We start from the raw sequence: 130,171 nt of genomic DNA, 5'->3' as shown, positions 1-130,171 counted from the left end.
AATCATTCATCAGAGTAGCAATTGGATCGGATCTACAAAAACAACACTTGTCGTTGTTGCTGCTGCTGCAAAAGCAGTAATCCCAATTGGGTTTGTTTGTTGTTGGGCTTCCCACCCACTTCCAATTCCAATTCCAATTCCAATTCCCCTCTCTCTCTCTCGAGTTGAGTTGAGTTGAATTGAGATCCGGGCCGTGGGCAGTATGAAATCGATGGAGGATGAATCGTGGACGTGGTCTCCCGGGGAATGGTGAATCTTGGGAGTAGGAGGAGGAACCATGACCCATCGCACCAAAGGAGAGCAGGATGATGAAGATGAGGAGGAGGAGGAAGAGGAGGAGGAGGAGGATCGCTTCTTCGAGTCATTAGATCGAATCCCTTCGTCCTCTGCTTCTGGATCCGAGACAGAAGACGACTCTCTCCTCTTCACACCCTCGGCAAATCCTGCAACAACAATGGTGATGTCGCAGTATGAGGTGTGGATGACAGAGCCCGCACCCGTTGGGGAGCGGCGCATGCGCCTCCTTCAAGAGATGGGGCTCAGCCATGACCGGGCCCTAACCAGGCTTGCCTCCGTCGTCAACACCTCCGCCAATTCTTCTTCCATCCCCACTGAAACATCTCGGAGGCAAATGACCGCTTCTGAGTGTTCCACCAGTGGCCGTGCCCCTCCGCCCTTGGAGGAAGAGGAGAATCGCAAAGATGCTTCCCATTGTAAATCAAGTAGTAGACCCGCTGCAGCAGCAGCAACAGTCGCAATGCTGGGGTGCCCTTGGGCCTCCTGCGACCATATCTCCACCACAGCAGCCAATGTTCCTCCTGGCATCGCCCGATCCAGGTCTGATGGTGGGACCACCTGCTCCCTTCCTAACAACGGAGATGTCGAAGCAGCAGTTTGTCCGCAAAGGCATGCTGTGAATGGCAAGGGGCACCGAGGAGGCACCCGTTCCTCTTGTGAATTTCAGGGGATGGATGATGATGATGATGACGACGACGACGACGACCGAGATACTGATGCAGCATCAGCAGTGTGCAAGATCAAGAATTTGGACAATGGCAAGGAGTTCATAGTGAATGAATTCAGGGAAGATGGGACATGGGACAAGCTCAGGGAGGTGGGAACGGGGAGGCAGCTCACCATGGAGGAATTCGAGATGTGTGTTGGCCACTCTCCCATCGTTCAGGAGCTTATGCGCCGCGAGGGCATAGAACTCACGAACAACTGCAACAACAACAAGGGGGGCCTTCTTGGCTTCAACCTCAACCTTGATCCTTGCAGGAAGAGCTGGTCAAAGCCCTCATCCTCCTCGTCCTCAAAGAAGAGAGGAGGGGGCTGGTTGAAAAGCCTAAAGGTTGCTGCTGCCACTATGGCTGGTGGGGGTGGAGGCAGCAGTCGGGATAGAAGGAGCAGCGATGAGAGGGACACTTGTTCAGAGAAAGGAGGGGGAGGGAGGAGGTCGAGCTCTGCCACCGATGACAGCCAGGATGCCTCTTGTCACACCTACGAGAGGACCAGGGTTCGGCAGTACGGGAAGTCTTGCAAGGAGCTGACTGCCCTCTACATGAACCAAGAGATACAGGCCCACAAGGGATCCATCTGGACCATTAAGTTCAGCCTTGATGGTAGATACCTCGCCAGTGCTGGTGAGGACCGTGTCATTCATATTTGGCAGGTCATGATGGAGCCCTTCTCCTCTGATAGGAACGAAGAAACTAATCCTTGCTTCTACCTCAATGGTTCACCTGATCCGACAAACACATTGGTGTCATTGAATACAGCAGACAACCAGGCAGACAGGATGACAAAGAGAGGAAGGGTCTATGCCAACAACAGGAAGTATGCAAACTCGGAGCATGTTGTGGTTCCTGAGAATGTGTTTATGCTGTCGGAGAAGCCTGTTTGCTCCTTCCAAGGCCACTTAGATGACGTGCTTGATCTGTCCTGGTCCAAATCTCAGGTTAGCTGCTCATATACCTTTCCTTTTGGCTGATTGGTATTCCACTTTTTATTGGTACCATTTGAAATGGCCCATCCTCGTGAATTGTTTTCTTAGGTTGAGGACGCTGTTCAAATTCATTTCCATGTGGTTGATCAGTTTAGTATTTGTTACTTGATTCATACATCCCTTTGTCTTGACCCCTGACTTTGTTCACATTGGTTAGTAATTATTTCCTGATTCATGCTTCCCTTCATTTTGACTTTTGAAATGCATTCATCACAATGCCTGAGCAACTTTTACAAATCTGTGGACGTTGAATCGGTCTTCACTATAACTTTACTCTTCTAAATACTGTGCTAGTATTCTTTTCCCCTTCTTAGTGGTTTAGTTTCCATCAATTGCTGCCTAAAAGTATATCATCGTCCTATGTTTTGCATCTGGTCTCTATCTCTAACCTAGAAGCTCAACAAATAAATGTGATGCAGATTTATCTTCCTTTACTGCGTAAAGTTACAAGTGATAGATATGGAAAAGCTCCATGCTTCATGGTGCAACATACCATGTGTATTCTCTTAAGAAAACATACCATCCATGTTGGTCCACCTCATTGCCAATTTCTTATAGAAGGTCCCACTCCAAAGTCGCATTAGTATAGTGTATGATCTGCAGTGCAGCAGCGATGCAAATTTCTATATATAAGAAACATTAATGATTTCTTGTAAGTTCTTTGTCATAGAGCATACGACTTCTTTACTATCTGATGAACTTTGTAAGGATCCCACATTACCACCTCTAGTTATGGACATGCTTTTCTCCATCCCGGACAAAATATGACAGGAAAATTTACAGATACCTGATGACCACTCATGATTCTGGCCCATGCATTTCATGATTTAAGAAATCAAGAGCAATCGAAATGCTCCAAGCTCTAACTGGAGCATTAAAGGAATTGATAATAGACACAACATATGAAAGCAAGACTAGATGCCACGAATACTAATAAAATAAGCTTTGACTAAATTCATTTTACAAGAAACTTTTTATGTACTCATTTTCAATCGTATCCTACTTCACACCATTGTATCTTATGCCCCCAATTAACCTCGACTTTTAGGCTCAATGATTAATCTCTAATACCAATTATTGTGATACCAATACTGAGTGAGCAGTGGCAGTTCATGTATTCTGTCTTCCTTTTCATAGGAACTGTTCATGGATACTGGTCAAAAGAAACACCGCAAAGTTAATAGATTGCTTGATAAGTCATTCATCTGGGACAAGGTAGATTGGCAACCAAGGAACATAAAGACATCATGCAGATTAAATGAAGATCAAATTAAATGCAGAGAGAATTGCTCTAGATCCTTAAAACAGTTGAGCAGAGCGTGCCATTAGTTTGAAGTTATGAGATGGAAAAAATTGTTAGGATCACTGGTCGAGTAGAGGTACCCCCTAGTCTCAGCTCTCAAGTCATGCAGTATCTAAGAAGAGAAACCTCCAAGCTCTAAGGTGCCCAAACCCTGGGTTCGGTGCCATGATATTTTAATGAGATTATACATAAAATGATTATCAATTACATATTACAAAATTCATGCATGTGCCGGTGATTATTAAAAACGTTTCATTTTATTTGTTAGCAAGAAATACATTTTAAGTGTTTCATCGGTTCCTAGCTTGATTAAAACCATATGCTTTACTGATATAACCACTCCAAAAAGAGTTGAATTGTTGTTTCTAAAACTTAACCTTTAAAAAAATAATAAAAAAAAAAGGAGGACTATGGCAATAAACACATATCTGAAGGACATTTTTTTTTAACTGTTAACTTTGTATTAAAAAAAGGTGCACAGGTTACAAAAATGGTCTCCCATGGGCCAGGGACAGTGACCAAGAGACCCACTTAGAATCAGCATTACTAAAGTAGATACAAGAGGGGCTTGATATTCACAGAAGCTATACATCTCAATTAGTGATTTACGAAAAATGGAACCAAAAGCTCAAAAAGGTGCAAAAGTTGTTCCAGTAGGGGCTGCATGGCTTCTAGCTCTTTCTCTAGCATGTGGGTCTGCTGCTGCATCCCCTAGGCACCATATATGCTTCCATGTGATGTGCACATTCCTAAAAAGTTGCAAAATTTCGTCCAAAAAGTGAACAAATCTCCACGGGACAGTGGGCAGAACCTGATTGTGATGCACCAAGTTGTCCCTACCATACTTTGACAGGATGCCCAAGATATTATGTTTCTGGAATAACCTTCAATGGTGAGGGTAGTGCCCCAAGTACTAAGTTCTTGAGGCCTTCTAGGAGGGCAAGGTTCTCTGCGGTAGTGGAGTCAGCATGGCCGATGAACTTGGAGCATGAGAAGAGAATATGTCCTTTGTGGTTCCAAAAGATACCCCCAATCCCAGCTGGGCCCAAGTTGCCAAGGGAACAGCTGTCAAAGTTGACTTTTATGTGTCCGAGCTCGGGGGGTCTCCAAAGAGAGCCCCGGGGAATATGGGTGGGCCTAAGCTTCAGCATGATCTCCCTATTTTGATGAAAGTCCATGTGGGAGAAGTATATGAAGAGGTTGTTGTTTTTGGCCCAGGAAATAACAAGCTCTTTCACCTGGTGCTTCAATGCCTCTAGTATGACAAACTCTCCGCGGAATGTCCTGTTATTCTGCTCGGTCCAAATCACCCACAGTGCAGCAGCAAGGGATGCACGACATAGAATAATTCCTGATTTTGCCCAAGGGAGGGGGTGTAAAGAAGTGAAAAGTTGGGGGACAGACCTAGGAGTCACCCAGGCCTAGTTGAAAAGCCGTAAGATGTGTCTCCAGAGGTCCCTAGCCACCCCTCAGTGGCTGAAGAGGTGGGCGATGGTTTCTTCGGCCGCCACGCACATTACACATTACGCATCTATTTGGTACGGGTACTCCCCTTCTTTGGAGTTGGTCAACGGTAAGAACTCTTTCAGCCAGGACAATCCAACTGAACACTTGGCAAACAGTGGTTCAAAATTCATAACTAAGATGGAAGTACCAATCCCAATAATACTAAGGTTATAGCTCTCATTTCTGAGTTACTAGACATGGTACTCCCTTCTGACAATTGCTTTATCTTTCTGATATGGTAAAAGAAATTATCTGCAGTTCAATCTGTTAGAAAGCTTATGTAGAACGCTTCTTAACAACATACAAAGTTAGCTCTGTTATTGCATTATTGGAGGAGACAATTATTAAATATTTGTTATAGATCCTTTTTTACTAACACTTGGAAGGAATGCATCTTTCTTGAGTTATTTTGTCACCAATGAAGCCTTCCCTGAATTAAAGGTGCCTTAAAATCTGTAGTGAGCAAAATATTACAGAATCAACAGTCACATTCAAATACACCTTTGTACATAAAAGGGTTCTGTCCTAGAGAAACATCGAGAGGTGTCAAACCTCCACCTCTTGCTAGTTTACTTGTCATAGAATCACCTGAAAGCTCATAGGTATTTGGAGCAGCTCATCTAAATGTTATCTTTGAAGAATCTCCTGCTATTATTTCTGTTGCAATTCAGTCATTGGTTATTGCAGACAGTTTGCCAACACTACGCAAGATCAATTATCCTTGTTTAAACAATGACTTTGCCTCATTAAAAAACAAAGACTTTACCTCGTAGCATCAATGACAGCAATGTGCCTATGACTATTTGTGAGCATTAACTCAGTTGTAAACATTCTCTTGGATAAACTCTTTGTATTTATAATGTAAGCTTTGTATTTATAATGTAAACTTGTACAATTGCTATGTGTGGTAAGAACAAAATTATGGGATATTAGTTACAAAATTTTGTACCCAAATTTTGTACAAGGGAGTCTATAGAAAATTGGTGATTTATGGTGGATGGGATGGTGGTGCTGGGTCACTGAAAGTGAGGGAAGGGTGAGCCTTTCACGAGCAAGGAGGTCCACAGAGTTTGCTTTATGCCATGTATGTTGGAGCAAAACTGATAGAACACGGCAGAGTTGAAATAATTTCTTTAAGATGTTTTTAACCTGTTATAAATATTGAAAATCTCCTGTTGGTATTTGATAATAGATTTCCTTTTGGATATTCCCATATACTTGAAGCAGGAGAGTCTCAATCGACGAAAGAAGCCCTAGAGCCTGAAGAAGTTGCGTTCAATGAAATCCTAAGCAATTCTAAACTCTTGACACAATAGTAATTAGAGAACATAGAAGACTCCTTACCTCAGGAGCAAGATGAGTGACGCATTTGGCAAGTGCTGGTGAAGAATGCAAAGCTTGAGCTTGGGCTTTGTTGAATTCTTCCATGGAGGAGGCCGTAGTCTTGACCTGCTATCAGTCTCAATTCTATTATATCGTACCTTTCAGTTTATTCAGGGCTTTTATATGGACTGTAAAGTCTCGTTTTAGTGTTTTGTCTTGTTCACTTTATGTCCTGAGTTAATTGTTTGAAATTTGAACTATATACTATCCTAACTGACCATCATGGTTCTGCATCTTTAAGCGAGGGAGGGGTAGGGGGTGTGTACTGGAAATGCACAAGCTATAGTGTCAAAATTTTACCGTTGTTTACGTAGCCATATGCCGTAAGAGATTGTGCATGGCCTAAGACTGCAAATATGGGTGTAAATAGGATTAGAATAGGATATGAGACCATAAGTGTCATTACCTTTTTTGTAATTTCAAGAGTGCTATATTAATTATGATTCTCTTTATGAGATTATTATGCATTAAAAAGCAAAAAATCTTTATAAGATCTTCTGTGTTGGATAAATTTATGAAACTCTCTTACTCTCTCTCTCTCTCTCTCACACACACACACACACACACGAGTGTGCATGCTCACACGAACAAACACACATTACTCTATCCATGCGTGTGTTTGTGGATTCATCCAACTATGCATGTCATACCCATCTACCTACTGAAACGCACACAAATAAACACACAAAAGAGATGCATGTAAGCAAAGTGCCATATGCTCATAACCTAGTCACACAGCATTTTATGTTTATGCTAAGTATTGCTTTTTGTATTGGATGATTTGCATACAAATTTTTCCTTTCCCATAGTAATTGATGCTGTAGCTGCTGAACTTGATCACTTAGCGATGCATTGTTAAATTTTCAGTTTTTGCTTTCATCTTCGATGGACAAGACAGTCAGGCTGTGGGACATGTCAAGCAAGTCTTGTATTAAAATATTCGCACATAATGATTATGGTAAGTGAAACTGTGTCCTTTTAGATCCCTTAGTTTTTGGATGTTTCTTTTACTTGATTCATTCAGCTTTTTGCTCTCAATTGAGCTTCTTTTATGTCAAAACTGATTTGGTGTATTTTATTACTTCTTCATATGATTTAACTTGGTTCATTGTCTAATTGCCTTTTTTTTTTGCTTTGCGGTAGTGACTTCCATTCAGTTCAATCCTAATGATGATAAATACTTTATTAGCGGGTCACTTGATTCCAAGGTCCGTATATGGAGTATTCCAGATCGTCAGGTTGTGGATTGGAGTGATCTGCATGAGATGGTCACTGCTGCTTGCTATACACCAGATGGCGAGGTCTGTTGACAGTTCTCTTCTTTATTCTTTCCTCCTCCTTTTGATTATGTGTATCATGTTTAATTATAAAAAGAAAAAAAAAATGTGTATAATGCAAATGATCGCCTTTTTCTTGGCTTGTTTAGGGTGCATTAGTGGGTTCACACAAGGGGAGTTGCCGCTTATACAGAACTTCTGGTGTGATATGTGACATTCTTTTACTTCCCTGCGTGCTGGGTTCTGTTTTTAGTGTATTTATTTGCCATCTTTGTATGTCAACATCATAACTAGTTGCTTTATTAAATGTAGTACTTAAGTGCTGAATGCAATCATTCTTCTTCTAGTCCTAGTTTTCTTCTTGTGTATGAGGTGTTTAATTATCTTTATTGCAATGTTAGATCCTCTAAGCAAAAGAATAATTAAGATTTTGTGCTCAATCTTTATTTTGTTGAACTTTCAGTTAAAAGTTTACTGTACTTTATAATATTGTCAATGATGCCAGTCTTCTTCCTGGGCGGGTTTGTGGTTGAAAATGTATCACTAATATTTTGCCAATGCAGTTGTTCTTCCTTTTGTTTTAGATGTTATGTGATCATTATTGGCTATGTATATGTTCCATGTTTCTTGGAATGATTTGTATGCAGACGCTTTTTCTTGTGTGATTTTTCTCTATATTATTGGAGATTTTGAAAGCTTCCTGATGTATGTGAGGAAATAATTTACATTTGCATGATACTTATTCCTGAAGACGCTTATTATTTATCCTCTTTTATAGCAAGTGTTAGCATCCCTATTTATAAGCCCCATAGTTTTACTTCATTAAAATAAAAATAGATATACTGCTAGTTGCCCCTAAAAATTGACATAACCAGATTTAAAAGATGGACGAGATTGTAAGAAATCAAATTCTCTTCTTTTTTTTTTCTTTTCTTTTGATAAGTTGTTCTGGAGACATCTTGATTAAGCCTACTGTGCCCTTCTTCCATGGCAATACACTCAGGGGAATGGTAGAATACTCACATTTATCATGATCATGTCTCAAACCATATGTTGACTGGAAATCTTAGATATCTTACTCACAAATGATTTTGTTTGAACAATTTTCAACTCCATACTGTATTGCCTTGATCGAACATTTTTTATCCCCCTCATGAAGTGACAACCCAACTACATAACCTTTGCATACTCAAGCCACACCAGTGAAGAACAATTTGATATTGTTGCTGCTAAAGAATCAGCCAAAGATAGATTTTTATGGAGAGAATTGAACCATATAATCTTGCCACATATTGAATATTATAACAGCAGGTCTGTTTCTTATTTATTTATTTATTTTTTTAAAGAGGGAAAAAGCAGGCCTGCTGTTATAATAGCAGGCTGCTTTTTGTTCTTCCATAAATTGAAAGAGTCCCAAATTATTAGAAAAAGAGTTGGTGATTATCTATCTTTGTGCGACCACAGTCAAAGGCTAAGCACAGATGGCACAAGAAAGCCTAATACACTGAATAAGGTGAAGCTTGTCATGGCACCCGTGACCTATTACACAATAATACAGAAATGTATAATATCAGGCCTGAATACGAATCAGTAGGGCAAAGGCCTTCTCTCTACTAAGGCAGTTGAGCAAAGAGCAAAGAGCGACTGCTAAACTCTGGATCTTTAAAATATAAAAGAATAAAAATAAAAAAAATACAAACCAGTATGGAAGGCTGGTAAATGGCTGACAATAATGGGTGGCACCAAAGAAAAGAAGGCCCACAGTGAAGGGTATTCTCATAAACTGGCCCCTGGACCATCCAATATTTTTCTGTCCATGAGATTCAAAGAGAGAGATGAGCTCCTTGTGTTGCAAAGTGCATGCTTTCAAGAAGAAGTATTTCCATATGACAGAAGTAGCAGTATGGCCCATATACTTCATGCTAGGCACCATCTGTAATTGTTTCTCAAGGAATACAACCAAACCATAATAAACAAAGCAACTGTCCTAGAGGCACATCTTTCAAAGAGAACACACTCAAAAGGACTATGCCGTTATCCCACAATTTAATAACATCCTAAAATTTCTGGAGATCAATGTTTATTGCCTTTTGGACACCAGAATACCATGCAAAGATGGTAACAAGCTATAGATATGATATGACATATGCCCTGTAGCTCCCCCCCTTCCCCTCTCTCTCTCTTAAATGGAGAAATGCATTCTTTAGGTAAAGTTGGCAGAGAGGCCACAAATGACCTACTGTGGCAATTATAAGAATAAGGAATCTGGTAACTACTACCACGCCACTGTAGGTTTGCAAATAGTCTCAGCCAATCTATAGAGAACACCCAATAATGATTGTCGCACTATGCAATATCATACTTCTCCACAAGGCCACTAGCTTCATCTTCACTTTATGTAGAGATGATGCCTTCTTACCCAGCAGGAGAACTATAAAGTCCCATTTATTCTTCCGATGGAGGGCATTAAGCACTTCCTTTGTTACTTGTTGACAAGCTGGGGATCAGATATAAAGTAGGCAAAAGGCCTGGATGCAAGTGGAAGCTAGAAAGCCAAGAACTAAAGGTGGAGGATGATTCTAGTTGTTCTAAGCAGTTTTGTGGTGCTAGGACGATGGACATTGTTACTAGAGAAGGAACGAGTGCCACAAACTCTTGTACCATGGTTGCCAACCCAGATAGGGCGCTGAATCTAAAACTTTGATGGTATCTTATCTCCATTCTCCTTGCTGTTCTACGATTAATCCAGCACTTTGTCCAGGCCATTTAGCTAATTCGGAAGCCTTCCCTCAATGTCCATGGTTGGACTCATCAGGAAATTGGATTACTATGGAGGTTGCTGGGTCTCATGGAGTAATCCGCCTTTTCTAGATGTTTGAGTCCGAGATGTGCTTCCATACATGGAAGAAAAGAATGTAGGTGAGTTGCATAGCGAAAAGAGGAAGCCTTCCCTCAATGTCCATGGTTGGACTCATCAGGAAATTGGATTACTATGGAGGTTGCTGGGTCTCATGGAGTAATCCACCTTTTCTAGATGTTTGAGTCCGAGATGTGCTTCCATACAAATGGGAAGAAAAGAATGTAGGTGAGTTGCATAGCGAAAAGAGGAAGCAAGCACTTATTGCCGATCCCTTTGAAATTCCATTCTCCCCTTGTGATGTTATGCTGAGGTTCTTCTTTTTCTTGCTTCTCTTTTTGTTCTTTTCCTTCCTATCTTTGCTTATGGCAAAAGCGAAGTGTGTACCTCCACTTGTCTGCTTACTGGGTGCAACTTTTTGTACATTCTCTTTTGCTGTAAGTTTTCAGGGAACTAATGCAAACCATCTCCTTTGTATATATGTTTGATCATGGCCATATTTCTAGCAATGATCTGACAATGATCTTATAGATTGAAGATATGACTTTTGAGCTTCTTTAGTTTTATGTAGGTTAAATAGTAATTCCTTAGTAGTGCCAACGAGCCCTATGATGAAGTCTCTGACTCCATTCTCACCAAAGGGTAGGTGACCAAATCCTCACTGATTTACCCTTTTTTTTTTAAGTTTCAATTCTCAGTTTGTCTGAACTTAGGTAAACATTGCTGCTTTATGGCTTTTCATGCAGTTTTTGTACTTTATAGTAAACTGATAATGTGGTTGATGCTTGGTATAGGAAATGGTAGAATCTTTAGGATGCTGTTCAATATCTTTTTAATCTCCAATGTGACAGTGTTTTTTTATCCTTTTCATTCTTTCAGGTAATAAGTTGCAACAGGAAAGCCAATTGGATGTGCAGAGCAAGAAAAAGAGATCCCATTCCAAGAAGATTACAGGTTTCCAGGTAATCTTGGAATTAGATTAGCAGGCTAATCTTGAAGAGCATCTCCCCTTTCGAAATGCATTATGTGCTTGTGTGTATCCACACACATATATGCACCTTTGTATGCATGTGCATATCTTTGGATAAATCCATGCATGCATGTGCATCTTTGCTGATTATTGTTGTTTGGCAGTTTGCCCCAGGAAATTCATCTGAAGTGTTGATTACATCAGCTGACTCTCGGATACGGGTTTTTGATGGTGTTGATCTTGTTCACAAGTTCAAAGGTACTACTGCTAGTTACATTCTAGTCATATGAAGGGTGTTGCAATGAACATATCAGGATTATAAATGCAAAAGAGCTGTTTGTTGTGATATACTATTCTTTTCCTGGCCTCATCCCAGGACATTTAAATTGCATACATTAGCAGTTAGTTGTACTTTACCACTTATGTGGATAACTGGATACATTCATGGATTCCTATGGTGTCGTATTTCAAGCTTTATGCTTCTAATGATTTCTTTCAAAATATCGATGTATATTATTATGATTTACTGTTAAGGGCTTTTAATGAGTCACTACGATTTATTATTTGTGAACTCTATTGATTGTTTTTTTTTTTTGTAATAATACTAATGATGCGTTTGGGTTCTTTATTCATAGATAAGTTGCGAATATTTACAAATGCACACTTTCAAACAGCATCTTTTTTAAGTTGGTATGCTTTAATTATTGACTTGAGGGGTAAGTAGCGTTTGGCAAATCCAAGTTCCTTTGTCCATAGTGTTGCCAACCCAGAAATCATTAAGACATGAACTTTATTATTGTATTTGGTTTCTCAAACCTCTCTTAAACATCTCTTAACTACAGAATTTCGTAGAACATTGAGTGGATGCCATATTCCTCGCAATATCAAGTCGATGCATTGCAATAGACAGATCCAATAGAGATCTGAGGTCCAGAGCCTCTTTCTGGACCTGTTGCTAGTTGCTAGCATTGTCCACTATGACCTGTTGCCGCACGTTCTTAATATTACTCCTCACCACATTCTTTGCCAACTTTAATAACTTCATGCTTTCAATGTGATCAGATGAATCCAGGTTGCGGCTGGGAAAGACAAAACCCCTTTGGACAATAAACCTAAAAATTAATTTACATCATCTTACCATGTCTTTGCATCCTTGCCACTATAGATTGTACCATGTTTTCATCTACTGTTTCTTGTAGCTGTGTTTAGGCTCCAGATTGGTTTCTAGAGCCAAAGGCTAGCATTTCAATGTGCTTAAGGCATTGTATCTTCAGGCATGTGAACTCCTAGGGGCTACATTTGTTGCATTTGTGATGGCAAGTACAACTTTAATTTAAGATTGGCTAATGCACTTTATTCATGGTGCTCGTTTTCAAAGGTCAAAAGGCTTCTTCATTATTTGGGTGACCCAAAACTGTAGTTTAACATGAATGAAAAACATTGCACTAATGGAATTATTTTGCATTTATTTCTAAAATCACTTGAGAAACCTGAAAAGAAATTAAGTTAATATGGCACATGGCTCACTTTAAATTTCAAAAATTATCTCCCTTGCTTCAAATAGAACTCCAGGAAAAGGTTTGTGTAACAAATGCTGAGGCTGAGTTTGTGCATTTTCTGTATATTTAGGTTTCCGCAATACAAGTAGCCAGATCTCAGCATCCTTCACAGCCAATGGGAAGTACTTGATATGTGCAAGTGAGGACTCTCATGTGTACATGTGGAGATACGATAATAGTTGTCGAGCTCCTGGAACTGGCAGAAGCAAGAGCATGACCCGCTCCTATGAGCACTTCCACTGTCGAGATGTTTCTGCAGCCATCCCTTGGCCCGGCATTGCAAAGCCTTCTTCCTCTTCTTCTTCTTCTTCACTTTTGTCTTCTTGTGCTCGATCTGTGTTGAAGCCAACCCCTCTGCTGATTCCACCCAGAGCCCCTCGCTTTGATGACCCCCCCCGATCACCACAATTATTAAATCACACAAACGACGGGGTGGTGGGTAGAAGTCCATTATCTTCCCCTCATGGCCATGCTCAAAGCCCACGTCTCTTGTCAGATAGAGGAGGAGCAGCAGCAACGTGGCCTGAGGAGAAGCTTGTCCACAGGCAGGGGAGGCATAAGCCATCATCATCATCATGCTTTGAGGGCAGTGAGTTGCAGGCTCGATCAGCGACTGCGGCTGCTTGGGGCTTGGTTGTCATTACAGCCGGCCTAGGAGGGGAACTCAGAGCTTTTCAGAATTTCGGCCTTCCTGTTGGGGTTTAGGTTTACACGCACATTTTCCTTGATGCTCTCTTCCTTACCCCCATCTTGTTTGCAAGAAAAAGCATAAAAAAGTCAAAGAAAGAGGAAGGGATTTTTTATCACCACTGTCTGGTACTCCCCATCCTGTTAACCTCCCCTCCCCCCTTCCTCCTCCTCTCTCCATTGGATTGTGTACAGAAATTATCATGATTGTAACACTTGTGTTCTACATTTCCTATGCTCAAATAGAATGATTTTTTTTTTCATGTGCATTCCCTCCACGGAGGGATTTGTAGCGATCCTCTTTTCTTTGTTTCTTTTAGAGCATGGAAAGTTGGGCTGACAGTTAAGGTTGGCACAATTCGGGGAGTGAGTGTGGGGAGGATGGGGAGAGAATTACAAATAATGTCCATCACATCAGTTTTTGAAATAAGAGTTCCCTTACTGTTTCATGTTCATATATTAATGTTTCCAACATGATAGTATTGTCTAGAACAGGTCATGTAGTATTCTTTATGGGGTGATTCCTTGTTAGGGAATATGTGTAGTTTGATACTTTTGGGTGGTCAAAAACAGTAGTTGAGAAGGGCATCAGACAATACAAAGGAGAGGAATACAAAATGGCAAGACAGACAGAAAGAGGGCTGCTGAAAGACAGTGGAAAACTAGGGAGTCGAGTGCACTTGAACGGTTTACTCCCAGTAACTGAGAAAATTAGACTAAGGATGATATTGGTGTCGTGCTTTATTTTCCTGATCAGGTAAGCAAATGTTGGTCTTTTCATATTCACTTACAGCCTTAATTTGTAGTCTACAAATGAATATATATATGATATCAAAAGTGATGTAAGGTCAAACTCTGATATCACTAGGTCAAAAGAACTATGTAATATCATGATGTCATGCAATGGCCAGGTTGCAGGGCAGGAAAGCAGCAGCCAGATTGTGCGTCTCCCATTATCCAGCCCTTCACCAGAGGAGAGACGATCTTTGAGTTTTTGAAGCAACCCTTAATTAGTAAAAGGTATGGATGGATGGCTTCAAATCAATATGCGAACAGTGTGTAGGCCAATCTTAGCTAGGAATGACCACCTCAGTCATCAGATTTGTGAGGGGCTCAAACCAATAATGATCATAGTAATGACGAAAGTATTTAAAAAAGAAAAAGTAATGTGAGGCAGGTAGTTGAAGAAGGATGCAAGTGGTGGGGATAGCAGTGATGAATTTAGGCCATGGCCGACCATCTCCTCCTTCATTGCTACTAGTAGGTGGAGTAAAATCTCTCTCTTCATTAGGGAGGAGGAAGCCGGCAGGTCCTGCTGCCAAAGCAGTTGTTGTTGGTGGTAGTGGCGGGGTTTGATCAGCATCAGGGGAAAGGAGGGGGCAAAGGTTGAGTTTCTCCCTTGCCCTAATCTTGTAGGGGGTCTGTGGAGTGTCCAGCTGAAGCTGTGTCATCATCATTAGCATTATTAGGGACTGGTTAGAGGAGAAAGGGAAATGCAGAATGGTTGCAAGCTTGCTGAGGCAGAGCTGCTCGCTGCTGCTCATCTTCCTGATACCTACTCCTACAGGGATGTTATGAACGGCACCAACTTTGGGAGCCTCTTTCATGCCCTGCAAGAGTGGTGGGTGTGTGACCAATCATAGTCGTTTAGTAACAGAATTTGGTGTTGCCCGAATAGCAATATGGGTGCCTCTCATGTGGGTAAGCACGAGTGAGTTCTTATGCTATCTTAGCATAGACAGAGGCTGAGGCTCCGATGCACCATTATGCATCAAAAACTCTATAGCCTGAAAATGCAGCACAGGAAAACCAATAATTCAATCAAAGAAAGTCATAATCATGATGAAGATGATGTTAATGATGATGATGGTGGATGATGACGACAATGATATCATATATGTTTTTAAGAACCGGATGGTGTGTAGGAAAAGCATTTACCTTGGTCTAGTCCAATCCATTTCTGCTGAGTCAATAGGAAGGTTTTTAAATTTGGATTTAATTTCTGTACTTAACCAACCCCAATAAGTTACGAAAAGGATGATGATGATGATTTAATTTTTGAAATGTATTTTTGGGGCAAACTCTCCACTCTCTCTCTGCGTTCCTGTTTCTCTTTCTCTTTTCCTCCTTTTTCTTCTTTCCTCTGAAGCTGTTAACTTTTGTATCAAAGGAAAAGTGTAAAAATTCTCAAAAAAAGAAGAGGAAAGGTGTACAAGATGTACAGTATACAAAAAATGATCACCCACAGGATGACATGTACAAAAAACCGCTAGGGGTGAACAATCGGATTTACAGTATACAAAAAGTAATGACCACATGTTGAAGAGTACAGAAACCTTTAGGAGTGTGAAGTGTACAGAAACCTTTAGGGGTGGGCCTTGCAATGATAGGCACAAAAGCCATGCATACTCAGCCCAAAAATATCGGAACCAGAGCACAAAACACAGCGAAAGAGATTCTGGGTAGGTCTTTGACTCGGTTTTCTCTTGCCTTCGCGAGTTCGTCTACTACTTTGTTCACTTTGCTGCATGTATGCTTCTATAAGACGTGAATAGCCCTACAAATGTGTGCAATTTCGTCAAAGAAGTGTGCTAGTCTGCACGGGCATCCCACAGAACCAGATACCCATGAGATGACATTCTTGGAGTCTCCCTCCACTATAAGGAACCTCCCCAACTTTGTTTGAAAATCTCGAGAACTTCTAAGAGGGCAAGGTTCCCTGTGGTGTTGGATTCAGCATGGCCAATGTGTTTGGAATAGGAGAGTAGTGTCCATTCTTCGTGGTCCCGAAAGATGCCACCAATTCAGGATGGGACTGGGGTTGCCTAGGGAGCAACAATCGAAAATTTAGTTTGATTAGGCTAGGGCTCAGGGATTCTCCAAAGGGATGCTCGGGGAATGAAAAGTTGGTTTGAGATGGAGCATAGCTTGCCAGTCCCAGTAAAACTGACAAGCTCCTTGATCCTGCATTCAATGTTTCGAGTGAGGTGTATACTCCTTTGAAGGTTCTGCTGTTCTGCTAAATCCATATAAGCCACAAAGTGGCAGCTACGGAAGCCTGCCACAGAAGGATGCCCGATTTAGGGCAAGGGAAAGAGTGAAGGGAGCTGACAAGGTGAGTAAGTGTCCTCAGAGTCACTCATTACCAATTAAAAAGTTGTAGGATGTCCCCCCACAGGTCTCTGGCACAACTACATTGGATGAAGATGTGGGGGTTTGTCTCCTCATCTGCTAGATACATGACAGTTCTATTTGGAATAGGCATGCCCCTTCTTGAAGTTGATTGACAGTGAGTGCCCTCTCGGCTAGGGCAATCCAGCTGAAGACTTGGAGTTTAGGGGAGATAAAGGGGAACCAGGCTCTCGAGGAGATGAAGGGGGGTGGGGCAGGGTGAGTGGGACCTAGTAGGAGCTTATTGTAAAATGAAGAGAGAGAGAAAAGGCCGGAAGCAGCTGGTGCCCAGATTTTCTATCCTCAACCATAGAGGGGAGGAAGACACATTCAAGAAGTGAGGACAATTCAGGGAAGTCTTCCAGCTCATGGTCCATAATGGGCCTCCTAAAATTTGGGTTCCAAACCCTATTGGAACCCAAGGTGTAAAAATTATCAACAACTATGGCCTAGCCATTCCAAACAAGGGGGAAAAGGTTGTGAAAGTACTCCTTTAGATTGGTGTTGCCAACCCAAAGGTCCAACCAGAACTTGACACGGTTACCAGTCCATGGCCTGAGCCTGATGTTTTTTTAGAAAGGTGTCATGCAATGAAGTATGGATCTCCAAACACCAGAGGAGCGACTGTCCACTTTGGAAGGTAGCAACCAATCCGAGGAATGAAGATGATATTTGTGGCGAACGACTTCTTGCCACAATTGGTTCTCTTGGGTAGCAAGGCACCACCACCGCTTGCTGACGGGGGGTAATGTTGTTCTTTTTAAGGCTACTTCCCAAACCCTGATGTGTTTAGGCAAGCAAATTCTGTCCCAAGAAATTAGGTGGTATTTCCTGCCATTCCCTTCACCCCACCAAAGGAAATGATGCATCAGCTGCTCCAAATGGTTGACTACCTTGGAGGGCATGTGAAACGACATCTGGAATATGGGGATGTTTGATATAGTAGCTTTGATGAGAGCTAGTCTTAGGGCTGAGGATAGGAAACGACCTTTCCAGCCTACGAGCTTCCTATCAAACTTGTCTATGATGCGACTCCAAATGTAGAATTGGGGCTTACCATACAAAGGGGAAGGCCCAAGCAGGTTGAGGGTAAAGTTTTAGCTTCACAACCCCATCGACTAGCCAGATTAAGGATGGTCTGGGTGTCGATGGACACCCCTATCATTTTTTATTTGGCCATATTCACCCTAAAACTTGTGGCCATCTCGAAGCACCTGAGGAATGGCAGTAGAGTGCCGACATGGTGATTAGCGCTGCAAAAGAGGAGGGTGTCTCCGGATATTGAAGATGGGACATATTTTGGCCATAGTTCCCAATCTCAAAGCCCTCTACTAAGCCATGGTTTTATAACCTAGCTATGGATCAATTGAAAACTTTGCCCACCACAACAAAGAGAAAGGGAGACAGTGGGTCTCCTTGTCGGAGCCCCCTCGATGAAAAAAGAAACCTTTGGGAAACCCATTTATGAGGATGAAGAAATGGGGAGTTGGAGATGCAACTTGTGATCCACCTTCTCCGAAGGTCCCCAAAACCCATTCTCCTCAAGGTTCCAATTAGGATTATCCAATTGGCATTGTCATAGGCCTTTTTCCAATCTAGCTTGATGACAATTCCTGACTCCTTGGAAAGGTGTCTTAAGTGTATGCACTCATGGGCATGACAAGGGCCCCATCAAGGATTTGGTGGTCTTACAAAGGCCCCTTGGTGTGGGGAGATGACCCATTTGAGAACCTCTCTAAGTCTAGAGGCTAGGACCTTGGAGAGGATCTTATAGGAGCTATTTATGAGGCTAATTGGTTGGAAGTCTTTTAAGTTCTTCTGCCCCTTCAATTTTGGGAATGAGAGTAATGAAGGTTGCATTCATCACTTTGTGGATGATGCACTAGTGTGGAATTCCTCAAAGAAAGAAAGACATCAAGTCGCAAGAAATCTCAAAAGATGTTGAAAAGTGTGACTTGGAATGCATCATGGCCTGGAGCTCTATTGTGGCCTAGATCTTTAATGGTCTTGAGAATTTCATCCTCCGAGAAAGGTCGTTCTAGCCAGGTATTGTCAGGGGAATTGACTAGGAAATAGAGGTCCCTTATTGTCTACCGAGGACCAAAAGGGGCAGAAATGGATAATTGCATTTTCCACTAGAGGGGATTGATCAAGGAGTGTTCCCCCGCCTTAATTTTCCTTATGGTTTTGTGTCGCCTCCTACAGTTGGTGAATCTATGAAAAAGGGTTGTGTTTAGTTCTCCACCTTGAGCCATTTGACTTCAGAGCGTAGAAACTAGAAATTTTATTTCTTGTGGAGGATTGTCTGATAAAGGAGTTTGTGGTCAACTCTCTGGTTGCTTTCATTGGAAGTGAGGGCCCTGCCCCCCTTGATTTAATCCCACTACATGATAGAATTCGGGTGGCTTCTTTCTAAGATCTAAAATTACCAGGGAGTTGTCGGTTCCGAGATTTCAGAGAGCCTTTGAAGAGTTGCAATTTGTGTTGGAAGCGACATCCAGCCCAACATGAGGACCTAGTTAAAGTGGGAATCCCACCAAGAGGGGATCAAGGAATGGATTTCGGCCTCTTCTAGCCGAGAAAATTCAAAGCGGAATGGTTTGTAGCCTCTCAGGACCGGCTGGGTGTTCAAGGAGGATGGGCCGATGGTCTGAGATGGGTTTAGGAAGGGCTATGGTATGGGATCCAAGAAAGACATTGTCCGACGCTTTGTGCACATCACGTGAATACAATGAGCATGGAACTTGACAACTATTTAATGAACTTTGATGTGTTGTACTAATGCAAACAGGGGATTCACCGGGGAGGGGAAGAACTTGTTTCGATTTCGTTTACGATTTCGTTTTTGCTCCTTATGATAAATTTCCTTAGTTGTGCTTTCATTCTACTCTGTTCCTGTTTGTCTGTTGATAGTCCAATATCCAAATAAAAGAAAAGAAAATAATATATATATATATATATATATATATAGAGAGAGAGAGAGAGAGGGAGAGAGAGATGTTGGATTAGGGACCATGCAGATAACGAGAGAAAGAGAATAGGATAGTGCACCCTTGCCCTTGAATTATTGTTAGCCCATATTATTTAACAAAATAGCCATAGGACGGGATCCTCCTAGTTGTCTTTCATTGACAACGGTTCCCCATCAAGAAAATCTCTCTCTCTCTCTCTCTCTCTCTCTCTCTCTCTCGTATTGAATGGATGCTTGTGGGCTTGGATACACATACATATATAGTTTCTATAAGGCCTGGGCTTATAAAAAAAGGAAAGCCTCACCTCAAGATCTATAAAAAATACTTAAGATGGCCCTAAAATCTATTTCCACCGTTCATTATGAAATTTGTGAACAATTAAAAATAAACGGTATAGATAATGTGTTACAATATACGCTATTTTTAAGATTTGAAATCCTTTTTTTTTTTTTTTTCACAACCACAATGATTAAAGTCGAGATGATCGATTTGAAGGTTTTCCGACCTTAAAACTATATATATATTATTTTGTTTTATTTTTATTTTTTCTTTTTTTTTTTGAGATGTGGCTTTACTTTTTTTTTTATTCAGCCTTGGCCTTAATAAACTTGGTACTTGTTGTGGTAGGAGTTAGGAAAGCAGGACATGGACAGTTCCATCAGCTCCTTTGTGATTGATCTCTGGAAGTGTGAATGGTAAGGGAGATTAGCAAAGCCTCAAGGGGTTGTTGCTTTCTGCCTATGATGTTGATGAGGCTACAGCTACCTTTGAAAATTTGCAGGATGGGAGTGATATGATGAGGCTAAAGCTACCACCTCCCATTCATTATTGTCTTATGTTGGAAATCACATTAATGAGAGCAACCATTCATACCAATTTCTCTTTGGAAATCCTACAAATTTTCAAAATAAATGCTCCATCCATCACACAGTCTCAACAAAGCACATGCCACCAGCAGATGAAGAAGCTCCTAGAAATTAGATCTGTCATCAACTATTTATTACACAGTAAAATGAAACGAAATGATGGGATAAAGCATAGATTACAAACCCTTCAAATCAAGTTCCTACACTAAACATAAACCACAAATGCTGTAAAGGAATTTGAAAAAAAAAAAAAAAAAGGAGGCAAGGAGGATAAAAGGCGAAGAGGAGATGAAGTGGGTAAGTGCAGCAGCGAGAGTGAAATTGAGTTAGTTGTAGGTGGCCATGCCGACCGCGGAGTCCCTGGCATAAGGATTCCAGCCTCCTTCCCTGGCCTTGGCATAGCTGACATAATAGAGCTCGCTAAGGATGCATGTGAAGAAAATAAAAGCTGCCCCTGCCCCAAACACGCCCTTCCGGACCGTCTCACAAGAGGGGGTGGTGTTCAAGAATACGCCTAGGTATTTTGTGTGATAAGCGTTCCTAACTGATCCCGCCAACAAGCACGACTCGGCGATGATGAACGTCAACCTATAGATGCACGCACATGGACATAATTCAAGCAGTAGGGCATACATACTGTGTAACAACAAACATGTGTGTGTGTCGAGTGCATTTGGGAGAGGAGAATCTGACATGCCAATGCACTAGTCTTGTGTGTCCACATGCACATAAACACGAAACATCCTCATCGATATGTGTTTGGAAGCTTTCATCTTTAATTGTTTCAAAGACTTGTGTTTCTGCACTGTAAGATTGCATACGCGGCGGCTTTGATTTCAACCTATATGTTTGATTGTTTTGTAGTTTTATTAGTGAAGACTGCATTTCTCTATTTTATCACAGAAAAGAGTAAATGATAGACATAAAGTTCATAAACCATCATGCACATTATATATCAAAATTTTGTTCATCGATTTACCATACCTTTTAAGATATTTTATGTTATGTTCTTTTTAATTACCTAGTTTGGTACTCTGCTCAGCAAGGTGCCGAGTCCGAGGCAACCCGTCTGGGTGGGCTAATGAACATTGAGTGCAAGATAAACACAGAGGCGCTGGTGAAAGCAAAGCAGGGGAAGGGGAAGGGGAAGAGAAACATGAAAAAGGTATAATAGCATAAGCATGAGGATATAATACCAGCAGGCGATGAAGAGGACGAGGGCCCATGCCCTGGAGCCTCCGGGCCTCAACGACCTCCCGCAGCAGAAGCACTTGCTGGCGGCCATGACGAGAATTTGGCTGATGAAGAGGAAGAGGAATGCTCCCACACCGTAGCCAGTGGCGATGTCCGAGTCATAGACACAATATGTGTACTCCTTGTCCCTGTCCGGAAGCACCTGAGCCTGAGAGCACACATACAAGAGAAGAGAAATTTACTCACACTCACAGCAAAGGAAATTAATAATATCCTCCAAGATATTCAACACACAGGCAAGGTTCGCTTCAATTCTCCTGTTCTTCATTTTTACCACGTAGAAAATCTCAGATCCCCCATTCTAGCACCCAATAACAGTAAGTACGGTGAGTGAGAGAAAGTGAAGAATGAGGTTCAGAGAAAGAAGGTACCGTGCTCCTCCTCTGCTCAGCGACCACAGCGAGTCCAAAGGCGATCAGATCGAAGACTAATACAATTATAAGCAGCATAAGTGAACCTCGTCCCTCTGCCATGGCTGCGATCGAACAAAGGAAGAAAGTCACTCCGAGTTTGTAGAGAAGGCTCAGATCTGCATCTCTCCCAACCCTTAAATTCCATCGCACCTAAACCAGGCTGAGATCGACATTTCACCTAAATTCTTTATTACTTATCGGAAAATGGTTTCATAAGGCCGCAGCACTATCAAAATAACTGAAGTCTCACCTCCATCCAAAATTCCAATTCTACTTCGCCGCCCCTCCACGTCACTTGAATGTTATTATTGTGACAAGAATTAGGATTTCAAGCTTTTAAAATAATTAATGTATATTGTATTAAATTATTTACACCGTCTATTTTGTCCTAAAAATAAATCTTCACATATCCTGTACCATTTTTTAAGTTTTAAATTTTATTATCACTAATAGCAATTGATTTTAAAGTCCATTTTCATTTCGTAAATGCTTTCCTAATCAGGATTTGAAGTGAGAGTTTATTTTGTTTCCATAAAGCCTAGGCTCTATAAAAACTTCTTATCCGTCCAAAAGTTTTATTTAAGGGAAAAAATTTATGCAATAGAACTACATATCCACCTCAAAAATCAATCTAAAAATGTTATTTTAATGCTCTAATTGATCATCTCGACATCGAGATGTATTATTATAAATAAATAAAAAAAAAAAAGATTTTGAGTCCTATAAATAGTACATCTTACAACACATTATCCAGACCGTCTATTTTCAAGATTTTCATATAGTTATAGATTTAATTGATTTTAACTATTCTTGGAGTTTAAAGATTTCTATTTAGATATAAAAATAGATTTTGAGATAATTCTAAGAATATTTTACATCAAAATTATATCTTATGATAAATTTTGAAGGTGCGTCTTAATTGGATTGTTTAAGGTTGCAACCTTATAAAAACCACACCCTTATTTAAATTTATTTTTCTTTTTCTAGTTTTGCCAGTTTCTGCCGACTCTTTGCTTATTGTTTTTTAGGGTCAACTCTCTCGAATTTACAAGCTATACATCTGAACCCAATAATACAAAGAGAGCATTTACTTTTGGGGTTATATCTCCTGCGTTTATTTTTAGAGTGTCCATTTTTTTTATATCGTTTAAGCATTTAATGGCAACTATATCTTATGCTTCTCGTGATTGTTTTCAGGAAATTAAGTTTTTCAATATTTTTTGACATTTTTCAAAAATAAATTATTAAGAGGTCCACATTTCTACATGTGAGTATGTGGACTCATAGAAACCGTGTCTTTTAGAGATTAATTTTCAGTTACATTTGGGGTTATTTAAATAGCATTTTGTGAATATTTTTGGGGGATGCCTAATTTTTTTTGTTTTATTTTTTGCGTAAAATAATGACCTTATTAACTTGTATTATACATATGTGGTCGCTACCCTCCTTGGTTTGTTCTTCGATTGTCTTCTTTTGACTGCGTGGGTTGCAAGCAAGCATGTGATCCACTCCGTTGGATATGTTCCTTTACTTTATGTAAATTGAAAGATACCCTCAATTATTTTATTTGGGTTTTTTCTATTGGAATAAATAAAGGAATGAATAATAATAAGAACAGTAATTGTAATATATAATCAGGAAATTGAGGTAAATATCTTTTAAGTTTCGTGTTATTCAGTAAGTGTCCCATATTTTTGTACATAGTTTACACATTCATGTCTCTTTTCTAAAATTCTTAATTTTCTCCAAAATACTCTCCGTTTCAAAACTCCAAGTTCTAAACTGATGTCTATTTTCCCCGAGTGATATGTCAGTTCAAAACCTTGAAGTTTCAATTCGAGAACATTTGTGCATTTTATATGTGATCAAAGGGTTCAAAACTTCAAACTCTAAATTACTCTCAAACTTAAAAAAATATTCATAGTTCCTTAGTGCATAAAATATAAAAAATAGTTGATGTTTTTTAAATACCATAAAATTAAAAAACCAACATTTATTATTGTTGTTATTATTGATACTAATTGATATTGCTATTACTATTATTATTATTGATATTACTATAACATCAAGTAATTAAAGGGCTTTATGAATAAAAGTTGGGTGGTACCTTATTGTTAGAGCTGATAGGGTGAGAGGTCAAAGGAATTGTTGCGTGCCCTAACAACAATATGGTGCTAGAAAGTGAACTCATAACTTGCCAATCAAACTTGACCTCATAATGATATGTACTTTCAATTTTTCTAATTCTTCCCACCACATTTAGAGAATAGCCTTGGATTACTAATTTATGTTTTGCGGTAACATCCATGTGAAGTATTCATAACATCAAAAAAATATTAAATAGTTGTAAGTGGAAGAATAATGTAAAATTTATTGTATTATTGTTAGAAAAAAATTATGAGGGGGGACCATTTTTTTTTATTTTTAGGACCATTAGGGGGACTAATTAATGTTAACTACTTTACATGAAATCCTAAACCTTTTTTTATTTTTTTATTTTAAGATGTTAGCTTAGTGGTATCAGAAGGAATGAAAACCACAATGTGGTGACTAAGGTGTAGAGGTACTAAAAAAAAAAAGTCCATACTTTATTGGTTAGTTCTCGACGATTTGCAAGGCTACAATCTAAGCTCAATTCCTACCAAGAGTAGAGGGCCTTCTCGAAATATTTTCTCCCTTTTTTTGACAGATAAAAGAAAAAATTTATCTTTTTCCAACAAAACAAAGAAAGGGAAATAAATTTGAAGACCCCTAGATATTTGTCATCTACAAAACATAGCCGTGCCGGCCTTTGCCTTTGGAAAATTATCATTAAAATGTCAAACGACTTGAAAAATCGATTAAGGCAATAAAAACACCCAATTTACCATTAGATTCCTTAAATTTGTTGGGCTCACGTTCCTTCCAGGTATTTGCTTAAAATTTTTATTTAAGAATACTTAAAGGGAAAAGTTTATATAGAGCCGAGGCTCAAAACAATCAAATTTGAGCCTACCTAAAAATTTCACTACAAGAGGTTGTTTTGATACCTAAATATCCTCAAATTGATCATCTCGACATCAAAATGCATAGACATGAGAAAAAAATGGATTTCAAGTTTTGAAAATAGTGTATTTTGTAACATATTTGTTTACCATCAATTTTCAAGATTTTCAAGTTTTCTAGATCTATCGATCTACACTGTTTTTGAAGCTTTAAACTTTATAAATAAAGATGAAAATAAATTTTAAGGCTATTACAAATATTTTCAGCATTGAAACCACATTTCTCGATACTATTTGAAGGTAAGGTCTAATTTTATTATTTAGAGCCTACCTTCAAATAGTATCAAGAAATTTGGTTTCAATGCCAAAAATCATTTTGATAGCCTTAAAATATATTTTCATCTTTATTTATAAAGTTTAAAGCTTAAAAAATAATGTAGATCAAGAGATCTATGAAAACTTGAAAATCTTGAAATCTGACGGTCCAAAAGTACGTTACAAAATACATTATTTCCAAAACTTGAAATCCCTTTTTTCATCATGTCCATGCATCTTGATGTTGAGATGATGAATTTGAAGATATTTGGGCATCAAAACAATATCTTATAGTGAAATTTTTGAAGTAGGGTCGAATTTGATTGTTTAGAGCTCCATATAAACTTTTCCCTACTTAAAATACCCTTGTTTTAAATATGGGACCTGAACCAATTGAGGGATTTGGCACAATTGCGGTCAGTTAATTGGCTCAAGTGAAATGGTATAAATATTCATATTCATAAGAATCCAGAATCACCTATAAATTTTCTTATTTTGTGTTCCCAATACCAACCCAATCGACAGAACCCTAGGGTCAACCGAGGCCCAATCGCCGGGTCCGCTCGACCCATTATGCGTATATATGTATATATCATAACAACTCTATTAAATGAATCCAAAGCATCTATTTGGTAAGCCTTTAAGAACTCAATAAAATAAAATAAATAAATAAATAATTCAACAAAATGGTCTATATAATGATGATAAAGCCATCTACCAAATTCCTTCCCGTCAAAATAGATGGCTTATGTTCATTTGGGGGCCGTTTGGCTCCTTCGATTCAGACTTCTAAAATTGGTTTTAGAAATGATTTTTTTTGGAATTGAAATTTTCATGGTATTCTTGAATGCTCATTTTAAGTTTAAATTTTGGAAATCTCTATTCTACAAAAATAGGTGGAATTGACATTTTATGGAAACGACCCGTTTTGTTGTTGAACAACGAAAACATATTAAATTTTAGACAAAGAAACTATATCAAATTTTAGAGAGAGAAAACAAATTAAAATTTTAGAGAAGGAAAATATATCAAATTTTAGAGATAGTATATGAAATATTTAGAGAGAGAAAATACGTGAATTTTTTTAGAGAGAGAAATTATCTTAATTTTTTAGATAGAGTGCATCTTGAAATTTTAGAGAGAAACTATCTCAAATTTTAAGTTTTAGAGAGAGAAAGCATCTTAAAATTTTAGAGAGAGAAACTACACTAAATTTTAGAGTGAGAACTACTTCAAATTTTTTAGAGAGAAATATCTCAAAACTTTTAGAGAGTAAAACTATCTCAAATTTTACGTTTTAGAGAGAGAGTTTATTAAAATTTTAAAAATTATAAACTATATCAAATTTTAGATCGAGAAACTACTTGAAAATTTTTAAAGAGAGAAACTATCTCAAGTTTTAAATTTTAGAGAGAGAAACTATCTTAAAACTTAGAGAAAGAAACTATATCAAATTTTAGATAGAGAAAGTGCTTGAAATTTTTAGAGAGAAACTATTTCAATATTTTTAGATAAATTATCTCAAATTTTAAGTTTTAGAAAGATAAGTTATATTAAAATTTTAAAGAAAGAAACTATCTGAAAATCTTAGAAAGAGAAACTAACTCAAAAATAAAGTTTTAGAGAGAGAGAGAGCATCTTAAAATTTTAGAGAGAGTAACTATATCAAATCTTAGAGTAAACAAGTACTTTAAATTTTTAGATTGAGAAATTATATCATAATTTAGAGAGAGAAACTACATGAAATTGTTTAGAGAGCGAAACTATCTCAAAATTTAAGTTTTAAAGAGAGAAAGTATCTCAAAATTTTGGAACGAGAAACTATATCAAATTTTAGAGAGAGAATATCTAAATATTTTAGAGTGAAAAATTACCTCAAAAATTTTGAGAGAGAGAAATTATTTCAAATTTTAAGTTGTTGAAAGAGAATGTATTAAAATTCTCGAGCGAAAGCCATATCAAATTTTAGAGAGAGAAATTATCTCAAATTTTTTATAAAGAGATAGGATTTGCATTTCCAGAAAAAAGATATTTCAGGCAATCCAAACAGTAAATTTGTATTTTCTTGGTTTCTATCGGATATAATCCAAACAGCATATACCATATACCAGGAAATGTCAATTCTAGTAAATACCAATCCTTGATATAATTTTCTACAATATTGAAAAGTCCAGGGAACCAAAGGGGGCCTTAGTGAAAAACACTTTTTAGAGTGCATTTTCGAACTTTATTTTTTTTGACATTTTTTGTTAGTATGAAAAGAGTACATTTAAAACAGAAAACTCCTAACATGATTTCTGATGGTGTCTGTATAAAACTATTACATGAAATCACTCCCATATGTGTGTGTATATGCAAAATTTAGGGTCAAACAAGTGGTGTAGTCTAACAAAAACCTATTAAAAATATGGCTTTTTGGAATCATAGTTTCATTATGAGATCATTCTAATCCAATCGATCCTAACCGCCACACACACATGCACATATAGAGAAGATCCAATCCAATCCAATTGATGCCAACTTGACCCGATTAAATCCGATTGGACCCAAGTGAATTGTTAGGTCCATACTTTGGAACTATGCCTAACTAGCCGTGCCTTAAAATCGGACTTGGACCCAAACCCTAGGTAAGGTGGACTCACTGATTCTCTTGGTCGAGCCGACCCGACCACCAGGCCAAGGGATATTGAGATCGCTTGGTTCAAGCCGAGGCAACACAAGCTACATGACAAGCGAATCCTTAGTTATTTAAGCTTAAGAAAAGGGAACTTGTGTTTTTCATTGGATATGGTTTTTAAAGTTTCTAATCTTGAATATCGACGGTAATACAAGCATTTTGCTTGCATTAATTTACCCAAGTAAAAATGGCCCCATTCATTCAAGGTTAGGAATGAATAACTCACTCTTTTATTTATTTGAAAATCCTTGGGTGTGTTACAAAGTTTGATAATTTTTTTTAAAGTTTAAACATGGTAAATAAAACAAATGCAGCTATCTAATTTTACATCAAACGGTCAAAATTAATTGTGACCACCATGTATTAAAGATAAATATAATTATAGTATAAAATAGCATCGGCGATTGTGAATGATTATTTAGTTGAGGTGACATTTTTGTTCGACTAGAATTCAAGTGAGAAGAGGGGTATACAGATAATCTTAATAGTTTTAAGATTGGAATTGAAAATAATAAGGTGCTTAAACTCTTGTACATTACACCTACGTATGTAGAAAGAGAGTGGGGTGAAAAGGTGAAGCAGTAGTTTGTTACATTCACAGACAAGAAAAAATGAAAGGCAATGCATTGCAATGCTGTCCCCAATATGGCTGGCTCACCAAACACAAACACTGTGAAATACAGAGGAGAGGAGGAAGGATTGTGAATGGAGATGAAGATTAGTTGTAATGTTTCGAGATTACAATCCGAGGGCTCCGAGAGGGGTTTTGCCTTGTCCGGCCTCGAAGTAGAAGATGAGCATTGCGAGCATGGCGATGCGGGCGTGCTTTATCTCCGCCAACTTCAGCCTCTCGAGCTTCTCTGCGTCTGGGATGTACTGTCCGTTCTGGATGGTTCCAGCAAGACCCAGAGGGTCGAAGAACTTGCCCCCGGGGTACCCCTGCTCACCAGTGGCATTCGCAAAGTTCTCGGAGGTCCTCGACCATGGTGTCGCCCACTCTACTGACTGTGACTCGGGGTTGAAGAAGTCCACCCACCTCTTGCTCTCCACCCAACCCATCAGCAGCAGCTGCGTCCCGAGCAAGGACCCAAAAGAGAAGGGGGCAATGGCACCTGGGTCGGCACCAGCTTTGAACCACGGGATGCCGCTCCATGCCTGGCCCACGAAGATCCCGACCACCGCTGCCATAGCCCAGCGCCCATGGATGAGCTCTGCCTCTCTGTACCATTTTAGGAATGCAGGGTCTTTGCCCAACCCCAGGGGATCAAACCCATAGTCACCTGGAAGCCTGTCAGAAGAAATTTAGGGATTAATTTCTCAGATAATAAATACGTATCTCTTCCTATACCTTTGTTGTAATTTATATAGAAATATGTAATGAGAAATCGAATTGGAAAAGGAGAATGTTACTTAATTCAAACTTGAAAGATGTCGATGATGTGCACTAATGCCTTCATCGGAAACATAAACTCTAATCTCTGCTCTAAATGTGAATGATTTATTTCTTTTGAAATTAAAAACAGTACAGTTTTCATCGTTTCACATGCATCAAATATCTGTGTTCATGATCGGTAGAATTGAGAGAGAAGAAAAGGTGGTGAGCGGTGTAGTGTACTCACGAGCCATCGAGCCATTCGGGATCGACGAAGTTGCCTCCTCCTTTGACACCAGGGAGCCAAGATTTCTTAGCAGCACCAGCCGCCGCAACCACCACCTGCCGACTGGAAGAGCCACCGCAGAGAAGCAAGCCGCCTGGCTGCCGGAGCCGTTGTGCTCCTCGAGTGCTGCCTCCGCTTAGGAATGGGGTAGCCGTGGGGATAGCTGCCATCGATCGTCTTTCAAAATTTTACCTCAAACACTCGCACCAAACCACAAGGTCCGCACGCACCGCAGGGTCTGCGCTTCTTCTTCTCCTTCTCCTGTCTCCTACTACTAATGTTGTGTTATGTGTGTTAATAACTTCTGGCTTTATCTGTGGCCACGGGAGTAGGGGGATGGGGGCCATGAAATCCCCAAAGATAGATTTCCCACCAATGGCCTGAACCCAATGTCATTCTCCTGACACGTGGAACCAACCATCACCTCAGATCCTTCGACCACGCATTCCACAAAAATCAATTAATCTCTATTATGAGATCATGGAGACCACACAACACCCACCTACAGAAATTTATGTATGGATGCATAGGTAAAAATACGCACACTCTCATGGAGACCACACAACACCCACATAGACAAATTTATGTATAGATACATAAGTACATGGAAAAAAAAAAAGAGGAAAGAGTTTATATCTTATAATGTAGAACTATTGATGCCCCTCAAAAATCTATCGAAAAAGGTAGTTTTAATGTTCAAAAACCCTTTGATTGATCATCTCAAATCTTTGCAAAACCTTTTTATGAATATTGAATCTACGATGATGATGATGATGATGATGAACTCTGCACATGGGAGTTCCCCCACCCCCTCCCAAATAAAACTCACGCACATGCAAGCACACACACATGCATATATGTGGTAGTTATGTTCGGAAAAGGTTCTAATAGGAATAGAACTCGACGTTTAGTGGCCTCACCACCCCAACCATATAATACAACGATGGATATATGCATCAGCATCCTGCCACTTAGACCGCACATTACATTTATGATGCTATGATTTCACATCGCATGGATGCCCCAAGCCCAAAACCAGTAATTCTGAGGAGTGAATGAACTATTATTAGGATTTTTTGTTTTGAAAAATATTTGGTTTTATTTCAAAATAACATTATATTTTGTGCAGTTTTTCTAAGTTTTAAATAAGTTAAGAGAAAGGTGGGGCTTTTAATTCCACATTAAAGAAGAGAGTGAGGATTTGATGGTTTATATATGTATGGACATTCCCCTTCCCATACCTTATGATCTTAGAACAAAGGTGAGAGTGTGGGTGCACGCATGCGTGTGCGTACGTGATGGCGTAAGCATGTTTGATGGCGTACCCGCACTTGTACCCGCACTTGTGCATGTGTGTGCAGGTCGGGCTCGAGGCACAAATATGGCACATGAAAAAAGGCACATGAAACTGATCATAGCCATTGAAACAATGGGCAATGCATGTAATTGCTCGAATGCAACGATTGATGGTTGTTGATGGAAGCTGTTGAAATTCCAAAAGTCACATATTTTTTTTTTTTTGAGAAGGTTACATAGGACTAGAATTTAAGACATTGGGCTGTCAAATTCTGGCCTCTACCTTCTTGACCCAAGCCCATTTCCTAAATCTCAATAGTCACATTATGCTCTCAAGGTCACTAGCCATTGAAGACATAAGGCATATAAACCTAATTGCAGCCATTGAGACAAACGGGACATAAGGCATATAAACCTAATTGCAGCCATTGAGACAAACGGGAAGGGCATGTAACTGCTCACATCCAACAATTGATAGTTGTTGATGGTGGCTGTTGGAATCCCAACAATCACATTATGCTCTAAAGCAATATGTAAATGTTCACTTGAACAGTCACATGCCAGTCACCCATAGCTCTATTTAATGAGTTTGTTTCTTCCAATGTTTAAAAAAAACAGATCGGTGGGGCGGATCATCCACCCTCAATCCTGGTTCGGATCGGCTAGATCAGCGATTTGAATCATTCTGGCATCGTTTGGACCAGTGATCTAATAATAATAATAATAAAAGAAATAAAATAAAAATAAAATAGAATTTTATGGGGTGGGGATTTAAGGGGGAACGGCAAAAAAATATTAGATAAGCTAAAAGAAAAAAAAAAGACAAAAGGGGATTTATGGAGGGAACTGGTCCGAGACCCATACCATTCCAAAACCAATTCAGTCCCGACAGATTTCGCATCCGGAACAGTGACTCAAAGTAGAAATTGCCAGTTTTAAAACACCGGTTTTACCCATTTTAACACAAATTTTGTAGAGCTTTTGCGCTCTCTTCTTTTTTTTCTTACCTCTCTCTCTTTCTCAATTCGAATTCTCTCTAAGAATACACTCTTTTGCTCTACAGTGGGCATCTAGTGCAGATGCACGGAACCTTGAAAAGCAACAAAAACACCTTTCCCTGTATCATGAGGATGAATTAGCCTCTTTATGAACATTATTCACATTATTGGAGGGGACAAATATCATCTTGAAAAAGCGTTGTTGCGTGTTTAGAAATAAAAAAGAAAATTCATTCTAATTTTGTTCCTTTTCACCCAACTATTTCTAACATGAAGCATGAAATAGCAAAAGTTTATTGTTGTCAAAAATCTTCTTCGTTTTTTCTTGGCACAGAGAAATAGCATATGATGCAGTAGTAGTGGACTCACTCCCCTGCCTAAGGGGCTCTGTTGTTTTTCACTCCAAAAGATCATATAGTGCGTACAATCTCTCACCAAAAACCCTTTCTTAAAGTGATTTTAAGACCACAAACAAACTTTTAGGGATGAAACCTCCTTAGATCAACCAACCTCACAAAAACAAAACTCCTTTCTTTTTAAGAAAAGAGGAACACATGGTAAAGCCTTAAATCAATCTGGTTTATATCCAAAAAATGTGCGTGTGAGAGAGAGTTGCTCGTCATAAGATAAATGATTACACAAACAGGCAAGGGTATTTTATTGAAAACATCATTCCACAAACTTCCCCGCATTGCTGACGATAACGAAAAACAACTTACAATAGCAAAAGAAATATCTAGAAAATACTCAAAAACCAACGAGGTACCCCAATTTCACCAAAATATTCCCCTTTATAAAATAGCAATACCAATCGAAATCCCCAATGTAGCAGATGCAGCTGAATATTTGAGAGCAAAGACAGAGAGAGAATTACTTCATTTCCACATAGAATATTGTTGCGGAACCATAAGCACGGATCGTGAGAACAAATTCAGACAAAGAACAATGCATGGAATTACTTCAAATCACAAGATAGTATAATCAATATGGAAATTAATTTCAACCATATTTGTGAGAGCAATAAGAATGATTGAGAGACAAAATACAACCAAAGTTCTAACACAAGAATTTCAAAGGGAAGAAGAAAACCAGAGGTTAAGTAGGATGACTAGATTAATGCACAAAGACATTCGAGACACATGCACTGTATTGAAAGGAAACATTTCAATAAGAGACGGCAATATAAATATATCTAGAAAGAAAACAAGACTCGGAGAAAATCAGAACACCAGATAGGTTATATTAGATCGAAAACAAAGGTCAAACCACGTGAGAAGATAGTATGGACCATGACAACGCATTGAGAGAGACCCTGACCATTCAGATTTGAAGCTCTAACGAATATTGATCAATATTCAATTCAAGAAGAAACCAGAGGTACTCAAAACAAAATATGAGCAACTTAATACAATGAGCAGCAGCGTGTAGATCATTCAAACTAGGGTGTAGCATAATCAATAGAAAGAAAGTTCAACCAGATCTTCAACGGTATGAATTAAGAAACAAAAACCAACAAACCAGCTTTCTCCTTTATCAACAACAAAACAACTTATAACTTCTAATTGAAGTCATTTAAAAGGGTGGAATACAAGAAGAAACAAGGGCATAAATAGAAGGACTGGATTGACGTACAAGTGATTAAAAATGCCAGCAATGGATTTGAAAAAATAAATAAATAAACAACAGCTCTTAAAAAAGGAGTAATAACGCATGAAAAAAGTCAGAACAGCAGATATTCTTCACTAAACAATAAATGAAGATCAATTCAAGAGACATTCATACATGTAACACGTGATGAACAACATAGATGTATGCATGAGACTGGCTATGAAACTTAACCAAATAGGTTCTTTCAAGAAGAGTTTTCATCTGTAGCAGTCATATGACCATGGAAAAATGATCAATTTCATCTACATTCCAAACCCCACCTCAGCATCTCTTGTGCACTGGCCATAGTAAGTAAAATTGTTTTAAAAAAACAAGGATACCATAAGCTACAAAAGAAGAGAATGTAGAGAGCATGGAAGAACAAATGTCCCACACCAACACTATCTTAATATTTACATTCAGGGACAACAAATCCTTCATCTTTCCCCAAGGCAACTACCACCTTTTTTAGGATGGCCTCCATTGGCTGATGAGAATTCTCAATGGCCTTAGAAACCTGCGTCCATATCGGTCCATGCCTCGGCTCAGCAGCGATCGAGGACATCTTTCTCGCTATCCTCAGCACCATGCTGAAGCACAAACTTGTAGTATAGGGCCCCAACAATCCCCAATATCAGGGTCATGTGTGACTGCCCTGTTAAACCAAGTCTGGGCCTTGCCCATTGATCTTTTCTTGAATTTTAAAATTTGGTATTACTCGGCTTTTTAGTTTATTTAGCAGAGATTTGAGAGGTATACAGGATATTTATTTTTAGAATTTTAGGACCAATCTTTTACTTAAAAAAGTTATTTTTATAAGAAAGAAAGGAGTTTTAGAAAGGGAGAGATAAATGTGTTTTATTTATTATTTTATTATTTCTAAGTATATTTAAAAGGCAGACTTCCTCCTTATAAAGAGAAGAGATATTAGAATTGATTAAAGTTGATATTGTGAAAAAATCATTTTTAGGGTGGATTCCCTTGCAAACCCAAAAATATGGTAGATTTTCTTGACCTTTTTTATTTTATAAATCTATTTTCTGGTTTATTATTTCTCCCCGTATCATAAACTCATGCCCTTTATTTGTTAGGTTTATCTCATATTTCTTATATTCCTTTTCTAGTTCTTGAACATCTTTTATAATTCGTATTATAGTAGGATTCCCATGTATTTTGCTTGTCATCATTGTAAAAGTTGGTGGAATTCGAGGTAGAATTTTGTTTTTCTCCTTCTACAGTAAAAATTATCCTCTATTGAAACTGTGAAAGGGTTCATCTAGAGTCGCAGGGGCATTCCAACTTGATATCCTCCATCTTTAATATTAAAAAAACAATTCTATCATTCTTTGATGCATAAATTTATGTTAGTTCCTATATTCAGAAATAATTAAATCTTTTCTTAATTTTCGGATCCATTTATTCTAATTTTTGCTAGTACTAGGAGAAGAGTTTGGGAATGCAACGTTTTTCGAATTTGATACATTAGAAAAGACTAGTAATTCATCATCACCAGATAGAGAACTTACAGAGTTTTATTCAATTATTTCATTTTCAGCTGCATCTTTTAAGGTAGGAGTAGGAGAAGAGTCTGAAATTTCTCAAGGTCTCCATTGCATAATAAATTTGTTTCTTATTACCCTATTATCAACTCCTAGAAGCTTTTTTTCTAAAACTTCAAAAAGTATTGGGCAAGCAAAAATTTGTTTTGGGGCTAAATATAGTTGTGAAAGAGCATAAAATTTTCCTTCATCCTTACTATAATATTCCTTTCTTTCTACCTTTTTCTTGGGATGAAAGATTGGCCCCGGGGAAAAGAGGCATATTATATAAAGGAAAAGGAACCTTAAAATGCAAAATTACAGATGCACCCCAAAAATCCATCAAAAAAGGTTGTTTTAATGTTAAAAAAACCTCTAATTGATCATCTCCGAAACGTATGAATATGAAAAAAAAAAAAAAATTTGTCCTAAAAATAGTACATCTTGCAATACATTATCTAGACCGTCCATTTTCAAGATTTTCATATGTTTATAGATCTACTTGATTTTAACCATTTTTTGAGTTTAAAATTTTATAATTAGACATGAAAATAGATTTTGAGATAACCCTAATAAATTTTTCATCAGAAGTACATGTTATGATACAATGTGGAGATGCACCTTAATTGGATTTGTTTAAGGTTGCAACCTTATAGAAACCACACCCTTATATAAATGTCTAATGTATGATAAAAAACCAAATATTCTGCCCATGGCTAAAGCATAAATGAACCAGAATATTTATTTGTCCAAACTTCAGAGTGCAATAGGGGTGGCAATAGGTCAGATTCGGGTTGGGTCTAGTTGGGCTTGGACCTAGACTTGAATAGTATTTGGGTCCAAGTTTTGGACGTAGACCCGACCCGTCGGGTTCAAAACATGGACCCATACCCGTTTGGGTCTTAGGTCTATCACGTTGGGTCACGAGTCTGGTCTAGTCCGATCTATTGCCACTGTCATTATGAGCATCTTTTTTTGTTGTCGTTTTTTACCATTATATATACCCATATTATTGGCAAGAAGGTCACAATCACTCACCATTACATTTCAAGCCCTCTGATTTGCCATTTAATAGCTAAAAATGACAACGAGTTCTTATTGTATACGATCATTAATACACCCAAATGAAACATTTTATCTCCAATAGTTTACTGGTACGGGTCGAGTACAATCGGACCCGAACCCGAACCCAAATAGTGTTTGGGTTGGAGTTTTGGTCTCGGAATCGACCAGCCGGGTCCAAATACTGGACCCATGTTGAGTATACGCAGTGAGTTGGAATTGGGTCCGGTCCATTGCCACTCTAGAGCGCATAGGTTAAATCTTTGGGTCCTCCTCCTTTCTACCCTACAAATTTCACATAGCTGAGGTCTAACAAAAAAAGGCGCCTTTCAGGTTATAGATAAGAATTTGCGAAGCACGACTGATAAAGCACATAAAAAACAAGAACGTGGGGTGGAATTCATTTGGCGGAAGCTCGGGTCCTGAGCAAGCAAGCAAGCATGTCATGAACCAGTCCCGCTCAAAGACACAAACAAAACACAGAATAGGCGTGCTCCTTCCTCTCTCAAATTTGAAGGTTTTTGTATTTTCGATAAGCAACGATCCACGTGGCTCCTTCCTATGGCACAATATCTTAAACCCACTCTCCATTTCGACTTATCCTCTTTGGTAAATCTTTATTTTCTGGCCCAAAACCCTTTTCTTTGTAGCGAGCGCAGGGAGAAGTGATTGATACTATCATTTGGTGTTGTTCAGTAATATATGCTCTCCAATGTATTCGGCCACAAAGCCATAACTGTTGATTTCCTCCTTCTCCTCCTCCTCCTGCTTCCATCTCTTTCTAGAATCAATATTGATAGTAGAGTAGAGCATCATCTTCATCTTTCATGGCCCTCCACCATATGATACACCCACCAGGCCTTTCATGCAACAAAGGCTTCATGCTCCCCAAAACCCATTTTCTCACCGCCACCACCACCACCACCACCACCACCACCACCAAATTGGGCTTCACCGACAGACCCCTCCTCTTCAACAACACCCCTAACTTCCAGAATCAGAGAACACCAACAATCCATCAACAATACCATGTCCTTCGCTGCTCCTCATCTTCAGAGAGGCACCGTACTGAAGTTCCCGAATCAAGCAGTGGGCTTGTCGAGTTGCCCCTTTTCCCCCTCCCCCTCGTCCTCTTCCCCGGGGCAATCCTTCCTCTCCAGATATTCGAGTTCCGCTACCGGATGATGATGCACACCCTCCTTGAGACGGACCTCCGGTTCGGCATCATCTATGCCGACAGCACCTCTGGGGTCGTTGATGTGGGCTGCGTCGGGGAGGTGGTGAAGCACGAGCGCCTCGTTGATGACCGCTTCTTCCTCATATGCAAGGGCCAGGAGAGGTTCAGAGTCGTCAACCTCGTCAGAACCAAGCCCTATCTGGTGGCTGAGGTCCAGTGGTTGGAAGACAGGCCCCCTGAGGACCAGCAAGAGGACCTGAAGGCGCTAGCCTCGGAGGTCGAAACATATATGAAGGACGTGATCAGGCTCTCCAACAGGTTGAATGGGAAGCCGGAGAAGGAGGCTCAGGACCTGAGGAGGAACTTGTTCCCCACCCCCTTTTCCTTCTTTGTCGGGAGCACATTCGAGGGGGCGCCCAGGGAGCAGCAGGCCTTGCTTGAATTAGAGGACACCGCCACCAGGCTCAAGAGGGAGAAGGAGACTCTTCGAAACACCCTCAATTACTTGACTGCCGCGTCTGCTGTTAAAGATGCCTTCCCCTCATCGTCATGATGATCTTCGTTTCCCAACCCAGATTATTAGAGGAAAGTCTTTATTCCTCCTTATCCTCTTATAATGTGTAAAGCTTTTGTTATGTACGCTCCTTCCACGAGTTACAGAGAGCAGGCTGGATTTGTATAAGTCCTGATGTGGATACTTCATGTCTAGGGCTAGCTATTGGACCACAGTATTTGCTCAATTCAGTAAGCTTGCCAGCCATCTTTTTTATTTTTGTTTTTCTTTTGCAATGGCAGCCGAATTGGGCCATGGTGCTTGTGGCCCTTTATGAAACTTGGCCTACTGTATATTTAACTTTTAATCCTTTTGAATTGCCTCCTCATCCACTGTTTAGTGTCTAATTCTGCAGTTGTCATGGAAGCCAGGGTGTAAGTGATACTGTGATAGTGACAATGGGAGTTGTAGTATAAGAACTATAACCAGTACTAGTTCTAGTAGTGACAATTCTTATCATACAAGAGAAGGATATAATTATTTCAATAAAAATAATTTTTTAAAAAATTTATGGCCCTGAATGGGAGAATTGTGATAGATTGTAGTCAGTTTTATAGATGAAGCACTTATATTGGCTTTTTGACCCATATTGTAGGTGGATCATGAAAGATATGAAAGATCTCTCCCTCCAGGCTGTACATACGTTATTGCCTTGTCACTAGTTCAATATTGAAGTTGTTACTGGATAATTTTCCTTTGTAAAATCAATTGATCCTGCAACCTAGTACATACCTTATATGAATCATATGATTCCATTAATCATGTGGCAATGGCTGAAATTTGAATTCTTTGATTCATGTTTCTTGAACAGTGGGTTGCTAGTCCTTCTGATTCTCATATGTTCTTCAGGACACTACTGTACTTATTATTTTTCTCTTTTTCTGATTGTCAATATAGGATACCTTCATCTTTCCTCCTATTAACCTTTTTACTCTCTCATGGTTAACCTTTTCTCGCTTTGTCTTGCATATTTACTTTACAGTAGAACTTGCATATTTTCTTTAATTGCATAATTAACCAGAAGTGCGTGTCTACAAATTTTCTTTTCATTGCTGGTTAAATCTCACCCTCTCCCATCTCTTTCTGACACAAACACGTGCACATGCATATCACAAAGGTCTTAATGGAAGGGAGGCAATTCCTAGCAATGACGCTTATTGGCTATGGATGCACCTATTTGGAGCTTGAAGAGGCATGACATGGGATTATGGTTAAGGTTCATTTGGAAGAGGCTTCTGATGATGTAAAGCAAGACTTTTTGGAATATATTTAATTCACCACATGCATTTTGGGGATAAGTGGAGGAGATTGATGATGGTATGTAGCTCATTGGTTTCCCTCTATTGGATTCCTCTCTGAGGTGCTTCTTCAGCAGTTCTGGAGGTTTACTATGAGCCCATTTTTTGCTTGCCATTATCTTTGTAGCTTTTAGGATGACGATCTTGGCAAGACAGTGTGATGGGATTGGGTATATTCAAGGAGTTTAAGTTGCACAATGAAGAGGTTATCACTCAGCTTTAGTTGTTGGATGATGCCTAGGTATGCAGTCGATTGTCTATCATATCAAGAACCTTGGTTTGGCAATTCAGGGATTGAGGTTTCTTCCTGTCAAAGAATCAACTGAAATAGGAGCTTGGCTATGGAGATTGGTGCTCCTAGCCCTTTGTTGGAAGAGTTTACATCAGGTTTGTTCTGCAGGGTGGAATCAGTACCAGGCCAGCAGTGAGGCTTGCCTTCATCTGAGTGACTAGATAAGAAGAGCCCATGGAGTCTAGTGATGTAGAGTTTGGCGAGATAGACCCCCTCCTCCTCCGCCCCCCAATGAAAAAACAAAAGAACCCAAAAAGAGGAGAAAAATTAGCCCCATGAAAGTTTTACTCTCCTTTGCAAGGAAGACAACCACCCTCATAAACGTAAAACGTTTCGTTGCATAATAATTCATTCTGTTGTCATATCTTCCAGATTTTAGCTGTTGTGGCACTCAAGATAGAACATATCCCCTGAGAGTTTCTGTCAGCGATACAATGAGGGCACAAGTTTCACTAGAACTTAAATATAGAAACACTTGAGCTTCTTGAAGTTTAACATACAAAAGGCATGCGATCTACAAAGAATCTGGCAGGGCAGGCACTGGCCTTGGACTCACTTAGCAACCCTAGAAGATTCAAGACAAGATGTCATATCTCACCGGTTGCTTGTGGTTATTTATTGATTTATTTTTTGAACTGTTAACCTTGTATTCAGTAAAAAGGATTATATTGTACAAAAAATAGCTGGCCAATTTTTTTTTTTTATATGATTTATTTTTGGTATTTAACTAACTTACTGACTATATTATATTCCATAAAAGTAAGATACATTCTTTTGTGCCCTATAGGTTTAAAGGGCTGTTTGTTGTGTTTGTATTTGTGTGTGTGTGTGTGTGTGTGTGTGTATGGGCTTGGCTTCCGGGAGCAAAGCGACAGGAGCCGAAGGCATTCCTTTAGGGAGCAAGCCCGAGAGAAGAGAAGCGCCATAGTCAGTACTGGTTCGTGTCGAAACTAGATGGGATTAGTGGAACAGGATAGGATAGGTTAGGAAAGGACAAGAAAGGTAAGGTATTCCTGGCTTGGCTTGCTTTAGTTAGAGATAGATCCTCTGGTCAGTGTCTGAGGGAGCGGTATGGATAGGGTCATTCAAGGTTTATGAACATGAAGGAAGAGCTCCCAAGCCGAGTCAATATTAGCTTTATATATATATATATATATATATGGAAAAAGATGGGATTAGCCCACTAGCTCATATGCTCATATGAGTTCATATGAGCCCAATTGCCCAGATTGGATCTGGGTCGATCTGATGATCACAAATGTCTGTCAGTGTTTGAATTTTAATTTTTTTTCTACAAATCTAAATCACTTGAAATTTTAGGCGTATGTTTATAAAAAATAGGTGAATATTTGAAAAATATCAAAAAAATATTTTGCATGAAATAAAATGACCCAAATACCCCCAAAAAGCTTCGGGGTATTTTGGTCATTTTATTTTTCACCAATAATTTTTTTTTATATTTTTATTAGGTGCGCCTTGATGAGAAGAACACACACCTAAAATTTCAAGTGATTTGGATTAATAGAAAAAAAATTAAAATTCAAACACTGATGGACATCCGTGACCGTCAAATCGGCCCAGATTAAATCTGGGCCGTTGGGCTCATATGTTCATATGAACTAGTGGGCTAATCCTAGCTTTTTCCTATATATATATATATATATATATATATATATATATCATCATCATCATCATCATCATTATCATTATCATCGTCTTCATCTCGTCATCATTATCATCGTCATCATCATCATAGCCTTTTCCCAATTAATTGGGGTTGGCTGTATGAATTGTGGTCCATTGTTTTGCTCTATTAAAGGCAATACCCTCAGTGAAGCCATAAGTCCCTATATCTTTTCGGACTACTTTCAACCACATCTTTTTGGGCTACTCTTTGCCCTTTTCAGTCCTTCCACTTGTACTAATTCGCATCTCCTAACAGTTGTTGTACTTGGTCGACACCACATAAGGCCAGCTCACCTAAGTCTACTCTCTCTCATCTTTTCGCCTATTGGTGCCATACCTAAATTCTCCTAAATGGATTCATTTCGAATTCTGTCCCTTCTTGTCTTGCTACTCATCCATCTGAATATCCTCATACCGCTATTCTCATTTTATGGGTATATTGTTTTTTGTCCACCCAACATTTTGGTCCATTGAGTAAAGCTGGTCTCATAGCTGTCTTATAGAACTTGCCTTTCAAATTCATTGGTATGCAGCGATCACATAAAATTTCAGTTGCACATCTCCACTTCGCCCACCCAATTTTAATTCTGTGTGCGACATCTTCCTCAATCTCTCCATTTTTTTGGATTATCGACCCAAGATATCAAAAGTGCGGTCTTTTTTGTATTTCATGGCCGTCAATCTTAATTAATTGTCTCTACTCTTATTATTACTAAACTTGCATTCCATATACTTTGTCTTAGTCTGGCTAATTTTAAAACCTTTGGATTCTAGGGCATCCTTCCAAAGTTCTAACTTTGTGTTGATGCCGTTTATATATATATATATATATATATATATATATATATATATATATAGGGTTTGTATAGAGTTAACAAGCCCTTTAAATGCAAAGGTTAAAATTATAAGGGGTTGTGATGGGTATATTTATCAAAAAGATCATTACTTTTTGTTTAAAAACTTATTTTAATAGGTAACTGAACAATTATGCAAGGGCAAATTTGAAATTTTTACAAAAGTACAATGACAGTTTGGAAGTTAGTGTCCTGGAATTTTATTTGTAGACTGCCCTTGTCGTTTAGCAAAAATTTCAACTTTACCTTTTATGGAGATAACAAAAGTACCCCTTGTCTTGTAGTAATATTTACAAAATTGCCCTTACTTAATGGTGAAGATATCACAAAAAGTAACTTTTAAAAAAAAATAGACTACAAAATTAGTAAATCCACCTTTCACAACTCTCTATTTTTAACCTTTGTAATTTGAAAGGTTGTGAAGTTTAGATTATCCCATATATATATATATATATATATATATATATATATATATATATATATATATCTATATGGAAAAATTAATCTTGACCATTGGATATGAATATGGGTGTATGCATTAATTCCATTGACCAAGCTCAAATTTCAAAATGAATTTTCTCGAACTTTGTGACACACTTAAGCTATCAGATTTCACATCTGATGTTTATTAAATAATTGTGACCTCTTTGTATCAAAGGTAAATGGTCTTATTGTATACAATCTCTATAGATATACATGTCCTCCCCTCGCCCCCCCCCCGTCCTCTTTAGTATGGTTCTGCAGGCATGAATCGATAGCTAAGGCTCTTAGGAGCATCATGACATCACTCTAAAGTGATTGGAGTAACCAAGAGGTGGCTTCTTGAATGACTTGATGGTCATTAATTATTTTGCAAGTTTCAACATTTTATGTATATATAATAAACATGTTAATGGTTTTGGGTCTCTTTTTTGTTATTTTCTTTAATTTTAAATTGGAACCTGATGGGAATGGAACTCAAGACATCACATTGTGGGACACACCACCGCGACCAACTCTGCCTAGCTACTGAGTTGGATGTTTTCTTTTCCTAGAGATATGCATATATTATAGCATTTATATATGATGAATAATGTTCCTATTCCTATTTTATGATGATATTATTTCTCATAACTCTTTGACATTATTTGTTAAGCCAAAAAAAATATTATTGGTGAATAATTGATTTTGATCATAGTATTGTGGAAGATTGCAATGTGGCATTGTATCGTAGAGTCATTTTTTATATAAGTATGCCATTGTGTTTGTAGTGTATAAGTTCTTGTCTTGTATCTTTTTTTCCTAATTATATGGGAAGGGTTATAGTTGTATCTTATATTGTAAACTTGTAAAATAAACTAGTAGTTATTAATGTCTTGAATTTTACTTTGTAGCATCAAACAGTATTTGGCATAAATACCCATTAATGTAAAAAAACAATGTAGGAGTTCATTTTTATTATGAATATCTAAGAAACTGTAACATTAAGTATAGTCACCTAATTTTTTGTTGATAAATGTAATTACCATATATTATTTAAAACATTTTAAGATTTTTTATTTTTTCTTTGGCTTGAACTTTATGATTCTTTTCTTGATGAAGTTTTTATTTTCATATAAGTTTGTTTTTTGGGGTCCACTGTTTTTTTTTGTTTTTTTTGTTTTTTGAGTGATATATATTTGGAATCTGTTATATGTGAAGTGTAGGGCTATTGGGCCTTCATGAGCGAACCAATTCATTGCAGAAATCTTTTGTCTGAGCTCATGGATGGAAGTTGACATACCTTTCCATAAAAAGAAAAAAAATCAATTTAGCTTGTGAATACAGCTTTTCCATGGCTCATCAACAATAGGGTAGAACGTAGGATTAGAGAGAAAATCCCAAACTAGAGTAGCCAAATCTAACTCTATGGAAGAGCCCACATGTTCAAGTTATTGATCATGTTTTTGATGTGTTGTAGTGTCAAGAGCTATCTAAGGTTAAGCTTGGTGGAGCCTTTTGTTCAAGATCAAGAGCTTGTGATACCCTCCAGGAAATCTGTGATGCTATCTGAGACCGTACTGTTCACCCCCTTGAGTACCAGGTAACCAACCACTTGAGGAGCTTATTGTTGAAAGCTAACATGATGGGCTGAGCACCTCACAAAAATGTTAAGAGCAAGATGGAACATTTGAGTACAATCAATTGTGATTCTTTATTTTATGCATCATCCTTATGGAGAGTTTGTGTCATACTTCTTGGATCTTCATAGATTGTCAAGTGAAGAACTTAAGATTACAATAAAATAATAATAATAATAATAGCTATCTTCCATTCATTGATTGTGTATCCCCTGAGAAGTTTTGTATGGGGTCATTAAGCGGCCCCATTACCATTGATTTGCCCAGATTGTTATTGAGACAGCTCAACCAAACAGGGCTACTCCTATCCTTTTTTTTTTGTGTGTGGGTGGGTGTGGATGTGGGTGTGGGTGTGGGTGTGGGTGTATTTGCAAGGCTGTTTGAGTGTGGGTAGTGCATATCAATAGGATGAGAGCGATTTCCCTTGTCAAACTCATCTGAAGTAATATGGACAGTTTATTAGCTCAGCCGCCCAACCATATTCAACTAGTCTCCTCCTCAACCAGCACACACCAGTAAGGATGCTTAAAATGTCCCAAGTGTGGCCATTAAACCAGGCGCCCAACAGAGACTGCATCTTTCCTTTTGGAAATCACCCAATCCATAGCAATCCCCCTTTTCTAACTCCAAATAAAGTTAAGCTTAGGCATCCAACGGGTGGCTACTGAGCCACACACTTGTGGAATGTCAAATATGCATCATGGTACTGGAAATTCAGGCAGTTGAATATAACTTATGCCACAACTGATCATACTACCAATAACATTCAATGAGCCATGAGGCTGGGAATAGAGAGGTTGTTGTCATGGAGGCCCTTCTAGACAGTGGTTTGGGCCTGTCTAAAGCCTTCAGGACAATGGGTGTTAATTTCTTCATGATCCAACATATGCATGCCAGGTCTCTTGTGTTGGCAACTGTGGATCTGCTGTTCCCCTTCTCTTTCTGAAATAGCTTGGACATGGTAGGCCCTTGCCTAATATGGATGATAAGTTGCTGGAGTCTTCGGGATAAGGAGAGGACGCTGAAGCCACCTCTTGATGATGGTGTGTATAATATGGACAAATTGGGAACGAAATCATGGTGCGCACAACTGTTGCAGGTCTGTTGAAGTTGGGTAGCACTATACATATACAAGTTGCAGGATACGATACTGTTTCCAATGTACAGAAAAGGGAAATAGTCTTCCCAAAACCAAAAAGGGTTACAGCCTCGCAAAATGATGACACAACCAAAGGAAGCAGAAAGAAATTGCAGGTGGCTTCGCTCGTTAGGGAGGCTTGGACAATAAGTTTGTGTTGAGAGCTCCTTGTTTAGCCAAGTGATCCACCTCGCTGTTAGTCTCTTGCCAAATATGATGGAATGTGATATTGAAGAAGCACTTATTGTTGTATTTACCCTGTTTGCCATAGTGACGATCTAGAAATAGGGACGACCCCTAATGTGCCCCAGTTAAGTATAAAGTTCTGTAAGCTTTGAACCATTATGGTTTTCTTACCCATTTGATAACTGCTATTTTAATGTTTCTCCTTGGTATTTTGAGTGATTCTTTCTTTACCTTAAAAAATGCTTATTACGTTCTATCCGAACATTCCAAAATGAGGCAAATATTGAGGCCCCCCACACAATTAAGGCATAATTCTCGAATATGGTGGAGATGGAAGGGGGGAGAGAGGGCGGGGGGGAGAAACAGGCCAAGAAGAGGTTGTACAATGGTTTCCAGCACCACCCATACTATTGCAAACAGTTGTACTAGGCCCGGGTGATTCCCATGCAGGGCAGTGAAGGAAGAGGTGCGGCCATCTCTTCACTCTCTTGGGAAACGATGCTACGATTTAGCATGATATATACTTCTGTATAGCCAGCGATATGATTCAATTATTGAATCTTAATAGGGAATGGAAGGAACCAGACCTTGTTGAGTGTGGGGTAATCAATCCTCAAGAGTGTAATAGAATGCACACACTGAATAGGTCAGATGGAGCTGGTCTCCAAATTAGCCTGACTTTCCTCTTTGTGGGCATCTCCCCTCATGATTTTGCACTGCTTGGATATCTATGGGGCCAGTTGTACTTGTGAGGGTAGGAGCTACATCTAGATTAGTTTAGTTGTTTAATCCTCTGAGGTAGGTATGGAACTCCTTGGGCCCCTTTTCTGGCTTTTGGGACATTGCCACTTGATAGTCATGTATGTTCTTGTATAAATAGAGCCCAGGAGCTTGCAGAGAAGAGTTTCAATGCATGGTTTGGTGCAGGCGGCCTGGTCTGAATAAAGACCCTAGCTTGATTTCAAGAGTACATCATAGTTGAATGAGAGGGAATCCACAAACACGGACTACTGGAATGAATCGAAAAGGAAGAGGACAAACTCTTAAAGAGTTAATTTCTTTGCTTTCCCATTCATGAACACGAGTGAGAATATAGCTTTGACCATTCATTTCTATGGGCAGAGTTTCAAGCAAGAAGTAATCCACTTCACTTTATGGATGCAAATTATCACCCACATGAAGAGTGTTTACTTTCTTCTCAATCTCGATCCAAGTACGATCTAACTATATCCCCTCTTATTAATCCATGTCTCCTTAATCAAGAATCTAATCCTACTCATGTATTCCCACCTCCCTCTAGCCTTTATATATATATATATATATATATATATATATATATATATATATATATATATATATATATATATATATATATAGGAAAAAGCTTGGGTGAGCCCACTAGTTCACAAAATAGTATAAGCCTAATGACCCAGATTGAATCTGGGTTGATAAGACGACTAAGAGTGTTTGAATTTTAATTTTTTTTCTACAAATCCAAATCACTTGAAAATTTAGATGAATATTCTTCTCATCAAACTGTACCTAATAAAAATATAAAAAAAATAATCCGTAAAATTAAAAATGACCAAAATACTCCCCCGAAAATTTATGAGGGTATTTTGGTTATTTTTTCATGCAAAATATTTTTTGAATATTCACTTATTTTTTATCAACACATGTCTAAAATTTCAAATGATTTGGATTTGTAGAAAAAAAAATTAAAATTGAAACATTATCGAGCATCCATGATCGTTAGATCGGTCTAGATTCAATCTGAATTATCGAGCTTATTTTTTTCCTGTGAGTTAGTGGGCTCACCTAAGCATCTTCTATATATATATATATATATATATATAATTTACATTAAGTGCCCCTTATTGCTTCTTTGCCTTTTAATTGAGTAAGGGCATTTATATCGTTTTACGAAGTTTTAACTTTTGGAGCCAAAAATTTAAAATTTTCATTTGAGGTATTGGTCATTTCTCTTTCCCTCTCTCATCTCATCTGCCAACCACACTCTTTCTACTCAAGGAGCCCCCACCTCTCTCTCATCTCCGCCCCATCTCCCCTTGTAACTAGGACGCGCCACCCATGAGTACACAACCTTGAAGCTTCTCGTTGGATTTCATAGCAGAGCCATGATCTGAAAAGGTGCGCCTCTCTCACTCTACTACTTTTCTACCTGCTTTTCTCCGTTGTTCTCTTGAGATTGGTCACCCCTAAGAGCTATGTAACGGTATCCCTCTCTCTCTCTCTTTCTCTCTCTTTCTCTATCATTTTAGGGTTTTGCAAATGTTTCAAAATCCCATTTCAATTGCAACATCAAGAGCAGTCTGGTGATCATTCCTCGCCCAAACATTTCCAGCAAAGAGAAAAACAGAGATTATGTATTATTGATGTTTGCCTTTGAAATGAGAGAAAAATTGATGCGCCAAATTAAAGATGTGCCAAATTATTTCAGGCGAGGTGATGCGCCCCAAAATTTTTATGTTTGCCTTTCAAATCTATTGGATTGAGCAGCAGCAATATAATTGGCCATTGTCCTTTCAGGTTTAGGCACTCTCTTGGTCGGATAGTGACAAGGGTAAAAAATGGGGTTTTTTAATGGGTAGAGAGAGGGCAGTGGCTTTGTCATGCAAACCGTCCAATTTGCCACAGTCAATCAGGACCGACTGTTGGGCGTACGCGTGAGCAGGCTGATGGGATAATTTTTCGTATGTATAGATAGATAGATAGATAGATAGATAGATATTGGCCAGCTGAAAATAATTTGCGGCTGCAGTCGCTTCCAATCTAAACAGTTCATTGACAGACAAACTGCATGACCAAGCATGTCAATAATGCACCTATAATGATCTTATCTAATTGGCACATTTTGCTGATAAACTGCATGACCAAGCAAGTCAATAATTCACCTTCGCCAGCTCAATCCCATACCTTGTCATGCATTGAGTTGAAGTGGCATAACTAGTCCTCGACTCAGGATCGAATGGCGGCAAGCCTACAGCATGCACCACCCAAACATTTGGTCTTATCCCTGCATTTCTCTCTCTCCATCGTTAACTGAATCCCTGCTGTTCTCTTCTGAGAAGAAGGTTGCAGATCCTCGAATCTCCACCATGGTAAGTGCAGTAATTGATCACCTCACCTCTGTTCAGGGGACAAGGTTTCTCACCTGCACATGCGCATGAGCCCTCAAGCCTTCCAGCATACTTAGCATCAACGTTTAAAAAATCGGTGACCCGATCCTCCACACAGTTGGTTGTAACATCATTGAACGTGCTATATCACATCATCGAACCGTCTATGATGTACGCCATTCTTTTCTTTTTAATATTAATTTTAACCTCTTCTTTTTTTCTATCTTTTTTTTTTACTTCTCTCTCTCTCTTTTATTTGTCAAATACTATTTTTGTATTTGTCAAATACTATTTTTGTTGTTTATTTGAAATATCTAATCTTATCTTAATTTTTTAAGGAAAAAGTTTATATAAGGTTGCAACCTTAAAATGTAGAATTATAGATGTACCTCAAAAATCCATCGGGACGGGTTGTTTTAATGTTCCAAAAACTTCTAATTGATCATTTCGACATTGAGATGTATGAATATGAAAAGAAAAAGATATTTTGAGTCATAGATATAGTGCATCTTGCAATACATTATCTAGACCGTCCATTTTCAAGACTTTCACATGTTTATAGATCTGTTTGATTTTAATCATTTTTTAAGTTTAAAATTTTATAATCAGATATGAAAATATATATTGACATAATCCTAAGAATTCTTTCACCAAAATTATATGTTATGATTGAGATAATCCTAAGAATTCTTTCATCAAAATTACATGATAAAATTTGGAGGTGCGCCTTAATTGGATTGTTTAAGATTTCAACCTTACAGAAACCTCACCCATTTTTTAATAGTACAATGGACAGCACGCTATAATTTAAAATTTCTAACACATTTTGAATTCACAGGCAGGTACTTCCATATTATTTTAAATGTTAAAGTCATTACATGCGTGGAAGCGACTTCCATATTGTCACAATTTTTGCTCTCAATGGAAGCTTTCAAGGATATTGAGATGTTTTGTTTGCAAACCAAAAGATTTTCCAACATGAAAGATTTGAAAGAGCACCTTCTTTCTACGTAACATATTCTTTATGACGATTTTATAAGATATTTTGTCTCTAAAAATTATCCATATAGAAGTTCTTATGAGAAATTATTTTTTAAAGTTTTTTAATATGGAATTGTTTTTTAATATTTTTAAATTATTTTGATGTAATATTATAATATTATATTTTAATTAATAGTTATACAAACATCCAATATGAAAATAACATCTCAATATTCACCTATTTTTACAAAGCAATGAAAATGCATAATACATAACTCTTAATTTCTTTTAGAAACTAAAATAATACTATTTTTAGAGATTTATAGTGATTTTTTGAAAAACATTTGAAACAAAAATTGTCGATTCAGCCGATTCGACTCACCGATCCAATTTTTTAAACCTTGTTCAGCATACATGTCACTTAGCGAATAGCTAACAAATAGTTGGGAATTGAGCTTTGACTTGATTGTCGACCTGCTGGCCCCAAGGTGCCGAGAGTCCTGCACCGGCAGTGAGAGCATCCGAGAAGGCATAGGTCTGGACAATCCCCTCAGTTGCTCCTGTAAGGCCCACAATCCTCCCCATCTCTATCAGATATGTATCCAATGATCATTGGAGTCCATGAGAGTCTGAGATGACTTTGTTTCTCTCATCATGTTGAATGTTTAAGGGGCACCGTGGGATTCTCCCACACTTTGCGTACATGTTGAGCAACAAGCTTGCAACAATTATGTCACCCTCGGCAAGGAGGGCACCTCACTATCACAATCTGCATAACGCGCCAGAACCATTTAAGCACCTTTTTTAGTACATGTTCCCCATTTTATTTCATTATAGAAATTATAAAGCATTTTTTGGACCTCAAGGTTTGTTTTTTTTCTTTTTCTTTTGTAGGGGCACTCATTTGCGGGTTGTCTTTAATCTAGTATTCCGTTTGTAATTTCATTAATACAAAAGTTAACACATTAAATAATTAAAAAATAATAATAATAACAAATGTCCCCAAGTGAAGAGCCGCCTTGATCACCAAATGGTGCATCTGCACAGATGTTCCCAAGTTCTTCCAATGCTTTCAAGACCACCTAGCTGAACGCATACGCCAAGACTTTGTTCATGGAAGGAATGCTTCAAAGCTTCACTATGAAAGCCATTCTGCAACTAACCTGGAAAAAGAGACATCAGGGACACCAAATCTATGTGGAGGGCCTCATCGAAAGACCCGTGAGACTCATCTATTTGAAGTATGTCAATGAAGATGTTATCGGCGATTACATCTGTAAGACAATAGGCCTCTTCTGACATAGCAAACACTAATGGCTGCAACAATTGCAGGAGGATATGGTGGAATTTCATTTGGGTTTTACTTCACTGTGTTGCATGGTGCACAAGAGCTGTAATGCTTCGGTGTGACACTCATTCGGTGCACAAATGCTGTAATGCTTCGGTGTGACGCTCATTCGATGCGCGAGGGCTGTAATGCTTCGGTGATCAAATGGGTCCATTCTGCTTCCTATTTTTATTTTCGCCTCAGAAAAAGAGCCGGCGTTATTTAGAGAATGGGTTTAAGATCTGATAAATTCTTCTAGTTTGGGATAGGACTACTAACATAGGAGGTGAGGTCTTTCCAGCAAGAATGGAGGTAGTGTTGAGGTCTCTGATCATTATATTGCATCGTTTGGGACGTATCAACATAGTTAGGTATTAATAGACTATGCTCTCTCTCTGAGTTCCCATCAAAGCTATGCTTTTAGACTTCTGATGAGATTGTGCTTCCACATCTCCCTCCCTCTGATTCATAGTCTTCTATTCCTCGATCATCACACATGTTCATGGAAATCCATGTGGGTGTCATTTGCCTATTGCAACCCGGTTGAACATGCGTTTGGTAATTGGAGTCTGCAAAATTGGACTACTATTCATAAGTAGAAGAGAGGAAGAGCCTTTACGGTTTTGTATCTTTTTCCTGCCTTCCCCATGCATGATCACTAGTGGGAATATAGCCTTGATCTTTCATTTCCATGGCCAGTATACCGAGCATGAAGTAAATCACGTCACTCTTTGGGTGCAAATTGTCACCCACTCCAAACACATTCACTTTCTTCCCCATCTCGATCCAACTATAACTGCTCTCCTTCTTGATCCCTTTCTCTTTCATCAGTAATCTGACCCTGCCCATATCTTTCCACCTCCCACTAGCTGCATAAATATTGGCCAGCTGAACATGATTTGCAGCTGCATGAGGTTCCAATCTAAACAGTTGATCCGCACATTTCGCCGACAAATGCACATTCCCATTCTTCCTGCATGCGCTCAATAAGGCCCCCCATGCAGATGCACTGGGCTCACATGGCATATGCCTCATGAACTCTTCTGCTTCTTTCACAAGACCAGCACGCCCAAGCAAGTCAACAACACATGTGAAATGCTCCTCTGTCGGCTCAATCCCATATTCGTCCCTCATAGAATGGAAGTGGCGTAGCCCCTCTTTGACCAGGCCCGAATGGCTGCAAGCTGATAATACGCACACTAAGGTGACTGCATTTGGTCTTATCCCGGCGCTTTTCATCTGAGTGAAGAGCCGTAGTGCCTCTAACCCATGCCCATGTGAGGCGCACCCATTGATCATCCCAGTCCATGAGACAACATCTCTCACCTGCATGTGAGCGTGGACCCTTGTGGCGTCTGACAGGCACCCACACTTGGCATACATGTCGATGAGCGAATTGCCAGCAAATAACTGCAAACCGAGCCCTGACTTGAGCACATGAACGTGGACCTGCTGGCCTGGGTCGAGAGCCGAAAGGCTGGCACAGGCAGCGAGCACACTCGAAAACGTGAAAGGGTCGGGGGCAATTCCAACCCTCAGCTGCTGGCTGAAGAGCCGCAAGGCCTCCTCTCCATCTTCGCTACGCACATAACCTGAGATCATTGAGGTCCAGGAGACGACGTTCGGCTCGTCAATTGTGTTGAACACGTGGCGGGCGCTTGTGATTCGCCCGCATTTTGCATACATGTCAAGTAATGAGCTCACGACAAACACATCTGAGTCGAGACCCACCTTGGTTGCCAAACAATGTATCTGTAACCCTGGGCGGATATCACCGAGTGCTGCACATGCTTTAAAGGCCACAGAAAACCCATAGTCGCTGAACCCCATGCCCAAACTATGCACATCAAAGAAAGTCTCAAGGGCACTGCCGTGAAGCCCATTTCGCGAGTAACCGGAAAGAATGGAGATCCACGAGACCAAATCTCTGTGGTGGGTCTCATCGAAAATTTTGTGTGACTCATCTAATAGCCCACACTTAGAGTACATGTCTATGAGAACATTAGAGACGACAACATCAGGCGGGGACAGTAAGGCAGCTTTGATTGTTAATGCATGGAGCTGTGTCCCCTGTGGCAGTAAGCACAAGTGGCTGCAAGCATTGAGGGAGGATATGGTGGAATTCCGGCTAGGTCTCAGTCCACTACGGTGCATAGTGTAAAAGAGATGCAGTACTTGGTCATGTTGCTTGCTTCTTGCACATTGGGTGATCAGCTGGCTCCAATGCCGCTTTTCTTCTTCTTCTCTTTGTTGTTGTTGAAGAGACAAATGGGTGATGAGGCTTCTGTTTTGGAACAGGAGTAACATATGGGGGTTCTTTGTTGTGAGAATGGACATGGTGTTGAGGAGCATAGTTTAAACAGCCACTCCAGATTGATCAGTTAGTTACGCGCCAAGTAAGTTTTTGAATTGAGTAAAATACAGAAGTCCTACTACATGTTTAAATAAGGCAAGTTTTGTTTGGTTTCGAGGAAGGGATTTGAGAGAGCAAATTGTGACGATTTGAGGGAGCAAAATGTTATTTGGTGAAAACAGAGATAGAGGGAAGCCAAGAGCTTTGGGGACAATTGTATTGAAATCCGCAGTTGGCGGCCTGCATCTGCTTTATAAAGATGGTGGAAAAGCCTCAACAATAAAGGGTCCCTGACTAAGAGAAATGGCCGGAAACTTGATTTTCAGGTTTATGTTGGGAACAAAAGAAAAAGTTTTATATAAGGTTGCAACCTAAAAATATAGAATTACATATATATCTTAAAAATCCATCGAAAAAAGTTGTTTAATGTTAAAAAAAACATTTAATGAATCATATCAATATTGAGATGTATGAATATGAAAAAAAAAAAAAAAAAAGATTTTAAGTCCCAAAAATAGTACATCTTATAATACATTATCTAGACAGTCCACTTTCAAAATTTTCATATATTTATAGATCTACTTGATTTTAACCATTTTTAAAATTTAAAATCTTATAATTAGATATAAAAATAGATTTTGAAATAATTTTAATAATATTTTTCACCAAAATTACATGTTATAATACAATTTGGAGGTGCATCTTAATTGGATTGGTTAAGGTTGCAACCTTATAGAAACCACATAAAAAGACAAATTTTCAAACTTCTTGACTCATCCTAAGCCATCCAATTTGATGTCTAATGAGAAGATGATTGTGACTTCCATGTATAAAAGATAAATGATTTCTTTATAAACAATCCCTTATTACATAATAAAACAAAGACAAATAACATAACAAATTGAGCATATGTAGTATAACTTAATAAATGATGATGAAACAAAGACGAAGAACATAACAAATTGGGAATATGTAGTATAGATTAATAAAGGTTTTGAGGTTGAGCTGGAGCTAAACACGTGATATTAAACATAATCTTCACGTTTATAGTTATTTTATATAGAGAAAAAAAAAAAAACTCATATATTAATCTTCGAGATTGGAAGGATTAAGCATTTTGCAAATTGGCCCCATGTGGCACATCCACCATATTAAATATGAATTCTTCGATCGCCAAACTGGATGTGGCCCTTGGTCTTCCTTTTACTTCAATTTAAAATGGGGTGAACTTGGTATAAGGAGCCGACAATATACTATACAAGTAAGGCGTACATCTAAATTTTGGTAGAAGATGCAGCTTCGGTGTTGAAAATCCTATAATGGATTGAAAATCAGTGTTCAATTTTAGTTATGAAATTTAAAATTTTAAAAAATATGTAAATCGGGCATATCTATAATAGAAAGTTCGAATAACTTGTTACAATATGTACTATTTTTTTAAAAAAAAAAAATTTATTATTTTTTTGTTAAAACTTACTTTATTTTTTTTCTTTATATCCATATATATTGAGGTCGAGATGATCAATTAAAAGATTTCCCAACTTTGGAACATCTCTTTTACGAGATTTTTGATGTGCACTTTACTTCTATAGTATAAGACTACAATCTTATATAAACTTTTTTTTGGAAAAATTACAAAAAACCTCCAAAACTACACTTTCTAGGCAACTTACCCCCAATTGAACTTTTTCTTTCACTTTTTTACCCAAAATACTCTTTCTATGTAAATATCCTCCAACCAAATAAAAAATAAAAAAAATACCTAAACTACCCTCCCTTACTTTTACCTTATCCATGACTCTCTCTCCTCTATCCGACTAAAATAGGGGTTTCGACACTGTATAAGTGTGGTCCGGCAGTAGGGCTCTAGCACTGCGTAAAGTGCGGTCCGACAGTATGGCTCCGGTACTGTGTAAAGTGCGCTTTGGCAGTTACAAAGGGCTCTCTCCTCTATCCCACTAAAATAGGGGTTTCAACAATGTGTAAGTGTGGTCTGGTAGTAGGAGCATTGTGTAAAGTGAGGTCCGACAGTATGGCTCCGGTACTGTATAAAGTGCGGTTCGGCAGTTACAAAGGGCGGCTTGGCAGTAGATGTTACTAGATTCCAGGGTTCCTACACTATGTAAAGGGCGGTCTGGCAGTAATCAGTTTCGGTCCGGTAGTTGTGTTACGGAGGTCCGGCACTTGTGCGCTTCGGCAATGTAATGGTACGCTCCAACAATGTAATGGTGCGCTCTGACAATGTAATGGTACGCTCCGACAATGTAATGGTGCGCTCCGACAATGTAATGGTGCGCTTCGGTAATGTGCTACAGCAGTCCAAAAGTCAACGTCAAATCCGGCCAAAATGCGGCAATGTAATGGTACGCTCCGATAATGTAATGGTGCGCTCTGACAATGTAATGGTGCGTTCCAACAATGTACTACAGCGGTCCAAAAGTCAATGTCAAATCTGGCCAAAATGCGGTAATGTAATGGTACGCTCCAACAATGTAATGGTGCGCTCTGGCAATATGCTACAGCGATCCAAAAGTCAACGTCAAATCCAGCCAAATTGATTTTTGTGTACAAGAAGGGCATTTCCATCTAAAAAAATGAACTTTTTCCCTTGAGGGGTATTTGCATAGAAAGTTTGTTTTGGGAAAAAAATGAGAAAAAAAGTTAGGTTGGGGTAAGTTGCATAGAAAGTGTGGTCTTGGGGTTTCTTTGTAATTTTCTTAAATTTAAAAGGAAGGAATCATGTACTCATGGTAAGTATACTTATGAATACTCATACCATCTATACATTGTCAACACATATCGATCGATGGTATTATTTTGATTTATATCTGTAGACACCTCTCTCGAAATTCTGGCTAAGGGAACTCCTAAAAACCTTGATTATGTTTATACATTGTCAACACATATCGACCAATGGTATTATTTTGCTTTATATCGGTAGACACCCCCCTCAAAATTCTGGCTAAGGGAACTCCTAAAAACCTCGATTCTAAGCCTAAAGGACCACACAAACTCTAGTAGACTATAGACAATCTAAACCCAATATAATTGTTTCAAAACTACCCAAAACCTATCCCAACATGAAGTAGAGCTTGAGAGCTTTCCAGCGGTCCAAGAATCAACTAAATCAAACCTCCAGATAAAATGATCCAACATGGAGGCGCAGCTAGATGATGCAATAAAGGCATTTGATGATATAGTAAAGGCATTTTCTTTAATTACATAAAGCAAAAACTTCAAGATAAATCCAAAAAAAATTGAAAAAAATCCAAAGAAAAGAAGAAAAATCACCAATTGAGTCATATAAATACCCCCCCTCCATAACGAAAAAAATAAGAAAAAGAAATGGATCAAGAAATCCCTTATAAATTCTCGAAATTAGAAAAATAACCCAAAAATACCCAAAACTAGAAAAAACCTTAAAAAAATTCTTGAAAAATTAGAAAAAATCTCAAAAAATCACATAAAATACCAGAATTCATATTAAATATTTGGAGATCCTAAAACCCTTAAAAAACTAAAGAAATTCTTATCCAATCCTAAGAAATCCCAAGAAAAACTTAGGTAGACCGTACTTAAAATTCTTAACTTTTTCTCTTGCCTTAGGAATCCTAGATCTACCAATTTCAGCAAGTAAAGGCACCCAAAAAATGAGATGGTGATGCAAATCAGACGAGTGACCTGATCCAAGCCTGAAACTCCAGATTTCTGGTCCCTAGAGGTAAGTATATATTTCTTTACTTAATTTAATTTGTTTTTCTTAATTTAATTCTTTGATTTATTTTATTTTTTTAATTTAATTTATTATTAAATTTAATTAAATTTAGAAATGTTTTTTTATATCAAAATATGGATTTAAAGCTAGCAACGCCAGTGGACTAAAAAAAAATTGGATCTATATAGATCTAAAAAAAATTGGATCTATATAGATCTAAAAAAAATTGGATCTATATAGATCTGAAATTTTTCTAAGCCCATAATTCAAACGACCATATTTTCTCTACCTTTTAAAAAGTAGTTTGTTAAGATTTGAGTAGATCTCATCCCAAAGATCGACGCAGACCAAAGCGTAAACAATTTCCAACGTACCTTGTCAATGGTTCATCTCCAACGTTTAGGAGTTAGTTTTTGAATCCGTTAGTGGTTTTTTTTTTAAATAGTTTAGGAGTACGTTTTTTTTTAAGGTGTCCCATTTTTTTAAAAAAAAATAGTTTAGGAGTTGGTTTTTTTTTTAAGGTGTTAGGAGTTAAGTTTTTTAAATAAGGTACTAATGGGATGGTTTTTAAATAATTTAGGGAGTTCTTTTTTTGAAATTATTAGTGGGATAGTCTGAATGTAAATGAAAACCACAACATGATGATTAGGGTGTGGCGGTGCTACCACTGCAACCCTATCCCTTTCCCAGTAATTTAAAAATCTATTGTTCATTTATGTTATCTAAATGTATTCTTCTGCTTAACATAATCACAATTTTGTGCTTCTTTTGCTTGATACTAATCAAACAAGAAGTAGATTAAAACTCACAAGCATGGAAAAGAGCACCAATAGCACATTGGCACTTAAATAATGGCAACTTTATATTCGTTATTTATATAATATGGACAAGTAAAAGCAAGCTCACGAGGTTTGATTGTCACGCCTCACCTCACAACCATCGATGCAATTTCCATGTGCGGGGCGATTAAACAAATTTGGTCGCATGAGAGAGAGGGACCAAACTGGAGGGATAAGCTTAGAAAACAAAGGATGAGACCTATCCCAGATCCGAACTGTAGTTTGTTCTCTTCTTTTTTCTCACTACCAAACTCTAATATTCTAGGGAAAATTATAAATAAATAAAACCCAAGGTAAATTTTTTAGACTACTTCTCTCCAATCATTTTTTTCTCGCAACTTTTACTTCAAAACTAATCTTTGTAGCAAAGGCCCCAAGTATTTAGATGAAAATACTTGTCCGTTCATAGTTCATCAGACGAAAATACCATTGTCCGTACATAACGGCATTGGATGAAAACACAGTTTGGCATTAGATGCTTTCGGTCCGTCACTTCTAACTCTCAGTCAACAATTGTGTTTTGTTGTCCAGCTATTGGTAGAGCATCGTCATCGGTCTAGCAATTTAAATAGCGGTCCGATAGGAGATGCACTCAATCCATCATAGTATATTAGCAGTCCGGCAGAAGGTGGCGTCGGCCTGGCAACATTGTATGGTGATCCGACAGTAGGTATATTGATCTTGGTTCGGCAAGTGAAATTGTGCTCCAGCAATATGTACTGCCGGTTCAGCACATTTTTGTCACGGTTCGGCAGTGCGCCTAGAGGCATGGGTTGTGTGACAAACGGTTACAGGGATGTAACGTTGTCATATATGAGAAAGGATATTTTTGTCCAAATAACTATGATTTCTTGATTTAGAGGTATTTGCTATAAAAGTTTTTTTGAAAAAAATCTTTGGGGTATTTGTTATAAAAGTTTTATGATAAAAAATGTGGTAGGTAGGTTATATAGAAAGTCTGCTTTGGTGTTTTTTTTATAATTTTCTCAATATTATACTTGTATACCACAGGAAAACTTATGCACTCGTCAGTTAACTTCTTCTTCTTCTCCCCCCCTCTCTCTCTCTCTCTCTCTTCCATCCTGGATCTAAAGATTCTTCTCCCCCTCTCTCTCTCTCTCTCTCTCTCTCTCTTCCATCCTGAATCTAAAGATGGGTTGGTGTTGAGAGCTCAAGGAGTTGGCAGTACGTTCAGAGGGTGAGAGAGGAGAAGGGAGATGGGATTGAAAGAGGAAGTGAAATACGTACGAGTAAATGTGGAGCAGCCCAATAATAAGAAGAAGAGCACTAACACATATGTCATTACATGTGCGATCCTTTCCTCTTTCAATTCTGTACTTCTCGGCTATGGTATCTCTCTCTCTCATCTTCTTGCTTTAAGTTCATCCCCCATCTTTTTAAAAACTTGGATTCCCTGTTTTTCTTTGTATCTCCCATTGCCTGCTCTAATCACTTGCACCTCATACATCTTGAAATTCTTTCCTTTGAGAAGTAAAAGCGACAAGAAAGAAAACTTGGAAGCAGGATAGATAATTTTTTTTTTTTTTTTTTTTTTGTTTTCTCCTGGCACTGGTGTGAATGAACCACGGTTGATTATTCGAAAACCCATCTGAAATTTTGATGAATTTGAATCCATTTTGGCATGTGTGTGCAGATGTAGGGGTTATGAGTGGAGCCATCCTGTTCATTCAGAAGGATCTCAAGATCACAGAGGTGCAGGTAGAAGTCCTCGTCGGCTGCCTAAGCCTCATGTCACTAGTGGGCAGCCTTGGAGGCGGCCGTACTTCCGATGCCATAGGCCGGAAATGGACCATGGGGCTTGCAGCCATAGTCTTCCAATTGGGGGTGGTGCTCATGGCTGTGGCCCCTTCCTTCTCACTTCTCATGGCCGGAAGGCTTCTAGCCGGCATAGGCATAGGCTTCGGAGGTGTGATAGCTCTCATATACATAGCCGAGATTTCCCCAGCTGCGAGCAGAGGAGCCCTCACATCCATTCCTGAGATACTTATCAACCTGGGTATCCTTCTCGGATATGTTTCAAATTATGCATTCTCGGGTCTCCCCGTCCATATCAGCTGGAGAGTCATGCTAGCAATAGGGATCCTGCCTTCGGTGTTTGTTGCATTCGCACTTGTTGTGATCCCGGAGTCCCCGAGATGGTTGGTGATGAAGAACAGGGCCAAGGAAGCAAGGTCTGTGCTTTTGAGGATCACAGAGGACGAGGCTGAGGTCGAGGCAAGGTTGGCAGAGATAGAGGAGGCTGCTGCAATTGAGAACAAGGAGAAAGCGGTATGGCAGGAGCTCATGAGCCCCTCACCCATTGTCTGGAGGATGCTAATAACCGGTGTCGGGATCCAATGCTTCCAGCAGATCACCGGTATAGATGCGACCGTGTATTACAGCCCGACCATCTTCAAGGAGGCAGGTCTGGAGAGTGAGAGAACCATTCTCGCTGCCACAATCGCTGTGGGGTTCTCAAAGACAATCTTCATTCTGGTGGCAATGTTTTTGATCGATAGAGTTGGGAGGAAGCCTCTGCTATATGTGAGCACTGTGGGGATGACTGCTTGTTTGTTCGGTTTGGGGATGGCGCTCTTACTCCTCAAGCATGGGTCCGGGCCAGGGCCAGGGCCAAACGAGATCGGGATTGCTCTGGCAATATTGGCGGTGTGTGGGAATGTGGCCTTCTTCTCGGTGGGCATCGGGCCAATTTGTTGGGTGGTGACATCGGAGATCTTCCCATTGAGGCTGCGGGCACAGGCATCAGCACTTGGTGCCGTGGGAAACCGTGTGTGCAGCGGGCTGGTCGCCATGTCCTTCTTGTCGGTGTCCCGGGCCATCTCGGTGTCCGGCACATTCTTTACATTCTCAGCCATCTCGGCCCTCTCTGTGGCCTTTGTATACCTATTCGTTCCCGAGACAAAAGGGAAAACGCTAGAGCAAATAAGGTTGCTGTTCCAACAAGGAGAGGATTGGAAAAGAGGTGGTGAAGTGGAGTTGGGGGATGCACAGCATTTAGTTTAGGGCAAATAGCCACAAACTAAACTTGTACCGCTCCGATCGCATCATCATAAAACCACTTTGCAATTCAATTCAATTCAATGATGGGGGTCGCTTCCACGAGACACATCAATTATCGACTTGGAATTAGTTGGGAAAAAAAAGCTTATGATGATGATGATGATGATGATTGGTTTATTCAAACTCAGCAGTCCTCTATACAAAATTCTTCCTTCTGCCTTGATCTCTACGAAAAATAAGGCTCAATGGCTGATTTCACAAAAAAACTGTCATTTTGTTAGAATGCCAATTTAGGCCGATTACCCTTAGTAGGGACTGGGCCTCATAGAGCTGGAAAAATTTACAAACATTCATAATTATATCTTGTAACACATTTTTGGTGCTATGCATTTTAAATTTTGACACACTCATATGCATAAAGAATAACGTACGTATAATTAATAAATAAATACAGTGAAGTTTGTCTATTGGGAGGCTTGAATTATATCATATAGAAAAGGTTTTTGTCGACCACCTCGCACATGGAACGATGTGTTCTTAACGGCTCCAATTCAATATGGGCTACGGCTTTAAAATCAGGTGATATCCAATCCAGATTACTGATTTGAATGAGAATCTCATTTTGAATGAGAATCGGTCCATTTTTGAGATGGCATGGGTCCAGGACAAGTTCCTCCCAGAAACACTTCATATATATCGTTTTGCTTTTTTTAATGCTTATAGCATATATTTTTTGAGTCCCTTCTAAATCTCTATCCCATAACATAACTCCAGTTTTAATTTTTATTTTTTTAGTAGTTTGTGTATTCACCAATTCAAACTAATGTAGACCAGATCTAGATTGCCGATCCAAATATCATAAATGAACTTGTGGGGGTGAAGTAGAGCATCCATTTAAAGATGGAGGCAAGTAAGTGTTTCATCCAAAAACAATAGAAACTAACTATTGGAATGTTTTCTTACTAGAATTATTATTTTATTCGTATTCATGATTGAAATTTTACACATCTTTAAAAATTAAGTCTTAAAATCCATCTCAAAAATAAAATTATTAAAAAGCCCGCATTTCAACATACGCGGGATTGGAATACGTGTGAACCGAGGGTACATCATATCATATAGTTGGTCGCACCTAATCATATAAAAAATTAAAAATAAATGGAGGGAGGGGAAGGGAGAAGGGGGTGATCGATGATGGATGGCCCAGATTGGATGAGCTGTGGACCAATGAGGAAAGGGGAAAGGCAACCATGCCAAGCGACTGATTCGAAACAAAATTCCATTCAAACTTGAGTGTCTGCCGACGCGGACTGCACGTCATGACCCGGGAGCTCATTTGGGGGCATATTCGTAATTATGCATCTCCTCTTTGGACAGGAAACCTGAGAAAAGTCAAGTCTCCCTCTCCCTCTCCCTCTCCCTCTTCTCTGCAACTTGCCTGGATTCTTCACTCACTAATCAACTTTCTCTCAACTAAACTCCTGTTACATTTCCTAACTCTTCTTCTCTCTCTCTCTCTCTCTCTCTCTCTCTCATCCCCAATCAGTTCATGAAATTCAATTCTTTTATCTACTCAGTATTGTTTGCTTCTCTCTCTCTCTCTCTCTCTCTCTCTCTCTGTTCTCAATTCTACTGAGCCCAAACTGAACATGGGTTGGTGGGAGCGCTGAAGGAGGAGAAGAGAGAAGAGAAAAATGGTGTTGAAAGAGCAACCGAAATACGAGAGGGTGAACTTACAACACCCCACCAACAAGAGCAAAAACACCAACAGATACGTCATTGGATGCGCCATTTTTGCCTCTCTCAATTCTGTTCTTCTCGGCTATGGTAAAACACACACTCTCTCTCTCTCCTGATATTTTTTCAGAAACTCCCTTTTTTTTTTCCTTGCTTCATGTTGTGTTCTTTCTCCTTTTTCCATCTCAGAGATGGCCGCCTGCCCGACATGTCATAGATCTTGGAATTCTTTTCTATGAGAAGGGGGAGATCATCAAGAAATATCCCCGTTTTTGTGAAAACCAAAGTCAGCCATGTGGTTTAGAGTTGATCTGTGCTGACTTTTTCCTTTTGGGTTTGGAATTTATTTTCTTACATCTGAACTGGGGACCGATCCTGAGATGTCCATTTCGAATTGCGATGAATTTGAATTGATTTTGGCATATATGTGCAGATGTCGGGGTCATGAGTGGAGCCATCCTCTTCATTCAGGAGGATCTCAAAATCACAGAGGTACAGGAAGAAGTTCTTGTCGGTAGCCTAAGCATCATTTCACTCTTTGGAAGCCTTGGAGGTGGCCGCACTTCTGACGCCATTGGGCGGAAATGGACAATGGGTTTGGCAGCCATAGTCTTCCAATCGGGAGCGGCTCTAATGGCCATGGCCCCTTCCTTCACAATACTCATGGTCGGGAGGCTTCTCGCTGGCATAGGCATAGGCTTCGGAGTCATGATCGCCCCGGTATACATAGCAGAGATTTCCCCAGCAGTAACGAGAGGAGCCCTCACTTCCTTCCCTGAAATCTTCATCAACGTTGGGATCCTTCTGGGCTACGTCTCTAACTATGCATTTTCTGGCATCTCTGTCCACATCAACTGGAGAATAATGCTCGCTGTGGGAATCCTCCCTTCGGTTTTCATCGCATTCGCTCTCTTTATAATTCCAGAGTCACCCCGATGGCTTGTGATCCAAAACAGGGCCGATGAAGCAAGATCAGTTCTCCTAAAGATCACAGAAGATGAGGCAGAGGTGGAAGCAAGGTTAGTCGAGATAGAGGAAGCTGCTTCGACAGGAAACAAGGAGAAGGCAGTGTGGCAAGAACTGTTGAGCCCTTCTCCCGCTCTCCGACGCATGCTCATAACAGGATTTGGGATCCAAATATTCCAGCAAATCACAGGCATAGACGCCACGGTATACTATAGCCCGACAATATTCAAGGATGCGGGGATCACGAGTGAGAAGGCCATCCTTGCGGCCACTGTTGCTGTGGGCTTTGCAAAGACTTCTTTCATCTTGGTCGCCATTTTCCTTATCGACAGGGTGGGGAGGAAACCTTTGCTGTATGTAAGCACCGTGGGGATGACCGCTTCTTTGTTCAGTTTGGGGATGGCACTCTCATTCCTCACACATGGGTCCAGTCCAAAAGGGACAGGGATCGCTTTGGCGATATTGGCAGTCTGTGGAAATGTGGCTTTTTTCTCGGTCGGCATTGGGCCTGTTTGCTGGGTTGTGACTTCTGAGATCTTCCCATTGAGGCTACGAGCTCAGGCATCAGCGCTCGGTGCAGTGGGCAACCGGGTGTCTAGTGGACTTGTGGCCATGTCCTTTTTGTCTCTGTCTCGGGCAATCTCTGTTGCTGGTGTTTTCTTTGTGTTCTCAGCCATATCAGCCCTCTCTGTTGCATTTGTGTACTTCTTTGTTCCTGAAACCAAAGGGAAATCACTGGAACAAATAGAATTGTTGTTCCAGCAAGGAGGAGAGTATTGGCGAAAAGGTGGTGGTGAAGTGGAGTTGGGGGATGTGGAGCAGCTGGTTCAGAAACAGCGAAAACCTGAAGAAGTAGAGTTAGGGAATACGGCTCAGCTGGCTCAAAAACAGTGAATTCTGCTGCATTATGATGCTCTCAGACCATCAATTCTATTTATTTTGACCTTCTTCTTACATTATTATTCGATGGGGTGCTCTCCAACCAGTACTGATGAGAACTATGAAGTTGAGGGTACTTGGGCAACAGAAGATTGCAAACCTCACATACCAATATTCTCATTCTCAAAGAAAGGAAAATAATGGAGGGTGATGGATTTCCGTAGTTTATGTGAAAATCATCAGTACTGATGGGTTTCCCCAACAATGCCTTGAAATGGCAATTAATGTTCATAACTAAAAAATTGTCCTCAAGATTATTCTTTGATGAGAAATACATCACACTTTTTGTTTCCCTATGCTTTGATTCCTCCTGCTCAAGTAATTCACTGCACAGAGTTTCCATTTCCAAATCCATAACACAGATGGCCTTATGTTGAATGACTGCATTTGTTTGTCTTCATATTCTGCGAATAATAATGGTAAAAAGAGAATGTTGTATAGTCCAACCCCCTAATCAGGTGGTTTAGCCACATGTTTTGTGTTTGTTGAAAACTTTTAGATCATATCTGATTCACCTGCCAAACGGTTCTCAAGAAAAAATTGTAAGTTTATGAAATCCTTGATCTACTATCCCTCAAATGTCCTTCTAGAATCAATATTGGGAGATTTTGATCTTTTTTTAGTTCCTAAATCATACTCATTTCTATGGAATGTATGTTGGGGTGACAAAGATGAAATAGAGATTTTGAACTTAAAAAAAAATGCTAATAAGTTGTCGGGTCGACCAATTGATAGGCGATCCTAAATTATGTAACTAGAATATATTTAGTATGCAAAAGTTAAACAACAAAAGAGGTTTAACCTCTTTCTTAACTTTATTGTCCAAATTATAGAATTTACTCTCTTTTTTTTTTTTAATCACCCTGTTATCTAAATCATAGAAAATTTCTCATTCTCTCTCTTTCTTCCTCACTCATGGATCTCTTCTTCCCTCTCTAGCAGCCTTCTCATAATACTTATCTCTCTCTCTCTCATTTCGTGAAACTCACAAGTAAGTTAAAAGAGACATCATAAACTCAATGTATATGATGAGGTTATTAAAAAAAAAATGTGAATTATGTAATTTGGACAATAAAAAGGTAATGACGGGGGGTTAAACGTCTTTTTTTGTTTAACTTGGAGTTCTATAGATATTTATAGCACTAGATTATTTGGGATTATAATTTTAGATAGCGAGATTTATGTCGTTTTCCTTTTTCTTTTCTTTTTTTCCCGATAATTAGGTGATTTATTTTTAGATATAAATGTATTTTTATTTGAATATTGGACATCCGCCCTTCATTATATGGGCGTATGATAAGCGCCCTAAGACAAGTAGTAAACGAGGAAATGGGCTAGGTCTTGGCGGTAGAACCCCTATACTTAGTTACTACATTGTGGTTTCTAATCCTGTTGACACCATGCATTGAGACCTTCAGAAAAACTATCTCCCAAATCTATTTGAAAAAAAACAAGTAGGGGTTTGTCTTCCCCACTGAATTACCCAAATATAATAATAATAAATGGCCAATATGTTCAAAAAAACAAACTCCCTAATCTATTTGAAAAAAAAAAAAACAAGTAAATGTCTATTTTCCTCACTAAATTACCTAATAATAATAATAATAATAAATGGCCAAGGCCTAACTGGGCCACGACTTTGCTTATACAAATGGATGCCCACAAAGGATGCATCAATTCAAAAGCGACCTTCCTTTCAAAATTTCATTTGGAACCATAATTTCCCTAGTGGATAATCTTCTCGCCATAATCATGAATCTAAAATTTTGAATTCTACAAATAAATTGTTTTAGACTTTGTCTTTAACTATTTATTTAAATTATTTTTTTTTGCAAATTATTAAAACCTGCACAACTTTTTTGACATGCAAAATTCTGGACCTAAAATAGACTTGGGATAGGTTTCATGTAAGGAAAAGTGTTCATGCACAGGGGATGCACTTCTACAATAGTGTCCTGTGATGGATGTTACAACATGACAGCCCCACAAAATTTGAAAATAGTAGTGTTAAGATTATATGAATAAATTTTTTTTTTTTTAAAAAAAATATTTTTTTCTAATTTACTTCATATCATTGTTTAGATTATATATTCCTCAAAATTTTGAATCTAAAATAGAGATAGATTTTAGAGAGAGGACTAATTTGAATCAGTAATAGAGAGAGGACTCATTTGAATCAGTAAGTTGGGACTCGTTGAAACCTTGTCCTTCAAGTGAAAAGTTTTGGTACGTGCTCCTTCTTATCTAAAATTTTAGGGAAATTAATATAAAGGGTGCGCTTTGTATAGAGCCTAGGCTCTAAACAATCAAATTAGAGCCTACCTTCAAATAATATCGAGAAATGTGGTTTCAATATTGAAAATCTTTGAGATAACCTTAAAATATATTTTTATCTTTATTTATAAAGTTTAAAGCTTCAAAAATAGTGTACATCGACAGATCTATGAAAACTTGATATTTTTGAAAATTGACGGTCCAAAAATGAGTTACAAAATACACTATTTCTAAAAGTTGAAATCCATTTTTCTCATGTCCATGCATCTCAATGTCGAGATGTTCAATTTGAGGATGTTTGGGCATTAAAACAACATCTTCGAGTAAAATTTTCTAGGTAGGCTCAAATTTGATTGTTTAGAGCCTCGGTTCCATATGAACTTCTCACTAATCTAATTTTCCCTTTCTAGAGATATTAAAATATGAGACAAGTTTATATAGAGCCTAGGCCCCGAACAATCAAAATAGAGCGTATGCCCAAATATCATCAAATTGATCATCTCGATATCAAGAGGCATGAACATGAGAAAAAAATGAATTTTAAGCTTTGGAAATAGTGCATCTTGTAACGTATTTTTCAACTGTCAGTTTTTAAGATTTTCAAGTTTTCATATATTTGCTCAATCTATACTATTTTTAAGTTTAAGATTTTATAAATAAAGATGAAAATATAATTTAAGGCGATCATAAAACTTTCCAATATTGAAATCATATTTCTCGATACTGTTTGAAGGTGGGTTCTAATTTGATTGTTTAAAGCCTTGACTCTATACAAACCGCACCCTTTTAAAACACCCTTTAAATACATCCCACAACTTTTAAATTTTATGCATATGTTCATTTTTTTTTTTTTTTTTCCATTTTATTTATTTCTCAAAACACCTAGCAACTCGGATCTCCTAGTTCCAAACTATGCTGAAATTGGAAAAGTATAGAAATATACTATTTATATTATAAAGAAGTTACAATCACTATTCTCTATCAGATTCAGAATTGGGGATTTTAATTTTGGGTTGTTGTGAGTGTATCATTGACTAGACTAAAAATAAGAAAATAATTCTCAAACATTGTGATACGCCCCAAACCATCCAATTTGATTTTTAATGGCTAATAATAATCATGACTTTCTTGTAACAAAGATAAATGGTCTCATAGTATATATTCCCTTTGTGAAACATGTTATTTGGTAATGGTAATGGTCTCATAGTATACATTCCCTTTGTGAAAAATGTTATTTGGTAATGGTATTGACTATGAGAGTAATACTACTGAACATATTCATGTCTTAGAGAAAAAAAGAAGAAGGAGAAGAATGAAGAAGAAGAAGACTGCCATAGAACCAATTCATTGGTTAAGAAGTCCAATCTAATAATTCTTTAGACTAAAAAAAAATTCAAAAAGCAAGGATGGCAGTGCCAACTACAACATAAATGGTTTGGATTATAGATTTTTAAGTCTAAAAAGTATCTTGAGCATAGAGAATTTATATTATGGCTCTAAAATCAATCTCCGACACCGATTATGAAATTTGAAGTTTAAAATATGGTACAGATCTTGTGGATTCATGAATACATACTTTAACGCGAAATGGACATTATGACTGTTTTATAATATATATTATTTTTAATGCTTGAAATCTTAAAATTTTTCACAATCATAATAGTCAAGGCCGAGGTGATAGATTTGAAGGTTTTCCAATACTAGAACTACAATTTATAATGAGTTTCGAAGTCAGGTTTTACTTATTGTTGCAGCCCTATTAAAATATTTTCAAATTTTACAAGGAAAAGGTTACATAAGGGTGAGGCCCTAAACAATCAAATTAAGATGTACCTCAAAAATTCACAAACAGAGATTGTTTAGATGCCCAAAAACCTCGAAGCGATCGTCTCGACCTCAAGATATGTGGACATGAAAAAAAATAGATTTCAAGTCTTAGAAATAGTGCCTCATGTAATGCATTTTCTAGATCGTTAATTTTCAAGATTTTTGAGTATATATAGATAAGTTCTATATATACTATTTTTTAAGCTTTAAATTTTATAATTAGATATGAAAATAAAAATTCAGGCCATCACAATATTTTCTAGTACCGAAACATCTTTATGATACTATTCAAGTGTGCATGTTACTTCGATTGTTGAGAGCCTCAGTCTTATACAGACCATACCCAATTTAGAATTAGGGGCAGCAATGGATCCAGACTTGACCCGGGTAAGATGCAAGTCTAAATATTGGACTTGAACACTATTCGGTCTGGGTCTACCTGGACCCGACCCTAATTGTGTTAATATTTTTAAAAATTTATATATATATAATTTTAATAATATTTAAATAAATATAATTATATAAGCGTAATTATAATATTTAAATAATATATATATATATATATTTAACATCTATTTAAGTAGATATATATTTTTTGAGTCGGGTCGGGATCCGGGTCCCATAATTTTTTTATCCGGAGTGGGACCCGCTGCCCATTTTGAAGATTCAAATTTGCTTTATTCTTAAATTCCGCACAATGCGTCGGAGGAACGCACCCACCCAAAATTGGACCCTCCTGCCGCTGCTCTTTTTACTCTCCCTGAACTCCCAACTCTGAAACTTGGCCTCCCTTCTTTGTTGTTCAAAGGGGAGAGGGAGAGGGAGAGGGAGAGTAGAGAGATAATTGGTGGTTAAAAATGATGGATGGGAACGAAATGAGCTTGGGGTTCGAGAATTTGGTATTTAACAGGAACTGGGCTTTGGGAGGAGGGAGGCTGAGCTGCTCCCTTGTCACTGGCTTTCTGGGGAGCGGCAAGACCACGCTTGTTAACCACATCCTCAATCACAGAGCAGATCTCCGCATCGCAGTCCTCGTCAATGAGTTCGGAGACACCGACATCGACTCCCTCCTCCTCAACCCCTCTCACTCCAATTCAGCTTTCGACCTCTCCACTCTGTCTCTCACCCATGGTTCCTTCCTTCTCCTCTCTCTCTCTCTCTATTCATTCTCTCTTTGTGTTCAATATTCATTGTCTCTCTTCCTTTGCCAGGTTGCCCCTGTTGCCATGTCCATGGGCCTTTCAGAGACGCTCTCCAGAAGATCGTTAACAGCAAGCACAATTTCGATTGCCTGCTCATCGAGGTAGGGAAACACCACTCTTCCTTCTCACTTTCTCATATGCGAGAACCCCCGGCTGATTCTCCAGCAAGCTAGGCACCTATGTCAATTTCCAATTGCATATTTGACTAAAATCTTGAACTGCAGTAGTTGGATGACTCACAGTTTCACAATTTTGAACCACCTTTTCATGTAGTTTTCGACTCAACAGCCACCATTGGCTCATGTATGAATTAGGGTTTAAGGATTCCTAGGACCTGCAAACTTCCTCTGGGTGTTGTATAGGCTTGTGTCGTTGAGTTATGAAGCACTTACCAAGCTGAGCTTTTGTTGTTTCCATAGACATCTGGCTTGGCGAGCCCAGACAAGTTTGTGAAAGAGCTTGAGGAGGTTGGCATTTGCCTTGGTTACACAGTGACCGTGGTGGATGCTGAGGCCCTTCCCAAGATATTGAGCTTGGGCATTGCAAGGCAACAGTTACAACTTGCAGACCTTGTCTTGCTTAACAAGTATGTCCTTTCCCTTTCCTGCTAAGGTTTAAGGCCATGAGTGTAAATAAACATATGACCAAGCCAATTTCTCCTTTTATCTTGCAGATGTACATGTGCAAATTAGTTAGTAATCTGCTATTTTCTTGATGATCATCACATGAAATTAGCTATGAATTGTTTGAGATTGAGGAATACTTGTAGCGACTGAGAATTCGAAGAACCTCCTGTTTGATGCCCCATGGTGTACGGTGATTCTGCTGTTGTAACCTTCCTGGGATGTTTTGGCTTCATATTTGTAGTATTGCAAGTTCGCTTTCTAGAAATTTGGGTTTTTTGTATTTAAGAGTTAATTAGAAGTTTAAGCTCTAATCTTTTTTGAAAGCAATGTGTGTTTCTCTGTTGAACCATTTCAACTTATATTTGCAACTATTTATGTGATATGTTCCAAAACCATTACTTTTTTAATGTTAAAGAAAAATATTTTGGCTGATCAATAGCTGGATGATAATGGTGTTTCAAGAAGATATGCACTTTGTATTTATAGGTTGCGTTTGAGGGCTTAAATGGCTAAGAGTTAATTTCATGGGAAAATTACGAGTCCCCTCAAAAATTGTGCCAACATTCTGTGTGTCCACTTTGCATTATAATTTAGAAAGATCCAATTCATTGTTAAACCCAAAAGGAGTGCACTTTTTCATAAATTCATACTTTGTGCGGCATTTATTTTCTGCAGGGTTTGACTTTGATTCCTGGCATTGTCATACATTGTAAATTACATTAGTTTATTTGAGGACAAACTTCGAGTATAAATTTGCCATCTTTACTTTTTTCCTTATGTGATTAGTTCATCTCTTCCTTTAAATGTTAAATACTGCTTGAGCATTCATGGAGTTAACAGGATGATATCTCACTTCCCTCAATGTCACTCATTCATGAAAGAAAGGCATATTCACCCAAAAAAATGAAAGAAAGGCATAACCTTTATGTGCACGGCTGCATGCACATGAAGGTTGTGTGATTTGAGTGGTATAGTCTTTCTACAAACTCATGTCTCTGGTAACAAGTATGCATTGATTTATTTTTCGAATTTATTTATTTTCTAATCTTTGGTGCTAATTGTTTTTTCCTTGAAAAATTGCTCATTGGAAAATGGTGGTGTGGCCCTTCAATGCTGAAATCTAAGTAGATGTTAGTTTTCCTGTATTAGGTGTGATTTGGCAAACCTTGGTCAAATCTCGAATGCAGAAGACATCATAGAGGAGCAAGCTAGAGGGGTGAAGGTTGTGCGTTCACAGTTTTGTAAGGTTCCTCTTGATCTTGTCATTGATGTGAGCAGGCATGTGCCTCCACCTACAATTTCGGACAAAATAAGTATTCCAGGGGTTCTGTCTCATGAAGCTTTACCAAGAATGACTTTCCAGACACAAACAGATATGATGAGCGGTATTCCTTCTTTCAGTGATGCAAAGGATAAATATTCAGGTGTTTGTAAGCCTTGGAAATCCAAGAATGTGAAGCATGGTGAGTTTTAGACAATTTTTCTTTGTCCTTCTGTTTCATTTTTGAAATAAATGACCACTTCCAAAGGTTACTCGTAAAAATCACATACTTTGCTCAGAATTTAATAAGTCATGCTATACACTTTCAGAATGATTGGTCCCATATTATACTTGATCCTCTCATATAGTGTTCCTCCAAAGTCCAATGTTGGGTCTCTCACGCTAATATCTAATCTCATTCAGGCTTGAATACTATTCCTCCAAAGGGGTGGTGACTTATCCAGGCTTTGAGAGGGTAGGACAGTAGAACATATATGTAGGATGTGCTGGTGGTTCTCCTGGTGGGCCTTCTCTATTTACAATGTGCATTATTGACCTTTGTGCATCATGTTTTGTTAAAGAAAATTTTATGTTCCAGATGCATTTCTGAATGGCATACTTGAAAAATTCAGCCTGCCTTCTGCCAAGGTGGGTGCCCTGCCGTGCCGCACCTAGCTGGCTAGAAAGCCCTGCCTATGCATAGGTGGGCACCGAGCAGCCGCTTAGGCGGTCTAGGTGCATTTGGTCCTAGGCGCCCGACGACCTTACCTTTTGGCCTCAGGAAAGGCATATTTGGTCATTTTTCGCCTTCAATGGGAAAAAAAAGGTTAAGCGGGTATTCTAACCCCTAAAGTTGATAGTCCTTCCTTTTGCAAAAAAAATAAAAACACAAATTTTTAAATTATTATGGGATTGAAATTTTTTAAAAATCATCCCAAACCTTTTTTTTTAAGGGAAATTATTAATAATATTCCTTAAGTTTTAAAAAATTTGAAAGTTACCATTTTTCTTCAAATTCATGCCCATACCCATGTTTTCTCTTTTTCTCTTTATCCCTAATACGTGTGGTAGGCGCGTAAATATTTACTGGGAAATATTTACATATGTAATAGTTTACCTCTGTAAATATTTGTATATGCATTCTTTTTACCATGTTTGGTAGCACATTTAAAAAGCATTGTATAAACAGTTTCATATGTTTGGTAGCGTGCTTGGTTGGTATAAAAATATTTACACAAAACCTTGAATAAATATGTATATTATATATATCATCATCATCATCATTTTAGCCTTTTCCCAATTAATTGGGGTCGACTACATGAATCCTGTTTCTCCATTCTGCTCTATTAAAGGCCATATCCTCAGTGAGGCCATATGTCCTCATATCTTTTTGGACTACTTCCAACCTTATCCTTTTTAGTCCTTCCACTTGAACTAATTTGCACCTCCTAACAAGTGTTGTACTTGGTCGGCGCTACATATGGCTAGCCCACCTAAGTCTACTCTCTCTTATTTTATCGCCTATTAGTGCCACGCCTAAATTCTCTCGAATGTATTCATTTCAAATTCTATCCATTCTTGTTTTGCCACTCATCAATGTCAACATCCTCATCTCCGTTATACTCATTCTATAGGTATATTTATTTTTGTCCGCACAACATTTTGTCCCATAAAGCAAAGACGGTCTGACTGCTGTCCAATAGAACTTGCTCTTCAGCCTCATTGGTATGCAGCGATCACATGAAATTCCAGTTGCATATCTCCACTTCACCCACCCAGCTCTAATTCTGTGTGCGACATCTTCCTCGATCTCTCCATCTTCCTGGATTATCAATCCAAGATATCGAAAGTGCGGTCTTTTGTACTTCCTGACCGTCAATCTTAACTACTTTCTCGTCTCTACTCCTATTATTACTAAACTCGTACGCTATATACTCTGTCTTAGTCTGACTAATTTTAAAACTTTTGGATTTTAGAGCATTCTTCCAAAGTTCTAACTTTATCTTGACGGCGTTTGGGGTCTCATTAATCAAAATTATGTCATCTGCGAACAACATGCACTACGGTACCTCATACTGTAGGTGCTTAGTTAAGTCGTCCATGACTAAGATAAGCTCAATGCTGACCCTTTATGTAGACTTATTGTCACTAAAAACTCATTTCTCAGCACTAGTTGTTCATACACTAGTTAGTGCTCCATCGTACATTTCTCACCAAGTCAATGTAGTTTCTATAGAAACGCCTTTCTTTTCCAACACCCGCCAAATTAAATATCGAGGTATTCTATCATAAGCTTTATCTAAATCAATGAGGACCATGTGGAGGTCTGTTCCTGTCGCCCTATACTTCTCAATTAGTTGCCTAAGTAGGAACATAGCCTCAATTGTTGATCTTCCAGACATAAAACCAAATTGGTTTTCAGATACACTCGTTTCATTCCTTAGTTGTTGCTCAATGACTCTCTTCCATAGCTTCGTATTATGGCTCATAAGCTTGATCCGTTGATAGTTTGCACAGTTTTGTATGTTTCATTTGTTCTTGTAAATAGGTACCATAATACTTGTTCTCCATTCGTCTGGCATTTTATTTGTTCTCAACACCTTGTTGTACAATTTCGTTGGCGAGTCAATGTCAATTTCTCCCATGCACTTCCAAACCTCTATCAGGATACCATCTGGTCCTAAAGCCTTTCCTTTCTTCATCCTTTTCAAAGTTTCTTTCACTTACGACATCCTAATCCTACGAATGTATCTATGACCTCCGTCGTCACTTGTACCAACAGTCCCTTTTATCGCTATGTTCCCATTGTGTTTGTCATTTAATAGTTTTTGCAAATAGACTCTCCACCTTTTGTTGACCTCGTTATCCTTCACCAAGACCTTTTGATTGTCACTCTTAATGCATTTAATATGGTTTAGTTCCCTACTACTTTTTCTGTCTTTTTTTTGCTAATTAGAAGATATCTTTTTCACCTTCTCTTGTTCTTAGTTTATTGTATAGATTATCATATGTCTTAAGTTTAGCTTTATTTACTATTTGTTTAACATTTTTCTTAGCAATTTAATATTCTTTTAAGTTTTGATTTTTTCTATTACACTGTCAAATTTTATAACATGATCGTTTTGCGCTAATGGCCTTTTGAACCTCACTTTTCACCAACAAGTTTCCTTATCGATGTTTCTTTCTCCTCTAGATTCTCCTAAAACTTCTTTTACCACTTTCTTGATACATTCAACCATCTCATTCCATATTACATTGACATCATGTTCAAAGTTTCATTTTCCTTCTTCAACTAATTTATCCCTAAATAAATCTATTTTCTCATTTTTAAATTTCACCACCTAGTTTTTGGACGCCCATTACTTTCACCCCTTCTTTTCCATGTCTTTATGCAGACATCTATGACCATGAGCCTTTGTTGGGTAGCCAAACTCTCTCATGGGATAACCTTGCAGTCCTTACATGATAGTCGATCTACCTTCTTAACTAGGAAGAGGTCTATCTGGCTTTTATATGTTCCACTTTTATAGGTTATTAATGTTCATCTCGCTTTTTAAAGTAAGTATTTGTTAGGCCATAGCAAAATCTAGAATAGTCTCACCCATCTCATTTCTTTCCCCAAACCCATATCCCCATGTGCCCCTTCATATCCTCTACTATCCTTCCCTACATGACCATTTAGGTCCCCATTTAAAGAGGTCATTTCTCCATTTGGTATGTCTTGAACTATTCCATTTATGTCCTCCCAAAATTGTCTCTTAATTTTATCATCTAATTCTACTTGTGGTGCATAAGCACTAATTACGTTAATTATCTATTCTTCTAATACAAGTTTAATTAATAAGAGCCTATCACCTATTTTTTTGACATTAACTACTTTATCTTTTAAATCTTTATCTACTATTATGCCATTTCTATTATTATCCTTTTTTGTATACCATAGTTTATACATATCTATTTCTTTAGCTTTTTCTCCTTTCCATTTAGTTTCCTGTAGACAAGCTATGTTTACTCTCTTTTGCCTCATTGTATCCACAAATTCTATACTCTTACCTATAAGCGTTCTTACATTCCTTGTGGCTAAATGAATCCTATTCTCTTGGACTAGCTTCTTTACCCGTGCTTGTCTAGGATGTCGCGGGAACCCTTGCCTATTTTTCATCGCAACCGGGCGGCGTTGCAGCGCGTCGCTTCTGGGGAATGCCCTAGCTGTAGCTTTGCTCATTTCTCACTGTACCCGGGTTTTGGTACAACACGTCGCTTCTGGGGAACGCCCTAGCATAAGCAAATACTATAAGTTTATCAAGATTCATGATGGGTTTTGGCAAAATTTTACGTTGGTTGCTTACCTAACTCAACTATGCCTCTTTAACCGGGTTTGAGATGGGTTAAGGGACCATTGTATATTATATATATAATATATAATATTTATATTATATTATAAATAAAAATAATTCTTATTATGTATTATTTTATAAATATTAGTATATATTATTATTATATATTTAATAAATATATTATATAAATTAAATATATATAATATTATAATATAATATAAATGTTATATATTATATATAATTATTATATTAAATATATAATATAATATAACATAACATACATATGATATATAATATAATTTACATATATCATATAATATATAATATAATGTACTTATATAATATGTATGCATTTATATATTTATATAATATGTATTTATAATATTATATATTCTAGATTTTTCTATGACCTACGACATAGGAATAGCAAACACTTACTTTAAAAAGCGAGATGAACATTTAATAACCTGTAACAGTGGAATACAGAAAAGCCAGATGGACCTCTTCCTAGTTAAGAAAGTAGATCGACCATCATGTAAAGACTACATAGTTATCCCAGGAGAGAGTTTGACTACCCAACATAGGCTTGTGGTCATAAACGTTTGCATAAAGACATGGAAGAGAAAGGGGTGAAAGTAATGGGCGATCAAGAACTAGGTGGTGGAATTTAAAAAAATGAGAAAATAGACTTATATAGGGATAAATTAGTTAAAGAAGGAAAATGGAACTCTAAGCGTAATGTCAATGTAATTTGGAATGAGATGGTTGAATGTATGAAGAAAGTGGCAAAAAAGGTTTTAGGAGAATCTAGAGGGAAAAGAAACTTGGTGGTGGAATGATGAGGTTTAGAAGGCCATTAGCAAAAAACGTTCATATTATAAAACTTGGCAGTGTATTAAAAACGATCAAAACTTACAAGAATATAAAATGCTACGAAAAATGCTAAACAAATAGTAAGTAAAGCTAAACTTAAGGCATATGATAATCTATACAATAAACTAAGAACAAGATAAGGCGAAAAAGATATCTTCAATTAGCAAAATAAGACAGAAAAAGTATAAGGGATCTAAACCATATTAAATGTATTAAGAGTGAGGATCAAAGGGTCTTGGTGAACGATGATGAGGTCAACGAAAGGTGGAGAGTCTATTTGCAAAATTATTAACTGACAAACAAAATGGCAACATAATAGTAGAAGGGACTGTTGATACAAGTGATGGCGAGGTCATAGATACATTAGTAGGATTAGGATGTCAGAAGTGAAAGAAGCTTTGAAAAGGATGAAGATAGGAAAGGCTTTAGGATCAGATGGTATCCCGATAGAGGTTTGAAAGTACATTGGGGAAATTGACATTGACTGAGAGACAAAGATGTTCTACAAGGTGTTGAGAACAATGAAAATAGCAGAAAAATGGAGGAAAAGTATTGTGGTACCTATTTACAAGAACAAATGAGACATATAAAATTGTGCAAACTATCGAGCGATCAAGCTTATGAGCCATACTATGAAGCTCTGGGAGAGAGTCATTGAACAACAACTAAGGAATCAAATGAGTGTATCTGAAAAACAATTTGGTTTTCTGTCAGGAAGGTCAACAACTGAGGTTATTTTCCTACTTAGGCAGCTGATTGTGAAGTTTAGGGCGAAGGGAAAAGACCTCCACATGGTTTTTTTTATCTAGAGAAAGCTTATGATAGAGTACCTCGAGATTTTATTTGGTGGGTGTTGGAAAAGAAAGGCGTCTCTAGACACTACATTGACTTGGTGAGAGATATGTACGATTGAGTGCTAACTAGTGTACGAACAACCAGTGGAGAGATGAGTGAATTTTCAATAACAATAGGTCTACATCAAGGGTCAGCATTGAACCTGTACCTCTTTGTCTTAGTCATGGACAATTTAACTAGACACCTATAGGATAAGGTACCCTGATGCATGTTGCTTGCAGATGACATAGTTTTGATTAATGAGACCCGAAACAGCGTCAACACAAAGTTAGAACTTTGGAGGGATTCTTTAGAATCCAAAGGTATTAAGATTAGTCGGATTAATACAGAGTATATGGAGTGCAAATTTAGTAATAATGGGAGTAGAGATGAGGAAGTAGTTAAGATTGATGGTCAGGAAAAATACGAAAAAGACCACACTTTCGATATCTTGGGTCGATAATCCAGGAAAATGGAGAGATCGAGGAAGATGTTGCACATAGAATTAGAGCTGGATGGGCTAAATGGAGATGTGCAATTGGAATTTTGTATGATCGCCGCATACCAATGAGGTTGAAGGGCAAATTTTATACGACGACGGTGAGACCAACTTTGCTCTATGGGGCGGAATGTTGAGCGGACAAAAAATAATATACTAATAGAATGAGTGTAGCGGAGATGAGGATGTTGAGATGGATGAGTGGCAAGACAAGAAGGGATAGAATTCGCAATAAATCTATTCGAGAGAACTTAGATGTAGCTCCAATAGGCGGCTATAAAATGAGAGAGAGTCGACTTAGGTGGGTTGGCCATGTGTGGCGCTGACCAAGTACAATATCTGTTAGGAGGTGCAAATTAGTTCAAGTGGAAGGACTGAAAAGGGCAAAGGTGAGGCCCAAAAGGACATGATTGGAAGTAGTCCGAAAAGATATGGCGACTTATGACCTCACGGAGGATATGACCTTTAATAGAGCAGAATGGAGGATTATGATTCATGTAGCCAACCCCAATTAATGGGAAAGATGATTTGTAATATTATATATATTATCTAATGTTATATAATATAAAATAAAATATTATTTATATAAAATATTATATATTAATTAATATTGAAATATAATTATATATTAATTATTATTGAAATATAATTATGTATTAAATATATAATTTATATATAAAAAATTGTAATAATATATTATATAGTAAATAGTAAATAGTGGAAAACAAATGTACGGGGAATGTTTCCTCACCTCAATAGATGTGGTTTTATTGTACCATGAATTAGACCAATTCATGGTAAAAGCTTTTATTTGCATATGCATTTGCACGAACCAAACGTATGAAACATGATTTACATATGTAAATATTTCTTGGGGAATATTTAAGCGTGAACCAAACATATATGTTTTCTGGAAAAATATTTACTATTGTCAATTGCGCTTCATACATTTGTTTGATGCAACATTAGATACTATATGCTAGTATAATATAATATTACAATATAATACATAATATTTATATTTTTAGTATAACAATATAATATATAATATTACTAAAATATAATATTATACTACATAAGTTCATATATTACATTATATTATATTATATTATTAATATATATTTGTATTATATTATAATAATTATGTAATATAATATATCTATATAGTATATATTATTATACATGAAAAAATAAATATAAAATGCATTTTATTGTGTTATATATATTATATGTTTAAATGTCGACCCCAATTAATTGGGAAAAAGCTATGATGATGATGATATTATCTGTTTATATCATCATCATTATAGCCTTTTCCCAATTAATTGGGGTCGGCTTTGTATTATATTACACATATATTTATGTAATATAATACATTTATATAATATATTAGTAATAGTACTACAACTACTTATTAGTAATAGTACTTAGTAATACCATTAGTGAGTACTAGTAATAGTATTACTACTTGAAGTATTACTATTAGTAGTACTACTACTACCAGTATTACTAGTATTATTAGTACAAATAATATAAATAGTACTAGTATTATTATTAGTACTAGTAGTATACAACAAGTAGTATAAGTACTACTACTTAGTAGTACTAAGTAATACTAGTAGTAGTACATTAATAAAACAAATATAATCATCATCCTACCTTTATCCGAACTATTTGGGGTCAGCTACACAAATCATGTTCCGCCATTCTGCTCTATGAAAGGCCATACCCTCAGTCATACTATAAGTCACTATATCTCTAATATATTAGAAGTAATGAACAAATTAAAATATGTATTATCATATAAATCAAATATGTATTTTTCTATGCATTATAATATTTTTTATGAATTTTTAGTGTTTTTAAATCTATTGACTACATTAAAGGCGATGCACCCGCATTGAGCTGCATCACCAAATTGGATCCTGACATCTATGGGTCTACTTTATTTTATATTAATAAAACAATATAAAATACATTATGTTATATATTGTATTATGTTTTATATAGTATACTTTTATATTTATATTACTAATACATATTCGTATTTATATATATTATATATAATATAAGTGTATATTTATGTAATAGATATTTACAAGACAATATTTATTATATGATATTTTAATAATATTTAAATAGTATTTAAATAAATATAACTAAATATTTCTATTTATAATGTTTAAAATTTTAAATATTCCATGTATAGATTTAATATATTTTCAAAATATATTTAAATACCAAACATATGTAACTCATTACATAGTACTTTTTAAATGTGTTAACAAACATGGTGAAATGAAAGTTTGCAAAATATTTTCCTACAAAGTGTTTGCATATGTAAATATTTTTCCTGTGTAAATATTTATCCACGAACCAAATGTGCCCTGAAATGACGTTCACGGACCTAATAGGTTCGTAAAGGCCTCAAGCCTCGGGCTTTACGGACCTAAACACTTGCTTAGGGCCTTTACGGCCCTATTAGGTCTGTGAAGGCCCCAAGCCTGGGGGTGCACTTGCTTGGGGCCTTTACGGCCTTGTTAGGTCTATACAGACCTTTATAGGTCCGTAAAGGTCCCAAATTCTTTTTCTTGCACGAAGGTCAGAGTGAGATTGAAGTCACTAAAACAATTGTAGTTGAGGCTGAACCAGCAAACGAGAAGTGTTGAGAGAAAAGAATATGCATTTTATGAAGGACGATTGATAGTAAATAAATAAAGAAGTCAGGTCGACGTTGACTATTGGGACTAGCAAATACTTTCAAGGAACTCTAGTTATATTTTTTCAGAGATATTTTGTAATTTGAATAGAGACTTGCATTGTAATTTGGGGCCTTTACAGACCTTTTTAGGTCTGTAAAGTTCCTTATGGACCTAATAGGGCCACAAAGGCGCCAAGAAAGTGTGCCTCGAGACTTGGGACCTTTACGGGCTTAATAGGTTGCCTGAGTAAGTGCTTAGGTCCATAAAGCCCCAACACTTGGGGCCTTTATGGCTTTTATGGACCTAATAGGTTCGTAAAGGCTTTATGGACGTATTAGGTCTAGGTCCATAAAGCCCCAACACTTGGCGCCTTTATGGCTTTTATGGACCTAATAGGTTCGTAAAGGCTTTATGGACCTATTAGGTCCGTGAATATTATTTTGGGGATAAAATAAAAATGGAGAGAAAATTGGTATGGGCATAAATTTGAAGAGAGAAGAGAAAAGGTAATTTTGAATTCCTGAAAATTTGAGGGATATTATCAATAATTTCCCTTTTCTTATTTGGATTGATTGTGAACTATAGAGAGGTTCTAATATGATTTTTGGATGATTTAGAGTTTAATGTGATTTTGAGTATATTATGATATGTTATATGTATTTTATTCTTTGTGGTTGTTAGTTAACTTAGTTGTCTTACATTATTGAGAAGAATGTTGATTTATCACGTGTCATTGTGAAATATGATTCAATGATTTCCTTGTATTTTCCAGCATTTGTGTGCATATATTTGCACATATACTTGCTTAGAATAGATGTAAATGCATAAATATGAAATGATACATGCATACATGTATGTGTGTGTGTGTGCCTTCGCGTTGGAAGCGCACCTGGGCACCATCCATCGTTTTTTATGACCTTGCTGAATGGTGAAATATCCATGCAGGTGGAATTATATCAAATTTGCCTCCATTTACATTTGTCATGATTCATGACTTTTTCATTGTAATCCTTTTAGTATTTTTTTTTATAATGTTAACCTTGTTTTACTATATAAGATGAAGTATACAGCAGAAGGAGGGAGGAGAGGACCGAGAATACCCACGAGACAGGTGTCTCAGTCAAAATATTAAGCCAAAACCCTATACAATTATCCTTTTGAAGCGGCTGTAACGAAAAAATAGAGAACTCAAAAAATTGGGCTTATAAGCACGCCCTGTTACAAAAATCTACAACCAAAAGATCTAGTGTCCTTGAAGATCTCGATGGTCCAGTGCAAAAAACGAGGTGGACCATTCATTGTCTTCCAAGTGTGGTCTTCGTCGCGCAACATCTTTAGCGAGAAGGTTGGCGAACTCGTTTGACGTCCGCCAAGTATGCCTCCAACAGACGTTGGTATCCCTGCATAAGTGATAAATTTCATCAAATATTCTAGAAAGGTACCAAGGAAGGGTAGTGATGTGTGCTCCCAAGAAAGAATGTTTTTTGCGTCTCCTTCCACCACTAAGGATTGGCTCCAAGATGGATTAAAAAATTTTAGGCCCATTAGGAGTGCCAAGGCTTCGGCAAATTGTGAGTCTCCATGTCCGACATATTCTGAGTATGTCCTGAGACATTTCGATTGTGGTCACGGAAAACTCCCCCTACTCCTGTGGGGCCCGGGTTTCCCAAGGAACAGCCATCAAAGTTTTAGTATTCAAACACCAAATTGTAGTGATTTCCTTTTTTCCAGAAAATATTTTAACAAAGTCTGCAGAGCGTCCAACTTTAAAATTTCATCTGTTTTATAATTTTTGGTTTTCCAACATAAACTACACATTGCATGGTTCTGATTTTGTTTGAAACCACGATAAAAACTCTGTTAGAAGCAGTGCATTCTGATATCTCAAATTTCAAGTGCTCATGATGTAATGAGTGATGTAGTCACTGATTTCATGCATGATGTCTTTTTAGCATTTTTGTTTATGGCTTATGCCAATTGACACCGACCCGAAATAGATCAGATAAGGCTCTGATGATGATGAAGATGCCTATGCCAATTGGCCTTTTTATTGTGATTTAGTGTATTGGAAGAATGTTTTGGTACACTTATTAGTAACAAATTTCTCATTTTTTATTAGGGTTGGAACAAGAGGATAAATCTTTCTCATCATTGACGTTTGAAAGTGATCTTCCCTTATCTCTGGCATCATTCCAGTCCATGGTCTTGAGGATGATGTTTGGTATGCCAGGACTGCTACGAGCTAAGGGTGTGCTATGGTTTGAGGAAGACAGGTAAATAATTTCTAAATCGCATATTAATCAGTCTCTAACATCTCTTTCCCTGCTTCCACAATCAGATATAAAGAAGTTATGTTTGTATTTTACAGAAGAAATCGATATGTTTTCCATTGGAGTGGGATCAAGAGAGTTGAATCTGTTTGTAGTGGGCCTTGGGAATCACCTCCAAAATGTTGCCTTGTACTTATTGGCACTGATAGAGTTGAACTGGAAGCTATTTATTCCCAGTTGTTAAAGACAAGTGATTCTGGGAAGGACAAAAGTGCTCCAAATGAAGATTCTGCGCTAGAACATGCTGAACGTTTCTGCAAGAAAGTTGAAATGGATGGCAGATTTAAGGTATTTCAATTTCAAGTGAGAAATTTATGTTATGTAAACTTTGGGACTGCTGTCTCCAACATTCAGGAAAGGGAAGATGTATCTTAATTTTTAGCGAGAGACTGGTACTTTTGTACCGTACTGGGTTAACTTCCTCCTGATTACCTGACAAGAAAAAATCAATCTATCCAGTTTATTCTTAAGAAAGGCAAGAGGTATATTGTGGTCGTGCAGGTGAATATATAATATCTTCTAAAAAGTTGCATATGATTTTTCAGGTGCTTCAACCAGAGACCGGACCAGTCATAGTCTTTGGCCTTAAGGCTTCACCTCTGCGTGGAGTACATGAAGTATGTTATCAACTTTCATTCTTAACTTTTTTGTGGAAGGCATTTGTTTTGGTTGCCTTTTTCCTTTCTTTTTTTAACTGGGCGAGCCTGATATCATTTACAAGCGAATATAATGTACACAATTCTTTTTTATTCTTTGATCGGTTATGAAGTACAGAAACCTGCAACCCTAATCTTAGGAGCCAATACATGACAAGCTTTTCACTGAGCTCTTTTGCTTCCAAATAGGGTCGTAACCCTGGTTTACTGATTTTATACAACTACAGCTGCATCTTGGAGTTCGTTATGTGATTGTGGTTTCCTGATAACAGCCAGAATTAAATGGAGCATTGATGCGGCTTATTAATGGTAAAGCAAATATCTTTCTAACTTCTGCCGCTTCTAATCAGGGTAAGACTTGAATTGGTATGGATATATATTCAGTTATTTACTTTTTGCTCTTGTGGCAATGTTAAAAAGTAATAGTGAAGAAATTTGAAAACTGGTATGTGAATTCTTGTAGAGTACAATCTGCAACTCTTATTTCATAAAGATTCCAATCCAGATGATGCATGGAATGAGATCAGGGCAGCTGCTACAGTAGTTATTGCAAAAGTTTGCAAGAACTTTTGTCCATGCAGGTACTTTAAATTCAAGTCCTTGCTCATGACTATAAATTTCTTGGGTCGTCAGTTGTCCTTGTCAAATTATCAATAGATTTGTTCATTTGCAGTCAATGAAATGAATTTATTAACTTGCTTTAGTCACACCTTCTTAATGATTGGATTTTTAGGTTTCTTCACCTTTAATCCATATATGATATTGGGAATTAATCTGACTGGATTTATTCTTTTTTAATTTGCCACTTATCCACAGTTATGGCTATTTTCTCACAGTTTAAATTTGACATTTATTTCCTTTTTGATAATATTGTATGGTTGATAATTACTGATTATGGATTGGAAAATTGGCGAGAATCAAGTGCCATTGCATATTTCAGATGCTTTTAGATGCACAGAGTTCATAGGGAAGCTAATTTTATAGTGGATATTTGACAAATTATGATGCTCAAGTTTTAGGTGGTAATGAGCTTCCGACCTCTTTTCCCCGATCAGGACCATCCGCTTAAGTTGTTGTATCTTTATGAATGGATTATCACTAAAAGGAAAAAGAAACAGTAAATCTAAGCATGACTACACCTGTTTTGCGAAGTTCAATCCTGACATGCAGTAAATGGTGCCTGTTGTTTTTGACATGCATGTGCTAGTGCGCTTATGCTCTTTGCTAGCATGGATATCTTCACACTGTTTTTGAATGCTTACGCGGTATGAAATGAAGAGTTCTTCCAATGTTATTGAAATGTCTATGACTGCAGGTCGGATCTGTCTGCGCATGTCCACTAATGTTGGATAGTAACGACAAATGGAGTTTATTTTCGAACCCAATCTGCCTAGAAAGGGTAGACAAACCCATGGGAAAATATCAAGCACATGAAGGATACCCATAAGCATAATTGACAATTCTGATTCCTCATAAATCTGTGGTGAGAGAAGGTGTAGAGGAAGAAGTTCATGTCCAGAGCTCAACTGGAAGGCACTTGTTCCAACCTTGAGATTCAGAAATCGGAACCCATATATTACCTATCTACCTATCGAGAAAATGTCGAATACGAGCTTTGGAAGAACCTGCAAGTGGCACCTAGCTTTTCTATTGCAATGGTGAATGCTTTCCCTCGATAATGTACGCCAGTGGAGGTTACTTTCTTCTTTGTGGGAGTTGATTTGGAAACAAGTGCCCTTTCATTACATTCAAGCTGATCACTCAAATAGGTGAACTTTAGGGGGCCTTGGCAGCTTATCAGTATGAACTCATTTCAATTAGTGGCAGGTGCCATCGCATTTGATGCACATTGTATGATGTCTATAACATATTTCTTTTTTGACAAATGTTTTATAACATATTTCTTTCTTCTATTTCACTTGATCCTCCATTATCTTAAAGAAAAGTAGTTCATGCCTTGGGGGACACATTCCTATATTTGTATCCCGTGATACATAAGGCATCCATTCAACGCATGATGGTCCCTTCAAAAACCTAAAAATTAATGGCTCAAATACTTCCTTCTAAAATAATACCATTTTATTTTTTTTACACATTAGTAATCTCTATGCTAGGGATTATATGTCCCTTAAAAATCAGGGTCAAAATTTATTTTAAAAATAGATTATTATGGGCGGCTGCGTTTCTGCATACGAGTCAGGGGACTCAGAGAAACCATGTCCTAATCTAAAATATCTCTTCAAGAAATTTTTATATTAAAATAGAGTTTTTCAGAAGAAAAGCATTTGATTCCCTACAATTATTCTAAACCTCGTTTCCCAAATATTATTAAGTAAATATAAAAGATCTCATGAGATGATCCTGTCAAACAGCTATACATTTATCTCAATTAAGTAGTTACCTATGTTAGAAAGAAATTAAATGCAATTAAGTACAAAATGTTGAAAAATGTGGGAAAATTAACTAGCCCGTACCCCTAAGAGGGCTTTTTCGACTTAGGGAGAGGAAGGGTGGTGGAGTTTTAGGGTTATTTTCAGTTTTGGGGGCTTTGGGGTTCCATGAGTGAAAATTGTGCCTATAATTTTGTCGGAGTTGGATTCCTCGGATATGGAGTTTTTAGGAAGTCTTTTTCTATCAAATGCCATTTGTGGAAAGTGTTGATAATTTTGGTCTTGAATCCCTAAGGGATTGGTTTCTTACTTTTTGGGGTCTTCTATTTTTGGGTTTCCTAGTTAGTTGGGGAAATTTCATTTGCTTTTTTGGAACTGCTAATGACAAATGAGTTTTGAGTCTTTAGTTCTCTCGAGTCGAGTAAGTGTTGATTTTTTTTTTTTTGAATTAGTGGAAAAAAATTATTGAAAAAATATCGATTGTTTTTGCCCGTGAACATAGTCACATATGTCACAAACCATATAAAATTTGTTCTCTTTACATTATTTATTTCCTTTCGTGTGTTGTTTGCTTGTTGTCGGTTCTATTTCTCTTACTCTTTATTGGAAAAAAATCAACCCCTCAAACTTTTAGAGTTTTCGCACACAACAAAAACGAAAATTGTTTATGTTTCATGGGGACGTACTCCCACTTCAGCATCCCCCAAGGCATTCAATATTGTTTAAAACAAATGATGCTAAAGATACAACCAGAATTTTTTTTTATTATTTCTTCTATGTACATGTTTACCATAATTGAGATTTTCAACCACTAAATTTTTACATCTAAAATCCATATTTGAGATAAATTTTAGAGGGAGCACTCAACTCACCATAACCTAGTCCTTTTTTCTATTGTTATTTGTATTGGACAGAGTTTCCTTTTGTATTTTCATTTTTCAGAGACCCAGCCACTTCCATTGGAATCTTGTGGTCGGCCAAAAGGACAAAATTAGAATTCAGTGTCTGGCCCATGGTTGGGGGCCATGGAAGCATCAAAAGGCAGAACAAAGTGGCATCTTTGCTGAGAAGGGAAGAGCATCTCTATGCAAATAAAACAAATAATGTCGAAGTAGAGTGGACCCTACATATACAATAAAGTCGTTAGAGTGGTTAGGTTTTTATACAAACATTGGAGCTAAATTATAAATTTAATGTTCGAACACATGAATTTTAAATGAGAAATTGCCCTTCCTTCTAAATTGCTAACTTTGAACAATAGAGTATTTTGATTGTTTGACAGTTCTATTTTCTTGAGTATTTTTGTAATTTAGCTCAGGCTACTTTGACTGGATTAAATTACTAAAATGGTTAAGTAGGATTTATTCGAGAAATTTATAGAATATTTTATTTTACTTTTTAAAATTTAAAAGAGGCAGAGGGCCATTATTCCATTGCTATTGCCTATTTCAATTTTTGCTTCCGGCAGATTGAAGTTTTGGAAACCCTTGCTGATGTGATAGGAGCTGACAAGTGAAGGAGGATTCCCTTCACTTCATTAGGAGTCCAACGTAACGGGGACGGAGCTTCTGGCGTTAAGGAAAAACAAAAGGAAGGGATTTCTTCTCTCAATAGATTGAAGTAGAATATACAGAAGCTTATATCAGCAAAGAAAGAAAATGTGAAATGTATAAAATTATTTTAAAATCGTTTGCGCTATCTCATGATTTTACGAAATAATTTAATCCATTCCATCGTATTTTTCCCCATAAATTCTGACACACTTTGTGCACAGGAGCATACATTCCACCAGCGACTTCACACTCTCCCTCTCTCTCTCTCTCTCTCTACCCCCAAAATCTTGACTCTGAACCCCCTCTCGCTCTCTCTCTGCCCCCATTGAATTAGTTTCCTCTGAAACTCTTTTTCACCCGAGCCCACCAAATTACTTTCAACAACAGGCATGGATCAAATACAACACAAGCAGCTTAACATCAGTGAACTCAACCTCCACATAGCAGACATAGGAACTGGTAACTCTCTCTCTCTCTCTCTCTCTCTCTCTCTCTCTGTGGATAGATTGGAACTAGGAATCATTTCATTATTCACCTGGCTCTCTCTCTCATGATGTATTGGAACTGGTAATTATCTCTCTTTATTTCTCTCTCTCTCTCTATTCATCTTACATGCTCTGTCATGGTGGTGTTCATACTCTAACAGGGCCAGCTGTGATCTTCCTGCATGGTTTCCCAGAGATATGGTATTCATGGCGCCATCAAATGGTGGCATTAGCAGCTGCCGGCTTCCATGCCATTGCCCCTGACTGGCGAGGCTATGGCCTCTCTGATCAACCACCCCACCCCGAGAACGCGACATACATGGACCTCATTGCAGATCTCCTCGCCATTCTCGACCTCCTTCATATACCAAAGGTACCATCTTTAGTTTCTAGCTTCAGAATTAATCCTCTATTTTCTTCTCAATTGACTGTGTATGAAGTCACAGAGTCGCCTTGCTGCCCTGTGTATTCGTGACAATACGAAAAATGATAACAGAATTGACCATAGAGTTGAGTTTCTGAACTGGTTTGGTAATGAATGTTGGAAAGCTTTTCAGGCGTTTGTTGTTGGTAAAGACTTTGGAGCCATGCCTGCATACCTGTTTGCATTGATGCACCCGGAAAGGGTCTCAGGGGTCATAACGCTGGGCATACCTTACATGCTCCCTTCGCTTCGAAAGCACACTAACCAGCACTTGCCTAAGGGCTTCTACATTCGACGCTGGCAGGTACTCTCTCTCTCTCTCCTAGCACTGTGTTCTCACAGAAGAGTATGCAAATCTGTGTTGTTCTTCTTTAGGGGTTTTTTTGTATTTTGATTTTGTTTTCAAGAATCACTTGTTTTGAGTTTAAATTGCTCGGAGGACTAGATCATCTACAAAATTTGGGTTCCTAAAAATCGTAAGAGGCATCTGAGTTCAATTCCATATTTTCTTTGCTGAAAGATGACCAGTATTCATTACCAAAAAACGTAAACATTTTTGTCTTTTATTGATCTTTTACATGAGCTTGTTCATTGGGATGAACACATTTCACCTACAAAATTTGAGGTCATATAAATCATATAGGTCATCATCATCATCATTCAAGCCTAATCCCAATTATTTGGGGTCGGCTACATGAATCATGTTCCTCCATTCTTCTTTATCAAGGGCTATAACTCAGTAAGATCAAAAGTCACATACACGAAATACATATATCACCATCATCATCATCCAAGCCTTATCCCAAGTATTTGGGGTCGGCTCCATGAATCATGTTCCTCTATTTTTCTCTATCCAGGGTCATACCCTCAATAAGATCAGAAGTCACTATATATTTTCTCACTACTTCCATCTATGTCCTTTTGAGTCTTCCTCTTGCCCTTTTAGAGCCTTCTACTTGAACCAAATTACATATCCTAATCGGCGCTTTATTAAGTCTTAGTTGCATATGGCTAGCCTACCTAAGTCTACTTTCTCTCATCTTATCACCTATTGAAGCCACACCTAAGTTGCCTCTTACATATTCATCCTTAATTCTATATTTTTTTATCTTCCACTCATCCATCTTAGCATCATCATCTCAGCTATGCTTATCCCATGGAAATGTTGTTTTTTTATTGCCCAACATTCCGTTCCATAAAGTATAGCTCGTCTTACAACCGTCCTATATAACGTTCCCTTCAATCTCAATGGTATGTGACGACAACATAAAAACTCCGGATGAACATCTCCACTTTCCCCATCAAGCTCTAATTCTATGAGCGACATCTTTCTCAATCTCTCTATTCTCTTGGACTATCGATCCTAGATATTGGAAACAATTTCTTTTAGGTTTTTCTTGACTATCAATATTAACTACTTCTGCATTTTTACTCTTAGTATTACTAAATTTGTATTTTTTATATTATGTCTTGGTCCGGGTAATTTTAAAACCTTTAGATTGTAGAGCATCCCCTCCAATGTTCTAACTTTGCGTTAACTCGACCTCTAGTCTCATTGATCGAAACTATCTCATCTGCAAATGACTTGCACCATGGTACCTCGTCTTGTACCTGCTTAGTTAACTCGTCCATAGCCAAAATGAAGAGATAAGCGCTTAGCATGGACCCCAAATGTAAGCCTATTGTCATTGAGAACTCACTTGTCTCTCTATTAGTTATCCACACACTAGTTAGTGCTCTTTCGTACATATCTCTCACTATGTCAATATATGTACTAGTGACTCATTTCTTTTTCAACACCCACCAACTTAAATCTCTAGATTACCCTATCTCAAAATCAATAGAGACACATGGAAGTCTTTGCCCTTCGCCCTAAACTTCTCAATCAGTTGCCTAATTAGGAAAATGGCTTCATTAGTTGACCTCCCTGGCATAAAACTGACAAATTATATAGATAAAGATAGCAAAACAGCAAATCAAAGGGTTAATTTTATGTCCCTTGGTCTATTTGAAACTTAAGTTGGCAAAATTCAGAACATATTCTCATACCTTAAATTGTTTGACTGCAATCCCATATGTATTGTGAGCCGAGAATTCCAACCGTGCATGTACTTTGGATGCTAATATGCTTCTTTCAGAGTGTAAGCCAGGAATGGCAAACAAAACCATGAACTAGATTATTGTTTGAACACACGAAAACTGGAATTACCATGTCTTCAGTTGCTCGGTGTTGGTCTCAATAGATCAAATGTCTGAAGTTATCTTCCCCTCGTACTCATGTTTGGAGATTGATCCTTCTTAAGCATAGGAGGTTCTACTTTTATTTATGCAACTGGATTCCTCCATTTGGATACACAGGTTCCAGTTAATCAAAGGGATAGATATGATGTCTTCAAATACTTATCCCTTCTCAAATGAATTTCCCATTTTAATCCTTTGGGAATGCTTCGATAACTGTGCAGGAGCCAGGGCGTGCTGAAGCGGATTTTGGACGTTTCGATGTCCGGACCGTCATAAGGAACATTTATATACTCTTCTCAGGCAGTGAGCTTCCCATTGCAGGTGATGATCAAGAGATCATGGACTTGGTGCACCCATCAACTGTCCTTCCAAACTGGTTCAGTGAGGAAGATCTAAATGTCTATGCTTCCCTTTATGAAAATTCGGGGTTCCGTTTTCCTTTGGAGGTCCCGTATCGTTGCATCAAAAGGTAAACTTTCGCAAGCTATGCAACTTGGACATGCATATCTATGGTTCTGGAGTATGTCGATACACCAAGGATACGGCACGCATGTTTGAGACTTCAAAATTTTGGTTTTTGGGCACATCAGCTTAACTTAGTTTGTTGAATTTCACTATGGACTTTGTAATGTAACTTCACACCCCACCTCCCAACCCCCTCTAGATGATGCATGGATTTGTTGTGTCTAGAAGGCCAACTTGGGGGTTGGCGTTTCTAAACACTTGTATCAATGTTGGATGTTGATACTCGTATTTGTCTCCATGTAACATAGTTTACAAGCCTCTTTACCTCACCATTCTGAAAATCAATATACGCTTGATTAAATGTGATATCTATTTTCCAATATTTAAGAACACAGGCTTAGGCTAGAGCTGGGACTTACCTGGGCCTCGAGCCCTAGTAACTGTCTAGCTCAGGCAAGACACGAGTTAGACTGGTGATTTTAAATTAAAGAAATTACTATTTTCTTAAGAAATTGGAGACTTGTAGTACTTCCGAGGTTTTTCCTCTACAATCTGCATATCATTGTTCCAAGCCGCCTGGGGCAAGTCCATAGCCTAGTTTCTGATTTTATACACCACTATTTTCTAATATCTTATATTATCTACTAGATCATTCAAGGAGGCGGACCATTCAGCAGCAACAGACTTGAAGGTGAGAGTCCCAGCTTTGTTGGTCATGGGTCGTAGAGACTATTTCCTCAAATTCCCAGGAATAGAGGATTACATAAACAGCCCACTGTTGAAGGAGAACGTACCCGATCTTAAAATCGTGTTCATGCCGGAAGGAACCCATTTCGTCCAGGAGCAGTTGCCCGAAGAGATCAATCAGCTCATCATTGACTTCCTCAAGAAGCATACTGAATAGAAGAGCTGATATGGGTTATTTATGTGTAGCATGCTAAAATCCATGGATTTCCCATGGATTAATGATAGCTTTTTCCTAGAGTGCAACAATGAATGTTAAATGAGTTCTTCAACTTTGGATGAAGAGATTAAAAATACTGCCTTGTTGGCCATGTGTCCCCTTACTATGGTATTTTGTATATGCAAAATCTATTTTAAATGGATTGGATGTCCAAATATGTAGATCAAAAGCCAGCAATGAATTAAGATTTTAATTAATGCAAACAATTTCAGTTAACATAAAAATCGCGAATAAGTGTGATTTTAGATATTAAAAAAACAAAAAGTCAAAAAAGGGTGTTTATTCTCAAAAAAAAATCATCTTTTTTTTTTCTTTTTATTGCAATGGACTGGAATGAGTGAAAACGATTACAAACACATCCGCCAACAAGCAAATAAACCACGTCATGCTTCCAATCACGAAAAACATCACAATTAGAAAAATCCAACGTAGAACCAAAAAAAAAAAAATCATAATGTATGACCAGGATCTTAACGTAGAAGGGTGGTCCATGGGCTATGTGACTCTCCTCACTACATCTTTCCAATATCATTTTCAATAGTGACTTGTCCTGTAAACTTCATTTTCTTGATGAAAGGAACTTACTAATAACAGAATAGTTAGAACAGTAAGATACTATACTCACAGTAGAATCTTTTGATTACAAATTTTAAGAGGGACCATACCCACTAATCAACAGCTTGGGTAAGCAATTCAAGTTGCCTTATTGGTAAAATTAACTACTACTTCCCATCCACAAATTGAAGTAGACCAACAACCAGAAGCCATTTCTTGACTTTGACTAACGAGCCATTGTTGCTGGCCACCCCCTCCTCCACCGCTGCCCCCCACCCTTTTCCCCTCTCTCTCTCCTTCTTCTTCACACTAGAATCTTCCAGTCTGAGCCACATTATAAAACTCCAAATTATCCATTTTGATTCCTCTACAGCTCCCTCCCTCTACTCATTTTGTTCTCATTCTGCAAAATCTAAGTTTAAAGTTGGAGAGATCATCGAGCATATACAACACAAGCAAGGTGATGTAGGCGACCTCAAGCTCCACATAGCAGAGATAGGAAATGGTAGTTTCTTAGATCTCTCTCTCTCTCTCTCTCTCTCTCTCTCTCTCTCTCTCTCTCTCTTTCTCTCTCTCTCTCTCTCTCTCTCTCTCTCTCTCTCTCGGTGTTAATGCTAGTTGAACTATTTCACAGGGCCGGCAGTGTTATTCCTGCATGGTTTTTGTGAGATATGGTATTCATGGCGCCACCAAATGGTGGCATTGACAGCTGTTGGCTTCCATGCAATTGCCCCCGATTGGAGAGGCTATGGCCTCTCTGATTAGCCACCCGAGCCCGAGAAAGCCACCTACATGGACCTCATAAGAGAATTCATCACCATTCTTGACTACTTCAGCATCCCAAAGGTATAAAAACAACAACAATTTTGGGGTGTTTATTACCTTCTCTTAGTATTTCTCATGGAGTCTTATGTGCAGGCGTTTGTTGTTTTTTTTTTGGGGGTAATTCAATGGGAAAGACAGTCCCCTACCCGTTTTTTTAAATGGTTTAGGAGTTAGTTTTTTTAAGATGTCAGTGGGGTGGTGTAAGTGGGAATGGAAATCACAACATGGTGACTAGGGTATAGGGTGCTACCATCACGACCCTACCCCCTTTCCCAGCAGGCGTTTTTTGTTGGAAAGACTTTGGAGCTATTCCAGCTTACCAGTTTGCAATCATTCATCCTTAGAGAGTTTCAGGACTTATCACACTGCGTGTACCTTATATGATTCCTAGTGCACTCGCTCAGAGTCATCAAATTTCCCCGAAGGATTCTACATGTTAAGATGGCAGGTGCAGTATTACCCCATCTCTCTCTCTCTCTCTCTCTCTCTCTCTCTCTCTCTATTTATTTTAAACAAGAATTCTTTATTTTAAACAAGAATCATTGACTTTAGAGTTCATCACTGCTGAACTTGGATCACCCATCCTACTTACTAGTAATACTCTTCTTGCACCAAATGAGTATGTAAATTCGAAATTGGGCTGGGAATGCATCCAACAACTCTTGTTTATCACATCCTTTACTAGTAATACTCTTCTTGCACCAATTTGGCCTTTGCTTATTGGGTTACACATATACCAATGTGCGATTATCTGCAAATAATAGAGAAAATTCCAGTAATTTTAGAAGTTTGATTGGAACATATGAAAAATGGTAATTTTTTATCTGATCTTGTTTGTTTTAGATCCATAAATTTGCATAAATTCAAAGAGCAGCCCTATTAAAGGGAGAGTATTGGTGTCATAGTTACCTAAGTTGTAGTGGAACCCCCATAGATTGTGAACCAAACTTGCAAACAAAATCACCACTTGGCTGAACCAGCACTTAATTTCACAATATAAGTTGCAAATGCATACCGTAGAGACAAGGTGATTATTGTGGGAACTAGAGAGAGGATCTACATATTTGAGTTTTGGCATTCAAGTACCAAGTAGTCCATAGAGGCATTCAGTCACCAACTAGCCAGTAGCTCAAGGCTCATCTCGCTACAATGACACGTATCAAATAACTTCATGTTTTTCCCACAGTTTCCCCCAATACTCTGTGAATTTTAGAATCAAAACTAATGTATGGTTTCACCCCTAGTTTATGCTGATTGGCTCTTTGATTAGGTCCTCAATTAATATAAAATCAGATATATATTCAAAATATACCATGCCATCATAACTTCCTAATGTTTTCTTCCCAATTAACAATTCTAACTGTTATGTGCACTATGATGCATTGCCCGCTGTGCAGGAGCCAGGGCGTGCTGAAGCCAATTTTGGGCACTTGGATGTTAAGTCAGTCATAAGGAACATATATATACATTTCTCACGCAGCAAACTTCCAGTTGCCAGTGAAAATGAAGAGATAATGGACTTGGTCCGTCCATCAACTCCCCTACCAACCTGGTTCACCGAGGAAGACCTCTCTGCCTATGCTTCTCTTTACAAGAAGTCAGGGTTCCGTTTTGCCCTATAGCCATTTTGAAAGGTAAGATTTGGCGAAGATCTTTCTCAAAGCATCCTTCTGATAATCGTGAATAGAAGTTTCCAATCTGTATTGAACCCACCTTTTCATGTGTATTATCTGTGAGATCATGGTCAAAGGTAAGCCTTGGTAAGGTTCTTTCTGAAGGCACCATTCTGATAATCAACAATATCAAATTCCAATCTTTACTGATTCTTGTTGTCAATATTATTGAATTATCTACTAGATCATGGTGAAAGATAAGCTTTGGCAAGGCTCTTTTTCAGAGCACCATTCTGATAATTGAGAATGTCAATTTCAAATCTTTATTGAACACATCTTTTCATAACTCATATATTATCATATTATCTTCTAGATCATAGTGAAAGGTAAAGTTTGGTGATGATCCCTTTCAAAGCACCATTCTGATAATTGAGAATGTCGATTTCCAGCCTGCGTTGAGCACATGTTCATGTAATTGTTGGGTTATCTGCTAGTACATAATGAAAGGTAAGCGTTGGCAAGGATCCTTTTCAAAGCACCATTCTCTGATAATTGAGTGTGTCAATTTCCAATCTTTCCATATATTATTGTATCATCTGCCAAATCATTGTGAAATGTAAGCTATGGCGATGATTCTTTCAAAGCACCTTTCTGATAACTGAGAATGTCAATTTCCAAACTTCATTGAACATCTCTTTTCAAATATTATTGTATCACATGCTGTGTCATGGTGAAAGGTAAGCTTTGGTCAGGATCGTTTCAGTGCACCATTCTTATAATTCAGAATGTTAATTCCCAATCCCTATTGAACCCATCTTTTTGTATACTATTGTACTATGTGGTAGGTCATGGGAGGATGGGGCCGACCATCCAATGGCAACAGATTTGAAGGCAAGAGTCCTGGCCCTGCTGGTAATGGGCAATAAAGACCGTCCCCTGAAATTCCCAGGAATGGAGGATTATATAAACAGTGCTCTATTGAAGGAGACTGTGATCTGGAGATCGTGTTCATGCCTGAAGGAACCCATTTTGTTCAGGAGCAACACCCATTTTTCAAGCTATCACAAAGTTTTCCAGTATTGAAACATCTTTCAATACTATTTGAAGGTGCGCTTTACTTTGATTATTCAAGACCTCAGTCTCATGCAAACCACACCCTTGAAGTAAACCAACAACCAGTAGCCAGTAGCCATTTCTTACTTTTGACGAACCCCCCCGCCGCAACCGCAGCCCACCCTTTTCCGCTCTCACTCTCTCTCTTTCTCTTCTTCTTCTTTACACAAGAATCTTCCAGTCCGAGCCAAATTATAAAACTCCAAATTATCCATTGTGACTCATACCAATAGATGAGTCCACGGACTCACCATAACCTACTCCTTCTCTAATTTGTATGGGACAAGGTTTCCCTTTCAAAGACCTACCTCAATTTTCATTTTTCAAAGACCACCTCTAAATCATTGACTCTGGCCAATGGTGTGGGGGGCAATGGAAGCATAATAAAGATTGAACAGAGTGACATCTTTGTTGAGAAGGTAAGAGAGTATTCTCTATGCAGATGATACATACAAGATCAAAGCAGAGTGGACCCTACAACTACAATAAAGAGTAAGAAAGTAGATTTTTTATATTCATTTCATATAGAAATTGAATAAAAAATGTGTTTGGGCATGAGTGGTTAGTTGTTCACGATGGAGCTGAATTATAAATTATAAATTTAATGTTGGTTGTTCAGGGTTGGGAACACATGAATTGTAAATTAGAAATTGCCTTTCCTTCTATATTACAAACTTTGAAAATTAGGCTATTTTGATGGAAAAATTGCATAAACCCCCAAAAGTAGACAATCTAGGCACCTTACCCCTACCCTAACTTTTCTCAGCATATTTTTTCCCAAAATATAGCAAATACTCCCCATCTAAAACAGAGTGAAATAAAGACCAAACTACCCTCCCCTTTTTTTTTTGCCCTAAAACCTTTTCTTTTTCTTTTCCCTAACCTTTTTCCCTCACGATTTTCCCCTTTCCCTCTTGACCGATTTTCCCTTTTCCCTCTCTATAGGGCTCGCAATTTCCCATTTCTCTCTCCACCAAGCTCATGATTTTCCCCTCTCTCTACCAGGGCTCATGATTTCCCCTTTCTCTCTCTACCAAGGCACAACACGAATCCATTTCTCTCTCTACATGGGCACAAGAACGTATTTTCTCTCTCTAGTTGGGCACAACATGAGGGGCGTTTCTCTCTCTAGTGGGGCACAACACGAGCTCTTGTTTCTCTCTCTTTCCCTCACGATCTACTTTTTTATTCTCCCTCTCTCTACAAACCTCATCACCGATTTGTTGTCTCCCTCTCGCTCTACCAAGGCCCTACTCACTCTCTCTACTGAGGCCAAAACTCAACTTTTCTCTCCATCTCTCTTTCTACCAAGATCCCACAAAGCACCATGTTTTTCTTTCCCTCTCTCTCTACGATCGAAAGTCCGACAACTCTCTCCTTGTCTCTACGAAGCTCCCGCAGAGCACTGCTCTCTCTCGAAAGGAATCCCATCAAAGGCCGAGGTTGATTTCTGAGCCCCATGTATGAAAGAGTATTTCAATATAATATTTAGAAGCATTTTTTATCTAATATCTATGTTGTAACTTCAACTTTCGGGGTAAAGCTTAGCATGTGAAAACCTTTTCCTTAATCATTTGAAGAGAAAATGTAGATCGAAATGTGGATCAGAAGCTTGTTGATTGTCTTTAAATTTATGTTGTTTCTTTGCATGGAATGAAAGCTTTATGATCATTGTGTATTCTTGAAAGCTTTATGATCATTGTGTATTCCTGAAGGGTTGAAAGACTATTTTATTTAAATTTTTATAAAAGATATATATATATATATATATATATATATATATATATATATATATATATATATCAGATTTATTGAAGAAAATCCCTAAAATCTATTGTTTATTTGTCGAAATTGGTTGCATTTCATTTGTCATTGACAATTGAAAGAATGGATTGCTCATGGCTTAAGATGTATTGATTTTTTTTTAATTAATTTGTTATGGAGATTGTCATTTTCTCTCTATTGTTATTTTAGGGCTTGAATGTTATTGGTGGCAATAATTTTGAGTTATTTTTATTGTATGTGTTTTATGTTGATCTTGTAAATGATGATCCATACTCTTTCTTTTGTTAAAATTCAGTAGCAGTTCTTTTAACAAAAATCTTTCTTAAATTTTACCTAGCTCGTGTTACAATATAATTTGTCATTAAAAAGCAATAAGCCTAGCTCTTTTTAAAATTTAATAGTAGCTTTTTTTTTTCGAAAATCTAACTTGAGCCTACCAAAAGTTCAAGGCCAGTATTAAGACGTTGTATATGAAATGTATGGAGTAAGTTATTACAAATGTTGTAGAGGACAAAAGAAAATGGGTGATAGCAGATTAATTTGTTGCATTTTCGGTGGAGAACTCCGATCAAGTGTCGATGGGACTTTAGATTATACTGATGGTGATGCATTTACCCTTTTGACTGACTGTAAAACTAGTTTAGATAACATGCGAAAATACGTAGCAAACCGTTTCTCACTTGACATGCACTTAATAACTATTGTCATTTCTTATTGAACTTCATTTCAGGAAAATAAAAATTTTCGTATTAATGAATCAACTAAGACCCTAGGAAAATGGGAGCTAGATCCATGACAGGTAGCTTTGGTTGAAAAGACCAAATTGAGCTCCTTGATAGACATTGGGGTCTCCCATGTCGATTACAGTCTACTGAGGGCCTTTATATGGAAATGATGCAAGGTGACAAATACCACACGTTTAACTATTGGTGAGATGACTCCAAACCTGTACGGTGTGCGACATATATTAAGGATACTTGTGACAGACGAGCCTGTAACAGCCATCAGACCTAAAGACTATATGGGCTTTCATCATGGAGCATTTGAGAGATTGCCCTAAAGGTGATAAGTTGAGTCGTCTTAAACATACTTGACTAAGGAGGAAATTCGGGCAACTACCAAAAAAGCTTACCAAATTAAAACTGCTTCAACACACTCGAGCTTATCTCCTTTATTTAGTTGGCACAACTATATTTGCCGACTCATCTCAAGAATTGACGCTTACAAGTTACCTGCAACCGTTTCGAGATCTTGATGAGACAGAATAGTATGCATGGGGTGCAGTAGCGCTTGCCTTCTTATATCGTTCCTTATCTAAGGTCGTGGACAGGGAAACTCATTTTAGTGGGTTAGCAACACTACTACAGGTAATTTTCACTATTTTTATAGTCAATATTTAGATATTTACAATTTCATTGGCTTCAAACTAATTGCTTCTAGCTATTTTTTGTGCAGTGTTGGGTCTATGACAATTTTCCAACTCTAGGCACCAAGCCTACAGCTATCACCCTATAAATGCCTAGAGCTTGCAAGCGGAAGAAACAACCAGCATTTGATGACATCTCAATTGACATGGTTAGTGATTTGCTTGTGTGATTATGAATTTGTAGGTAATCTATCAAATGCAAATACAGACATGGTTAATGGTTTGCTTGTGTACCTATATAATTGTAGGTAATATATCTAAGGCAAATACAAATAAGTGATTATTGTGTTATGTTTTTGTTGTAGGTGACTTGGTAACCATATGAGAAGTACAGCCCATTAGATACACTTAGTAAAGAAAACGTGTTGTGCTAATCATATTTGATAAGTTTCCACATTGCAGAGTACTATATGCCTGATCGTGTGCTGCGATAATTTGAGAAGATGCAAGAGATTCCTGTTGGAGTGGGATAGGAGGGAGAATGCTGGTATACACCCCACAAGTTGGATTGACGAGTTGAGTAGCGAGATAAGCGACTAGCGGCAACGAAAACGCAATGTTGTCAAGGGGCCGTTGATAAATATGATTGAATACCTACAAAAGAGTATATGGCTTGGTACAGCATGTTCACCTATAGATATAGAAATACCCCCACGTGCCCCACTTCGCATGTCATGATGACGACAGGAGATTGGTATCTTATTTAATTTATGTATTTTAGTTTTTATTGACTTAATATGTATTCAAACTAATTATCTATTTTGTTTTTTATTGTCTATTTGCAGTGATTAACATGTATAGGAATGCTACAAGCTGCACTTAGTGATGAAGTATTAGCAGGGGAATCCAGACATCATGTATAGGTAACCCTTGATTTGCTATTGCAGAACACTCCTATAGAGACAAGTGTCGAGGAGATGGCGGAAGCGAGAGCGAGGAGAGAGATGGTGGAGATGCTGAAAGCGAAAGCGAGAAAGGAGATAGTGGAGATGAGGAAAGCGAGACTGAGGAGGGAGATGGTGGAGATGAGGAAAGAGAAAGCGAGACCGATGATGAAAATGAGAAGAGAATAAAGAGCAAAAATGACTAGAGCAAAAACCACCAAATTGAAGTTGTGCTAGCCTTGCATAAGGAATCAAGGTGGAATTTACGATCGTGGAGGGAGATGTCCATGAGGAAAGGATTAAGGAGGAACCCGATGTAAAGGGAAAGGGTAATGCAAGCTGGCCATAAAAAATGGCTGAGGCGAAAAAAGTGAAAAATATGTATTTTCCAATTTGACATGCATTTTTGAGATGATACCTGAATATGTAATTTGAAAAGTGACTAATGCAAGTTGCAAAGGCTATGAACTTTTTTTTGAGATGAAAAATTGTAATTTGAAAAGTGATCAATGCAAGTTGCAAAGGCAATGAACCTTTATTTGAGATGTATTTTTCAGTTGATATGTTTTTTTAAGTTTGATATGTATGTTTGAAAGAGATGTTTAGTAGTGAGTTTCAAAGAGTGAAATGTCCGTTCTTTTTATACAATTTAAACTACTCTATCTTTGCAGCCAGCTAATGAAACATCCATTCTTTTTGTTATCATTATGTAGTATGGAAGCAAAATCTAATAGCAATATCCTTTTAAAAGAAATCTGCAAAATAAAGGATCATAAAATGAAAAGAACAAAGTGGAAGGAGTTTTATCCGGTGAAGCATATAACAATTGTTTCAGAAAAGCTACGATAAGAAGTATGAGCCTTATTAACATCTAATCCCTTTAAAATTCATTAGCTAAAAAGCAAGGGCAGTCCGGCAATCACAGAGGGCGATCAGGCACTTCAAGAACCCAGTTCGGCACTTCCAGATCGCAGTCTTCACCATGGCGGTCCAGCACTTCACCAGGCAAAAAGTTACTGAATTTAAGGTGCAGTACGGTACTTCCAAGAGGCAGTCCGACACATATGTCACTGGAATTGGAACGGTCTGGCACTTCATCATGAAAGTCCGGCACAAATCTTACTGAAAGAAGGGGCAATCCGGCATTTCGAAGACACGCTCCGTCATTTACAAGTGGCAGTTCGGCAGTATGTTTTACTGGAGTAGGCGGTCCTGCATTTACAGGCGGTAGTCTGACAGTATGTTTTACTAGAGTAGACGGTCCGACATTTACAGGTGGCGGTCAGACATTATGTTTTACTGGAGTAGGCGTTCCGACAATTACAGGTGATGGTCCAGCAGTATGTTTTACTGGATTATAGGCGGTTCGGAGGTTTAAAGTAGAGGTCCGGTGCTTAGGTCACTGGAGTGGGCGGTCCGGCATTTGAAGAGGCGGTCCAGTGCTTATGTTACTGGCATGGGCAGTTCGGCATTTCATAGTGGCGATCTGAGGCTTATGTTACTGGAGTAATGAGCAGTCTGGCGTTTTGAAGTGGCGGTCTGACGCCTATGATACTGGAGTAATAGGCGGTCCGGTGTTTTACAAGTGCGGTCCTGCATGTATATATTTCTGGATTAATGAGCAGTCTGGCATTTAGGAGCTATGGTTTGGCACAATTGTGTTTGGAATAAGCGGTCCGGCAGTGTACAGTTTCGATCCTGTAGAATGGATGGGTCCGGCAATATACAACCACGGTCCGATGTTTCTTTTTATTGGGATCCGAAAATGATTTGTTATGTTCGGGAAGGGTATTTTCATCAAAAAAATGAACTTTTTGCATTGGGGGGATATTTGCTGTAAAACTTGGTTTTGGGGAAAAATATGCTAAGAAAAGTTACGGTGAGGGTAAATTGCCTAGAAAGTCTACTTTTGGGGGTTTTATGCAAGTTTTCCTATTTTGATTGCTTTGTTCGTTCTAGTTTCTTATTTTTGTAATTTAGCTCAGGCTACTTGAGTGGATTAAATTATTAAAATGGTTTTAGTTATTCTACATTCCCAATCTTAAGTAGGATTTATTTGAGACTGTTAGAGAGTTGGAAAATTACATGTGTGTTAGTTATTTTAACCGTTATTACAATTTTATCTAAAATTTTCACATATTACATTCAATTTTTTGGATATTACATGTATACCTGTTCTTAGGAGCCCCGAATTTTTTTTTTCAAAATTGCCCTATTGTAAGATCTTTAGGATCTGAAATAAAAAAAAGAATTAGAAAGTTCAAGGTCCAAAATTGCCTAATTTTTTATCTTTAGGATCCGAAGTAATAATAATAATAATAATAATAAAATCAGACTATCAGAGTCTGAAATCTCCCATTTTTGGATCTTTAGTATCCAAAAGAAAAAACACTTCGGACCTTCACTATCCGTAAGTGATTTCAGACCTTAAAGGTCCGAAATGGTGTATAGACAATTTTGAAAAGAGCAAACGTTAAGTTTTCAAATTTTTTACGAGAGTAAAATATTTGTAGAATGATTTTACACATTGTATTAGTTGAACTTCATTTGTTGAATTTTTATTTCGAAAATAGAAAATCAAAAACCGAAATTCTAGTATTTCTTATAATTTGTGGATTTTAAAATTTTGAAAAATTCAATCATATTTACCTCGTGCAAACATAAATTTCAGATCTTAAAAATTCAAAAAGTGCAATTTGGTCATTTTTAAAAATATTGACAAAATGTTGTAATAATAGATATAAAATGGGTAGAGTAGTAATAACATAAATTTTTCGATAGAACTTTAATAACGCTTAAAATAATGAATAAATGTGTAACATATAAAAAGTTTTTTTTTTTTTGGATAATTCAATGGGAAAAGACAAGTCCCTACCAATTTTTTCATATAGATTAAAGATAGCTTTTTTTTTTAAATACAGTGGGTGGTGTCAGCAAGTTTGAAAACCAACAATATAGTAACTAGGGGGGGCTGCAACTGTGACCCTGCCCCTTTCTTGACTCATCAAAGGTCAAAGCGATGAGATATGACACAGATTTTACGTGATATTTAATGCATTCAAAGCGATGAGAGATGACACTTTGAGCTTTTACGACATAATTTAACGCATTCAATCATATATTTTCCAAAAAAGTCTCACACTTTGAGCGCCGTATTATACATTCAACCGGCTACTTGCCCGCTGCACCACTCGCTCTCTCTCTACACCCGAAGTCTTGACTATGCACCCTCTCTCTCTCTCTCTACCCCCAAATTCTTGATTGAGTTAGTTTCCTCTAAAACTCTCCGTCACTCCAGCCCACCAAATTACTTTCAACAACAGGCATGGATCAAACACAACACAATCAACTCAAGTGAACTCAACCACCACATAGCACAGATTGGAACTGGTAACTCTCTCTCTCTCTCAAGGTAGATTGGAACTAATAATCATTTCTTTATTCAACTGGCTCTCTCTCTCATGGTGCATTGGAACTGGTTATTATCTCTCTCTCTACTCATCTCACTTGCTCTATGTCATGGTGGAGATCAAACTCTAACATGGCCGGCTGTGATCTTCCTGCATGGTTTCCCTGAGATATGGTATTCATAGGGCCATCAAATGGTGGCCTTAGCAATTGCAGGTTTCCATGCCATTGCCCCGACTGCCGAGGCTATGGCCTCTCTGATCAACCACCCCACCTCGAGAAGGCGACATACATGGACCTCATTGTAGATGTCCTTGCCATTCTCGATCTCCTTCATATACCATAGGAACCACCTTTAGTTTCTAGCTTCAGGATTAATCCCCTCTTTTCTAATAGTCCCAATTAAAATAATACTAAATAAATAAAATTGAAATCGATAAACAACTTACTCTGATCTGTCCTTAAATCACACGAGAGACTTGAGGTTCCATACCAAAACCTATAGACCAAGCCATCTGGTGACAGGCTGCCTTGAAAGTCCTCTTGGTGAATCTCCTTCACCTTCCATCTCTATTTTTCTATCATTTTTCTCTCGTTTTTCTAGAGGGGTTAACCTCCTTTTATAGATAACACATTTATTTTGTAACTCCCACATTCATGGTCTATAGGAGTTGAGATCCAATTATAACTCTTGCCTTAATTCCCTTAAATGCAGCTAATTAAGAATAACAAGTTGTTACCAAATTGTTAATCTTATGTAATGAGCTAAACTTGTCATTAGTCTACTAATGACTCATATAATAGGATGTCATCCAAGCATTCCCACAATTTACAAGGAATCCAAACACACCACTGGGTTTTCCCTCTAGTAATATATCCTATTAAAGCTGAAAAATGGATCCATGTACATGGCATTGCCTCATGTTAACTACATGGAATTTCACATATACTTCACTATGGCTTATGTACCATTATTGAAAAAATAAATTTTCGAGAGAAAAGCGCCTGATAGGCCACATTTCTAACAACTCCCACTTGGCCTAAAAGCCCTTTTAACATCGTGTACATCACATTACCTCATGCTTTCCGCATGGGATTTTCATATATACCCTGCCAATGTGATCATACACCACACTTAGATTTCCTGGCCTCAACAACCTTGTATATGGCATTGCCTCATGCTACTTGCATGAGATTTCACATATACCTTGTCAATGTAGTCATACAACACACTTAGATTTTTTGGCCTTAACAACCTTGTATATGGCAATGCCTCACACTACTTACATGGAATTTTTCATATACCTTACCAATTATTCACCAACATGTTGGATTTTATTTACATATTTATCTTTTAGCCAAGAGAAAAAAAAAAGCCTATTGCTTCTGCATGTTTCTCAAACATGTCATCCACCACTGGTCTTTAAGTCCAAAACACAGATTCGGATCATAGGTTAATAATAATTTGACAAAGCTTTAGGTGGTGGAGGTTCAAATCCTCTTCAAGGCATTGAGAATGCTCATTGAATGAGGAATTCAATGACTTTCTTAATGTGCATTGATCACCATCGAGATAACAAATTCAATTCTAATTTGGTAAATGATGAATTACTCCCACTATCTAATGAACAGCTATAACCAATATGATAATTCAATGTAACATGATACATCATTAAATATTTTTAATGTCATTTGGACATACACAAAACATGATAAGATGTCAATGAAAATTACATCTCATTGAAAAATAATAACTCAGCTTCACATCCTCATGGATACAAATTTAGTTTTCTAAATAAACGAAAAAATACTAAGCAAAAAAAATACCGAAAAGTAAGTCACAACTTGGTTAATAATAAACAACATTATCAATCTCAACAAAATATTCTTGATGCTTGTAGAAAGAAAGGGGAATAAAAATCTTAGCGCAAATATACTTATATTGTTGAACTTGAAATATTCATAATCATTGATCACCATGAAAATTTTCAAATCAAGTATCGCTTTAAATAAAATTGATAACCAATATTTGTCTCATCATAATATGTATAATTGCTAGAGGGCCAAATTGGAAATAAATAGGACTATCTTTCAACCCTTTTCTATAATTTTGTTTTTTTAAATAATGAAGAGTGAGAGATAGAGACATGTGTATCCTTGGGTAGAGAGAGAGAAACTAACGTAAATTTCAAAATAGGACTGCACATTGATTTGCATTCATTTCATGCTATTAAGATAAACTAGAATGTCAATAAATTTCTAATTTAAGACAAAAAAGAACTTACCACAAAAGCTTTGTAATTGAAACCTACCAAATTCTAATTTAAGGCAAAAACGAACTTACCACAAAAGCTTTGTAATTGAAACCTACCAAATTCTAATTTAAGGCAATAAAGAACTTATCACAAATGCTTTACCATGGAAACCTACTAAATACTTTTCATATTCAAACTTGCCAAAATAAAAATTTTGTATTTGGAGCTTACCAATTATTTTGAAACACTTCCTAATATTGGCCATGGTCCTTAGAGGACAAAACTTTTTACAAATGAAGACTTTAGTGCAGTTAGAAGGAAGTCTATCAAGAAACTCATGGAAGTTCTTTTTATTTTGGATGTTGCAGACATGGATAGCTCCTATGCTCATACCCAAAACTCAAAAAAAAGAAGAAAAACCCATCAATTATTCTGTATTTTCTCTCTTTAAAGTTTCGGACTGAAGAACCAAGCCGTTTATAGAGGATTATGCCCTAGGGTAAAGGTATAATGCAATCTTTTGCCATAACATACACCTGCATGAGACAAGTTTTGTCCCAAATATTTCATAAAAACAACTGTAGCTTAACCACAATTGGCCAAGATGCGTTGTGCAATGAAGTGTTAAAACTTCTTCCTTACCTCTTTTTCCACAGTGGAAAGCCACGTCAAGTGGCTTCAGGGACATGCTGATGGCCCCAATAACCCTTTGGTGTGCGGTCTTGGCCCTCACTCAAGCCTCATGCCATCGCTTCCAAGCAAAAGATACCATCGCACATTCCTTCCAGACAAGGGATACAATCGCATATATACTCAGCAGGAAATAGCCTCGCCCAACTTCACTGGGTTTTTCCAATCCCTCGCATCTCACAACCCATGCTCTCAATTGACTATGCATGAACTATGAAGTAACAGAATTGCCTTGTTGCCCTGTGTGTTTGTGAAATTATGAAAAGTGATAAAAGAATTTACCGCTGATTTGAGTTTCTGAACTGGTTTAGTAATGATTGTTGGAAAGCTTTTCAGGCGTTTGTTGTTCGAAAAGACTTTGGAGCCATGTCTGCTTACCTATTTGCATTGATGCACCCGAAGAGGGTCGCAAGGGTCATAACATTGGGCATACCTTACATGGTCCCTTCGGCCTGAGAGCACTTTCTCCAGCACTTGCCTTAGGGCTTCTACCTATGACGCTGGCTGGTACTCTCTCTCTCTCTCTCTCTCTCTCTCTCTCTCTCTCTCTCTCTCTCTCTCTCTCCTAATAATGTGTTCTCGCATAATGCTCATATGTGTTGTTCTTCTTTGGGGGCTGCCACTTTCCTCAATTTATTTGGTTTTTGTATATTGATTTTGTTGACTTTAAGAACCATTTGTTTTGAGTTTAAATTGCTCATCTGGTGATGACGAGAACATCTACAAAATTTTGGATTCCCAAAAAATCCTAAGAGGCTTAGAGTCCAATTCCATATTTTCTGTGTTGAAATGGATGGCCAGTATTCATTACCAAAACAGGAAAGCATTTTCTACCTTTTATTGATCTATTTCATGAGCACATTTGAGGTCAAACAAATTACATAGATCATCGTCGTCGTCATCATCCAAGCTTTATCCCAATTATTTGGGGTCGGTTACATGAATCATGTTTCTCCTTTTTGCTCTACCAAGGGCCATTCCTCCGTAAGACCACAAATCATCATACATGAATAATATATATTATCATTGTGATCATCATCCAAGTCTTATCCCGATTATTTGGGGTCGGCTACATGAATCGTGTTTCTCGAATTCAGAATGAATACATTAGGGAGAACTTAAGTGTAGCTCAAATAGGCAATAATATGAGAGAAAATAAACGTAGGTGGCTGGCCATGTGCAGCGCATACCTAGTACAACACCTACTAGGAGGTGCGAGTTGGTTCAAGTGTAAGGCTCAAAAAGGGCTAGAAGTAGGCCCAAAAGGACATGATTGGAAGCAGTGAGAAAAATTATAGGTACTTATGGCCTCACTAAGGGTATGGTCCTTGATAAAGCAATATAGTGGACCAGGATTTGTATAGCTGACCTTAGTTGAGAAAAGGCTCTGATGATGATTACATGAATAATGTTCCTCCATCTTTTTCTATCAAGAGCCATATCCTCAGTAAGATCAGAAATCACCATATCTTTTCTCACTACTTCCATCCATAGCCTTTTTGGCCTTCTCCTTGCCCTTTAGAGCCTTTCACTTAAACCAAATCACACTTCCTAACTATTGTCATATTAGATCTTCACTGCACATGACGAGCTTATCTAAGTCTACTTTCCCTCATCTTGTCACTTATTGAAGCCACACCTAAGTACCTTCTTATATATTCATTTTGAATTTTATTGATATATTGTTTCTTGACTGCTCAATGTTCCATCCAATAAAACATAACTAGTCTTACAGCCGTCCTATAGAACTTCCCCTTCAGTCTCAATGGTATGTGGTGATTATATAGAGTTCTTGATGCACATCTCCACTTTGCTCATCTAGCTTTGACTCTATGCGCGACATCTTCCTTAGTCTCTCCGTTCTCTTGGATTATCGACCCTATACATTGGAAACAATCTCTTTTAAGTATTTATTGACCATCAATCTTAACTAATTCCTTGTTATTATTACTGAACTTGCATTCCTTATATTTTGTCTTAGACCAGCCAATTCTAAAACTTTTAGATTTTGAAGCATCCTTCCAATGTTATAACTTTGCATTGACTCGGCCTCTAGTCTCATCGATTAAAAGTATGTCATCCGCAAACAACATGTACCGCATTACCTCATCTTGTAGTTGCTTGGTTAACTCATCCATAATCAAAATGAAAAGATATGGGCTCCACGCGGACGCCTGATGTAAGCCAATTGTCACTGAGAACTTACTCATTGTTTCACTAGTTATCCGCACACTTGTTAGCGCTCCCTCGTACATATCTATAACTATATCAATATATTCTTTGGTGACTCATTTCTTTTCCAATACCCACCAATTACATCTCTAAATCCCTATTGTATGTTTTCTCTAAATCAATAAGGACCACGTGGAAGTATTTTCCCGTCATCCTAAACTTCTCAATCAGTTGCCTAATTAAGAAAATGGCTTCAATAGTTGACTTACCTGGCATGAAACCGAACTGACAAATCATATAGATATAGATATCAAAACAACAACTTAGTTTTATCTCCCCTACTCTATTGGAACCTAAGTTGGCATAAATTCAGAATATATTCTCATACCTTAAATTGTTTAACTGCAATCTTATATTTATTGTGAACTGAAAATTCGGACCATGCAAGTACTTGGGTGCTAGTACGCTTCTTTCAGAGTGTAAGCCATGAATGGCAAACCAAACCATGAACTGATTATTATTTGGACACACAAGAACTGGAATTAGCATATATCTTTAGTCGCTGAATGTAGGTCTCAATAGCTCAAATGTCTTCAGTTATCTTCCAACATGGTCCCTCTGTACTTATATTTTGAGATTGCTCCTGCTTATGCATAGGAGGTTCTACTTTTATTTATGTAACTGGATTCCCCTATTTGGATACAGATTACGGTTAATCAAACGGATAGATATGATGTCTTCAAACACTTATTCCTTCTCAACTGAATTTCCCATTCTAATTGTTTGTTTGGTCAGTTGAAGGCTTCGGTAACTGTGCAGGAGCCAGGGTGTGCTGAAGCGGATTTTGGACGTTTCGATGTCCAGACCGTCATAAGGAACATTTATGTACTCTTCTCAGGCAGTAAGCTTCCCATTGCAGGTGATGATCAAGAGAGGTACACCCATCAACTGTCCTTCCAAACCGGTTCATTGAGAAAGATCTCAATGTCTAATCTTTCATGTATGAAAATTCGAGGTTCTGGTTTCCTTTCAACGAAAGGTAAAATTTCACAAGCTATGTAACTTGGACTTGCAAGCCCATGATCTTGTAATGTGTTGATACACCAAGGACATGGCATGCTTGTCTGGGACTTTAAAAATTCGAACACATCAGCTTAACTTAGTTTTGTTGAAATTTCACTACGGCCATTTTTAATGTAATTTCACATCCCACCTCCCAACCCCCTCTATATGATGCATGGATTTGTTGTGTCTGGAAGGCCAACTTGGGGGTTGGCGTTTTTGAACAGTTGTATCAATGTTGGATGTTGATACTCGTATTTGTGTCCATGTAACATAGTTCGCAAGCCTCTTGATTACACCATTCTGATTGTTGAAATTGTCAATTTAGAGCCGTTGTTCTAATAAAAAGAAAATCATGATTGACTAAGATATCTATTTTCCAATATTTATCCATGCCGATTCGAGCGAGTCCAAAGCCTAGTTTCCAATTTTAAATGCCACTATTTTCTAAAATCTTATATTATCTGCTACATCATTGAAGGATAAGGACCATTCAACGGCAACAGACTTGAAGGTGACGGTCCCAGCTTTGCTGGTCGTGGGTCGTAAAGACTATTTCCTCAAATTGCCAGGAACAGAGGATTACATAAACAGCCCACTGTTGAAGGAAAGCGTACCTGATCTTGAAATCGTGTTCATGCGAGAAGGATCCCATTTCGTCCAGGAGCAGTTCCCCGAAGAGATCAATCGACTTCCGCAAGAAGCATACTGAGTAGAAGAACTGATATGGGTTCTTTATGTGTGGCATACAAAATCGATGGGTTCGCCATGGATTAATGATAGCTGCAACACTGAATGTTGATTGAGTAGTTCAACTTTGGATGAGGAGGTTAAAGATAATGCCTTGCTGGCCTCGTACAGTTGTACCCCATTACATTTTGTATATGCTAAAACCATTTGAAGTGTGGATCAACAGCCAGCAATGAACTAACATTTTAAATTAAGGCAAGGAAAAAGTTTATATGAGGTTGCAACTTAACGTGTAGAATTACAGATCCACCTCAAAAATCCATAAAAATATATTGTTTTAGTGTTGAAAAAATCTCAACATCGACATGTATGAATATCAAAGACAATAAAGATTTTGAGTCTCACAAATAGTGCATCTAGCAATATCTAAACGGTCTATTTTAAAAAATTTCATATGTTTTATAGATCTGCTTGATTTTAACAATTTTTTTAATTTAAAATTTTATAATTAGATATAAAAATAGATTTTGAGATAATCCTAAAAAAAAATTCACCAAAATTGCATATTATATGTTAAAATTGGGAGATACGCCTTACTTAGATCGTTTAAGGTTGCAACTTTATAAAAACCACACAGTTTAATTAATGCAAACAATTTAAATTAACATAAAAATCGTGAATAGGTGCGATTTTAGATATTAAAAAAATAAATAAATAATGAGTGTTTATTCTAAAAAAACACATCATCTTTTTTTTTTTTTGGCAGTGGACTGGATGAGAAAAAATGGTTACAAACGGATCCGCCATTAAGCAAATAAATCACATTATGCTTCCAATCAAGTAAAACATCATGATTAGAAAAATCCAACAGAACCGAAAAACAAAATTCATAATGTATGACAAGGATCTTGTCGTAGAAGGGTGGTCCATGGCCTTTATTCAAGATAGGCATGTGTAACTCTCCTCTTTAGATCTTCCCTCTCTCTCTCTCTCTCTCTCTCTCTCTCTCTCTCTCTCTCTCATTACACCTCCTGACCATCAGGTTATTTTTGCCATTTTCAGTAGTAACTAGTCCTGTAAACTTCGTTCTCTAGATGAAAGGAACTTATTAAAAACAGAATAGTTAGAACAGTAAAATACTCACCATATTCAGGAGAAGCATTTATTACAAATTTTAAGAGGGACCATACCCACTAATCAAGAGTTTGGGTAAGCAATTCATGTCGCCCCCTTGCTTGGTAAAATTTACTATTGGCATCCACCTACAAATTGAAGTAAGGAAAAAGGCCCTAAACAACCAAATTAAGGCACGTCTCAAAAATTCACTAGAAGAGGTTGTTATGATGTTTATAAATCTTCAAATCGATTATCTCAACTTCAAGATATATGGGCATAAGAAAAAATAGATTTTCAGTCTTGAAAACAATGCATCATTTTTTGGACCGTAAATTTTTAAGTGTTCATAGATCGGCTAAATCTACACTATTTTTTAAACTTTAAATTTTATATTTAAAAAAAAAATAAAAAACTTGAGGCCATCAAAAAAATTTTGAGTATTGAAACATCTTTCAACACTATTTGAAGGTGTCCCGTACTTTGATTGTTTTAAGGCCTCAGCCTTATGCAAAACCACACACCCTTGAAGCCGAAAACAACCGCTAGCCATTTTTTACTCTTTGAGTAGGGACTCATGGACCACACACCTCCCCCTCTCTTTACAGTAGATTCTTCCAGTCTGCGCTACGTTATAAAACTCCAAACTATCCATTTCGACACGCCTCTGCAGCTCCCTCCCCCATACCCACTTCGTGCTCATTCTGCAAAATCCAAGTTTCAAGTTTCAGAGAGCATGGAGCAAATACAACACAAGCAAGTTGATGTAGGTGGCCTCAAGCTCCACGTAGCAGAGATTGGAAATGGTAGATTCTTGGATCTCTAACTCTCTCTCTCTCCCTGTGTTAATGGTGGTTGAACTATTTGACAGGGCCGGCAGTGTTATTCCTGCATGGTTTTCCTGAGGTATGGTATTCATGGCGCCACCAAATGGTGGCATTGGCAGCTGCTGGCTTCCATGCGATTGCCCCCGATTGGAGAGGCTATGGCCTCTCCGATCAGCCACCCGAGCCCGAGAAAGCCACCTTCATGGACCTCATAAAAGATCTAATCGCCATTCTTGACTACTTCAGCATTCCAAAGGTATAAAAACAACAACAGTAGTGGGGTGTTTATTGCCTTCTCTTAGCGTTTCTCAGGGAGTCTTACATGCAGGCGTTTGTCGTTGGGAAAGACTTTGGAGCTATTCCAGCTTACCAGTTTGCAGCCATTCATCCTGAGAGAGTTTCAGGGGTCATCACACTGGGTTTACCTTACATCATTCCTGGCGGACACGCTCTGAGTCATCAAAACCTCCCCAAAGGATTCTACATATTAAGATGGCAGGTGCAGTATTACCCTCTCTCTCTCTCTCTCTCTCTCTCTCTCTCTCTCAAGAAAAATTGACTTTAGAGTTCTTATAAGATCCACATACTTGGTTACTGGTGTTTATTAATCACTGGTACGCATGGATCCACACCCATCCTACTTACCACGAATGCTCTTCTTTTGTTTTGAGAATGAACTAGTAATGCTCTTCTTGCACCAAAAAGAAGTGTAAAATTTCGAAATAGTTCTGGGAATGGATCCAACAACTCTTGTTCATCACATCCTCTGCTGATTTTCAATGGATCCTCGATTTGGCCTTTGCTTATTGGGGCACACATATATGAATGCATCGATTATCTGCAAATAGCAGATAAAACTCCTGTACTTTTAGAAGTTTGACTGGAACATATGAAAAATAGTAATTTTTTATTTGATCTTGTTTGTTTTAGATCCATTAAATTTGTATAAATTCACAGAGGAATCCTATTAACTGGAGAGCATTTGTGTCATAGTTACCTAAGTGGTTGCGGAACCCCCCTAGATTGTGAATCAAACTTGCAAATAAAATCACCACTTGGCTGATCCAACACTTAATTTCACAATATAAGTTGCAAATGCATACCATAGAGACAAGATGATTATTTTGGGGACTGCAGAGAGGATCTAGATATTTGAGTTTAGCATTCAAGTACCACTTAGTCCATAGCAACATTCAGTCACCAACTAGCCAGTAGCTCAAGGCTAATTTCGCTACAATGACACCGTACAAATAACTCCATCTTTTTCCCTGAGGTTCCCCCAATACTCCTGAGTTTCAGATTCCGAATTAATGTACGGCTTCACCCCTAGTTTATGCTGATTGACTCTTTGATTAGGTCCACAATTAATAGAAAATCAAGTATATATTCAAAATATACCATGCCGCCATGACTTCCTGATGTTTTCTTCACAATTAACAATTCTAACTGTTATGTGCATGCACTGTGAGGCATTGCTCGCTGTGCAGGAGCCGGGGCGTGCTGAAGCTGATTTTGGGCGTTTGGATGTTGAGACAGTCATAAGGAACATATATATACTCTTCTCAGGCAGCGAACTTCCAGTTGCCAGTGAAAATGAAGAGATAATGGACTTGGTCCAACCATCAACTCCCCTGCCTAACTGGTTCACTGAGGAAGATCTCTCTGCATATGCTTCTCTCTACAAGAAGTCAGGGTTCCGTTTTGCTTTACAGGTGCCCTATCGCCTCTTTGAAAGGTAAGCTTTGGCAAAGATCTTTCTCAAAGCACTCTTCTGAAAATTGAGAATGGCGGTTTTCAATCTGTATTGATCCCACCTTTTCATGTGCATTATCTGCTATATCATGGACAAAGATAAGACTTGGTAAGGTTCTTTCCAAAAGCAGCATTCTGATAATCGACAGTATCAATTTCTGTAGTGACCCTATTTTTCTGACACTGAAAATAATAATAATAATAAATGCAATAAAAATAATAATATAAAAATAAAACAAAATACCTACATAAAGAAATGATTTTGAGTGATGATTCATTGTGTTGTTAATGCACCATGGGACCACTCTTTTATGACACCCTTCATTTCCACCGATTTTTTTTTTAAAAATATTTAATTAAGATATTAGGGTATAATGTGGCATTATGAGATAATGATAAGAGGTGATGTGGCATTATAAGATAACAATAGGAGGTGATGTAGCATTATAAAATAATTAACAAAAAATTAAAAATAAGAAGGGAGGACACATGCCTTGACATGTGTCAAGTTGAGGAGTGTCCTCACTCACTTTAAAAATCTTCCTTCACCCTCATGAGCTAATCATGAAGCTCATCAAAATTTCCACCTCGCTCTCTACCTAAACACCCCTGATTCCAGTTCTACTCTGTCAATAATATTAATATATCCATTTCAGAGTGACATATAGGTAAGTGACTTCATTTTTCCTGGAAAATCATTATTTGAAAAACTAATATTTCTATATTATTCCAGAGACATTTCTGCATTTAATTGTAATATTCCAAGCATAAATTTTTTATCTTGTAAGTGTTATGTGCAAGTGGCCTTGCTTTTCTTGAAAATAATTGTTTAAAAACTTGGGTTTCTGCACTATAAGTTTTACGTGTTTCTGTAACGTGATAATTAAAAATATTGTAAGTGTTATGTGCGATTGCTATAAATTGCGTCATATGAATTCATGTTAATGATTTCAATGGTATTTTGAAAATATGATATTATTGTTTCCTGATATCTACTACATAGATGAATGGCCTGCAATTGCATAACAATGTTTTTTGAATTTATATGCATGATAATATGACATAGTGATGTCCCTTGTGACCCTATGTATAGCATAGACATGTTGATGTTTCTTGTGATTTCATATGAGATATGCTTCTGATAAGATATGTGTGCATGGTAACATGCTTCTGATAAGATATGTGTGCATGGAAACATGCCTCTATTATGATCTAATGAGATATTTGTACCGGCAGCGGTGATTTTTCCTTACCCTCCATGATAGGATGAGAGTTGGGAGTGTGTGTGTTTGGGTGGTCGCTCTCCCAAAACTTATGTGAGACACTACTCATTGAGACCCCTTTGGCAGTGTAACGCTATTTCGCCGGAAGGGCTCATAAGAGGGTCGTGTCTTGCAAGGCCAGTGCCTATCACAAGCCCCAAAGCGCTGGAGACCATGTGCATATGTGAGGCACTACACACGAATTTACCCGTTGGTGGTGTTTCTCTCCTGGTTGTGATGGTAGAGGTTCTACGCATCAGGATTTGATTTGGGCTGATGGGTTGGGCTTCTGCTTCAAGAGTTAGTTGGTATCTCTTGATCTTGATTATGCTGGTGATATGCATACTTAAATGTTTTCAGTGTAACTAGAGCTAGCATCGAAGGAATTCATAGAACCTTAGAAAATACGGTTACGCTTATGCAGCACCAGATAGAGAATTATAATCTACCCATGACGTCAATTATAGGGAATAAGTGGACTAATCTAGTACGTCAATGAGATATGAGTGGACCTATCCAATACGTCGATAGGGATTAAGTGGACTCATCCAAGACGTTAGTGGCGTATATAGATGACCTACTTGGAATGCCAAGAGGGTACTTTGTGAAATCCTTTGTACCATGTTAAATTGGGCATTTCTATTAAAGGATTTACATATACACTTTCTCATACTGGTTCATATGCGTTCAAATCTTTTGAATTATGTTAAATTGTGGCTTTCTGAATTTGAAATTGTTCTCCATGTATGCTATTTCTCATATTATGCATTCTTTTAGAAAAGATTTACACTTTCCAACCATGACTTTTAAAGATAATGATGGTCACTTACTGAGTAGCCAAACTCATCAAGCTATTGTGAATTTTGTTTTTCAGATTAATCGCAGCCGTATTGTTCATATGTACAGCAGGAGTAGTTTGGAAGAAGTTTGTAGTCATGGATAAATTGCCTTTACAACTTTTGTTCTATCAAAATTGTATATATATATATATGAAAAACTCTTCCCAAGGCCTATAGGCGAAAATGAACAGTGATTTCGTTTACCTCCATCACCATCCAAACTTCATCGCACGGTCACAGTTGTCCGGTAGTGTTTCAATTTTCATGTTTTTTCTACAAATCCAAATTACTTAAAATTTGGAGCATGTGTACATCTTAGTGAGGCGCATCTAATAAAAATATGAAAAAAATAATTCGTAAAATATAAATTGACCAAAATACCCCTAAAAAATTTATAGGGGTCTTTTGGTCAATTTATATTTTACGAATTGTTTGTTTCATATTTTTATTAGGTGAGCCTTACTAAGATGTACACACACTTCAAATTTCAGATCATTTCGATTAGTAAAAAAATGAAAAATTAAAACACTATCAGACAACTGTGACCGTACGATGAAGTTTGGATGGTGATGAGGGAAGGCGAAATCACTGTTCATTTTCACCTACAGGCATTTTGTAGTATCTTTCACATATATATATATATATATATATATATATATATATATATATATATATATATATATATATATATATATATATATATATATATATATATATATATATAACGTGCGGTTTGTATAGAGTCGAGGCTCTAAACAATCAAATTAGAGCCCACCTTCAAATAGTGTCCAGAAATGTGGTTTCAACACTAGAAATCTTTGTCTAGCCTTAACATATATTTTATCTTGAATTATAAAATTTTAAGCTTCAAAAATCCTTTAGATGGAGCAGATCTATGAAAACTTGAATAACTTAAAAATTGACGGTCCAAAAATGCATTACAAAATGTACTATTTCCAAAACTTGAAATTCATTTTTTTCTCAAATCTATACATATTGATGTTGAGATGATCAATTTGAGGATATTTGGGTATCAAAATAACCTCTTCTAGTGAAACTTTTTAGGTAGGCTCTAATTTGATTGTTTAGAGCTTAGGCTCTATTTAAACTTTTCCCATATATATATATATATATATATATATATATATATATATATATATATATATATATATATATATATATATAGAACTTCATGTTATTATAAGTTGTGAAATAGACTTTGTACAAGTCTAAAGCTTTTGAATGGAAAATTTGTTTTGAAGCAATATATAGTAATAATTTTGAATTTGTTTTGTTCTTTAAGAATAGACTGTCACATCTCATGAATTTTAGTGTTATAAAACTTGGGGTATGACAATTTCCAATCTTTACTAAGGCCTTATTTTTCAATATTATTGAATTATCTGTTAGATCATGGTGAAAGGTAAGCTTTGCCAAGGCTCATTTCCAGAGCACCATTCTGATAATTGAGAATATCAGTTTCAAATCTTTATTGAACACATATTTTCCTATCTTCTAAATCATGGTGAAAGGTAAGGTTTGGCGAGGGTCCTTTTCAAAGCACCATTCTGATAATTGAGAATGTTAATTTCCAACGTGTATTGAGCATGTGTTCATGTAATCATTCTGTTATCTACTAGCACAGTGTGAAAGGTAAGCATTGGCAAGGATCCTTTTCAAAGCACCATTCTCTGATAATTGAGTGTGTCAATTTCCTAGCTTTTCATATATTATTGCATCATGTCCTAAATCATGTGAAAGGTAAGCTATGGTGAGGATTCTTTCAAAGCACCATTCTGATAACTGAGAATGTTAATTTCCAATCTTCATTGAACATATCTTTTCAAATATTATTGTGTATGTATTATCTCCTGAATCGCGGTGAAATTTTAGCTTTGGTAAGGATTTATTTTAGTGCACCATTCTGATAATCCAGAATATCAATTCCCAATCCTTATTGAACCCATCTTATTGTATTATGTGCTAGGTCATGGAAAGACGAGGCTGACCATCCAATGCCAACAGATTTGAAGGTAAGAGTCCCGGCCATGCTGGTAATGGGCAATAAAGACTATGTCCTGAAACTCCCAGGAATGGAGGATTACATAAACAGCGCTTTATTGAAGGAGAATGTCCCTGATCTGGAGATCGTGTTCATGTCTGAAGGAACCCATTTTGTTCAGGAGCAACTCCCAGAACAGATCAATGAACTCATCATCAGCTTCATCAAGAAGCATATTTGATCGAATAAGTGATATGGGTCCTTATGTAAGAGATGGCATTGTGCCTAATGAATAACTCTGTACGCTCCTAGAGAGCAACAAGTAATGTTCCAGAAACTGTTTACGGTTAATGAAGAAAGGAAAGATCCTTTCAATGCAATATCTGATACTGCATTTTATATGGAGTTTTTTTTCTTTTTTTTAATATGTTAAGTTTATCAACTATAAAGATAAGTGCAAAGGGAGAAACATAAGGAAGGAGCTGGCCACCCACCAATGGGTTCTGACGTCCAACCGAAAAAATAGGCTATTAACAGACAGGTGCCCTATATAAAATTCACAGTTCACCAAAAAATCTACAGTGACATTTGAACAACAAAAAATGGTAAGAACCAAAGCTGAAGGAGGTAACGTGTGCTCAAAAAGGTGCTCAAACAGTTCCCTGAGTGGTAAGCAAATTGGCTTGAGAAAGTAAGGCGGCTGCCTTAGCGAGGGTGTTGGCTTCACCATTAGCTTCTCTCCAAATAAGTCTTTTTCCTAATCTGTTAACTTTGTATTAAGAGAAGAGAATACATTATACAAAATCGCACTGACCTAGATATAGTGGCACAAAAAAGAGAGACAAAGAAAAAGGAAAAGACACAAGCGTACCCATTACTAGAACTTAAAAGAAACAAAAACAAAAACCAAAAAGAGGACCAGAAAGCAAAGTTAGGGCACGGGCAGCAGTGCTCCTTGTTTAGCTAGGGTGTCGGCCACTTAATTGGCCTCCCTTCAGGTATGTGTCCATGAAACTTTAATAGACCTGCAAATGTCGAAAATCTCTCATAAAAAATGGACCAAAGTCTCCAAAGGGGGGGGGGGGACTCATGAGAAGCCCAAGCAATGACATTTTGGAATCCCCTTCTACAACCAGGACGGTGCTCCTAACAGGATTGAAGTTTATAAGTCCTTCCAAAAGGGCACCGGCTTCTGCCGTAGTAGCATCTTTAATGCCGATGTAGGACAAGTATTGGAAGAGGGTTATACCCAAGTTCTTCCTGTAAATGCCTCGTATACCTGCTGGACTCGGGTTGCCAAGGAGCAACCGTCAAAGTTAAGTATGGTCTGGCCTAGATTAGAAGGTCTCCAGAGAGAAGAGCGGGAGACCTGTCTCGGACAATGGAAAAGAATGCAGTGCCAATTCGGGTGAAGTCGGCTGTAGAAAAGGAGTTTAAGAGTTTACTATTGGTTGCCCAGAAAATGACCAGTGATTTGATGGACTCCAACACTTGGAGAGGTTGACAATACTGCCCCCTGAGGATCCTATTGTTTCTCTCTATCCAGATAGACCACAGAGTGGCTGCTATCGTAGCCTTCCATAACAGCAAACCAGATTTGGGCCCCAGGGGATGAGAAGTTTGTTGAACAAGAGAGGGTACCGGCGATGGGGTCATCCAACACCATCCAAAGAGCTGGAGCAACTGCTCCCAAATGATGCTCGCGAGGGGGCAATGAATATACAGATGAAAGTCGTTTTTTTCATCCGTCGCACACATTATGCACCAATTGGGGATTTCTAATCCTCTTTTCTAAAGTTGATCTACAGTTAATATCTTTCCCAAAGGCAGACCCACATAAAGAATTGGATCCTCGGGGGGATGAAGGTGGTCCAGGATTTGGAAATGGTTGCAGCTTTAGGTATAGCGATGGGCGATTGCTGGAAGATGTTATGGTAGGAGGAGACCGAAAAAAGCCCAGAAGTTCTGGGACCCATATTAATTGGTCCTCACCAAGATGAGATAGGGAGAAAAGATGGATAAGGGCCGAAAGGTTTAATAATTCAGGGACCCCAAAATCCCGAAGGGGTCTACGGAAATCAGGGTTCCAGGAACTCGGGGACTGGTAGGGTGTGAAAAGGTCAGCTATAAAGGTGAGGGGGTTTCTAGCGAGGTTGAACAGGTTGGGGAAAGCTTCCGCGAGCGGTGTTTGGCCGATCCAAAGATCTGTCCAAAACCTTATTTTAGTCCCATCTCTAGGGTAAAGGCGAAGAAGAGGAAGGATAGGGGGTCGGCAACAAAACAAAGCTTTCCAGGCACCCGAGGAGTTCTGTGGTGATCTCGAGGGTAGAAACCAAGGGGAGTTGGACAACCGATATTTAAAACATACTACATCATACCAGAGTTGGTTTTGAGAGCATGAGAGCCTCCACCACCATTTACCCAGGAGGGCTAAGTTGTGATTGTGAAGACTGTGGATGCCTAAGCCCCTCTTGTCTTTGGGTAAACAAACCGCCTTCCAAGAGATTAGGTATATTTTCTTGTTAGCACTATCCCCAGACCAGAGGAAATTATGCATGAGGTATTCCGAATGTTGTACTACTGACTTGGGCATCTGGAAGAGTGACATCTGGAAGATAGGGACATTGGTTAAGGTGGATTTGATCAGGGTAGTTCTACCTGCAGGGGAGAGGTAACGGCCCTTCCAGGACACAAGTTTGCGTTCCACCTTATCGATGATGTGACTCCATTGGGGCTTTTCAGGTTTGCATGGCACAAGGGTAGGCCTAGGTACTTTGAGGGGAGAGTCTTGATCCCGCAACCCCAGGAGGTAACGAAGTTTTGTAACGAGATTGGGTCCATAGCTATTCCAATCATTTTGGACTTGGCCAAATTGACTTTGAAGCTAGTGGCAAAATGGAAGGTCTTCAGGGAAAGGTCGAGGGCTTCAGCTTGTAAGGCCAAGGCATCACAGAATAGCAATGTGTCATCAACATATTGAAGGTGGGAGATAGTAGGGATGAGGTTGCTGACTGTGAAGCCTTGCACTAGATCAGAAAGGTAGAGGCGGGAGATTGCTTTGCTAAACACTTCCTACAATGGCAAAGAGAAAAGGGGAGAGGGCTTCTCCCTGCCTAGGGCCCCTGGAGGGGGGGAAGAAACCCCTTGCTGAACCATTAATGAGAATGGAGAAGAAAGGCTGGCGTACAGAACTTTGGATCCATTTATGCCATCTAACCCCAAATCCCATCCTAGACCTAGTATTGTCGAGAAGGTCCCAATTGACATGATCGTAGCCTTTTCCCAGTCTAGCTTGACAACTAAACTGGGTGTTTTGGAGGTGTCTTAAATGTAAGCATTCATGAGCTATCGGTGTGCAGTCAAGAATTTGGCGGTTTTGAACAAAAGCACTTTGGGTTGGAGAGATGATCGAATTTATGACCGTTTTGAGCCTGGAGGCAAGGACTTTGAAGAGAATTTTGTATAAATTGTTAATCGGGCTAATCAGCCTAAAATCTTTGAGGTCTTTGGCCCCTACCACCTTGGGAATTAAGGCTAGGAAATTGGCTTTCATACTTTTATGAATGATTCCTCTATTGTGGATCTCGGCAAAGAAAGAGGAAATGTCGGGACAAAGAGATTCCCATAACTGCTTAAATATTGCCATTGGGAATTCATCAGGGCCTGGAGTCCGGTATTAGCCAAGGTGCTTGAGAGGGAGAAATGGATTGAAAAGAGAAATCAAACAGAAAGGATGAAGAGCAATCTCGGGCTTTGAAGAGCTTCTGGAAGTAATCTAGGATGGAGTTTTCTATTAAGAGGGGCTCGTCAACAAGTACTCCCTCGGAACAGATTTGGGAGATGGTATTGTCCCGTTGGCGGCAATTGGCAATCCTATGTGTCTCCAAGAGATATGGGAGACCCTACTGGGCTGTGTGATTTCTTCAAAAATATTATCAAGTCTTCAAGGCCAGGAGTCTGAGCCTAAGGCCCAAGATATAACACAAAAAGAGTCACCTTCGATACTGAGGGATTGGCCCCAAGAAGGTTCAAATTTCCTGAGTCCTTCCCAAACGGCTAATTCTTCCGCAGTGATAGAATCTGAGTGCCCAAATGGGAGAGAGAGAAGGAGAATAGAGTAGTGTTGTCCTTGTTGCGAAATAGCCCTCCTATACCTGCTGGGCCAGGGTCCTGAGACAGCACCCATCGAAATTTAATTTGATTTGGTGGGCATGGTGATAAAATTTCTTCTGTATTGAAATGATCAAATCAATATCCAATATGAAACATTGGAAGAAAAAGTCTCCATAAACAAATGCCACCTAGCCACATGAACAACAGATAAATTGGCGATTCTTCGGTGTCATACCTGTTGGATCTAAGATTTCTAAAAAACTAGAATATGAGAACACAGCATATCAAAAAAAGTTCTCTTAGAAACCAAACAATGTCTCCATGCTCAAGGGGAGACACCTGCTGTGCTTAGCAAACAGGCTCTGGTCCCTGCGGTTCATACAAGAAATTCACTAGAGACCTAAAGGAAATCCATCGAAGAACTACCACTAGATCTCATCACAACTCCAAGTTTTTTCATTTCTTGCACAACAAGAGTATGAAGATGGTTCTCTTACTGGAAGGCCATCGTGCTCTTGTGAGTTCATGTGTGCATGCTTGCATGTGTGTGTGTGAGAGAGAGAGAGAGAATTAGATCTGCAAACTGCTGCAAAAAGTTCAGAACAAGATATAGTAAATACATCTTATTGCAGGGACGCTTGATACCCAGAGTTGTCCTCCATTGAATATTTTTAACAAAGGAAATAGTTTATATAAGGGTGAAGCTCTAAACAATCAAATTAAGGCAAACTGCAAAAATTCACTAGAAGAGGTTTCAATGACCAAAAGTTCTCACATCCACATCTCAACATCAAGAATATATGGATATGAGAAAAAATAGCTTTCAAATCTTGGAAATACTGCATCTTGTAATGCATTTTCTTGACCATCAATTTTTAAGATTTTCAATTGTTCATACATCCCTTCAATCTACACTGTTTTGAAGCTTTAAGTTTAATAATTAGAGATGAAAACAAATTTTTAGGACATCACAAAGATTTCCAGTATTGAAACAGCATGTTTTGACACCATTTGAAGGTGCACCTTACTTTGATTGTTTAGGCATTATACAAACCACATCCTTTAAATAATAATAATAATAACAATAATAATGATGATAACAATAATAATAAATAATAATGGAGCAAGCATAAAGAGATTGAGTGAATGCGATAACACATTTTATTGCCAGTAATGCACAATACCAATTGTTGTCCTCCTTGGATACTGAAATCATGGAATGAATGAGTTGATTCATAACCAGATATCAGAAGATACAGGGGAGAAGAGCACCTTCTCCTCACGTTAGATAAGAAGATCCTGAAACATTACATAGAATACAGCAATCAGACATTAAATGACTGATTATGCTCCCATCTTCAACCCGGAGTCTCTTGCTATGCCTGTTCCACAAATGAACAGCATAACTCACCCTTCGAATGTGACCTAATTTTGCAAGCACCCATTTCAATTCCTTCCCATTACTCGGCCTCCTAAAGAAGCTTGGAATCTTACTCCAATTCACTGGATAAAAGGCCATGGGAGGCAGAACAGTGAAGTTGAAATCAGGCCTCTCAACCACCCTCGAGACCAGATAAGGCCCATTGTGTCCCCACTTATTCCCATCGAAGGTGAGCGCAAATTCCTCGATGAACTTGTACAGTAGAGGGTGGCTCTTGTCGAACGCCATCACTGCATTGTTCAACCTGCTCCATTTCCCAGTCTCCAAGTCAACGGTTTGTGCCCCAATTGCATTTCTCAAACCAGCAAAGCTCTTCATCACTATAACATCAGAGTCAATGTATACCCCCCCAAATTTATACAAAACAGCAAGTCTCAACAGATTAGAGAGGTTTTGGCCCAAAGAGACTTCACCTGGGTCCACATTTCCCCTCCCGAGCTGATTGAACCAGGCCTCTGCATCGGTTTTTCGAAAGAGGTATTCGAAATCAGGGGCAATTGCCATTACCCTGTAACCTTTGGTCAACAGTGGTCTCAAAACAATGTTCCCTTTCCTCGAATCCATGGCTTTCGAGAGTATGAGAACGCAGGCACTTGGGTGAGACTTGAACACACTCTCCACTGTGAAAAACTCTCTAAAACCAAAGGATTCGAGAGAAGAAATCCAAGTCATGAAGAAACGGAGCTTACATGAATTAGAACTGAAGAAACCCTTTGCTCTTGCAGAAAACTGCTTAGTGAGAGGCCCGGACTTGAGAATCCTGAACCTGGACCTGTTCTCTTTGAACCACCTGATCCTGCCATCTACAGTGGTGTTTAATGGGGGAACTAAAGAGTTCTCATTGTCCTCTTTTTGTGTCAAAAGCTTGAAACTCCGATGGGTTTCAAGCTCTTTAGAGAGATGATTTTCTTCTTCCTTGATAGCATACATGACTGAAACTGTTCTTGGACCCCTGACTGTGTTTTCCGGTGAGAAATGGATGTTTTCCGATGTGGGATTTGCCGGAAAAGGGAGATGGAGGCAGAAGATGGTGACCCCATTGCAGGCCGACACTAAGAGCAAGAGAGCAGCTAGAGAGAAGGTGGGTAAGAAGAAAAAGAGCGAGAAACTTCTCAGTGAAGAAGAAGTAGTGATCTTTTGAAGAATCAAACGAAGGGTTCTGAGCATGACCACCATGACTCACTGCTCTCATCTTCTCAGAAATGGGCTGCCATTAACGGCGCGGCAAAATCAAAAATGCATTTCACTTTCTAGAGAGACAAAAAGAGGATTTCTCAAGAAAAAGAGCTTTTTTAGAGAGAGAAAGGGAATCGGTCGAAGAAGAAACCGACGTGCCATTTCATGGCGCGGCAAAAATCAAACACGCATTTTTTCATTTTGAAGAGAGAAGAGAAACGAGGAGGAAGGAGGCCATAAAAACATATAAAGGACAGCTTTTTATAAAGGTTGCCTCCTTATACTGTAGAAGTAGGCACACCTCCAAAACTTGTTTAGAGTTGTCGTTCTCGTGTTAAAAACTTGCGAAGACTTAGATTTTTTTTTTTTTTTTTTTTATTCCTAGTTATAAAAGTTAAAATTATAAAATGGTATAGTTTGAGCATATTGATGAATACTTGAAAATCTTAAAAATAGTAATTAATTACACGATATATTATGTTTTTGGATTTAGAATTATTTTTTCCCTTCATAATTATATATCTAGATAGTTGGGATGGTCAATTAGAAGGTACCCAAAAAAATACAAATTTCTAGTCGCTTTGAATTTCGAGGATATCATATTGTATTTTTTATGTGCGAAATAAAATAACCAAAAAAAAATTATCCTTTCAAGGGAGCAAAATATACATTTGGTCCCTTGGGTACACCCTATACAGAGGCATTGTTGGAACATAGATACTACTACTTTATGATAAGGTGGTCACAATCGGTCATAACCGTCATATGTAAAATCTAATTTCCATGTATTAAACATTGATAAATTTTCTTTAGAAGTGCACACATATTGCCACCAGGTTTTCGTGTACTTCTTAAACCTAAAGTAAATGACTTTAATATATGACTTTTTGTTAAATTTGGAGTGTAACGGATAAGGTAAAAATAAATAAATAATATATATATATATATAAAGTATATAATAATACCATTTACTTTTGGTACAAGGTGGTCACAATTAATCTTGACTAATAGATGTGAAATTGTGTAGCTACATTTATTTTATTAGCCACACTTAAATTTCAAAATAAATTTTTTCGTACTTTGTGACATACCCACTATCAAATTTCACATCGGATGATTGTAAGTAATTGTGACCTATATATATATATGTGTGTGTGTGTGTGTGTGTGTGTGTGTGGAAAAAGCTTCTGTGAGCCAATGGGCTCACAATAAAAAATGAGCCCAATGACTTAGATTGAATCTAGGCCAATCTAACGATCACGGACGTCCGATAGACCAAATTCAATCTGGACCATTGGACTTATATTATTATGTGAGCTAGTGGACTCACCCTAACATCTTCCTATATATATATATATATATATATATAAATAATGAGTCCCTAAATAATCAAACTAAGACGTATATCAAAATTTCATTAGAATAAGTTGTTTTGGTGCTGAAAAACTCTCAAATTTGATCATCTCAACCTTTAGATATATGGACATAAAAAAAAATAGACTTTGAAGTCTTAGAAATAGTGCATCTTGTAATGCATTATCTAGACTGTCAATTTTCAAGATTTTCAAGTATTCATAGATCTACTTGATCTATCGAGGCCTTAAATTTTATAATTAGATATTAAGATATGTTTATGACCATCATAAAGATTTTCGATACTGAAAAATGACATCTTTCGATACTATTTGAAGATGTGCCTTACTTTGATTGTTGAGGGCATCAACCTTATACAAACTCACCCACAAAAAAAATGACTACATACAATGAGACTGTTAACTTTTGATACAAGGAGGTCGCAATTATTTGCAACCATCAGATGTGAAATCCGATAGATTGGATGTGTCACAAAGTTCGAAAAAAATTATTTTGAAGTATGAGATTGATCAATGGAATAAATACGGCCATCTAATTTCACATCCAATGGTCAAAATTAATTGTGACCATCTTGTATCAAAGATAAATGATCACATTGTATACTTTACCAAAAAAAACAATTTAAAAAAAAAAACTGACATGCCCCCTAAAAAAAAGTATGGCAATGGATCCAATGGTCAAAATTAATTGTGACCATCTTGTATCAAAGATAAATGATCACATTGTATACTTTACCAAAAAAAACAATTTAAAAAAAAAAACTGACATGCCCCCTAAAAAAAAGTATGGCAATGGATCTAAGTGTAAGAGATTTTGAAGTTCTCTTTTCTTCATTAAATGATTCTAAAGTCAATCTCAAAATTCGAGATCAAGAAAATCATTGATCTTTTATTAGAGGGAGCAAATGTGCAACTTGCTTTGAGGACCATATGGCATGAGAAAAAACAATGCTTTCTTTATGCATTCCATAAAAAATGAGGAAAGAAAATCGGTCGTGCAGGGATATGTACCATTGTTATAAACACGGTGACTTTTTCTCAATATCATGCATTCAGATCATCAAGTCACTTTCCACGAAGCATTATTAAAAGAAGGAAAAGGCATTCACCATGGACCCAGACCAAGTTGTCAGCTATCCACTTTCTTTCCCTAATATTTTTTTTGAAGGGAGAGGTGATTGAATTTCAATTAATAATTACAATTGTATTTGTGTTTAAATTTTAATTTTTTTTATAAATCTAAATAATTTGAAATTTGGAGTATTTATTTATAAAAATAAGAGAACTTAGTAAAAATATCCAAAAACTCACAAAAATTAAATGGATCAAAATACCTGTGAAACTTTTAGGGGTATCTTAGTTAATTTAGTTTTGTGAATTATTAAAAAAAAAAAAGTATTAAGTGCGCCTTGATGAGAATTGTGGACATCTAAAATTTCACGTGATTTTGATTTGTATAAACAAATAAAAATTAAATATAAAATATGGTCATGACCGTCAAATCGGTCTAAATTCAATATAATTGTTGGGCTTACACTATTTCATTAGCCCAGGATTTTACTTTTTAAAAAAGTAAAGTTTATACAATTGAGCAAGCAATCATTTTTAGTCAAAAGTAAAGTTTATACAATTGAGCAAGCAAGCATTTTTAGTCAGGGTTAAAAACTTCGGGCCCTCAATCCTCAACGGGCCATTTCCACATTCAATAGTTTTGTATCATCGATTATCCATTCATATTGTTGTTTAGAACGACACATATATAAAAAACAAGAATAAATAAATAAAAAATTATTGCAGGGAATCAAGTGCTTCAAAGCAGTGTTATCAAATTCGCTTCGTTTCTGCCGAAGAGGCCGAAGCTTTTACATTTTAGGCATAAACCGAAGCGAAGCGAAGCCTGGAGTGCTGCTTCGATCAGATTCAGGTCGCTTCGGTCGGATTCGGGTCTGCTTCTGCCAGCAAAGAAATAGCTATATAAACTTTTTTTAAATAATATTTTTTATTTTATTATTTGTAATTTTTTTCTATTATTTATATATTATACATAAATATCTAATTAATTTATATTAAAATTATAAAATTTGAATTCTTCACCCAATTGACCAAAGCACTTAATTGTTTACTTTTTCTTATCAAACCGAAGAAGACTCAGAAGCAAATCCGACAACATTGCTTCAGAGCTTCTCTAAACCCAGATCGTCACCCACCGATTCGGTGATTTGACTTAATTTGAATAGTTTATAAAACCCTAGTTTTAAATTGTTAGAAAAGTCACATCTTGAGGTCCACGAAATTTCAGCTTTTAGTATTTTTACTGGTTTATGACAACCCATCTAGCGCAATAAGCAAAATGAAATTCAGGGATTGAATTTGGAGCACCGCATTTCTGGCCGAATTTGGACCAAAATTGGAACACAAATTTCCATATACTACAATGGAACCAATCCAAAAGGCAGTGGCCGGCCTTGATCTTATTTGGTTCGTCCTTGCAAAGAACTAACCAAGAACCCTAATCGTTGTCGGGCAAAGAGTTTGGACCTGATCCAAAAATTAAAATACTTATATATTTAATTATATTTAAATATTATATATATTGAGATTCAAAAAATATTATTAGATTCAAATAGTGTTTGGGTTCAAAATTTGATCCAGACTCAACTTGTCAAGTCCAATTTTTGAACCTATACCGAGACTCATATCATGTCGAGTCCAATTTCTGAACCCATACCGAGACTCATATCAGGTCTACCACTTGGGTCTTTGGTCCATGGCCGCCCCTAATCATTGTGTATTAGAGAGAGACAGGGAGAGAGAGAATATGGGTGTGGTGCATTAAAGGCTGTTTTAAGGATAAAAAAGAGATCAAAGGAAGGGTTAATTTAGAGGTTGATTCGTTGTGTGATGATTTTTTCTCTTTTTTGGATTTATTTATTTATTTGAATATTTATGTTCTTGGAGTTTTATGGAATAGAGTATTTAGATACATTTTTCTTCTCCTCTTCTGCAGCGTGATTATTTCATTATTTAGATTGATGGGTCGCAAAGGACAAAAGGGTTCCATTTAATGCCGTGCATTGGTCACCGACATTTCTTTCGGCTCACTCTTTAATAAGCTTTTTGCTTTTCAAAAGTGCGGATACTATGCATGTGTAT

General features: G+C 37.8%; 11 protein-coding genes, 2 long non-coding RNA genes and 1 pseudogene across 24 annotated transcripts; 9 read left to right on the top strand and 5 right to left on the bottom strand.

Annotated features, from left to right (window-relative positions):
• Positions 1-249: 249 nt before the first annotated feature.
• Positions 250-13,810, top strand: LOC18423123 (uncharacterized). Its single transcript, XM_006827760.4, has 7 exons — positions 250-1,957; positions 7,065-7,155; positions 7,341-7,498; positions 7,624-7,675; positions 11,211-11,293; positions 11,466-11,559; positions 12,931-13,810. The coding sequence occupies exons 1-7, from the start codon at positions 278-280 to the stop codon at positions 13,563-13,565; spliced, it is 2,793 nt and encodes a 930-aa protein (XP_006827823.1). The 5' UTR covers positions 250-277; the 3' UTR covers positions 13,566-13,810.
• A 756-nt stretch (positions 13,811-14,566) lies between these two features.
• On the bottom strand, positions 14,567-19,258 carry LOC148781461 (uncharacterized). Its single transcript, XR_016059075.1, has 2 exons — positions 19,148-19,258; positions 14,567-15,334 (listed from the first exon to the last, which is right to left on the bottom strand). It is a non-coding gene; the product is annotated as an uncharacterized LOC148781461 (long non-coding RNA).
• A 1,391-nt stretch (positions 19,259-20,649) lies between these two features.
• LOC18423122 (uncharacterized) lies at positions 20,650-22,371 on the bottom strand. 2 transcript variants are annotated; one of them, XM_011627328.3, is made up of 3 exons: positions 22,182-22,371; positions 21,753-21,958; positions 20,650-21,397 (listed from the first exon to the last, which is right to left on the bottom strand). In XM_011627328.3, the coding sequence occupies exons 1-3, from the start codon at positions 22,281-22,283 to the stop codon at positions 21,172-21,174; spliced, it is 534 nt and encodes a 177-aa protein (XP_011625630.1). In that variant the 5' UTR covers positions 22,284-22,371; the 3' UTR covers positions 20,650-21,171. The 2 variants fall into 2 exon arrangements, with proteins under 2 accessions (XP_011625630.1, XP_006827821.1); XM_006827758.4 differs by having other exon boundaries at positions 20,650-21,144.
• Positions 22,372-28,669: 6,298 nt separating this feature from the next.
• LOC18423121 (chlorophyll a-b binding protein CP24 10A, chloroplastic) lies at positions 28,670-30,141 on the bottom strand. The gene is made up of 2 exons (XM_006827757.4): positions 29,819-30,141; positions 28,670-29,487 (listed from the first exon to the last, which is right to left on the bottom strand). Exons 1-2 carry the CDS (start codon positions 30,025-30,027, stop codon positions 28,938-28,940), a joined length of 759 nt encoding a protein of 252 aa, XP_006827820.1. The 5' UTR covers positions 30,028-30,141; the 3' UTR covers positions 28,670-28,937.
• A 6,961-nt stretch (positions 30,142-37,102) lies between these two features.
• Positions 37,103-39,045, top strand: LOC18423120 (uncharacterized). Its single transcript, XM_006827756.4, has 2 exons — positions 37,103-38,319; positions 38,724-39,045. Exon 1 carries the CDS (start codon positions 37,226-37,228, stop codon positions 38,126-38,128), a length of 903 nt encoding a protein of 300 aa, XP_006827819.1. The 5' UTR covers positions 37,103-37,225; the 3' UTR covers positions 38,129-38,319; positions 38,724-39,045.
• An 8,575-nt stretch (positions 39,046-47,620) lies between these two features.
• LOC18423157 (putative polyol transporter 4) lies at positions 47,621-61,463 on the top strand. Of its 4 annotated transcripts, XM_088871625.1 has the most exons (3): positions 47,695-47,832; positions 59,189-59,344; positions 59,691-61,463. In XM_088871625.1, the coding sequence occupies exons 2-3, from the start codon at positions 59,254-59,256 to the stop codon at positions 61,058-61,060; spliced, it is 1,461 nt and encodes a 486-aa protein (XP_088727751.1). In that variant the 5' UTR covers positions 47,695-47,832; positions 59,189-59,253; the 3' UTR covers positions 61,061-61,463. The 4 variants fall into 4 exon arrangements, with proteins under 4 accessions (XP_020527768.1, XP_088727751.1, XP_020527765.1 ...); XM_020672109.2 differs by lacking the exon at positions 59,189-59,344 and having other exon boundaries at positions 47,621-47,832; XM_020672106.2 differs by lacking the exon at positions 47,695-47,832 and having other exon boundaries at positions 59,035-59,344.
• LOC18423158 (pentatricopeptide repeat-containing protein At5g04780, mitochondrial) lies at positions 50,706-53,975 on the bottom strand. The gene has a single exon (XM_011627941.3). The coding sequence runs from the start codon at positions 53,479-53,481 to the stop codon at positions 51,745-51,747; it is 1,737 nt and encodes a 578-aa protein (XP_011626243.3). The 5' UTR covers positions 53,482-53,975; the 3' UTR covers positions 50,706-51,744.
• An 848-nt stretch (positions 61,464-62,311) lies between the features above and the next one.
• On the top strand, positions 62,312-64,993 carry LOC18423156 (putative polyol transporter 4). The gene is made up of 2 exons (XM_020668982.2): positions 62,312-62,884; positions 63,228-64,993. The coding sequence occupies exons 1-2, from the start codon at positions 62,752-62,754 to the stop codon at positions 64,652-64,654; spliced, it is 1,560 nt and encodes a 519-aa protein (XP_020524641.1). The 5' UTR covers positions 62,312-62,751; the 3' UTR covers positions 64,655-64,993.
• Positions 64,994-69,610: 4,617 nt separating this feature from the next.
• LOC18423118 (uncharacterized) lies at positions 69,611-86,038 on the top strand. 4 transcript variants are annotated; one of them, XR_016059072.1, is made up of 10 exons: positions 69,611-69,931; positions 70,012-70,103; positions 70,422-70,588; positions 71,778-72,091; positions 83,254-83,407; positions 83,503-83,752; positions 84,010-84,081; positions 84,348-84,471; positions 84,584-84,701; positions 85,436-86,038. XR_016059072.1 is itself a non-coding variant. In XM_006827750.4 (10 exons), exons 1-10 carry the CDS (start codon positions 69,658-69,660, stop codon positions 85,461-85,463), a joined length of 1,548 nt encoding a protein of 515 aa, XP_006827813.2. In that variant the 5' UTR covers positions 69,611-69,657; the 3' UTR covers positions 85,464-86,038. The 4 variants fall into 4 exon arrangements, 2 of the variants coding, with proteins under 2 accessions (XP_006827813.2, XP_088727746.1); XR_016059073.1 differs by having other exon boundaries at positions 83,503-83,785; positions 83,966-84,081; positions 84,393-84,471; XM_006827750.4 differs by having other exon boundaries at positions 84,393-84,471.
• A 938-nt stretch (positions 86,039-86,976) lies between these two features.
• LOC18423155 (epoxide hydrolase 2) lies at positions 86,977-92,780 on the top strand. Of its 3 annotated transcripts, none has more exons than XM_088871623.1 (6): positions 86,977-87,661; positions 88,285-88,522; positions 88,710-88,921; positions 89,106-89,276; positions 91,435-91,682; positions 92,327-92,780. In XM_088871623.1, exons 2-6 carry the CDS (start codon positions 88,453-88,455, stop codon positions 92,580-92,582), a joined length of 957 nt encoding a protein of 318 aa, XP_088727749.1. In that variant the 5' UTR covers positions 86,977-87,661; positions 88,285-88,452; the 3' UTR covers positions 92,583-92,780. The 3 variants fall into 3 exon arrangements, with proteins under 3 accessions (XP_088727749.1, XP_088727747.1, XP_088727750.1); XM_088871621.1 differs by lacking the exon at positions 86,977-87,661 and adding an exon at positions 87,679-88,177; XM_088871624.1 differs by lacking the exon at positions 86,977-87,661 and adding an exon at positions 87,978-88,177 and having other exon boundaries at positions 88,743-88,921.
• LOC18423154 (uncharacterized) lies at positions 92,682-111,343 on the top strand (annotated as a pseudogene). The gene is made up of 9 exons (XR_016058754.1): positions 92,682-92,725; positions 93,389-93,702; positions 93,832-94,047; positions 94,305-94,470; positions 95,420-95,656; positions 96,491-96,972; positions 97,078-97,167; positions 110,164-110,303; positions 110,893-111,343. The product of XR_016058754.1 is annotated as an uncharacterized LOC18423154 (transcript).
• LOC110007740 (uncharacterized) lies at positions 98,569-101,379 on the top strand. The gene is made up of 4 exons (XR_002281875.2): positions 98,569-99,900; positions 99,989-100,108; positions 100,265-100,653; positions 100,745-101,379. It is a non-coding gene; the product is annotated as an uncharacterized LOC110007740 (long non-coding RNA).
• A 1,559-nt stretch (positions 111,344-112,902) lies between the features above and the next one.
• LOC148781460 (epoxide hydrolase 2-like) lies at positions 112,903-119,295 on the top strand. 2 transcript variants are annotated; one of them, XM_088871619.1, is made up of 5 exons: positions 112,903-113,039; positions 113,114-113,316; positions 113,389-113,559; positions 114,548-114,795; positions 118,901-119,295. In XM_088871619.1, the coding sequence occupies exons 1-5, from the start codon at positions 112,970-112,972 to the stop codon at positions 119,154-119,156; spliced, it is 948 nt and encodes a 315-aa protein (XP_088727745.1). In that variant the 5' UTR covers positions 112,903-112,969; the 3' UTR covers positions 119,157-119,295. The 2 variants fall into 2 exon arrangements, with proteins under 2 accessions (XP_088727745.1, XP_088727744.1); XM_088871618.1 differs by having other exon boundaries at positions 113,105-113,316.
• Positions 119,296-124,166: 4,871 nt separating this feature from the next.
• On the bottom strand, positions 124,167-125,881 carry LOC18423117 (uncharacterized protein At4g19900). The gene has a single exon (XM_006827747.4). The coding sequence runs from the start codon at positions 125,643-125,645 to the stop codon at positions 124,308-124,310; it is 1,338 nt and encodes a 445-aa protein (XP_006827810.3). The 5' UTR covers positions 125,646-125,881; the 3' UTR covers positions 124,167-124,307.
• Between the last annotated feature and the right edge of the window lie 4,290 nt (positions 125,882-130,171).

This window comes from Amborella trichopoda, chromosome 7, assembly GCF_054954075.1.
Source record: "Amborella trichopoda isolate Santa Cruz 75 chromosome 7, AtrichopodaSantaCruz75HAP2 v2.0, whole genome shotgun sequence".
In the NCBI taxonomy this organism is placed as follows: Eukaryota; Viridiplantae; Streptophyta; class Magnoliopsida; order Amborellales; family Amborellaceae; genus Amborella; species Amborella trichopoda.
The sequence above is the reverse complement of the archived record's forward strand: the minus strand, read 5'-3'. Positions and strand labels throughout refer to the sequence as shown.

Bases quoted from the DNA above. Each gene is read 5' to 3' on its own strand.
- LOC18423118 (XM_006827750.4), top strand. From the start codon at position 69,658: ATGATGGATGGGAACGAAATGAGCTTGGGGTTCGAGAATTTGGTATTT. The intron at 72,092-83,253 runs GTGAGTTTTAGA...ATTTTTTATTAG, and splicing joins ATCCAAGAATGTGAAGCATG to GGTTGGAACAAGAGGATAAA. The intron at 84,472-84,583 runs GTAAGACTTGAA...GAATTCTTGTAG, and splicing joins TTCTGCCGCTTCTAATCAGG to AGTACAATCTGCAACTCTTA.
- LOC18423158 (XM_011627941.3), bottom strand. From the start codon at position 53,481: ATGCTCCTCAACACCATGTCCATTCTCACAACAAAGAACCCCCATATG.
- LOC18423117 (XM_006827747.4), bottom strand. From the start codon at position 125,645: ATGGTGGTCATGCTCAGAACCCTTCGTTTGATTCTTCAAAAGATCACT.
- LOC18423123 (XM_006827760.4), top strand. From the start codon at position 278: ATGACCCATCGCACCAAAGGAGAGCAGGATGATGAAGATGAGGAGGAG. The intron at 7,499-7,623 runs GTCTGTTGACAG...TGGCTTGTTTAG, and splicing joins GCTATACACCAGATGGCGAG to GGTGCATTAGTGGGTTCACA. The intron at 11,560-12,930 runs GTACTACTGCTA...CTGTATATTTAG, and splicing joins TCTTGTTCACAAGTTCAAAG to GTTTCCGCAATACAAGTAGC.
- LOC18423155 (XM_088871623.1), top strand. From the start codon at position 88,453: ATGGATCAAATACAACACAAGCAGCTTAACATCAGTGAACTCAACCTC. The intron at 88,523-88,709 runs GTAACTCTCTCT...ATACTCTAACAG, and splicing joins CATAGCAGACATAGGAACTG to GGCCAGCTGTGATCTTCCTG. The intron at 89,277-91,434 runs GTACTCTCTCTC...ATAACTGTGCAG, and splicing joins TCTACATTCGACGCTGGCAG to GAGCCAGGGCGTGCTGAAGC.
- LOC18423121 (XM_006827757.4), bottom strand. From the start codon at position 30,027: ATGGCAGCTATCCCCACGGCTACCCCATTCCTAAGCGGAGGCAGCACT. The intron at 29,488-29,818 runs GTGAGTACACTA...TTCTTCTGACAG, and splicing joins CCCGAATGGCTCGATGGCTC to GCTTCCAGGTGACTATGGGT.
- LOC18423122 (XM_006827758.4), bottom strand. From the start codon at position 22,283: ATGGCAGAGGGACGAGGTTCACTTATGCTGCTTATAATTGTATTAGTC. The intron at 21,959-22,181 runs GTACCTTCTTTC...GTGTGCTCTCAG, and splicing joins CTGAGCAGAGGAGGAGCACG to GCTCAGGTGCTTCCGGACAG. The intron at 21,145-21,752 runs GTATTATATCCT...GTGCATCTATAG, and splicing joins GTCCTCTTCATCGCCTGCTG to GTTGACGTTCATCATCGCCG.
- LOC148781460 (XM_088871618.1), top strand. From the start codon at position 112,970: ATGGAGCAAATACAACACAAGCAAGTTGATGTAGGTGGCCTCAAGCTC. The intron at 113,040-113,104 runs GTAGATTCTTGG...ACTATTTGACAG, and splicing joins CGTAGCAGAGATTGGAAATG to GGCCGGCAGTGTTATTCCTG. The intron at 113,317-113,388 runs GTATAAAAACAA...TCTTACATGCAG, and splicing joins ACTACTTCAGCATTCCAAAG to GCGTTTGTCGTTGGGAAAGA.
- LOC18423156 (XM_020668982.2), top strand. From the start codon at position 62,752: ATGGTGTTGAAAGAGCAACCGAAATACGAGAGGGTGAACTTACAACAC. The intron at 62,885-63,227 runs GTAAAACACACA...ATATATGTGCAG, and splicing joins TTCTGTTCTTCTCGGCTATG to ATGTCGGGGTCATGAGTGGA.
- LOC18423120 (XM_006827756.4), top strand. From the start codon at position 37,226: ATGGCCCTCCACCATATGATACACCCACCAGGCCTTTCATGCAACAAA.
- LOC18423157 (XM_020672103.2), top strand. From the start codon at position 59,254: ATGGGATTGAAAGAGGAAGTGAAATACGTACGAGTAAATGTGGAGCAG. The intron at 59,387-59,690 runs GTATCTCTCTCT...ATGTGTGTGCAG, and splicing joins TTCTGTACTTCTCGGCTATG to ATGTAGGGGTTATGAGTGGA.